The sequence below is a fragment of the Notolepis coatsorum genome (genome assembly GCF_963971535.1).
Source record: "Notolepis coatsorum genome assembly, chromosome: 1".
Classification (NCBI taxonomy): domain Eukaryota; kingdom Metazoa; phylum Chordata; class Actinopteri; order Aulopiformes; family Paralepididae; genus Notolepis; species Notolepis coatsorum.
In genome coordinates, this window is record NC_140165.1 from 190174439 (window position 1) to 190318617 (window position 144179).

At 45.4% G+C, this 144179-nt stretch overlaps 3 protein-coding genes across 3 annotated transcripts in view; 1 reads left to right on the forward strand and 2 right to left on the reverse strand.

Annotated features, from left to right (window-relative positions):
* Window positions 1-4391: 4391 nt before the first annotated feature.
* Window positions 4392-31626, forward strand: LOC311223730 (transmembrane protein 150A; the record flags this gene model as incomplete). The annotated part of the gene is made up of 7 exons (XM_084308502.1): window positions 4392-4426; window positions 14273-14320; window positions 16789-16857; window positions 20799-20866; window positions 23138-23268; window positions 28053-28230; window positions 30522-31626. 7 exons carry the CDS (start codon window positions 4392-4394, stop codon window positions 30710-30712), a joined length of 720 nt encoding a protein of 239 aa, XP_084164628.1. The 3' UTR covers window positions 30713-31626.
* A 17444-nt stretch (window positions 31627-49070) lies between these two features.
* eif4e1c (eukaryotic translation initiation factor 4E family member 1c) lies at window positions 49071-87221 on the reverse strand. The gene is made up of 7 exons (XM_084318082.1): window positions 87173-87221; window positions 85054-85145; window positions 73870-73965; window positions 69959-70022; window positions 65741-65854; window positions 56985-57124; window positions 49071-50207 (listed from the first exon to the last, which is right to left on the reverse strand). The coding sequence occupies exons 1-7, from the start codon at window positions 87206-87208 to the stop codon at window positions 50093-50095; spliced, it is 657 nt and encodes a 218-aa protein (XP_084174208.1). The 5' UTR covers window positions 87209-87221; the 3' UTR covers window positions 49071-50092.
* A 30130-nt stretch (window positions 87222-117351) lies between these two features.
* The window catches only part of tet1 (tet methylcytosine dioxygenase 1), a gene marked incomplete at both ends in the record, with an annotated part of 81344 nt that continues 54516 nt past the window's right edge, over window positions 117352-144179 (reverse strand). The window contains 4 exons of the mRNA XM_084308513.1: window positions 117352-118347; window positions 118834-119162; window positions 140296-140551; window positions 141598-141774. Of these exons, the coding sequence (XP_084164639.1) occupies window positions 117352-118347; window positions 118834-119162; window positions 140296-140551; window positions 141598-141774 (1758 nt within the window). The remainder of the gene's footprint in view (window positions 118348-118833; window positions 119163-140295; window positions 140552-141597; window positions 141775-144179) is intronic.

Consider the following 144179-nt stretch of genomic DNA (forward strand, 5'->3'; position numbering starts at 1 on the left):
TATAGTTACCAGCGCCATCCACGTCTCAAACTGCTCTCATTCCGTGGTTCATGAAAATGGAATAGAAGCTCTATGATTAGATTGTTTAAATATGCTGTAAGTTGTGTTTTTCTGGTTAAAATTTATCAGACCATTTTTGCAGTGAGGAGTTCTCTCTCCTGATTGGATAAAGTGGGAACGGGATACCAGGACATTTATTTTGTGTTTACTGCAGAGTGGAGGGACTGGGAGACCCATGTTACTGACCAGACACTCTATATCAGTGATGACTGTTTACTGCAGAGTGGAGGGACTGAGAGACCCATGTTACTGACCAGACACTCTATATCAGTGATGGTTGTTTACTGCAGAGTGGAGGGACTGAGAGACCCATGTTACTGACCAGACACTCTATATCAGTGATGACTGTTTACTGCAGAGTGGAGGGACTGGGAGACCCATGTTACTGACCAGACACTCTGTATCAGTGATGGCTGTTTACTGCAGAGTGGAGGGACTGGGAGACCCATGTTACTGACCAGACACTCTATATCAGTGATGACTGTTTACTGCAGAGTGGAGGGACTGGGAGACCCATGTTACTGACCAGACACTCTATATCAGTGATGTCTGTTTACTGCAGAGTGGAGGGACTGGGAGACCCATGTTACTGACCAGACACTCTATATCAGTGATGGCTGTTTACTGCAGAGTGGAGGGACTGGGAGACCCATGTTACTGACCAGACACTCTATATCAGTGATGACTGTTTACTACAGAGTGGAGGGACTGAGAGACCCATGTTACTGACCAGACACTCTATATCAGTGATGACTGTTTACTGCAGAGTGGAGGGACTGAGAGACCCATGTTACTGACCAGACACTCTGTATCAGTGATGGCTGTTTACTGCAGAGTGGAGGGACTGGGAGACCCATGTTACTGACCAGACACTCTGTATCAGTGATGACTGTTTACTGCAGAGTGGAGGGACTGGGAGACCCATGTTACTGACCAGACACTCTATATCAGTGATGGCTGTTTACTGCAGAGTGGAGGGACTGGGAGACCCATGTTACTGACCAGACACTCTATATCAGTGATGACTGTTTACTGCAGAGTGGAGGGACTGGGAGACCCATGTTACTGACCAGACACTCTATATCAGTGATGACTGTTTACTGCAGAGTGGAGGGACTGGGAGACCCATGTTACTGACCAGACACTCTGTATCAGTGATGACTGTTTACTGCAGAGTGGAGGGACTGAGAGACCCATGTTACTGACCAGACACTCTATATCAGTGATGGCTGTTTACTGCAGAGTGGAGGGACTGAGAGACCCATGTTACTGACCAGACACTCTATATCAGTGATGGCTGTTTACTGCAGAGTGGAGGGACTGAGAGACCCATGTTACTGACCAGACACTCTGTATCAGTGATGTCTGTTTACTGCAGAGTGGAGGGACTGGGAGACCCATGTTACTGACCAGACACTCTATATCAGTGATGGCTGTTTACTGCAGAGTGGAGGGACTGGGAGACCCATGTTACTGACCAGACACTCTATATCAGTGATGACTGTTTACTGCAGAGTGGAGCGACTGGGAGACCCATGTTACTGACCAGACACTCTATATCAGTGATGACTGTTTACTGCAGAGTGGAGGGACTGAGAGACCCATGTTACTGACCAGACACTCTATATCAGTGATGACTGTTTACTGCAGAGTGGAGGGACTGGGAGACCCATGTTACTGACCAGACACTCTATATCAGTGATGGCTGTTTACTGCAGAGTGGAGGGACTGGGAGACCCATGTTACTGACCAGACACTCTATATCAGTGATGACTGTTTACTGCAGAGTGGAGGGACTGGGAGACCCATGTTACTGACCAGACACACTATATCAGTGATGGCTGTTTACTGCAGAGTGGAGGGACTGGGAGACCCATGTTACTGACCAGACACTATATATCAGTGATGACTGTTTACTGCAGAGTGGAGGGACTGGGAGACCCATGTTACTGACCAGACACTCTGTATCAGTGATGACTGTTTACTGCAGAGTGGAGGGACTGGGAGACCCATGTTACTGACCAGACACTATATATCAGTGATGGCTGTTTACTGCAGAGTGGAGGGACTGGGAGACCCATGTTACTGACCAGACACTCTGTATCAGTGATGGTGTTGTTGGAGGTAGAGCTATTATTTGAATGTGTAGACCACTTATTAACAAGAGAATACCACTTACAGAAGAACCTTTAATGCAGGGTTTTAGGACCCCCCCCCCCCCCCCACACACACACCATTAGGCTGGCAATGGTCCAATTTGAGCCACCGTTTGAGAAGAAAATACTATAAACGTGACATGATGGCGCACAGGGCCGTGCACAGGACTTTAGAGGGGCAGGTGCTCAAAGGCTGAAGAGGGCACTGGGCCTGTGTGTGTTCGAACCGAGCGCGCGAAGCGTGCAAGTCCAATTTTTGGGGGCCCTTTTTATGCTTTTTGGGAGGTTTTGGTGATCAAATATTGAATATTGAACTATAATAATCAGTGCAGGAGCTCACTTATCCTTGAAAGACACTTTTATCACTGACTTAAAAGGCCCAAACATCTCCATAAATGTCCAGGGGGGAGGGAATAAGTGCTTACCCTACAGACCCCAAGAAGTGCTGTATATTCTGTATTGTTTAATATAAATGCATTTTTTATTCCAATCCCGATTTGTATTTGAGATTCCCAAATCCCATCGGACTTGACTTCTTCGTGTCCCTCAGTGAGTGTAATACCAGCATTCAACTGTATGCGCCACAGCGGTTTCTATCATCATCATCATCAACACCCCCAATTTAATAACATCTGGAAATTGCTTGTGGATAATCTAGGCTCCTAATCATAGGAGATTGACCTGTGAGCCATCCACTCCATAACCCACCCTTCTCTCAATCCCCCTCTACTTTACTTACTCCCCTCTCTGCCCCCCCCCCTTTCCCTTGTCATGTGTATTCGTTGTTGTCCTTCATTGTCCTTAGTTGTAATTTGTTTGTCAATATCTAGTCTGAGTTCCCCCTCCGAGAGGGCAATGAAATATATATTTTTTTATATTCTTCTTAGTTTACTACACTTTTTATTAAATTTTTTACTGTAAATAATTAAAACGTATAATAAATAATAAAGTTGTCCCCCGAAGAGGGGGGGGGGGGGTGGATGGAGTGCCCTCAAAAAAGGGCTGGGAAAAAAAGCTAAAAGAAAGAAAAAAAAACACCCTCGCTATGCATAAAATATATAGGTCCGCGGAGAGGCCGTGCAAACTGCAATGGAATATGGGGCATCTCTCTCTCTTTACCTAATATTTAGATTCTATCCTGACATTTTTCAGTTGGAAGGGCAGTCTATATGCGCAACGGTAAAAAAAAAAAAAAAAAAAAGGCACTTTTGCATGAGGCTCAAAAGGGCAGGTGCTCGAGCACCCCTTGGGCTCTATGTGTGCACGTGCCTGGTGGCGCATTGATTGTTCAGAGTGATTACAGTGAAAAAACATCAATAAAACTATCATTCTTATGAGGCACTAAATGATTGTGAAAAGGAAATATTGTTCAATATTATACAAATATTGAAATATTGGAGCACGACTTATACTTGTTGTTATAAGGCAGCAGGCGTGTGCCTAGATAGAGCCCAGAAGGGGGCTTGAGCCCCTGCCAGGCTTGGAGGGGCGACAGTGGCTCAGGAGGTAGAGCGGTTCGCCTGGTAATCGGAAAGGAGTCGCTGACTGCTCCCCCGATGAGCAGGTTGGCACCTTGCGCTGGTCGCTGTCGTTCAGCGTGTGAGTGAACGGGTGAACGTGAGACAGACCCTGATACTACATCACGGACGTCTTCTGCATCACGGACGTCTTCTACATCACGGACGTCTTGTCTTCTGCATCACGGACGTCTTCTGCATCACGGACGTCTTGTCTTCTGCATCACGGACGTCTTGTCTTCTGCATCACGGACGTCTTGTCTTCTGCATCACGGACGCCTTGTCTTCTACATCACGGACGTCTTGTCTTCTGCATCATGGACGTCTTGTCTTCTGCATCACGGACGTCTTGTCTTCTGCATCATGGACGTCTTGTCTTCTGCATCACGGACGTCTTGTCTTCTGCATCACGGACGTCTTGTCTTCTGCATCACGGACGTCTTGTCTTCTGCATCATGAAGGACGTCTTCTCTTCTACATCATGAAGGACGTCTTCTACATCATGAAGGACGTCTTCTCTTCTACATCATGAAGGACGTCTTCTCTTCTACATCATGAAGGACGTCTTCTCTTCTACATCATGAAGGACGTCTTCTCTTCTGCATCATGAAGGACGTCTTCTCTTCTACATCATGAAGGACGTCTTCTCTTCTGCATCATGAAGGACGTCTTCTACATCATGAAGGACGTCTTGTCTTCTGCATCATGAAGGACGTCTTCTCTTCTACATCATGAAGGACGTCTTGTCTTCTACATCATGAAGGACGTCTTCTCTTCTACATCATGAAGGACGTCTTGTCTTCTGCATCATGAAGGACGTCTTCTCTTCTACATCATGAAGGACGTCTTCTCTTCTGCATCATGAAGGACGTCTTCTCTTCTGCATCATGAAGGACGTCTTCTCTTCTACATCATGAAGGACGTCTTCTCTTCTGCATCATGAAGGACGTCTTCTCTTCTGCATCATGAAGGACGTCTTCTCTTCTGCATCATGAAGGACGTCTTCTCTTCTGCATCATGAAGGACGTCTTCTCTTCTGCATCATGAAGGACGTCTTCTCTTCTACATCATGAAGGACGTCTTCTCTTCTACATCATGAAGGACGTCTTCTCTTCTACATCATGAAGGACGTCTTCTCTTCTACATCATGAAGGACGTCTTCTCTTCTGCATCATGAAGGACGTCTTCTCTTCTGCATCATGAAGGACGTCTTCTCTTCTGCATCATGAAGGACGTCTTGTCTTCTACATCATGAAGGACGTCTTCTCTTCTGCATCATGAAGGACGTCTTCTCTTCTGCATCATGAAGGACGTCTTCTCTTCTACATCATGAAGGACGTCTTCTCTTCTACATCATGAAGGACGTCTTCTCTTCTACATCATGAAGGACGTCTTCTCTTCTACATCATGAAGGACGTCTTCTCTTCTACATCATGAAGGACGTCTTCTCTTCTACATCATGAAGGACGTCTTCTCTTCTACATCATGAAGGACGTCTTGTCTTCTACATCATGAAGGACGTCTTCTCTTCTACATCATGAAGGACGTCTTCTCTTCTACATCATGAAGGACGTCTTCTCTTCTACATCATGAAGGACGTCTTCTCTTCTACATCATGAAGGACGTCTTCTCTTCTACATCATGAAGGACGTCTTCTCTTCTGCATCATGAAGGACGTCTTCTCTTCTACATCATGAAGGACGTCTTCTCTTCTACATCATGAAGGACGTCTTCTCTTCTTCATCACGGAACGCTGCGAACCCAGTTTTACACACAAGAGTCCGATATGAATATGAATATCTCTTTCATCCATTAAAAAAGCCAAAGGGTGCGGTTATGACGGCTATAAATGACACGACAAAGCGGTGTGATGGTGAAGCAGAATAGGCGTGTGTTTTCTTTAATGTTTGGGCCACACGCATCATTGTAATGTTGGAACACGCTGTGAAGTATGTGCTTCTTACATAATGAGTGGCGTGTCACGGGGTGTGAGCGCGGACAAACAGGACCATCCAGAAGTGACGTCTCGATGTACAACAGACGCTCGTCCGGCTGAGACGTCTCCTAGAACGGTCTGTAGCGAAGCCCCGTCTCACACCTCAAACTGGATGCTTTGTTTGTCGGAGACATCTGTGTGTGACAAAGATACTGACAGGGGTGCACTTTACTCGAGTATTATTAGGTTTGTATACTTGTACTTTTACTCGATTACATTTCAGAAGAAAAAAAACATACTTTTTACTCCTTACATTTAAAATGCAGACCTACAAAGTACAAAGTACAAACCTCGCAGGTCCAACTATTTTAATTAGTATATTTGTTTCTCTGGCCGAACTAACGTTAACAAGGTTATTAATCCTGCGGCCGCGCTTTATTTAAAAACAGCCAATCAAATCCCCTTCAATGGAAAATGAACCCGCCCCTACCCATTGCTGATTGGTCCTTGTGCAAGACTAGAAAGCGGGGATCTTTGATTAAACACCTGCTATCAGAAGAATAGACAGTCAGAAAAAAAGTTTTTACTTTTACTTTTTAGTACTTACATGTAAGTAAGTACATTTAAAAGTAGAAACCTTATGACTTTTACTCAAGTGTGTTTTTAGCCATACTTTCACTTAAGTATCATTTCTGGGTACTTTTTACACCCCTGTTGATTTGTGTACTTATTTGTGTATTTATTTTTCTATGGTAGCTTATATTAAAGGGGGACATATTATGTATCTTTTCAACCATTTTGTTTGACTTCCTTGAATCTGTGGAATTATGTTTTTAAGTGAAGTCTAAATCTAATTGTAATTATTTGATTCCAGCACCTCTTTATCTCCTGTATTGAATATGCCACACCAACTTTTATATTAATAATTTCCTTCCCTGCCTGGCTCCCCCACACACATGAGGAGAAAACTATTTACAATATAGGCAATAAAATATAAAAATAAACAATGTAAACAACATAAGCAGTGCTGGAGGGTCTAGCCACGTCCAAACAAAGACAAAGAGGCCAAACACAGTTTCCACAACATGTCTCCGCGGAGCTAATGATGCTAATGATGGAGCATCGCCGTCGGTTGTGTGATAGTAAAGGGTTAACCTTCTGTATTGTCACAGTGAAAGGGTTAACCGGCTGTCGTGTGGCAGTGTAAGGGTTAAAGGGAAATAGCTTTTTCTTGTATGTTGGTCAGTGGTGGAAAATAACTAAGTATTTTTACTCAAGTAGTGTTCTTCGAGCTACTTGTACTTGTACTTGTAAATAACTATGTACAGATACCGAGACATTTTTTGTCACTCCATGTTACCTGCTACCTGTTACTGCACAATGTTGTTTCTTCTTTTGATTCTATTATATGTACCACTGTATTGCACATCGTTGCGGGCAAGACCACCCGCATTTCATTGTATACCTGTATGCCGTGACAATTAAAACTCTTGACTTGACTTGACTTGACTTGTACTTTATGTGAGTATTTTCATTTGAGGGAACTTTATACTTTTACTCCACTACATTTCAAAGGAAATATTGTACTTTTTACTCCACTACATTTATCTGAACCCATCAGTTACTAGTTACTTTGAAGAAAATGATTTTGCATAGAAAACATAATATATATACAAAATAAAATAATTTATACTTATTATTTATATTTATATATAAAAAATTTACTCCCAGCCCTTTTTTGAGGGCACTCCATCCACCCCCCCCCCCTCTTCGGGGGACAACTTTATTATTTATTATACATTTTAACTATTTACAGTGCTAAATCAAATAAAAAGGGTAGTAAAATAAGAAAAATAGTGATATTTCAATGACAATGACAAACAAATTACAACTAAGGACAATGAAGGACAACAGCGAATACACATGACAAGGTAGAGGGGGGGGGGGGGGCAGAGAGGGGAGTAAGTAAAGTAGCGGGTGAGGAGGGGGATTGAGAGAAGGGTGGGTTGTGGAGTGGACGGCTCACAGGTCAATCTCGCCTAGATTATCCACAAGCAATTCCCAGATGTTATTAAATTGTGAGACTTCGATGTGATCCACGGTTGAGATTGTTTCCTGTGATATGTAATCTGAGAGAAGGCCCAACCATTGCCCAGTATTCACGTTTTGTCTTGTCTTCCAGTTTAAGGGGATAGTTTTCTCTGCGACAGCTAGAGAAACGAGCAGGGGTTTGGTGTTCTGGACTAATAAATGTTTAGCAGTAGTATCCCCAAGTAGGCAGAGGGAGGGGGAGAGAGGAATGCTGCAGCTCATGACCCGGGATAGTGTATTGATGACGGAATTCCAGAAGTCTTGAACAGGTAGGCAGAGCCAGGTGGCATGGAAACAGTTGTCTGGGGTGTTGAGGGTGCAATGGGAGCATACATCTGTGCTTGCAAATCCCATTTGAAACATCCTGTGCTGTGTGATATGTACTCTGTGTAACACCTCATATTGGATTAATTGAAGGTTAGTATTGTTAGTCATTGTGAATGTGTTGGTGCAAATTAGTTCCCAGGGTACGGCATTGGGAGAGAAAGCCAAGTCAAATCAAATCAAATCAAATCAAATTTATTTATAAGGCCCGACAACACACGTTAATGTCCCCATGGGCCGTACAAGTCTTCTTTAAACAAGTCAAAAAGAAAACATAACAATAAGTCAAGAACAGAACAAGAACACCATAAGGTCCAAAATATTTTAGATTAATGCAAATAAATGAAAGAATGCAAGCACTCCCAGACATACCCCACGCGAAGGTAAGGAAAAACTCACTAAAACCTAACGATAGGGAAAAAAGCTCCACAGGCAGTGTGGAGGAGAGAAACCTTAGAAGGGCCATTCAAGGGGGGATCTCCCTTCTTAGATGTTGGTGATAGTAGTGTTGCAGACGGACAGTTGGTAAGCATGCACTCAAGTGTGTAGTGAAACACAGATGAGTGCATGCAATAGCAACTGAACATTTTGAAAGATTAAAGATAGAGCTGAGGGGTGCTCCAGTAGCACACCATGTTACCGCGCTGCGTCACGGATCTGGTTGACTCCGAGTTCGATTCCCGGACTCGCCGCCATTTGCCGAATGTCTCCCCCTGCTCTCTCTCCCGTTTCACCCTACAACTGTCGGTCATGCTTGACCAGAAAAGCGATAAACGCTAAAAAATAAAGTTTAAAAAAAAAAGATAGAGCTGATAGCGATAGCAACTGAACATTTTGAAAGATTAAAGATGGAGCCAGTCCTGTTCCCATTTAGTGAAGGGGAGATGGAATGTAGTGTCTGCGCTTGCCAGTATTTTGTATATTTTTTAAGAATATTTTCTTCTGTGATGTTATTTTATTCATTGCTAATATAATTGGAGGTGGTTCAAGATCATTCTGTGCAGTGTTCATTTTAGATTTCAAAATGGATTTCAGCTGTAGAAATAGGAAGTGTTGGTCTGTCCCAATGCCGTATCCTTCAGTCAAATCTTGATAAGTGATTAGGCTGTTGTCTGTGAAGATGTGGTGAAGATGAGTAATGCCTTTTTGTTTCCAAGCTGGGAAGTATGTGGGTGATTTGCCGAGTTGAAAGTCAGGGTTGTGCCAGATTGGTGTGTATTTACAGGGGGTTAGTGTTACCAGTCATTTTGTTGGCTTTCCACCAGGCTGTCAGAGTTGTGGAAATGACTGTATTCCTAAAACAACAGTGATGTTTTACGCTTCTGCTAAGGAATGGCAGATCTTGTGGTGAGATTTCCATGCACACGTCCTTCTCAATGTCTTCCCAGGGGTTGTATTGTTGGGTAGGGTGAATCCATTTGTAATTAATATTGTATATTAATTGGTTGGCCAGATAGTAGTTGAGAAAGTTAGGTGCTTCAAGTCCTCCTTGGTTTTTGTTTTTTTGAAGGGTGGTTAAATTAATTCTTGCTTTTTTATTCTTCCAGTAAAAGTTTTTATTATTTATAGTTAATAAAATTATGAAGATTATATACTTTCACATTTGAAGCCTGTCAACTTCAAGAGGACGTAATCAGAGCAGCATAACTGGACCACATACCACTTTAACATAACCTTTAATCAGAGCAGCATAACTGGACCACATACCACTTTAACATCACCTTTAATCAGAGCAGCATAACTGGACCACACACCACTTTAACATCACCTTTAATCAGAGCAGCATAACTGGACCACATACCACTTTAACATAACCTTTAATCAGAGCAGCATAACTGGACCACATACCACTTTAACACAACCTTTAATCAGAGCAGCATAACTGGACCACATACCACTTTAACATAACCTTTAATCAGAGCAGCATAACTGGACCACATACCACTTTAATATAACCTTTAATCAGAGCAGCATAACTGGACCACATACCACTTTAACACAACCTTTAATCAGAGCAGCATAACTGGACCACATACCACTTTAACATCACCTTTAATCAGAGCAGCATAACTGGACCACATACCACTTTAACATAAGCTTTAATCAGAGCAGCATAACTGGACCACATACCACTTTAACACAACCTTTAATCAGAGCAGCATAACTGGACCACATACCACTTTAACATAAGCTTTAATCAGAGCAGCATAACTGGACCACATACCACTTTAACACAACCTTTAATCAGAGCAGCATAACTGGACCACATACCACTTTAACACAACCTTTAATCAGAGCAGCATACCTGGACCACATACCACTTTAACATAACCTTTAATTAGAGCAGCATAACTGGACCACATACCACTTTAACATAACCTTTAATCAGAGCAGTATAACTGGACCACATACCACTTTAACATAAGCTTTAATCAGAGCAGCATAACTGGACCACATACCACTTTAACATAACCTTTAATCAGAGCAGCATAACTGGACCACATACCACTTTAACACAACCTTTAATCAGAGCAGCATAACTGGACCACATACCACTTTAACATCACCTTTAATCAGAGCAGCATAACTGGACCACATACCACTTTAACATCACCTTTAATCAGAGCAGCATAACTGGACCACACACCACTTTAACATAACCTTTAATCAGAGCAGCATAACTGGACCACATACCACTTTAACATAACCTTTAATCAGAGCAGCATAACTGGACCACATACCACTTTAACATCACCTTTAATCAGAGCAGCATAACTGACCCACATACCACTTTAACACAACCTTTAATCAGAGCAGCATAACTGGACCACATACCACTTTAACACAACCTTTAATCAGAGCAGCATAACTGACCCACATACCACTTTAACACAACCTTTAATCAGAGCAGTATAACTGGACCACATACCACTTTAACATCACCTTTAATCAGAGCAGCATAACTGGACCACACACCACTTTAACATCACCTTTAATCAGAGCAGCATAACTGGACCACATACCACTTTAACATAACCTTTAATCAGAGCAGCATAACTGGACCACATACCACTTTAACATCACCTTTAATCAGAGCAGCATAACTGGACCACATACCACTTTAACATCACCTTCAATCAGAGCAGCATCACTGGACCACATACCACTTTAACACAGCCTAGAGGTCAATGGATACACAAACGTCATGTAGAATGTGTACTTTTACTTTAGATACTTAAGTATATGTCACAAATGTATCAGTACTAAATACCTATATGTCCCTATGCCATAAATGTCATGTATGTTGTGTATGTCATAAATGTCTATATGAATTGAAAATGGGGGACCCTGATGGAAACAAGACAAACGTCTTTCTCAGGTCTGCATCCCCTTAACAATTGTGTGTATTGAGCCGTACTGTATTGTACCCATTCTGCAATCTGTTAAATAAAGTTTTCATCAGGGGTGTAAAAAGTACCCAGAAATTATACTTAAGTGAAAGTATGGGTACCATCTCAAAATCTGACTCAAGTAAAAGTCAAAAGTATCTGGCTAAAAACACACTTGAGTAAAAGTCAAAAAGTCCTACTTTTAAATGTACTTAAGGGGAGACACTACAGGTGAATAGGGTAAAAAAATTAACTAATAGATATCACAATGAAACTTCCCCAGTTGATTACTTATATAAAGACAAGACTTTTTTGTATTACAAGTTTTCTGAAATTGTATGTTTAAATATGCAAATGAGGCATTATCTACTTAAATATGCACTAATTTACATATAATTCCAGGACAGAAATCTGAACATTGAATAAAGCCATTTTCAAAATTATAGTTTCATTTTGTTGACATATTAGAGCCAAAGGTTATTACAGAGGGGATTTTGGATATCTCTTTTTATCACTCCATAAATCAGAAAATTCTCCATTCAGTCCATTTTTATGGTAAAATTCCATATTTTGCCATGTTTTTTTGAATAAAATGTGATATAAATCAGGGTATGAATGCGATATCAACAAACCCTTCTGTAAATACCTTCAGAACATAGATATGAATAGAACTGGAAGGTTTGGTGTATGTGAGTGCTACTGAAGTGGAGATTTCTGGCTCAGAGTATGAGGAAAAACTCTTAAAACTAATTTTTGGGAAAACGCCTTCAAAGTTCTGTATTGTAAAATGCCATACTTTTTTTTTTAAACAGATATTTACAAACACAATACCTAATCAAACCATTAGTAATAGACAACCTAAACACATGCCTGATAACTGAATAATAATAATAATGTTATTGAACTGAACAGAACTACACACAGGCTACAAACAGTGTAGTACAGTGTAGTACCCCCTAATAGGCAAAAAATATTTGAATAGATATCACTATGAAACTTTCCCAGTTTGTTATGTACATATAAACTAAGAAAAAATATATTGCAAGTTTTCAGAATTTTATGTTTATATATGCAAATGAGGCACTTCCCCATTAAATATGTGCACATTTATGGATGCAATAAGGCAAACTGAAGTAAAATAAACAACTAAATGTGTGTTATTGATGTTTTATTGTCACTAGTTTCATAGAAGACATGTTTAGGAAGCAAAATATAACAAAATCTCAAAATCAACAAAAAAAGTATATTTGCCTATTCACCTGCAGTGTCTCGCCTTAAGTACTAAAAAGTAAAAGTACATTAAAAAAAAAAAGGGATACACCTGGGGTCTCAAACTCAATCCATCGTGGGCCAAGTTTTCATTTTAACTATACATTGCACCAGGTGAGTTAGTTGAAGAGGTGAGCCAATTAGTGAAATCATCAGCTGGTGTTTAGGCAAGGCTGGAATGAAACCAAGCATACACTCTGCCCACAATGGAATGTGTTCTGCGATAGACAATGCTGAAATGAAAGAACAGAGGACAATTTTTTTGCATAAAATTATTTAATGCACTTCTCCATTGAAGGTAAACTAACATGGACGGCATTCACATCACAGCATGAATATATCACAATATTAACCACAGCATACTGGATTATCCTGAATAATATCACAATATTAAAGGCAGAATACTGGAGTACCCTGAATAATATCACAATATTAAAGACAGAATACTGGAGTACCCTGAATAATATCACAATATTAAAGACAGAATACTGGAGTACCCTGAATAATATCACAATATTAAAGACAGAATACTGGAGTACCCTGAATAATATCACAATATTAACCACAGCATAATGCGGATCTGACTGTCTATTCTTCTGATAGCAGGTGTTTAATCAAAGATCCCCGCTTTCTAGTGTTGCACAAGGACCAATCAGCATGGGGTGTGGGCGGGTTCATTTTCCATTGATGGGGATTTGATTGGCTGTTTACCTGTGGTAGCAGGATTAATAACCTTAATGTTAGTTCGGCCAGATAAACAATTAAAATGGTTGGACCTGCGAGATTTGTACTTTGTACTTTGTAGGTCTGCATTTTAAATGTAAGGAGTAAAAAGTATGTTTTTTCCCCCTGAAATGTAATGGAGTAAAAGTACAAAGTATACAAACCTAATAATACTCGAGTAAAGTACAAATCCCCCAAAACAGTACTTAAGTATTGTAACGAAGTACAATTACTCAAGTACTTTACACCCCTGGTTTTCATTCATTCATTCATTCATTCATTCATTCATTCATTCAAGTACATTCAATAGCAAATACATATCTACTTTTACTTAAGTAGAATTTGAATGGAGGACTTTTACTTTTACCAGAGTACTCGTTTATCTGAGTATTTCTACTTTTACAAACTGAACAGACTGTAAACTGCTTTGGATAAAAGAGAAATATAAATGCAGCCATTGACCTTTGCCAGAGGAGGGTGTCCTCAGAAGTAATGGGACGAGAGAAAGCTCTTCTCAGAACAAAAGGAATCTTGAAATACAAATAAATCTATTTCTAGGAAAACCGAATCAGTGTTTTTAAAATATAAATTCTGCTCAACGCGAACAGTACAGTGTTTTTGGAAATATCAATTCCCGTCAAGGCACGGGTATAAACATCGGTTCCAAAATACCAAACCGATGTTTCAAAATACCTGCGCCTTGACGGGATTTGATAAAAAACACTGTACTGTTTGCTTTGAACAGAAATTAAATGATTCACGCGTCAGAAATGCTGATATACTTGACGTGTTTGTTTTGTTTTGCAGATATGGCCTGGCGTACAACAATGAGCATGTGTGTTCCCTGGGCGTGTGGTGAGTTTCGTTAGAGAGGAGCAGCCGACGCTGACAGCTTGTCATCTCAGTCATAACACTAGCGTTCTGTTTCCAGGGGTGGAAAGTAACTAAGTACTTTTACCCAAATACTGTACTTAAAAGAACACCCCAACATTTTGGGAAATTTGCTTACCGTCTTCTCCAGAGAGAGACATTAGCACAATGAATGGAAGCGGACATGAAGCTAATTTCCCAAAATGTTGCCGTTGGAGCTACTTGTACTTTACGTGAGTATTTTCATTTTAGGGAACTTTATACTTTTACTCCACTACATTTCAAAGGAAATATTGTACTTTTTAATTTATGAAGATTATATTATATACCTTCACATTTGAAGCCTGTCGACTTCAAGAGGACGTGATCACATCTGGACCACACACCACTTTAACACAACCTTTACTCAGAGCAGCATAACTGGACCACATACCACTTTAACATAACCTTTAATCAGAGCAGCATAACTGGACCACATACCACTTTAACATAACCTTTAATCAGAGCAGCATAACTGGACCACGTACCACTTTAACATAACCTTTAATCAGAGCAGCATAACTGGACCACACACCACTTTAACACAACCTTTAATCAGAGCAGCATAACTCGACCACATACCACTTTAACATCACCTTTAATCAGAGCAGCATAACTGGACCACATACCACTTTAACATAACCTTTAATCAGAGCAGCGTAACTGGACCACATACCACTTTAACATAACCTTTAATCAGAGCAGCGTAACTGGACCACATACCACTTTAACATAACCTTTAATCAGAGCAGCATAACTGGACCACATACCACTTTAACATAACCTTTAATCAGAGCAGCATAACTCGACCACATACCACTTTAACATAACCTTTAATCAGAGCAGCATAACTGGACCACATACCACTTTAACATAACCTTTAATCAGAGCAGCATAACTCGACCACATACCACTTTAACATAACCTTTAATCAGAGCAGCATAACTGGACCACATACCACTTTAACATAACCTTTAATCAGAGCAGCATAACTGGACCACATACCACTTTAACATAACCTTTAATCAGAGCAGCATAACTGGACCACATACCACTTTAACATCACCTTTAATCAGAGCAGCGTAACTGGACCACATACCACTTTAACACAACCTTTAATCAGAGCAGCATAACTGGACCACGTACCACTTTAACATAACCTTTAATCAGAGCAGCATAACTGGACCACACACCACTTTAACACAACCTTTAATCAGAGCAGCATAACTGGACCACATACCACTTTAACATCACCTTTAATCAGTGCAGCATAACTGGACTACATACCACTTTAACATCACCTTTAATCAGAGCAGCATAACTGGACCACATACCACTTTAACATAACCTTTAATCAGAGCAGCGTAACTGGACCACATACCACTTTAACATAACCTTTAATCAGAGCAGCGTAACTGGACCACATACCACTTTAACATAACCTTTAATCAGAGCAGCATAACTGGACCACATACCACTTTAACATAACCTTTAATCAGAGCAGCATAACTCGACCACATACCACTTTAACATAACCTTTAATCAGAGCAGCATAACTGGACCACATACCACTTTAACATAACCTTTAATCAGAGCAGCATAACTCGACCACATACCACTTTAACATAACCTTTAATCAGAGCAGCATAACTGGACCACATACCACTTTAACATAACCTTTAATCAGAGCAGCATAACTGGACCACACACCACTTTAACATTACCTTTAATCAGAGCAGCATAACTGGACCACATACCACTTTAACATAACCTTTAATCAGAGCAGCGTAACTGGACCACACACCACTTTAACATAACCTTTAATCAGAGCAGCATAACTGGACCACACACCACTTTAACATAACCTTTAATCAGAGCAGCGTAACTGGACCACATACCACTTTAACACAACCTTTAGAGGTCACTGGATCACGGGTTGAACTCTCCCAAGCACTGGAATACACAAACATAATGTAGAATGTGTACTTTTACTTTAGATACTTAAGTACATTCAATAGCAAATACTTCTCTACTTTTACTTAAGTAGAATTTGAATGGAGGACTTTTACTTTTACCAGAGTACTCAGGGGGCGACAGTGGCTCAGGAGGTAGAGCAGTCGTCTGGTAATCCGGAGGTTCCTGGTTCGATTCCCGCTCCTCCCGGGCAGCGCGTCGAAGTGTCCTTGAGCGAGACACTTAACCCCTAACTGCTCCCGATGAGCAGGTCGGCACCTCGCATGGTCGCCTCCGCCGTCGGTGTGTGAACGTGTGAGTGAACGGGTGAATGTGAGGAACTAATTGTAAAGTGCTTTGGATAAAAGAGATATATATATATAAATGCAGCCATTTACTCACTTATATGGGTATTTCTACTTTTACTTACGTAAAGGAACTGTGTACTTGTGTGTTTCCAGGGGCGGCGGGAACTACTGCAGAGAGAACGACAGCGACACCAGGGATTGTTGCAGACTCCCCACCATCAGGTGACTGGTGCCGTACAGCCCTAACCATAACCCGAACCCGTACGCCTGAATACTTTTACCAACGGATTTCCAGTTCCGCGTTCACGTTCTGCGCTCTGATTGGCCACTGAGGTTTCTGGTCGCGCCAATCGTGTGACGGCTGTTTCTTTCACTGGTTAAGCTTAGGCACTCTTTCGAAGTTGGTTAAGGTTAGAGTTTGTCTTAGAGCATGGCGATAGAACGCCTGCCCTGATTCCAAACTCTAACCTTAACCAACTTCGAAAGAGTCGCCTAAGCTTAACCAGTGATAAACTAGGCGTTAGGTAGTTTGCTGCTGTTAGAGCCGGAAATGGGCACGTCACGCGATTGGGCGCACATGTCACATGACCAGAAACGTCAGTGGCCAATCAGATCGCAGAACGCGGACCTGGAAATCCGTTGGTAAAAGAATAGACGCAACCCGTACACACCTACACCCCTAACCCTAACCCGTACACACCTACTCCTAGTGTTCTCTCCTTTCAATCCGCTTGAGTGGAGAGTTAAAAGGTCAATTGAAACCCCCCCCTAAGCCAGTGGTTCCCAAACCTTTTCAATCAGGCCCCACTTGGGTAGTTGGAAATATTTTCGAGTCCAACCGAAACCGGCCCTCATTTATCAACGTTGCGTACACACAGATATGTGCGTAACCCGTGCGTACGATCATTTCTAAGCAAAGTGTGGGACTTATCAATTTGAACTTGTGCTTGACTTTGTGCGTATATCTACGCACAGCTCGGAGCATGCGTAGCTAGCTGGCGCCCGGTGGCGTGAATACTTTCGACAACAAATGTTTGTTTCCGCGTGCGAGTTTTGCGCTCTGATTGGCCAGGTCATGTGACATGTGCGCCAATCGTGGGACAGCAAGTTCTGCGCCTATTTCCGGCGCCTGCAAACTACCTGGCATTCTATCGCCATGCTCTAAGACAAACTCTAACCTTAATCAACTTCGAAAGAGTGCCTAAGCTTAACCAGTGTAGACACTTGCGGTCCCACGATTGGGCGTACATGTCACATGTCACATGACCAGAAATGACCTGGCCAATCAGAGACGCGGAAACAAACATTTGTCGTCTAAAGTATTCAGGCCGCCCGGTGGTAGAATATGTTTACAACGCGGAAATAAGCACTGACTGCGCTCCACGTAACTCAACTCGTTATTATTTTGCGCATAGATTGCAGAAATACGGGAACGTTTTGATTATATTTAAAAGGCTTTGCCATTGTTAAACATAATAAGTGGAACCCCGAAGCTGTAAGCAGTATACAAGTCATATGAACACCCACGATATAGTGTTCTTCCCCCTTCCTATAAGAAAGAATAAAAAACGCATTGCAACGAGAACAGAGGTTATTTGCAATAAATGTGTCTTAAATTAATGAAAAGGATACATGCTCTGGATACAGAGCATATATCGTGTGGGTGATATGACTTGTATTCTGCTTACAGAATTCCACGTATTTAGTTTTACAATGTCAAAGCCTTTTAATATAAATCAAAACTTTCCCGTATTTCTGCAATCTATGCGCAAAATAATAACGAGTTGAGTTCTAACAAAGAACGTATTACATGCTGGGTAGGCTGATAGAGTAAACTATGATATGAATATGAATATGATATGATATAAAGTAGGGATGTCCGATATTATCGGCCGATATCGGCATTAAAATGTGATATGGGAAAATATCGGTATCGGTTTTCAATTTTCAATTTTTTTATTTATTTTTTTTACATTTCTATAACCTTTATTTATCCAGGCAAGCAAGTAAGAACAAATTCTGATTTTATTTATTGTCAAAAGTATGCATAATGTTGTGTTAATTCCACAACAAGAGATATGTAATGTTAATTACCTGAAATTATTCCGTTTTTTGGGGGGGGGAAACCCTGCATATATCGGTATCGGTTGATATCGGTATTGGAAATTAAGAGTTGGACAATATCGGTATATCGGTATCGGTAAAAAAGCCAATATCGAGCATCCCTAATATAAAGGTATACTGGTCCGTCCGCGAGGATGGTGAGGAGTCGGATAGCCATTAAATGCCATTTGAGAATATAGGCTATTAATGCAAAGCGACGGCATATAGCCTATACATATTATTTAATGTTTTCATAAGCGTAAAGATACAACAGCTAGATTAATGATCAAGTTAGTTTACTGTATGCAGGCTTCGCAGGGCTGTGTGTTATTAAATATGCGCAAGTTACTGTTGCATAATGTAGGCTATGGCTGCTATTATATGTAATTCATATAGGCTACCTAATACCGACAACAAAATAGATTGTATGCCTCTACAAATCATATTATACCCGGTAGCCAATCGAACAGAACGAATAAAGGCATTCATATTCCAGCATGGTTATAATGACACACCAACGCCAAACAGTGTTTCGAACGGTTTTTATTAGTATTTTGAGCTGTCCAAGCAGAATTGCAGCAATGGTCTTAGGGAGTCGTTGATATCTGACATCACTGTGTACAAGTCCGCCAGCCTGTTATTTATCCCATAACACGGTTTGTGTCTTCTTGGTTCCGTGAACAATCTCGCTCGTGGAGTTTCTCATAGTTCGCTCGGGTCAGTCCATTATTTCACATCCCATGGGGGGTGTTTCATAACCATATATGGATAATCATGCACGAGCATTGACGGTAGAACAAAGAGGTATTTATCAACACGGAGGAGCGTAGGACCCGTGTACGCACGGTTGATAAATCCCAATATTTCTGTGCGTACACACATTCTAAATTCTGTGCTTACGTACGAATATAGAACACTTTCTAAGAATTGTTGTGTGAGGGCCCTCCCCGCCTAGATGTAGGCTAGAATACATTTTAGGCTACAAACGTGCCATTTCCTCTACTACTGACAAGACGAGATTAACATAACAAGACACAAAGAACAAAGACACAATTATAGTTTTATTGGAAAATGAACAAAAGCTTTACCAAAATGAACAAGAGCATTACACGTGCAGAGGTTCATGCTATCTCCCTCCCTGAGGCAATGCTGCTGACTGACTGACTGACTGACTGACTGACTGACTGACTGACTGACTGACTGACTGACTGACTGACTGACTGACTGACTGACTGACTGACTGACTGACTGACTGACTGACTGACTGACTGAAGGACTGACTGACTGACTGACTGACTGACTGACTGACTGACTGACTGACTGACTGACACATGACTGACTGACTGACTGACTGACTGACTGACTGACTGACTGACTGACTGACTGGCTGACTGACTGACTGACTGACTGACTGACTGACTGACTGACTGAAGGACTGACTGACTGACTGACTGACTGACTGACTGACTGAAGGACTGACTGACTGACTGACTGACTGACTGACTGACTGACACATGACTGACTGACTGACTGACTGACTGACTGACTGACTGACTGACTGACTGACTGACTGACTGACTGAAGGACTGACTGACTGACTGACTGACTGACTGACTGACTGACTGACTGACTGACTGACTGACTGACTGAAGGACTGACTGACTGACTGACTGACTGACTGACTGACTGACTGACTGACTGACTGACTGACTGACTGACTGACTGACTGACTGACTGACTGACTGACTGAAGGACTGACTGACTGACTGACTGACTGACTGACTGACTGACTGACTGACTGACTGAAGGACTGACTGACTGACTGACTGACTGACTGACTGACTGACTGACTGACTGACTGACTGACTGACTGACTGACTGAAGGACTGACTGAAGGACTGACTGACTGGCTGACTGACTGACTGACTGACTGACTGACTGACTGACTGACTGACTGACTGACTGACTGACTGACTGACTGTCAGTGTGAGTGGCGCGGCGCGGGTCTGGTTTGACGACAGTGTTGTTTTAACACTTCTGTCTAATCTTCTGACGTCTAGCTCCAGTGGAACCAGCGCTCCAGAGAACTCCCTCTTCACCGCCACCATCAGCGCCGGGTCCTTCCTCTGTGAGTCTCCACCTTACTAAACACACACATACATACATACAACACATACAGCAACTTGCAATGGGCCTGGTCTACAAGATACACTACACCACACAGGTACCCATGTTGCCATGTACATGTCAAAATACTTCCCAAAGGTCAGTGAATACCACGATCACAACACCAGAGGGAGCTCCACAAATCATGTTAAACCCAGATTCGGCTCAAACAAGGGACTAAACACGTTTCGCAATTATGCCACAACAATGTGGAACGCCCTGCCCAAAGCTGTAAAGGAATGTGAATCACTACCCACATTCAAAACCACTCTCAAAGAACACCTACGGGAGACTGCAATTTGAAACTGGCCCCTGTAAATGTCCTAACACAACCCCCCCCAATGTACAGTAAATGACCAAGTATGGTCTTGTCAATATTCCAATGTACAGTTTTGCTTGTTCAGTTGTACAGTGTGCCCCCCCCCCCACCCCACCCACCCAAACACCTCCAATGCAATCTGTTAATAAAGTTTTCAATCAATCAATCAATACATCACCAAGTTACTAAACACACACATCACCAAGTTACTAAACACATCACCAAGTTACTAAACACATCACCAAGTTACTAAACACATCACCAAGTTACTAAACACATACATCACCAAGTTACTAAACACATACATCACCAAGTTACTAAACACATCACCAAGTTACTAAACACACCACATCACCAAGTTACTAAACACATCACCAAGTTACTAAACACATCACCAAGCTACTAAACACATCACCAAGTTACTAAACACATCACCAAGCTACTAAACACATCACCAAGTTACTAAACACATCACCAAGTTACTAAACACATCACCAAGTTACTAAACACATCACCAAGCTACTAAACACATCACCAAGTTACTAAACACATCACCAAGTTACTAAACACATCACCAAGTTACTAAACACATCACCAAGCTACTAAACACATCACCAAGTTACTAAACACATCACCAAGCTACTAAACACATCACCAAGTTACTAAACACACACATCACCAAGTTACTAAACACATCACCAAGTTACTAAACACACCACATCACCAAGTTACTAAACACATCACCAAGCTACTAAACACATCACCAAGCTACTAAACACATCACCAAGTTACTAAACACATCACCAAGTTACTAAACACATCACCAAGTTACTAAACACATCACCAAGTTACTAAACACATACATCACCAAGTTACTAAACACATCACCAAGTTACTAAACACATCACCAAGCTACTAAACACATCACCAAGTTACTAAACACATCACCAAGCTACTAAACACATCACCAAGTTACTAAACACACACATCACCAAGTTACTAAACACATCACCAAGTTACTAAACACATCACCAAGTTACTAAACACACCACATCACCAAGTTACTAAACACATCACCAAGCTACTAAACACATCACCAAGCTACTAAACACATCACCAAGCTACTAAACACATCACCAAGTTACTAAACACATCACCAAGTTACTAAACACATACATCACCAAGTTACTAAACACATCACCAAGTTACTAAACACATACATCACCAAGTTACTAAACACATCACCAAGTTACTAAACACATACATCACCAAGTTACTAAACACATTTACTAAACACATCACCAAGTTACTAAACACATCACCAAGTTACTAAACACATCACCAAGTTACTAAACACATCACCAAGCTACTAAACACACACATCACCATAACATAAGATGATCCTTTATTGATCCCCGGGTGTCCTAGCAGGAGGGGGGGGGGGTATGGGCAGGGTAATAGTAGAAAGACATAAATATATAAAGTATTTCTCTCTCTATATAAACATGTATATAAAATCGATGTTCTTTGATGAACACACTGTACCAATGTTACTTACTGACACAATGTCTTCCTAGAGACGTACAGGGTTTAAAATGGAGGTGTGTGTGTGTGTGATGCGTTGTCTCTCTCCTCCTCTAGTCCTGGTGTTCAGTGTCTTCCACCACGCCCACGTCCTGGAGAGACACGCCCCCCACGCCATGCTCACCTTGTCTCTCTTCTCCTCCTCTAGTCCTGGTGTTCAGTGTCTTCCACCACGCCCACGTCCTGGAGAGACACGCCCCCCACGGCATGCTCACCTTGTCTCTCTTCTCCTCCTCTAGTCCTGGTGTTCAGTGTCTTCCACCACGCCCATGTCCTGGAGAGACATGCCCCCCACGCCATGCTCACCTTGTCTCTCTTCTCCTCCTCTAGTCCTGGTGTTCAGTGTCTTCCACCACGCCCATGTCCTGGAGAGACACACGGCCCACGCCATGCTCAGCCGGGTGGCCATGGTGTTCGGGGTCGTCTCCGCCCTGGCGGCCTTCATGGCCGGGAACTGCAACGTGAGTCTGGTCCCGCACTAGGCCCCGCCTCCTTAATCCTTTCACTACCTGGTCCCGCGCTAGGCCCCGCCTCCTTAATCCTTTCACTACCTGGTCCCGCACTAGGCCCCGCCTCCTTAACCCTTTCACTACCTGGTCCTGCGCTAGGCCCCGCCTCCAAGCGGCTTCTTAACCCTTTCACTACCACACTACAGACGGTTAACCCTTTCACTGCCACACTACAGACGGTTAACCCTTTCACTACCACACTACAGAAGGTTAACCCTTTCACTACCACACTACAGGTTAACCTTTCACTACCACACTACAGAAGGTTAACCTTTCACTACCACACTACAGAAGGTTAACCCTTTCACTACCACACTACATAAGGTTAACCCTTTCACTACCACACTACAGAAGGTTAACCTTTCACTGCCACACTACAGGTTAACCTTTCACTACCACACTACAGAAGGTTAACCTTTCACTACCACACTACAGAAGGTTAACCTTTCACTACCACACTACAGAAGGTTAACCTTTCACTACCACACTACAGAAGGTTAACCTTTCACTACCACACTACAGAAGGTTAACCTTTCACTACCACACTACAGGAGGTTAACCTTTCACTACCACACTACAGGTTAACCTTTCACTACCACACTACAGAAGGTTAACCTTTCACTACCACACTACAGAAGGTTAACCTTTCACTACCACACTACAGAAGGTTAACCCTTTCACTACCACACTACAGAAGGTTAACCTTTCACTGCCACACTACAGAAGGTTAACCTTTCACTACCACACTACAGAAGGTTATCCTTTCACTACCACACTACAGACGGTTAACCTTTCACTACCACACTACAGAAGGTTAACCTTTTCAACCGGAAAAAATGTGCCGGAAAGTTTGGTCTCTTACATATCTCGATGTGATATATCAAGAAATATCTACAGCAAGAATTCTGGGTCTCAACGAATCCAAAATGTCAATGTGGGTAGAAGTGGTGGAGAGAATAAAAGCTAGCTTATAATGGTAGTGTCTGGTTAGGAGTGAGGGATAATGGAGGTACTATCCAAGGAGGGGTCCGGGGGGGGGGGGGTTCGAGCTGGAGCATATGTGTGTAGGGTTTTAGAAAATAGGTATTAGGGGTATGTCCTATATAAGCATTTGTATAATTGTTAATTTCGCTGGATATACACTGTATACGGTTAAAATATTATTATAGACTTTTTTTTTGTCTTGTTTCTGTACTTGCATGTAATTTTAACCACCTTGACTGTTAGTTTCATTATGCATTATGTGTTGAGTACTGACTTTTAATAATTTTTGTTTTGCAATAATAAAAAAAAAAAAGAAAAAAAAAGGTTAACCCTTTCACTACCACACTACAGGTTAACCTTTCACTACCACACTACAGAAGGTTAACGCTTTCACTACCACACTACAGAAGGTTAACCTTTCACTACCACACTACAGAAGGTTAACCTTTCACTACCACACTACAGAAGGTTAACCTTTCACTACCACACTACAGAAGGTTAACCCTTTCACTACCACACTACAGAAGGTTAACCTTTCACTACCACACTACAGAAGGTTAACCCTTTCACTACCACACTACAGAAGGTTAACCTTTCACTACCACACTACAGAAGGTTAACCCTTTCACTACCACACTACAGAAGGTTAACCTTTCACTACCACACTACAGACGGTTTACCCTTTCACTACCACACTACAGAAGGTTAACCCTTTCACTACCACACTACAGAAGGTTAACCTTTCACTACCACACTACAGACGGTTAACCCTTTCACTACCACACTACAGACGGTTAACCTTTCACTACCACACTACAGAAGGTTAACCCTTTCACTACCACACTACAGAAGGTTAATCCTTTCACTATCACTACAGAAGGTTAACCTTTCACTACCACACTACAGAAGGTTAACCTTTCACTACCACACTACAGAAGGTTAACCTTTCACTACCACACTACAGAAGGTTAACCTTTCACTACCACACTACAGAAGGTTAACCCTTTCCAGTAGTAGTAACAACAGCAGTGCTGGGTGACCAGTAGTAGTAACAACAGCAGTGCTGGGTGACGCAGTCAAATTAAGAGCCCAATTGAACTCTTCGTTTGATTTTTTATTTGCGGGATGTCTGTCCGATATAGTATTTTTTACACGGGCAGAATAGTAAATATATTATGCGTGTGGAACTACACGTTACTAGCGATCTGGTCTTCGTCTTTGTTCCCGGTGTGGGAGTCGTGGAGTGTGTTTGTTTTGACCATGTGGCTGCATGCTGCTCGACACGGGGAGCCTCCATGAATGAAAGGCTCTGGCCTTGAACACGAGTCCGCTCTGACCAGGCGGTCCTTCAGGCTGGTCCGCTCTGACCAGGCGGTCCTTCAGGCTGGTCCGCTCTGACCAGGCGGTCCTTCAGGCTGGTCCGCTCTGACCAGGCGGTCCTTCAGGCTGGTCCGCTCTGACCAGGCGGTCCTTCAGGCTGGTCCGCTCTGACCAGGCGGTCCTTCAGGTTGGTCAGCTCTGACCAGGCGGTCCTTCAGGCTGGTCCGCTCTGACCAGGCGGTCCTTCAGGTTGGTCAGCTCTGACCAGGCGGTCCTTCAGGTTGGTCCGCTCTGACCAGGCGGTCCTTCAGGCTGGTCCGCTCTGACCAGGCGGTCCTTCAGGCTGGTCCGCTCTGACCAGGCGGTCCTTCAGGCTGGTCCGCTCTGACCAGGCGGTCCTTCAGGCTGGTCCGCTCTGACCAGGCGGTCCTTCAGGTTGGTCAGCTCTGACCAGGCGGTCCTTCAGGCTGGTCCGCTCTGACCAGGCGGTCCTTCAGGTTGGTCAGCTCTGACCAGGCGGTCCTTCAGGTTGGTCCGCTCTGACCAGGCAGTCCTTCAGGCTAGTAGCCCTTTTCTGCGTACAGCGCGGAGGGTGTTGGAAGCGGTCATTTAAGGTTCTATCTGATGATAGAATGTGCCAGTGTTTCCTGACTGTGGACTTGATAACGGAACTAAATGGATCATAAGTAAGGACATAATTAATGGTGCCTGGTGTTCTGTTTCTCTCTTTCTTACGGAACAGTTCTTTTCTTTCAACTTGGTTTACAGTCAGTGGCCATGGCGGAGTTAAGACACTGCTTTTGGGCCCTTTTCACAGAATCTTCCCAACATACTCTCACTTTGGGAGTGGAACTCCTCCTGACTCAGGAGTCCTGAGAGCCACAGATATGTCTGAGTCTGTATAGTTGACTGACAGGCAGGCTTCTCTGTAAAGGCACCGGCTGGTGACTAGAGAACTGTAGGAGATTGTTTTTATCCGTTGGTTTTCTGTAGATGCAATTAGGTTATTAACTTTAGTTAGTTTTACGTCTAGGAAGTGAACGGCTTCTCGGCTCTTTTCCATACTGAAAGTGATGGATTCTACACAAGAGTTCAAATAGGACAAGAACGATGACAGTTCTACCTCGTTCCCCGACCAGACCATGAAAATATCATCGATAAATCGAGCAAAGTACTTGATATGGGGTCTATATACAGTATTGTTGTAAATGAAGTCCTCTTCGAACGTTCCCATAAATAAACACGCATTATGCGCCCGCGGACGGGGATCCCATAGCAGAACCATATTCCTGTTGGTTATAGGTATTTTCAAACATAAACACATTTCTGTCAAGTGTAGATCTCATGCCTGTCTGTCCTCCCAGCTGCTGGTCTCTCATGCTGGTCTCTCATGCTGGTCTCTCCTCTAGAAAAGTCCGTCTGGAGACATTTGAGTGTAGCACCCGGTCTGGAACAGGGTTTACTGCACTCTCGATACTGCCACCTAGCAGGATCTGGCCGGTACTGCACCTTCGGAGTCCCAGTATGCCTTTTAACGGCAACATACAGGTCCCTGACATTGAATAGGATAAAAAAAAGAAAAAAAAAAAAAAAAAAGGGAAAACGATCCAAAAAACATACGTTAACCGTTGACGCCCAATAACGTATATATACGTGAATGGCCCCGAAAGTGTTAAGTGTAAATCTCATGCCTGTCTCTCTCTCCTCCCTCTCTCTCTCCTCCCTGTCTCTCTCTCTCTCCTCCATGTCTCTCCTCCCTGTCTCTCTCTCTCTCCTCCCTCTCTCTCTCCTCCCTCTCTCTCTCTCTCCTCCCTCTCTCTCTCTCCTCCCTGTCTCTCTCTCTCCTCATCCCTCTCTCTCCTCCCCCTCTCTCTCTCTCCTCCCTCTCTCCTCCCTGTCTCTCTCTCTCCTCTCCTCCCTCTCTCTCCTCTCTCTCTCTCCTCTCTCTCCTCCCTCTCTCTCTCTCCTCTCCTCCCTCTCTCTCTGTCTCTCTCTCTCTCCTCCCTGTCTCTCTCTCCTCCCTGTCTCTCTCTCTCCTCCTCCCTCTCTCTCCCCCCTCTCTCTCTCTCTCCTCCCTGTCTCTCTCTCTCCTCCTCCCTCTCTCTCTCCCCCCTCTCTTTCTCTCCTCCCTGTCTCTCTCTCCTCCCTGTCTCTCTCTCTCTCTCCTCCCTCCCTCTCTTCTCCCTCTCTCTCTCCTCATCCCTCTCTCTCTCCCTCTCTCCTCATCCCTCTCTCTCCCCCCTCTCTCTCTCTCTCCTCCCTGTCTCTCTCTCTCCCACCTCTCTCTCTCTCTCCTCCCTGTCTCTCTCTCTCCCCCCTCTCTCTCTCTCTCTCCCTCTCTCTCTCTCTCTCTCCTCTCTCTCTCTCCCCCCTCTCTCTCTCTCTCTCCCTCTCTCTCTCTCTCCTCATCCCTCTCTCTCTCCCTCCCCCAGCCGGCCGCCGTGCAGCTGCTTCACTACCTGGGCGCTGCCGTCAGCTTCCTGTGCATCTGTTTCTACACCACGCTGCTCACCTCCCTGACGGCCAAGTGTGCGTTAACGGGGTACGAGCGCTTCCTGTACCCGGGCCGCGTCGCCTCCACCGTGCTGCAGGTCCTCGTCACCATCAGCTGTATCCTTCCTGCCCCCTTAACCCTTTCACTGCCACACCACAGCCGGTTAACCCTCTCACTGCCACACCACAGCCGGTTAACCCTCTCACTGTGACAATACAGAAGGTTAGCCCTTTACTGTCACACAACCGACGGCGATGCTCCATCATTAGCGCCGCATCCGCACCCTCCCCTTCCTGCCCTGTAACCCTCCCCTTCCTGCCCTGTAACCCTCCCCTTCCTGTAACCCTCCCCTTCCTGTAACCCTCCCCTTCCTGCCCTGTAACCCTCCCCTTCCTGTAACCCTCCCCTTCCTGTAACCCTCCCCTTCCTGTAACCCTCCCCTTCCTGTAACCCTCCCCTTCCTGCCCTGTAACCCTCCCCTTCCTGTAACCCTCCCCTTCCTGTAACCCTCCCCTTCCTGCCCTGTAACCCTCCCCTTCCTGCCCTGTAACCCTCCCCTTCCTGTAACCCTCCCCTTCCTGCCCTGTAACCCTCCCCTTCCTGTAACCCTCTCCTTCCTGCCCTGTAACCCTCCCCTTCCTGTAACCCTCCCCTTCCTGTAACCCTCCCCTTCCTGCCCTGTAACCCTCCCCTTCCTGTAACCCTCCCCTTCCTGTAACCCTCCCCTTCCTGTAACCCTCCCCTTCCTGTAACCCTGCCCTTCCTGCCCTGTAACCCTCCCCTTCCTGTAACCCTCCCCTTCCTGTAACCCTCCCCTTCCTGCCCTGTAACCCTCCCCTTCCTGTAACCCTCCCCTTCCTGTAACCCTCCCCTTCCTGTAACCCTCCCCTTCCTGCTGAATGTGAATGTGAATTTTTCTCTTTTATAATAAGCATGACATCACGGCGGGTTAGACTACTTTCAGCCAATCAGAGTTACATCCAAAACATTGTCTCTACCAATGAGATGTCTTCAAAACAGAACAAGAGTTGTGCTTTTTCTGGGTTTCTTCCTCTCTGCCTCCATGTCTATAAATGGGCGTGTTGTCTGCAGCCCAGGGGGTCTGCTGTCTGTGGCTTCTGCTGGCTTCTCCCCCCATGAGAGGATGATTCCTCAGAATCATTTCTTGTGTAACATTTGAATTATAAAACATTTCTAAGGTGTATATTTAGTGTAATGAATTATATATATCCAGAATTAAAACAATGTATTCGTTACCTATAGTTCAATACCAGACATTCTATATAAGATAACACAAAACTAGGGATGTCCGATATTATCGGCCTACCGATATTATCGGCCAATATCGGCATTAAAATGTGATATCGGAAAATATTGGTATTGGTTTTCATTTTTTTTTTTAAATGTTGATTTTTTATTTATTTTTTTACATTTCTATAACCTTTATTTACCCAGGCAAGCAAGTAAGAACAAATTCTGATTTTATTTATTGTCAAAAGTATGCATAATGTTGTGTTAATTCCACAACAAGAGATATGTAATGTTAATTACCTGAAATTATTAAAAAAATTGGGGGGGGAAACCCTGCATATATCGGTATCGGTTGATATCGGTTGATATCGGAAATTAAAAGTTGGACAATATCGGTATATCGGTATCAGTAAAAAAGACAATATCGAGCATCCCTACACAAAATCTGTATTTACCAGACTGAACCTTATTCATACTGAGATTTCCATACTATATATATAAACATTTTAACAGAGAAGTAGAAGAACATGTTCTATTATCTTCATAGACAGTTGAAATTCTAATGACATTCAAATATCCCTTTTTATCTAATAAGTCAGATTAATGTGATATAGTTGTGAGCCTTTGTCCAATATTCACAGTATGCTTTAAACTCTGTAAAGTACTGAGCTTATAACTAGAGAATACCTGTTTAACACCCTGTTCAATTGTCTACACCAGATATGTAATATATATGGAAGAGAGAATCACCTATGGTGATTCTAATGATATTCTAATGATATTCACCTAATGATATTCAAATGTACCCTTTTTTAAGTTGACAAGGATATTCTTTGTTATAGAGACACACTCAGATGCGACGCTTGCACCCCTGGAATGTGTTACTGTTTACACAAAAGAACAGTTGTCCTGGTGGGGGTTTTACGACGTCCTGTAAAGCGATCTAAAGTCTTATCTGGTTTTCCCATCTATCACTAACTGTCTCCCAAAAGTCCTCATCAGCACCACCTTTTAAACAATAAACAATAAACAGACGGTTAACCCCTTCACGACCACACTACGTGAGGTTAACCCCTTCACGACCACACTACATGAGGTTAACCCCTTCACGACCACACTACATGAGGTTAAGCTCCTTGACCCCTGCCCCCTCCAGACACTGTGCTGTTTCCTCAGAAGGACGACTGGTACAAACACCTGTCCGCCGTGGTGGAGTGGGTCCTCAGCGTCAACCTGGAGCTGTTCGAGCTCAGCTTCGCCGCGGAGTTCTGCTGCTTCTCCTCCTCCATGCTGTCCAACCTGCTGGCCCGGCGCGAGGAGGCGAAGCCCCTGATGATGACCTCCTGACCTCCTGACCTGCTGGCCCGGCGCGAGGAGGCGAAGCCCCTGATGATCAGGCTGTCCTGAGACATGAGGACGACTCGAGCTGTCCTGAGACATGAGGACGACTCGAGCTGTCCTGAGACATGAGGACGACTCGAGCTGTCCTGAGACATGAGGAAGACTCGAGCTGTCCTCCTGAGACATGAGGAGGACTTACCACCGTATCTGGACATGTAATTGGGACCAATGTTGTTTTCAATACCTGCTGCTGCTCGGTTTGGAGTTCCCCCGGGGTGTGGGTCGTTAAAGGTGTGGGTCGTTAAAGGTGTGGGTTCTTCGCGTGGGGATGTGTTTAATTATGTCGTCAACTTGCATTTTGACCCCAAAGAAAACGACCGGAAATCCACTGTATATTGAGAGAGACCATATTATTGTATAGATGTAATTTATTGAACAAAATGTACTTATTTTTGTTGAATTGGGCTGTGTGTTGTTTTGTTATCAACCTCGGGCTTGGATAACAAAAACAGCTTAAAGGGTTATTGCTTCAGAGCACTCGTCTTAAACCCACTCACTGTCTCGGAGACGGAGTCACGGAGCGGCCTGTGAGTCACCGCCACACGGTGATCCTCCAGCAGAACCACCGTTAACGTCTCCACGGCCTTCTATAATGTAGCCCACTTGCAACGTTTCTACTTCTATACAGTTTTGTACTTTTTATATGACTCTCAGGGATTTATGTGCAATAATACCGTAGTATCGACAACGAACGAGCAAAGACATTTATGAAAAGCCAAAGCGACGGTACGGTCCTATTTGTGGGAACAAAAGATCAGGTGACCTGATTGTTGACGAGACGAAGCGTCACTGTGGCTAAATGTGTGATCGGACGATTTCATAATAAAAGGTAAAAGACCGATATGGTCTGTAATAAGCAATCTTGTTCTTTTGTGGCTGCGTTTCTTTTCAACCCCCGTCTCTCGGCAAAGGAACAAAACCCTACGATTGATTGATTGATTGATTTTGATTGTGGATTGGAGACATCATCCAAGGGATAAAAACATGATAAACTGCAAGCACTTATTTCCATCATGGTCCCTGGTATTAAAAAACAGGACATACATCAACATAAAACATTAAGATACAATATGCTATGATACTATGTTTGTGTCTCTACCTCTGGTTTCATGACTATGGTTGTTTTTTATATATTGAAAGTAATCTTGAAGGTAGCTTGGCACCTCCCCTTTTTAAATCCTATAGACGAGGCATATCTTTATCATGGATACTCTCTTGTTTCCACCCTGAGCCCCCCCCCCAGGACCAAGTGGGGCTGGTGTCCACCCTGAGCCCCCCCCCCAGGACCAAGTGGGGCTGGTGTCCACCCTGAGCCCCCCCCCCCAGGACCAAGTGGGGCTGGTCTAGGAGGTGGTGAGTACGAGTGGGGAGCTGCAGGACTATCCTAACTAGCTTGTTCTGGGCCGTTTGAAGTCTAGTTCTCAAGTTGCTGGGGGCACTGTCATGCCAGGACAAGCAAGCATAGTCAAAATGACACTGAACCAGTGCCCCTGCTAGTGCTCTTAAGAGCTTTCCTGTCCAGGTATTTCGACAGGCTTTCATAACGGAAACATGCCTCTAATGTTGTACCTGCTCCCTGCTCAGGTGAAGCCCCGGAGTGTTGGCTAAGATGTGTTCCGTCTCTCTGAAGGGCTCGGGTGAAATCCCTGTTGCGTCAGAAGATTCCAATATGATTAACACTGCAACCGATGTCCATGTAATTATGTCTGGGGGTGGTGGTGGTGGTGGTGACAGGTGTACCGCACCGCAGAGCGTGGATTGTGAAATGTACAGTATGACATGTTTGATTTATGGGTGTTGTCTGAATCCACCCCCATTGTTAGCAGAGGTTACCGGGCGTTGGCTGCTGCTGCTGCGACGTCTATTTGAATTGGCACTTTGTGCAAACAGGTGCGACTGGAACGGCAGACATTGTGTGATGTAGTGATGTAGCCTGTAATGTACATCATGACTCTGGAATGTAGTTGTACTGTACTAATCAGCTGTACTGGAAATTCTGGCTTATAGAGTTTCACTGGAATTCCGTTGCTTGAAATAATCCAGTTTGAGGCGTGTCCTGTGGCAGACTCATTTGATTTATTAGGACAACGATGTCTACTAAATATGGTGATTGATTGAAAATTGTATTAACAGATTGCAGAATGGGTACAATACTGCCCTGTCAAGGCAGACCGCAGTAACTCAAAAAAAGTCAAAATTTAGTTATGAGTGAAATTGAACTTGTCAATAAATGTTTTATCTTGTGACCAAGTTTCAGATGTTAATGTCGCGCAGTTTTGGAGATATGGGGTTTTAAAAACTGCAGTAACTACAAAATCACACTCAAAAACCAGGAAGACCGCAGTAACTTCCAAACAGTGAAAAATGGCTTTAAAGTGTTTTGACTTGCCATCCAAAATGTGTTATAGGTAGATAGATGATAGTACCCAGATTTAACATGTATTAATGAAGTAATCTTTAGGCATACAAAAATATGACATAATTATTTTAATTAACCCCCAAAAAGCAGATACTGCACTCTGCTGCACAGTTCCCTTAAATAATTATACAGGTAATGTACAGGCAAAGTGCAGTAACTTCAAATACAATGTTGTTTGTACTACATGGCACTACAGGGTACTACATGTCTGCTCCTTTGCAGCACCACAAACATGGGAACTCTCTAACTCTTCCCCCCCCCCCTCTCCCCCCCCCCCCCCCCCCCCTCCCTCCCCCTTCTCTCTGAGTACCCGTCTCCTGGCGCTGACCAAGGTGATGGATGCCTCGGGGTCTTGGCCAAGCTTGTAGTGACTGCTCTACATGCACCTCCGAGGCATTGGATCAGTTATTCACCGCCGTCTGTCCGTGGTCCTGTCAACTGATTAACAGACTGTTAACAGATTAACAGTCAACGCGGTTTCATTGCTGGGTTAAGTACTTCTATTCTATTCACATAATACGCTTACTTCATATATCTACTCCATTCACATATATGCCTACCACTTGTATCTATTGCTATGTCCGCCTACTACAATCTCATGAGCTGTCTAACGCCTGTCCCGTCTCCCTGTCTTCCTATGACTTGCTGTCCTGGAGTGTTGACCGGAGTGTTGGACGTCCCGTGACGAAGGCCGGGAGATTGCGACCCCCTCTGCGTGCCCCCCTGTCTTCGGAGGTCTCGTAGTGGTGACCGGAGTGCCGGATGTCCCGCGATGATGTCGGGGAGTTCGCGACCCTCTCTGCGCCACCCCCCTTCCCCCTGTCTCCGGCTGTCCCTGAGCAACGACCGGAGTGTTGAATGTCCCGTGACTAAGACGGGGAGGACGTGACCCTCTTGCGCCGCCCCTGTGCCTCAAATAGATCCGCTATCAACTCTATCTTTAATCTTTCAAAATGTTCAGTTGCTATCGCTATTAGCTCTATCTTTAATTTTTCAAAATGTACAGTTGCTATTGCATGCACTCATCTGTGTCTCACCACACACATGAGTGCATGCTTACCAACTGTCCGTCTGCAACACTACTATCACCGACATCTAAGAAGGGAGATCCCCCCTTGAACGGCCCTTCTAAGGTTTCTCTCCTCCACATTGCCTGTGGAGCTTTTTTCCCCTATTGTTAGGTTTTAGTGAGTTTTTCCTTACCTTCGCGTGGGGTATGTCTGGGAGTGCTTGCATTCTTTCATTTATTTGCATTCATCTAAAAAATGTTTGGACCCTATGGTGTTCTTGTTCTGTTCTTGACTTATTGTTATGTTGTCTTCTTGACTTGTTTAAAGAAGACCTGTACGGCCCATGGGGACATTAACGTGTGTTGTCGGGCCCTATAAATAAATTTGATTTGATTTGATTTGATTTGTTTTCCCTCCAGCTTTCATAACTTAACCTAGCCATTTTGAAAATGAAATTTAACACCTGAATATATTGGAATGATGATGATCCAAATAAAATGGCTAGGTTAAGTTATGAAAGCTGGAGGGAAAACAACATTGTATTTGAAGTTACTGCACTTTGCCTGTACATTACCTGTATAATTATTTAAGGGAACTGTGCAGCAGAGTGCAGTATCTGCTTTTTGGGGGTTAATTAAAATAATTATGTCATATTTTTGTATGCCTAAAGATTACTTCATTAAATTAATACATGTTAAATCTGGGTACTATCATCTATCTACCTATAACACATTTTGGATGGCAAGTCAAAAAACTTTAAAGCCATTTTTCTCAGTTTCACTTTTTTGAAGTTACTGCGGTCTGCCTTGACAGGGCAGAATACAGTACGGCTCAATACATACAATTGTTAAGGGGATGCAGACCAGAGAAAGACTTTCGTCTTGTTTACATCAGGGTCCCCCATTTTCAATTCATCATAACATATATGACATACAGATAGACAGTACTGCTACATCTATTATACATTTATGACATACCAGATTTACAAACACTGTACTGTTTGTGATACAAAAAGAGTAAACAAAAAAAATAAAGAGAGTATATACATTTGACGAAGAAACTGTACATTGGAGGAGGTGGGGTGGGGGGGGATGGGTAGGTGGGGTGGGGGGTAACTGTACATTGGATTATCGACGAAACCTTACAGAGGGTCTCGTGTGTTACTGGGTTAGGAGTCGGACATTTGCAGGGGCCAGTTTCGAATTGCAGTCTCCCGTAGGTGTTCTTTGAGAGTGGTTTTGAAAGTGGGTAGTGATTCACATTCCTTTACAGCTTTGGGTAGGGCGTTCCAGAGGAATTTCTTTAATAATGTGACTAGAATCTTGAATCTTGAATCTAGTAATTGCCGCTACTACTCTGATGACCAGTTCAAGGATAAATTCCAACTAGAACACAACATATCGATCATACATTTCAATAGCAGGAGTTTATATGCTCATTTGAATAAGATTAAAGATTATCTAGAACAGTTCACCAAACCATTCAGCATAATTGCAATATCGGAAACCTGGATCAACCTGGAGAAAGGGGTGGATTTTGAGTTGGAGGGATATCATTTTAACTACATGAATAGAGTAAATAAAAATGGAGGAGTGACTATATGTAGACAGAAGATTAAAGTTCAAGATAGTTGAAAGTATGACGATGGTAAATGACGACTTATGTGAATGTATTGCTATTGAAATTGACTTGGGAAAAAGGAAGAATATCATTGTCAGTTGCATTTACAGAGCTCCCAGCTCTAGCATAGAAAGATTCAGAGAAACGATGGAAGGTATGACTACAAACACCGACCAGAAGGTTACTTTTATTTGTGGTGACTATAATATAGATTTTTTAAAATCCTAACAAACTATCATTGATAGAAGAATTTAAGGATGCAATGTATAGTAGGAGTCTATATCCTATTATTACAAAACCAAGTAGAATCACATGTCACTCAGCAACATTAATAGATAATATACTTACTAATAATTTAATAGATAATATAGAGTGGACTATTAATAAACGACATTAGTGACCATTTACCGGTGTTTGTAGTCTATCATTGTGATGTTAAAGTGGTTGATAGTAAAGTAATTTGCAAAGGAGATTAAGAACGGAGGAGACTTTAAATAGGTTCAGAAAATAACTTATCACAGGATTGGAGAAATGTATATGAATCAATAGATGTGGATTCTGCTTATGATTCTTTTCTCAATATGTTCCTGCTGTTATATAACAGAAGCTGTCCAATGCAGCAAAGTAGAACAAATGCAAAAAAAATCTGACAAACCCTGGATTACAGGAGGTCTGTTGAATACTTGCAAAAAAAGAACACCTTATATAGAGAATTTATAAAACATAGAAATAAAGAGAAAGAAATTAAGTATAAACTATACAAAAATAAACTAACTGATATTGTTAGAAAATGTAAGAAAGAGTACTATAATAATGTAACAGGTCCACTCAGTAAAACATAATCTGTGGTGTGCCGCAAGGGTCAATACTGGGCCCGAAACTATTCATACTGTATATAAATGATATAGGTAATGCGTCTAAAATATTGAAACATTTAATTTTTGCAGACGATACAAATGTCTTCTGTGAGGGAGAGAACCTCCAAAAGCTGTTAACACATTGGGTGCCACGCCTTTTTTGGGCCCCATCTATGCACTGCCACGCTTTAAAAGATAGGAGTCCGTCACCTTGTTTGTAGAGCTATAACTATATTCTATATTATAGCTATGGATACAATACTATGGTCATTTGACAGTGACTTTCTTCCGGTCAAGATGCAAAAAAGATATAATTTTCCCATGCATACATTTGCGCGTTATACCGTGGTGAATATGAGTATGTTTTTAGATCAGTCTGGGGTCATTCCCGAAATGCTGAGGAATAGCCTTATGCGTGTATTATACTATAACCGTTGCCGTTTCTTGCCTGGATCCGCTATTATTCTCAAATCAAATCTATATCATAGGTATTGTAAATGACCACATTGGTCAAGACGATAAACATTTTTTTTACTGTTCTATAATGTTATGTTGAATGAATGAATGAATGAAAACTTTATTAACAGATTGCAGAATGGGTACAGTACAGTACAGCTCAATACATACAATTGTTAAGGGGATGCAGACCAGAGAAAGACTTTCGTCTTGTTTACATCAGGGTCCCCCATTTTCAATTCATCGTAACATATATGACATACATGACATACAGATAGACAGTACTGCTACATCTATACATTTATGACATACCAGATTTGCAATTACAGTACTGTTTGTGATACAAAAAGAGTCCAGAAAGAAAAGAGTATATACATTAGGCGTGGAAACTGTACATTGTTAAGGTTCTATTTTGGAACCGTGCGTTACTACCCCCCGCTGAACCTGGGACACTTGAAATAGGTGGTCTCGGGTGCGGGCCAGTGGGAGCGGGGGGCGTGACACACACAACGTCGTTACTGTAATGCTTTTCATGCTTGCTTGAATTTTGGGCAGATAAAACCACACAGCAACAACTGGACAATACCCACAAAAACGATATTTATGGGCAATTTGAGAGTTCCGACCTCAACCAAAAACAAGCATGTGGAGCCTCACAGCTCAGTGGATGAAAACATGAAGCCACGTTACAAAGCACAGCACTTCCCTGGCTCGCATTAGGCCTGGCAATTTTGTTTGCCATGCTATGTCTATACATTGGTTTCTTGTTCGAATGCATTTATTTCTATTAGACCAGTGGTGCCCAACCAGTCGGCCGTGGTCGACCAGTAGATCAATGACATGCAATATAATTGCCACGAGCAATGGGATAATGTTAGCTGCTGAACAGGCTAAGCTAACTAGCGTTAGCCATTAGCTTAGCGTTTGCCACAATGCTATACTATTATACTGGCATATTCCATTCACGTTAGCATGTAAGCTAACAAAATCAGCGTCCATTTGACTAAACTCCGCTTTTGGTGTTCAATTGTGTTGATGTTAGTTTTGTTTCATCAACAAATGAGAGGCAGAACACACAGTGAATGTATCCGTTTTGTTTATTGCACGTTCTTTGCTGAAAAATAAGTGCTACAGTGGCTATACTAGACTAGTACTAGGCTAAACTAACTAGCGTTAGCCGTTAGCTTAGCGTTAGCCCTGGGCAACGCTCAAAAGCGAACTCTACAACACCATCCATTCGTGAGAAAAGGGGGTGGGTTATATTGACATGGCTTGACAACAGAGGTTCAAATATAACTTCATATTTATTGGTTATTTGTTTATTTTATATCAGCATCCAGTCTCCACCGTGTGTTAAACTCTTCCTGTTTACATTTTCGAGTGTGACATCATCGCCTACGGCAAGCTTACAAGCTCAAAACGCAAACCGTAAACAAAACCCAGAGCGCACCAAGACTGAGTGTGTACACAAACTAGAGGGGGGAGAGAGGGGGGGGAGTTCGCATCAGATCTCGGAACGGACCAGAACGGAACGGTACGGAACCGAATGGGTGAGTGAGAAAGGCCCCTTAATGGTTACTTTATTTTGTGTTTCTGACCGTTGTAGTTTTCACGGTGCAACGAAGATGTACTAAACAAAGTGCTAAAGTGCTGCAATGCTAAATGCAAAGAAAAGAGAAAATTAAATAAAAAGCATCTGTACAAAACATAACCGCATCATTATTTCTACACCATGCCGGGGGGCAGTTACAGGTATTATGTTTCATCATGAATGCATGAAAGGGGGGGGGGGTCGTTTTTTGATGCTTTGATCGTCACCAACGGCATGTGGACTAACGTTACACACATGTTCGGATCGAGGTGAAGACATGCTTGGATCAACGCAAGATTGATATCATATTAGACAGGGTCAATTTTCAGAAAATCATAACCCTGAAGGCATTTCGTGTTTATTTTTGGTACACAACATTTCTAGGGGTATTAAGGGGTGCTGAATCCAAATCTGCTGTATACCAAGCTCAAAAATGTCAAATAAGGCCTCAAAATTGAGAAATCCAACATGGCCGCCAGCGCCAGGCTGAAGTCTATTTAAGTGCATATCTTTTTGACTAAACAAGGTAGAAACATGAATGAAATGTGTTTTTATATGTTTGCATACATGAGGAATTTAAAATCATATCCTGATTTTAGATCAGTTGTGAAAATGTTGCTTGAAACTCATATTTATAGCAGAAACGGTGGTCGTTATTGATGCATAACTCATCAACCAAATAAGAAAGAAAAGCAGGATGATCCCAGGCCATGGATTTATTCATCAAACTCTTTTCTCTTGATTTTTTTTAATCAACATGTCATTTATGCAAATTAGATAGTCCTTAATATGCATACAGTAGCTTAGGTACAGTAATTTATTGTCAGTCATCAATCGTATTCAGGCAGGTGTCGCAGGTGTCTTGCAGTTGCATGATTCATCCAATGCCACTTTTCCCGAATAGAATAGATTATAATATAATAAAATAAAAATATTATTTTACCATATCAATATAAGTGAAGGTTCAAGTTTCTTTATTAGTTATCATACAGAATACAGAATACTTTGCATGAAATGTTTCTTTCTGTGTTGCTCCTGAGAGGGTGCTAGATAATAACAAGATAGTATAAAATAAGTATAATAAGTATAAAATAGAAAGTCAAGAAGTCAAGTACGTAAACAAGTGTAAACAACAAAATTGTTCAGTGTTTCTATATATACAGTATGTACAGCTGGTACAAAAATGGTGAGGTATAGCTTAGCTTGTGGTGCCACCTTGTAGTGGTGAGGTGCAATAAGGAATGAGAATGATGTGCAATTTACTTACCAATAATATAAATATAAAGTGTAAATTGTGTCTAAAGTGGTAAAGTGGGTGATACAGTGTGTTGTTTATTTAAGTGAGTGTATGTGCGCTGTGGGTGTGTTGATGGTTTGCTTATTGTTCATTGTTCATTCATTGAGCATCCTGATGGCCTGGGGATAGAAGCACCTTCTGAGTCTCTCTGTGCTTGCCATGGAGACTCCGGTATCGCTTGCCTGATCGCTAGGGTGACCAGATGCAAAAAGTCCAAAAGTGGGACAACAGTAAGATTTTGGTGGGACAAAGTGGGACAACAGTAAGATTTTGGTGGGACAAAGTGGGACAGATAGATAATGTAAATTTTTTATTAGAATAACTGCCATGGTCTTCACTGAATAGATTTAAATCAAAGGTTAAAGGTTAAATCAAAATAAATACAAATTAAATACCACCTAACATCTGTTTTAAATATTCAAACGTCATCACAGGAATGTCTTGTGTTTGCATCTGGTCACCCTAACTGTGTGATAGACACTTGTTATCTCCGCTGCAGTGACCTTGTCCGTCTGGCTATCATTGTTTGGTTTAAAAAGAAACGTATCCATAGATCTGGATGTTTCTTTTTGGTGAGCCACTTTCATTTGAGACTCACGTCCACTGTGGCGCTTCAAGTCGTATTCTCCTCAACGAACTATGACACAAAACACAGAAAGCCTGCTGCGGATTGCCTGCCATCTGCCTCACCCAGTCATGTGTCGTTTGCCAGTCTTGGTTGTAACTGCAGGTCCGTTTCTTTTTACTGCTTTCCATCTTGAACTAGTTCGCTTGTAATGTTGTTGTGTTTTTTTTTACCAATCAGATTTGCGATATGAGGTAGCGTCACAAGTTCAACTCTCACGAGCAGAGCAGTGCGCTAAATTACTATAACCAATCAGATCTGCGATATGAGGTAGCGTCACGACTCAGTCTCAGTCACGTCACAAACAGGCAAGCAGCGCGCTAAAGTACTATAACAAATCAGAGCAATGTGTGTGGACAAGAGGCGGGTTGCTACGTTTACTGTCTGTAGGGAGGGGCTTTTAGACGCATGTTTTTTTATGGCTTCGAAAAGAGGGACATCCTCTCAATATGAGGGACGCGGGACATTTGGTCAAATGGTGGGACAGTACAACCAAAAGGGGGACACCTGGTCACCCTACTGATCGCAGCAGTTCAAAGAGGCAGTTGTTTGAGTGGCTGGAGTCTTTGATTATTCTCTTAGCCTTGCCCATGCACCGCTTGTTGTAAATGTCTTGGAGAGTGGGAAGCCCACCTTCAATTGTGCGTTCGGCTGAACGGGCCACTCTCTGTAGTCTGCTGCGGTCTTGTGCAGTGCTATTCCCAAACCAGGAGGTGATATTGCCAGTCAGGATGCTCTCTATTGTGCATGAGTAGAAGTTCTTGAGGATCTTCTGACTCACGTTGAACTTCCTTAAGAGCCTAAGGAAGTAGAGGCGTTGTCGTGCCTTCTTGATAACACTGTCAATGTGTGTGGTCCATGTCAAGTCCTCGGATATGTGGACTCCGAGGTACTTAAAACTGTTCACTCTCTCAACCGGTGCCCCGTCGATGCTGAGGGGGCTGTAGTCCCTGACCCCGACCTCCTAAAGTCCACAATCATCTCCTTTGTTTTGCTGATGTTCAGGGAGAGGCTGTTCTCTTGACACCATCCCGCTAGAACCTTAACCTCTTCCAGGTAGGCCCTCTCATCGTTTGCAGAGATCAGGCCCACCACTACTACCACTACAAATTTGATGATTGTGTTGTTGTTCCGCTGTGCCACACAGTCATGTGTGTACAGGGAGTGGAGGAGGGGACTCAGGACACAGCCCTGGGGGGCCCCTATGTTGAGAGTGCTGGATGAGGAGGTGTAGTTGCCTGCTTTCACCACCTGGGGTCTGCCCGTCAGGAAGTCCAAGACCCACTGGCAGAGGTCATAGTTCAAGCCCAGGTCCCTGAGCTTGGCTATGAGTTTGGAGGGGACTATGGTATTGAATGCTGAGCTGTAGTCGATGAATAGCATTCTCACATAGTTCCCCTGCCTCTTGTCCAGGTGTGATGCTGCTGTGTGCAGCACATGGGCTATGGCGTCCTCCGTGGACCTGTTGGGGCGGTATGCAAATTGCAGGGGGTCCAGGTTGATGGGGAGGGAGGAACAGATGTAGCCCTTCACTAGCTTCTCAAAGCACTTCATGGCTATGGAGGTGAGAGCTACAGGGCGGTAGTCGTTGAGGCAAGCTGGCTTGGATTTTTTGGGTACAGGGATAATGGTGGACTTCTTCAGACAGGTGGGGATGACAGCCTGTTCTAAGGATATGTCAGTGAATACCGGGGCCAGTTGGTCGGCACAGACTTTTGCGACGCGGCCGGGGATACCGTCCGGACCTGCTGCCTTCCTGATATTCACTTTCTTAAACGTCCTCCTCACCTCATGTTCTGTTATCCTGAACACTGAGTCTCCATCAGCAGTGCCCCCCCCCCCCTCCTCCATTGCAGTGGTTTGTAGGCTGGTGCTGTTATTCCGAGCCTCAAACCTTGCATAGAAGGTATTGAGATCATTTGCCAGTTGGATGTCACTGTTCAGTTTGAGGGAGGTGCCTTTGTAATCTGTCATTGTTCTGAGGCCCTGCCACATAGCTCTAGAGTCAGCCTGTTCATATTGAAGTTCAATTGAATCCCTGTAGCGCCTTTTTGCTTCTATTACTGTCCTCCTAACATTGTATCTCACCACCTTGTGGTCATTCATGTTGCCTGTCACAAGCCTGGCATTGTATGCTGAGGTGCGCGCCTTCAGAGCTTCACGGACGGATTTGTCTACCCAGGGCTTTTGGTTTGGGTAAACTCTAATTGTGGTAGAGGGGATTGTTTCTTCTACCAAAGTACAAACAAAGTCCAGCACTGTTTCCGTGTAGTCATTAATATTATCTGTGTTATCGCGGAACACCCCCCAGTCTGTACATTCTAGTGCAGCTTGGAGCGTCTCCTCCGACGCCACCGTCCAGCGCTTCACCTCTCGCGATACTACAGGAATGCGCTTGAGACTTTGTTTATACTGCGGTACAAGAAAGATGGCGTCGTGATCTGACTTGCCGAAAGGACTGGCAGCATGTGATTTTTAACCGCTCTTAAATTGCGAGTAGCAATGGTCTAAAATATTCCTGCCTCTGGTAGAAGAAGTCACATGCTGGTAGAATTTTGGCAGCACTTTTCTCAGATTAGCGCTATTGAAATCACCCACAACCACAATAGCAGCGTCAACGTTAGCTGCTTGGAGCTTGTTTACCTCGTTGTGGAGCTTGGAGAGCGCGTCGCCTGTGTTTGCTTGTGGTGGAATATACACTCCGATCAGAATGACCGACGTTAATTCTCTCGGGAGAAAGAATGGCCGGCACTTGATGGATATATACTCCAGGTTTGGGGAGCAGTGGTTTGAAAGCTCCTTCACGTTGCCTGGATCACACCAATTGTTGTTCAACATGAAAGCTATTCCACCTTCCCGCTTTTTACCGGAATCTTCCTCTGTACGTTTGAATACTTGTTACAGTAATCCTTACAGTGACAGCTTATTCACACTCTTCCTCTGTGTTCCGGCAGGTGTTGACTTTCTTACAGTTGCATGCTTCGATACATGCCATGTGACTCTTCCTGAATAGAATAGAGTAGAAGATAATTAAAAGATTATAGCCAGCTCCCGTACAAGTATATTCTAACACATGATACAATTGTCCTTACAGTGATTTATTCTGTTCCTTCATTCCTTTTTTTCTCTCTGTTATAGGCATTATGTTCACAATTCTGTTAACGACAAACAGTCTAGAGTATACAGTCTTGCAGGTGGATGTAGAGATGTAGAGATCCAGCTTTCATGTAGAGATGCGTACATCGGATTCTGTCATAGTGAGCCAAGAGTAGAAGCAGCACATCTGTGTCACGCGCTGACACGACGATTGTTTCCACTGGAGCCTGGATGAGAAAATCAGACGTGTATCAGCTTCCTCGTGGTCAGCACTCAGAGAGGAGACTTCAAGATCTGGATCTGTTGACTTGACAGTTGTCGCTTCAGCAAACCTCTCTGATACTACAACTACAGGTTCATCATCCGGGCTGTGTTCTATCAGGTGGTTTGAGAGTAGTTGAGCGATATCTGATTTGTTGTCTTCAAGGGCCATGAAGCTCGACCAATCGGCAGGAAGTGGAACAGACTTGTTTTTGATTTCACGACATACTGGTCTGTGGCGCTGTTTGCGTTTCACCCTTGTGCCTGTTTTGATGGATTGGTCATGGTATCTGTCAAAGACGACATCTACCCTCTGGTATTTTGCTCCCATCTTCAACACAGTGTCAGTGAACTTGTTGGCATAGTCACCAAATGTTGTAGTGTCAGGTGGCTTTCCGAGTGCCATTACCAGAGCTTGGCCATCAATGACCAGGCAGCTGGGTCCCTGAAGGGTAAGATCTGCAGGGGTTTTAACTTGTTTCGTCAGTATATTTGCTAACACAGACTTGTTGGTGGAATGGACTCCCGTTAGTTGTGGCCAGAGATGGCGTGATGGGCTTGAGCTCATGCTGGAGGATATTGTCATGGTCTACCTTACGACCTGCTCTGTAAGCTGTGATGAGCCTTTGTAGAATCTGCCTGTCCACTTTGATGGTGTTTTGCTTGTTCTTGGAAAGTTGCACAACTTCATACAAAGAGGCAAATGTCTTGGCTTTGTTCTTTCGAATGGGTGATTTCAGGTTCAGGTGCTGGTCACTATCTGGAGGTTCACACAAACGTTTGTCCACAAACATGTTCAGTTGTGCCTGTCCAAGGTGTTCTGCGCCAAGTATGGATTCTTGAATCTCCGGTGTGACTACGTCCTTGTTGATGTATGTAAGAAAACTTACAAAAGCACATTTAATTCAGGTTTGTACCTTGTGTAGTCACACTTAACTCATTAAGCCCCACCATTTATTTTTTGAAAATTCGCCTAAAACAGCATGCTTACATTAAAATGCTTATATATCCAGAGCTATAAGAGCTACTTGCATAAACTTGGTGCCTGAAGAAAGCTAAGACTTGGGGGATTCTAATGTTGGTGTCCTACACTGTACAGTTATTACCAAATTGCTGTCGTATTCCTGCAAACACTGAATAAATGTCATTTTTTTATCCTCACCTATACAAAGATTACAGTTAGACAGTCAAAAACACCCTGTTACTCATGGTTGCACCCCAGCTATATTCCTACTCTCTTCCTCCATAGGTGCAGATGTTCTGTGCAAAGTTTCATGTCAGTAGAATAAAAACTGTGGGTTTAGCACCTGTTTTTGTGGAGAGAGGGCCTGGTGCTGGCGGCCATGTTGGATTTCTCAATTTTGTGGCCTTATTTGACATTTTTGAGCTTGGTATACAGCAAATTTGGATTCAGCACTCCTTAATACCCCTAGAAATGTTGTGTACCAAAAATAAACACGAAATGCCTTCAGCACTTTATACAAGCACATTTTCTGAAATTCTGCCTAGTCTATATAGCCCTTACCTTGACGAGGATGTACTCCAAAAAGAATATTCCAATTATCTGATCGCAATTCCAAGTATTGATGTCCATCATGTCGCCAACATAATCCACCACACATCATGCATCGGCAGCATTTGATTCTTCTCAATCCGACCGTTATAACCACTCCCCTTGCCTGAAAAAAAGAAAAAAACCCGGAGACATTAGATCGACGCACAGGCCAAGATACAAGGTTTCAAAGGGTGCTCAATACCGCCGTCTAGCTGGATGCGGCCGGTATTGCACTTTGGCTATCTCAGACTCATTCCCTATGGTAACACCAGGCTCCCTGGATGGATAATGAATAAAAATATCGAAAAAAAAAGAAGAACGACCCAGAAACGTAATAAGCCGTTTTTGGCACAGAAAGTGTTAAAGAATGTCGCAGCTGAGCTATCCAAGTTGAAAGTGTGGTTTGATGCAAATAAATTATCATTAAATATAAAAACCAAATTCATGATAAACGTGATATACAAGAAAACACACCGGTTGAACTAATGATTGATAGTATTAAACTGGTCTTGAGGGTGTGTAGTTAGAAGATGCAGAGCGGAGGGGTCTTGAGGGTGTGTAGTTAGAAGATACAGAGCGTAGGGGTCTTGAGGGTGTGTAGTTAGAAGATGCAGAGCGGAGGGGTCTTGAGGGTGTGTAGTTAGAAGATACAGAGCGTAGGGGTCTTGAGGGTGTGTAGTTAGAAGATGCAGAGCGTAGGGGTCTTGAGGGTGTGTAGCTAGAAGATGCAGAGCGTAGGGGCCTTGAGGGTGTGTAGTTAGAAGATGTAGAGCGTAGGGGTCTTGAGGGTGTGTAGTTAGAAGATACAGAGCGGAGGGGTCTTGAGGGTGTGTAGTTAGAAGATGCAGAGCGTAGGGGTCTTGAGGGTGTGTAGTTAGAAGATGCAGAGCGTAGGGGTCTTGAGGGTGTGTAGTTAGAAGATGCAGAGCGTAGGGGTCTTGAGGGTGTGTAGTTAGAAGATGCAGAGTGTAGGGGTCTTGAGGGTGTGTAGTTAGAAGATGCAGAGCGTAGGGGTCTTGAGGGTGTGTAGTTAGAAGATGCAGAGCGTAGGGGTCTTGAGGGTGTGTAGTTAGAAGATGCAGAGCCTAGGGGTCTTGAGGGTGTGTAGTTAGAGACCATTGACCGGAGGTAGGCGGGAGCTGTTCCCTTTGCCGCACAGTATGCCAGGTCGAGGGCCTTGAAGCGGATTCGTGTAGCAACTTCTACATACCAGTGAATTTTTACCGTAACGCACTAAGGTCTGTGAGCGTTAGATACCGTCTACCGTAACGCACTAAGGTCTGAGTGTTAGATACCGTCTACCGTAACACACTAAGGTCTCTGACTGACTGTAAAGTTCACACACATGATCACGGCACCTTGTTCACAAAGGCCCTCTTTGTCTAATGTGGAGGCAGCAACACCCACTGGCTCACGTTTATTTATCCAGTCCATTCTTGGTTTGCTCCCCTCCCATCTGTGTACTTTCACATCACGCAACATTAGCGACTATAGTCTACGCTCGTCTGCCCTGTGCTCAGTACCTCAAGGTACACACAGAACTGAACCAGTTAGCTCCCTCTTCCTGGAATACATTATAAGTTAAGAATTTAAAACATCAACATAATAAAAGACCTGAAAGTGTTCGTCAGGAGCCGTCTGTTTCTGAAGACTTTAAGCCTTGAACACTTGACTTTTAATGTATTATATTGTGAACATGCAGTCCTGTCCATTTATTCGTATTCTTTTCCCCCCGGACCGATGTAAAAATTGGCTGGGGAGGGGGGGGGCGCATTATAAATGCAAATATCATATCATATCTATGCATCTCTTCTGCATGTTTTATGTTGTAGTGCCTGTAACTTTAGTGTATGTTTTAAATACTGCCATCTTAACCAAGTCTCTACTACTACTGAAACAACTGGGACGCACAAGACTAGAGATCATCTTAGGTGAAGTCATGGCTTTTTATCCACTAATCAGTAGAGTTCATTTTATCAACTAAAATTCTAAATTGTGTTTCCCCAACGCCAAACTGACCAATCAACTGAGAGGGACCCGCCCTAGTTCACAAGTATTTTACTCGAGTACTGTACTTAAGTACAATTGTGAGCTACTTGTACTTTATGAGTATTTTCATTTTAGGGAACTTTATACTTTTACTCCATTACATTTCAAGGAAAATATTGTACTTTTTACTCTACTACATTTATCAGAACCCATCAGTTACTAGTTACTTTGAAGAAAAGGATTTTGCATAGAAAACACAATAATATACAAAATAAAAAATGTATGAAGATGATTTCACATTTGAAACCTGTCAACTTCAAGAGGACGTAATCAGAGCAGCACAACTGGACCACATACCACTTTAACACAACATATAGAGGTCAATGGATACACAAACATAATGTAGAATGTGTACTTTTACTTTAGATACTGTAGAAGCCAGAACCGACATATTAGAAGTTGTATTATTTGTGGTGTTGTATTTGTGTTTGAACACTAGGGGGCACACCACCTCTACTATAAGAGGCTCTGCTGATCAGTGCAATGTATGCACCTGCCGAGGATTCATGCTTTCAAACCTGCTTTCACTGTTGGAAGAACTGCTTATCTAACAAACAACTGTTCTGTTCACCTTCATCGTCATCCATCTTTCCTTTGGACAATAAAACCCTGCAAACTACATCAGCTGCAGCTTGGACGTTCAACTCATTCAACATCCACAACTTTGTTAGCCGAGTAGGACATATCTAAGTGGGTGCTGCATCGTGATGCTGGTCAATACATTTGGGGAGTGACAAGCGGCCACTAGATACTTAAGTACATTCAATAACAAATAATTCTCTACTTTTACCAGAGTACTCATTTATCTGCGTATTTCTACTTTTACTTAAGTAAAGGAACTGTGTACTTCTTCCACCACCGTCCTCGAGCGAGACACTTAGGATGAGCAGGTTGGCACCTCCGCCGTGTGAACGGGTGAATGTGTGAGTGAACGGGTGAATGTGTGAGTGAACGGGTGAATGTGTGAGTGAACGGGTGAATGTGTCCGTGAACGGGTGAATGTGTCCGTGAACGGGTGAATGTGTCCGTGAACGGGTGAATGTGTGAGTGAACGGGTGAGTGAACGGGTGAATGTGTCAGTGAACGGGTGAATGTGTCAGTGAACGGGTGAATGTGTCAGTGAACGGGTGAATGTGAGTGAACGGGTGAATGCGTCAGTGAACGGGTGAATGTGAGTGAACGGGTGAATGTGAGTGAACGGGTGAGTGGTAAAGCGCTCTGGATAAAAGCTCTATATAAACGTGGTCGATACGAGGTCGGTGCAGAAGGAAAACCAAGCGGCTCTGGTTTTAATGCAAAGCACGTCACCTTTACTTTGAAAGAAGGTCATATACATCCTGGAATTACAGATAATAAAGATACATTATGAGCAAAAATCATTTCACAATGAATATCATCTCCTCCTTTGCGACATATCTACAGGTTTTTCTTTTTTTTCTTAGGAAGAAAACAGTGAAGCACAAGCTAATTCTGGCCAGGCATCTTTACTTGTATGATACACACTGTAAAAAAAAGAAGAAGAAAAGAAAATAAGTTCTATATTAAGCAGTAGTCCACAATGTTAACCTCCTCAGTAACAAAATAATAAAAAAGAATTATAGAAAGAAAAACACAAAAAACAAGGATACACAGGTTCCATGGTTTCCTTCCAACTAAATACTTCAACTGCAATTCATACATTATAAATAAATGTAATGGGGAGAAGAAGAAAAAACTATATATATATAAAAGAAAAAAAGAAAAACAAGAGTTCAAAATAGTACTACAAGCAATATTCCACAATTCCAGCATGGCTGAAACAATTAGTGGCCTTTTATTTATTTCCCCAAATCCCAGACATTGGAGTGTGACCACAGCTATGGGTCAGTGAACCTTTAAGATGCCGAGTCTCACGCAGGTGGTGCGTCTGCAAAGGTGCATCACCTCCGGATGAAGCAAAGTTAAAATTGCCCTTAAAAATCTGCTGTGAATGAAATAAGTCGCCTATTATCTTATAATCCTACGAGGTAAAAAAAAATTATAAAAAAAAAGGTTTTGTGAGGGGAAAAAGAAAAAGAACGTTGGGTGAATTTAAAGTCTCTGGTTTTGTTGTTGTTGTTGTTGTTGTAACTCCAAGCCTTTAAAGTAATGGAAAAAGAAGCTCCCTCAGCTGAGCTAAGGGGCCACTGATACAGAAACTCTTCTAAAAGTAACTCAATTCATGTTCTCAATAATTCAACAGCATCAGCTGAAGCCACACCGAGGCTCCTCCCACCTCCCTGTCTGGACCTATTGAAACACACCGTGGTCAGCTCATTACACAGGTTGGGGGCGGAGCTTCAACTTTATACACTATTAACAATTCTCTTTTTTTCTTTTCATTAAAAAGGAAGGACAGTAGTTGACAACTCAAAGTTAATGTGGTGATGCAGGGGGGGGGGGGGTCTCGCAGGGTGGTGATTAGGGAGGGGGGGGGGTCTCGCAGGGTGGTGATTAGGGAGGGGGGTCTCTTCAAACGGAGTACAAGTTCTTGGTGGTGGAGCCGCTCTTGCTGGAGGTGTCGTCGTGTGACTGGTAGCCAATCAGGCCTTTGCCGGGCAGGTTCAGACGGTCTTTATGACCTTGTCTGAGGAGGGAGAGAGGGAGGGAGAGAGAGAAAGAGAGAGAAAGGGAGGGAGGGAGAGAGAGAGAGGGAGAGAGGGAGGGAGGGAGGGAGAGAAGGAGAGAGAGAGAGAGAGGGAGAGAGGAGGGGAGAGAGGGAGGGAGAGAGAGAGAGGGAGGGAGAGAGGAGGGAGAGAGGGAGGGAGAGAAGGAGGGAGGGAGGGAGGGAGGGAGGGAGAGAGAGAGAGAGAGAGAGAGAGGGAGAGAGGGAGGGAGGGAGAGAAGAGAGAGAGAGAGGGAGGGAGAGAGAGAGAGAGGGAGGGAGAGAGAGAGAGGGAGGGAGAGGAGGGAGAGAGGGAGGGAGAGAAGGAGGGAGGGAGGGAGGGAGGGAGAGAGAGAGAGAGAAGGAGGGAGGGAGAGAGGGAGGGAGAGAGAGAGAGAGAGAAAGGGAGGGAGAGAGAGAGAGAGGGAGAGATGGAGGGAGAGAGGGAGGGAGGGAGGGAGAGAAGGAGGGAGAGAGAGGGAGGGAGAGAGAGAGAGGGAGGGAGAGAGGGAGGGAGAGAGGGAGGGAGAGAGGAGGGAGAGAGGGAGGGAGAGAAGGAGGGAGGGAGGGAGGGAGGGGGAGAGAGAGAGAGAGAGAGAGAGAGAGAGAGAGAGAGAGAGAGAGAGAGAGAGAGAGAGAGAGAGAGAGAGAGAGAGAGAGAGAGAGAGAGAGAGAGAGGGAGAGAGGGAGGCAGGATGTCAGAAATGTCAGAAACATGAATGGGTTGCTTAAGTCTAATGACTTAGTGCCGCCTCCTAGTGGCCAGAGGTGGCAAGACAGCCTGCATATTCACTCATTCGGTATTCTCGTGACACCTGAAAAGGTGATTGTACAGGTAATTAAAAGAAAACCACAGCAAGGCATTGCATAATATTGGTAGGATTCATTCGGATATTTTCAGATTCAAATTCTTTATTGCCTGGCGGCTAAGTGGCGCAGTGGGCAAGGCGCTCGCCACTAACACAGGATATGCTGGGTTCGAGCCCAGCTCTGGGCGTTGCTTCCGGCTTGGCTGGTCGTTCATATTAATACAATTGGCAGTGTTACTCCTCGCCACTGAGAGATCGCGCTGTGCAGGTGAAAAGATGCGACAGGCTGCCTCCTCGAGTACCGGAGGGGACACGTGATGCAAGGCTTGATCCACATTGCAGCCGACCAGTGGGAGGCATGGTCTAGCAACGTTCGAGACAGGGGAGGGGAGAATTGGATAATACGAAATTGGGATGGGAGAAAAATAGAAAATGAGGTGAAAAAGTAGATAAAAAAAATGTCTTTATTGCCTATATTTATTGTAACGTATAATATAACAGACCCTCATCTGCACCTTTATTTACCATTTATTTTTCTCCTATTTTTATATTCAGTTAACTATATTGTTTACACCGTTGACTTTTTCTCATATTTCTATATTCAGATCAAATTTGATTGCCTATATTTACGTCTTTCCACTATTACCCTGCCCACATGTGATGCAATATCAAACTGTAACTATAGGCGTTTTATTTTTTTTAGAAGTTCCTTTTTGTTGCGTTCCCTGCAGGAACCTGGAAGGATCGTAGCTTTAAATTATTTACACTTTAAATAAATAAAAAAAAATCTATTTCTTGATTCAGAACAATTTGATCATGGATGAACAAAACTTTCAATGCGAATGGTTGATTTGAATTTCAAGGACTTTTTAAGCACCTTGTTGGCCGTTAAAGGAATTCCAGGCAGTGACTTTTTTTGGTAAAAGATCAGGCACTTTAAGCACTTCAAGGACCTTGTGAAGATCAAGCACTTTAAGCACTTCAAGGACCTTGTGAAGATCAAGCACTTTAAGAACTTCAAGGACCTTGTGTGAACCCTGAGACAAGTGTGGATCTAGAAAATATAGAATCTAATGAAAGAGCACCTACCCTATCATCATGATGTAATATAGAATCTAATGAAAGAGCACCAACCCTATCATCATGATGTAATATAGAATCTAATGAAAGAGCACCAACCCTATCATCATGATGTAATATAGAATCTAATGAAAGAGCACCTACCCTATCATCATGATGTAATAAATATAGAATCTAATGAAAGAGCACCTACCCTATCATCATGATGTAATAAAGATAGAATCTAATGAAAGAGCACCTACCCGATCATCATGATGTAATAAATATAGAATCTAATGAAAGAGCACCAACCCTATCATCATGATGTAATAAATATAGAATCTAATGAAAGAGCACCAACCCTATCATCATGATGTAATAAATATAGAATCTAATGAAAGAGCACCAACCCTATCATCATGATGTAATAAATATAGAATCTAATGAAAGAGCACCTACCCTATCATCATGATGTAATAAATATAGAATCTAATGAAAGAGCACCTACCCTATCATCATGATGTAATAAATATAGAATCTAATGAAAGAGCACCTACCCTATCATCATGATGTAATAAATATAGAATCTAATGAAAGTGCACCTACCCTATCGCCATGATGTAATAAATATAGAATCTAATGAAAGAGCACCTACCCTATCATCATGATGTAATAAATATAGAATCTAATGAAAGAGCACCCTATCATCATGATGTAATAAATATAGAATCTAATGAAAGAGCACCTACCCTATCATCATGATGTAATAAATATAGAATCTAATGAAAGAGCACCCACCCTATCATCATGATGTAATAAATATAGAATCTAATGAAAGAGCACCAACCCTATCATCATGATGTAATAAATATAGAATCTAATGAAAGAGCACCTACCCTATCATCATGATGTAATAAATATAGAATCTAATGAAAGAGCACCTACCCTATCATCATGATGTAATAAATATAGAATCTAATGAAAGAGCACCTACCCTATCATCATGATGTAATAAATATAGAATCTAATGAAAGAGCACCAACCCTATCATCATGATGTAATAAATATAGAATCTAATGAAAGAGCACCAACCCTATCATCATGATGTAATAAATATAGAATCTAATGAAAGAGCACCCACCCTATCATCATGATGTAATAAATATAGAATCTAATGAAAGAGCACCTACCCTATCATCATGATGTAATAAATATAGAATCTAATGAAAGAGCACCTACCCTATCATCATGATGTAATAAAGATAGAATCTAATGAAAGAGCACCTACCCTATCATCATGATGTAATAAATATAGAATCTAATGAAAGAGCACCTACCCTATCATCATGATGTAATAAATATAGAATCTAATGAAAGAGCACCTACCCTATCATCATGATGTAATAAATATAGAATCTAATGAAAGAGCACCAACCCTATCATCATGATGTAATAAATATAGAATCTAATGAAAGAGCACCTACCCTATCATCATGATGTAATAAATATAGAATCTAATGAAAGAGCACCTACCCTATCATCATGATGTAATAAAGATAGAATCTAATGAAAGAGCACCTACCCTATCATCATGCTGTAATAAATATAGAATCTAATGAAAGAGCACCTACCCTATCATCATGATGTAATAAATATAGAATCTAATGAAAGAGCACCTACCCTATCATCATGATGTAATAAATATAGAATCTAATGAAAGAGCACCTACCCTATCATCATGATGTAATAAATATAGAATCTAATGAAAGAGCACCAACCCTATCATCATGATGTAATAAATATAGAATCTAATGAAAGAGCACCTAGCCTATCATCATGATGTAATAAATATAGAATCTAATGAAAGAGCACCTACCCTATCATCATGATGTAATAAATATAGAATCTAATGAAAGAGCACCAACCCTATCATCATGATGTAATAAATATAGAATCTAATGAAAGAGCACCCACCCTATCATCATGATGTAATAAATATAGAATCTAATGAAAGAGCACCAACCCTATCATCATGATGTAATAAATATAGAATCTAATGAAAGAGCACCAACCCTATCGCCATGATGTAATAAATATAGAATCTAATGAAAGAGCACCAACCCTATCGCCATGATGTAATAAATATAGAATCTAATGAAAGAGCACCAACCCTATCATCATGATGTAATAAATATAGAATCTAATGAAAGAGCACCTACCCTATCATCATGATGTAATAAATATAGAATCTAATGAAAGAGCACCTACCCTATCATCATGATGTAATAAATATAGAATCTAATGAAAGAGCACCTACCCTATCATCATGATGTAATAAATATAGAATCTAATGAAAGAGCACCAACCCTATCATCATGATGTAATAAATATAGAATCTAATGAAAGAGCACCCTATCATCATGATGTAATAAATATAGAATCTAATGAAAGAGCACCAACCCTATCATCATGATGTAATAAATATAGAATCTAATGAAAGAGCACCTACCCTATCATCATGATGTAATAAATATAGAATCTAATGAAAGAGCACCTACCCCATCATCATGATGTAATAAATATAGAATCTAATGAAAGAGCACCTACCCTATCATCATGATGTAATAAATATAGAATCTAATGAAAGAGCACCAACCCTATCATCATGATGTAATAAATATAGAATCTAATGAAAGAGCACCTACCCTATCATCATGATGTAATAAATATAGAATCTAATGAAAGAGCACCTACCCTATCATCATGATGTAATACATATAGAATCTAATGAAAGAGCACCTACCCTATCATCATGATGTAATAAATATAGAATCTAATGAAAGAGCACCAACCCTATCATCATGATGTAATAAATATAGAATCTAATGAAAGAGCACCTACCCTATCATCATGATGTAATAAATATAGAATCTAATGAAAGAGCACCTACCCTATCATCATGATGTAATAAATATAGAATCTAATGAAAGAGCACCTACCCTATCATCATGATGTAATAAATATAGAATCTAATGAAAGAGCACCAACCCTATCATCATGATGTAATAAATATAGAATCTAATGAAAGAGCACCCTATCATCATGATGTAATAAATATAGAATCTAATGAAAGAGCACCTACCCTATCATCATGATGTAATAAATATAGAATCTAATGAAAGAGCACCAACCCTATCATCATGATGTACCGGTAATAAATATAGAATCTAATGAAAGAGCACCCTATCATCATGATGTAATAAATATAGAATCTAATGAAAGAGCACCTACCCTATCATCATGATGTACCGGTAATAAATATAGAATCTAATGAAAGAGCACCAACCCTATCATCATGATGTAATAAATATAGAATCTAATGAAAGAGCACCAACCCTATCATCATGATGTAATAAATATAGAATCTAATGAAAGAGCACCTACCCTATCATCATGATGTAATAAATATAGAATCTAATGAAAGAGCACCTACCCTATCATCATGATGTAATAAATATAGAATCTAATGAAAGAGCACCAACCCTATCATCATGATGTAATAAATATAGAATCTAATGAAAGAGCACCTACCCTATCATCATGATGTAATAAATATAGAATCTAATGAAAGAGCACCTACCCTATCATCATGATGTAATAAATATAGAATCTAATGAGAGCACCAACCCTATCATCATGATGTAATAAATATAGAATCTAATGAAAGAGCACCTACCCTATCATCATGATGTAATAAATATAGAATCTAATGAAAGAGCACCCACCCTATCATCATGATGTAATAAATATAGAATCTAATGAAAGAGCACCCTATCGTCATGATGTAATAAATATAGAATCTAATGAAAGAGCACCTACCCTATCATCATGATGTAATACATATAGAATCTAATGAAAGAGCACCCACCCTATCATCATGATGTAATAAATATAGAATCTAATGAAAGAGCACCCTATCATCATGATGTAATAAATATAGAATCTAATGAAAGAGCACCTACCCTATCATCATGATGTAATAAATATAGAATCTAATGAAAGAGCACCAACCCTATCATCATGATGTACCGGTAATAAATATAGAATCTAATGAAAGAGCACCCTATCATCATGATGTAATAAATATAGAATCTAATGAAAGAGCACCTACCCTATCATCATGATGTACCGGTAATAAATATAGAATCTAATGAAAGAGCACCAACCCTATCATCATGATGTAATAAATATAGAATCTAATGAAAGAGCACCAACCCTATCATCATGATGTAATAAATATAGAATCTAATGAAAGAGCACCTACCCTATCATCATGATGTAATAAATATAGAATCTAATGAAAGAGCACCTACCCTATCATCATGATGTAATAAATATAGAATCTAATGAAAGAGCACCAACCCTATCATCATGATGTAATAAATATAGAATCTAATGAAAGAGCACCTACCCTATCATCATGATGTAATAAATATAGAATCTAATGAAAGAGCACCTACCCTATCATCATGATGTAATAAATATAGAATCTAATGAAAGAGCACCAACCCTATCATCATGATGTAATAAATATAGAATCTAATGAAAGAGCACCTACCCTATCATCATGATGTAATAAATATAGAATCTAATGAAAGAGCACCCACCCTATCATCATGATGTAATAAATATAGAATCTAATGAAAGAGCACCCTATCGTCATGATGTAATAAATATAGAATCTAATGAAAGAGCACCTACCCTATCATCATGATGTAATACATATAGAATCTAATGAAAGAGCACCCACCCTATCATCATGATGTAATAAATATAGAATCTAATGAAAGAGCACCTACCCTATCATCATGATGTAATAAAGAGCACCAACCCTATCGCCATGATGGCGTCTCTGTTTTGACAGTTGCCGGTCCAGATGGCTATTTTGTCTCCCTTCGGCCGGACGTTGACCACGGCTCCACAGACGTCTTCGCTCGCCTCGTCAAACGACTCTCCGATTAAACACAACAGCTGTGAAACACAAACCACCACACGGCCTGTTAGACGACAAACAAGATGTCCAACTCCCCACATTTCATTATCCACCAGCAACACGGTCACATCGGAAAACGATGTAAATAAAGTACTAAGTTCGACCACAGGATGTTATAGCCAGGGCCCGAAATTAATTTTGTGACTCACCGGCCAGTGAGCAAGCATATTTCTTACAGGCAAAAAAATAAACGCATTTTTGTGTCACATATATATAAAATGTAAAGACTAACTCAAAAGATAATGAGACACATGTACTGTACATATAACACATATCTATGTACGTACGTTTAGAAACAGCAGCAGTCTTTCAAGTGTATTTAAGACTCGAGGTTAACACATTCGTGGCCAACCCCGTATATATATATACGTGGCAAGGTTGTTTTGGCTTTTATTCCATTTTAATATCCTACTCAATGTCACCGAGCGGCACTGCAGATTTACCCTACTCTTGGAATTCGGAAAAGTGCATTACCGGCCAGATCCTCGTAGGGGCGCTGTCTCGATAATGCAGTGTTCCCTGTTACAGACCGGTGTTTTTATTTAATTTTTTTAGTAAGTCCACCCTAACCCTGTGCTGCTCCTCTATAGCTGTGTGTTAGTGAGTCCACCCTGTGCTGCTCCTCTATAGCTGTGTGTTAGTGAGTCCACCCTGTGCTGCTCCTCTATAGCTGTGTGTTAGTGAGTCCACCCTGTGCTGCTCCTCTATAGCTGTGTGTTAGTGAGTCCACCCTGTGCTGCTCCTCTATAGCTGTGTGTTAGTGAGTCCACCCTGTGCTGCTCCTCTATAGCTGTGTGTTAGTGAGTCCACCCTAACCCTGTGCTGCTCCTCTATAGCTGTGTGTTAGTGAGTCCACCCTGTGCTGCTCCTCTATAGCTGTGTGTTAGTGAGTCCACCCTGTGCTGCTCCTCTATAGCTGTGTGTTAGTGAGTCCACCCTGTGCTGCTCCTCTATAGCTGTGTGTTAGTGAGTCCACCCTGTGCTGCTCCTCTATAGCTGTGTGTTAGTGAGTCCACCCTGTGCTGCTCCTCTATAGCTGTGTGTTAGTGAGTCCACCCTGTGCTGCTCCTCTATAGCTGTGTGTTAGTGAGTCCACCCTAACCCTGTGCTGCTCCTCTATAGCTGTGTGTTAGTGAGTCCACCCTGTGCTGCTCCTCTATAGCTGTGTGTTAGTGAGTCCACCCTGTGCTGCTCCTCTATTGCTGTGTGTTAGTGAGTCCACCCTGTGCTGCTCCTCTATAGCTGTGTGTTAGTGAGTCCACCCTGTGCTGCTCCTCTATAGCTGTGTGTTAGTGAGTCCACCCTGTGCTGCTCCTCTATAGCTGTGTGTTAGTGAGTCCACCCTGTGCTGCTCCTCTATAGCTGTGTGTTAGTGAGTCCACCCTGTGCTGCTCCTCTATAGCTGTGTGTTAGTGAGTCCACCCTGTGCTGCTCCTCTATAGCTGTGTGTTAGTGAGTCCACCCTAACCCTGTGCTGCTCCTCTATTGCTGTGTGTTAGTGAGTCCACCCTGTGCTGCTCCTCTATAGCTGTGTGTTAGTGAGTCCACCCTGTGCTGCTCCTCTATAGCTGTGTGTTAGTGAGTCCACCCTGTGCTGCTCCTCTATAGCTGTGTGTTAGTGAGTCCACCCTGTGCTGCTCCTCTATAGCTGTGTGTTAGTGAGTCCACCCTAACCCTGTGCTCCTCTATAGCTGTGTGTTAGTGAGTCCACCCTGTGCTGCTCCTCTATAGCTGTGTGTTAGTGAGTCCACCCTGTGCTGCTCCTCTATAGCTGTGTGTTAGTGAGTCCACCCTGTGCTGCTCCTCTATAGCTGTGTGTTAGTGAGTCCACCCTGTGCTGCTCCTCTATAGCTGTGTGTTAGTGAGTCCACCCTGTGCTGCTCCTCTATAGCTGTGTGTTAGTGAGTCCACCCTGTGCTGCTCCTCTATTGCTGTGTGTTAGTGAGTCCACCCTAACCCTGTGCTGCTCCTCTATAGCTGTGTGTTAGTGAGTCCACCCTGTGCTGCTCCTCTATTGCTGTGTGTTAGTGAGTCCACCCTGTGCTGCTCCTCTATTGCTGTGTGTTAGTGAGTCCACCCTGTGCTGCTCCTCTATAGCTGTGTGTTAGTGAGTCCACCCTGTGCTGCTCCTCTATAGCTGTGTGTTAGTGAGTCCACCCTGTGCTGCTCCTCTATAGCTGTGTGTTAGTGAGTCCACCCTGTGCTGCTCCTCTATAGCTGTGTGTTAGTGAGTCCACCCTGTGCTGCTCCTCTATTGCTGTGTGTTAGTGAGTCCACCCTGTGCTGCTCCTCTATAGCTGTGTGTTAGTGAGTCCACCCTGTGCTGCTCCTCTATTGCTGTGTGTTAGTGAGTCCACCCTAACCCTGTGCTGCTCCTCTATAGCTGTGTGTTAGTGAGTCCACCCTGTGCTGCTCCTCTATAGCTGTGTGTTAGTGAGTCCACCCTAACCCTGTGCTGCTCCTCTATAGCTGTGTGTTAGTGAGTCCACCCTGTGCTGCTCCTCTATAGCTGTGTGTTAGTGAGTCCACCCTGTGCTGCTCCTCTATTGCTGTGTGTTAGTGAGTCCACCCTGTGCTGCTCCTCTATAGCTGTGTGTTAGTGAGTCCACCCTGTGCTGCTCCTCTATAGCTGTGTGTTAGTGAGTCCACCCTAACCCTGTGCTGCTCCTCTATTGCTGTGTGTTAGTGAGTCCACCCTGTGCTGCTCCTCTATAGCTGTGTGTTAGTGAGTCCACCCTGTGCTGCTCCTCTATAGCTGTGTGTTAGTGAGTCCACCCTGTGCTGCTCCTCTATAGCTGTGTGTTAGTGAGTCCACCCTGTGCTGCTCCTCTATAGCTGTGTGTTAGTGAGTCCACCCTGTGCTGCTCCTCTATAGCTGTGTGTTAGTGAGTCCACCCTGTGCTGCTCCTCTATAGCTGTGTGTTAGTGAGTCCACCCTGTGCTGCTCCTCTATTGCTGTGTGTTAGTGAGTCCACCCTGTGCTGCTCCTCTATAGCTGTGTGTTAGTGAGTCCACCCTAACCCTGTGCTGCTCCTCTATAGCTGTGTGTTAGTGAGTCCACCCTGTGCTGCTCCTCTATAGCTGTGTGTTAGTGAGTCCACCCTGTGCTGCTCCTCTATAGCTGTGTGTTAGTGAGTCCACCCTGTGCTGCTCTATTACTGTGTGTTAGTGAGTCCACCCTGTGCTGCTCTATAGCTGTGTGTTAGTGAGTCCACCCTGTGCTGCTCCTCTATAGCTGTGTGTTAGTGAGTCCACCCTGTGCTGCTCCTCTATTGCTGTGTGTTAGTGAGTCCACCCTGTGCTGCTCCTCTATAGCTGTGTGTTAGTGAGTCCACCCTAACCCTGTGCTGCTCCTCTATAGCTGTGTGTTAGTGAGTCCACCCTGTGCTGCTCCTCTATAGCTGTGTGTTAGTGAGTCCACCCTGTGCTGCTCCTCTATAGCTGTGTGTTAGTGAGTCCACCCTAACCCTGTGCTGCTCCTCTATAGCTGTGTGTTAGTGAGTCCACCCTGTGCTGCTCCTCTATAGCTGTGTGTTAGTGAGTCCACCCTAACCCTGTGCTGCTCCTCTATAGCTGTGTGTTAGTGAGTCCACCCTGTGCTGCTCCTCTATAGCTGTGTGTTAGTGAGTCCACCCTGTGCTGCTCCTCTATAGCTGTGTGTTAGTGAGTCCACCCTGTGCTGCTCCTCTATAGCTGTGTGTTAGTGAGTCCACCCTGTGCTGCTCCTCTATAGCTGTGTGTTAGTGAGTCCACCCTAACCCTGTGCTGCTCCTCTATAGCTGTGTGTTAGTGAGTCCACCCTGTGCTGCTCCTCTATAGCTGTGTGTTAGTGAGTCCACCCTGTGCTGCTCCTCTATAGCTGTGTGTTAGTGAGTCCACCCTGTGCTGCTCCTCTATTGCTGTGTGTTAGTGAGTCCACCCTAACCCTGTGCTGCTCCTCTATTGCTGTGTGTTAGTGAGTCCACCCTGTGCTGCTCCTCTATAGCTGTGTGTTAGTGAGTCCACCCTGTGCTGCTCCTCTATAGCTGTGTGTTAGTGAGTCCACCCTGTGCTGCTCCTCTATAGCTGTGTGTTAGTGAGTCCACCCTGTGCTGCTCCTCTATAGCTGTGTGTTAGTGAGTCCACCCTGTGCTGCTCCTCTATTGCTGTGTGTTAGTGAGTCCACCCTGTGCTGCTCCTCTATTGCTGTGTGTTAGTGAGTCCACCCTGTGCTGCTCCTCTATTGCTGTGTGTTAGTGAGTCCACCCTGTGCTGCTCCTCTATAGCTGTGTGTTAGTGAGTCCACCCTGTGCTGCTCCTCTATAGCTGTGTGTTAGTGAGTCCACCCTAACCCTGTGCTGCTCCTCTATAGCTGTGTGTTAGTGAGTCCACCCTGTGCTGCTCCTCTATAGCTGTGTGTTAGTGAGTCCACCCTGTGCTGCTCCTCTATAGCTGTGTGTTAGTGAGTCCACCCTGTGCTGCTCCTCTATAGCTGTGTGTTAGTGAGTCCACCCTAACCCTGTGCTGCTCCTCTATAGCTGTGTGTTAGTGAGTCCACCCTGTGCTGCTCCTCTATAGCTGTGTGTTAGTGAGTCCACCCTGTGCTGCTCCTCTATAGCTGTGTGTTAGTGAGTCCACCCTGTGCTGCTCCTCTATAGCTGTGTGTTAGTGAGTCCACCCTGTGCTGCTCCTCTATAGCTGTGTGTTAGTGAGTCCACCCTGTGCTGCTCCTCTATAGCTGTGTGTTAGTGAGTCCACCCTGTGCTGCTCCTCTATAGCTGTGTGTTAGTGAGTCCACCCTGTGCTGCTCCTCTATAGCTGTGTGTTAGTGAGTCCACCCTAACCCTGTGCTGCTCCTCTATAGCTGTGTGTTAGTGAGTCCACCCTGTGCTGCTCCTCTATAGCTGTGTGTTAGTGAGTCCACCCTGTGCTGCTCCTCTATAGCTGTGTGTTAGTGAGTCCACCCTGTGCTGCTCCTCTATAGCTGTGTGTTAGTGAGTCCACCCTAACCCTGTGCTGCTCCTCTATAGCTGTGTGTTAGTGAGTCCACCCTGTGCTGCTCCTCTATTGCTGTGTGTTAGTGAGTCCACCCTGTGCTGCTCCTCTATAGCTGTGTGTTAGTGAGTCCACCCTGTGCTGCTCCTCTATAGCTGTGTGTTAGTGAGTCCACCCTGTGCTGCTCCTCTATTGCTGTGTGTTAGTGAGTCCACCCTGTGCTGCTCCTCTATAGCTGTGTGTTAGTGAGTCCACCCTGTGCTGCTCCTCTATAGCTGTGTGTTAGTGAGTCCACCCTGTGCTGCTCCTCTATAGCTGTGTGTTAGTGAGTCCACCCTGTGCTGCTCCTCTATTGCTGTGTGTTAGTGAGTCCACCCTGTGCTGCTCCTCTATAGCTGTGTGTTAGTGAGTCCACCCTGTGCTGCTCCTCTATAGCTGTGTGTTAGTGAGTCCACCCTGTGCTGCTCCTCTATAGCTGTGTGTTAGTGAGTCCACCCTGTGCTGCTCCTCTATAGCTGTGTGTTAGTGAGTCCACCCTGTGCTGCTCCTCTATTGCTGTGTGTTAGTGAGTCCACCCTGTGCTGCTCCTCTATAGCTGTGTGTTAGTGAGTCCACCCTGTGCTGCTCCTCTATAGCTGTGTGTTAGTGAGTCCACCCTAACCCTGTGCTGCTCCTCTATAGCTGTGTGTTAGTGAGTCCACCCTGTGCTGCTCCTCTATTGCTGTGTGTTAGTGAGTCCACCCTAACCCTGTGCTGCTCCTCTATTGCTGTGTGTTAGTGAGTCCACCCTGTGCTGCTCCTCTATAGCTGTGTGTTAGTGAGTCCACCCTGTGCTGCTCCTCTATTGCTGTGTGTTAGTGAGTCCACCCTGTGCTGCTCCTCTATAGCTGTGTGTTAGTGAGTCCACCCTAACCCTGTGCTGCTCCTCTATTGCTGTGTGTTAGTGAGTCCACCCTGTGCTGCTCCTCTATAGCTGTGTGTTAGTGAGTCCACCCTGTGCTGCTCCTCTATAGCTGTGTGTTAGTGAGTCCACCCTAACCCTGTGCTGCTCCTCTATTGCTGTGTGTTAGTGAGTCCACCCTGTGCTGCTCCTCTATTGCTGTGTGTTAGTGAGTCCACCCTGTGCTGCTCCTCTATAGCTGTGTGTTAGTGAGTCCACCCTGTGCTGCTCCTCTATAGCTGTGTTAGTGAGTCCACCCTGTGCTGCTCCTCTATAGCTGTGTGTTAGTGAGTCCACCCTGTGCTGCTCTATAGCTGTGTGTTAGTGAGTCCACCCTGTGCTGCTCCTCTATAGCTGTGTGTTAGTGAGTCCACCCTGTGCTGCTCCTCTATAGCTGTGTGTTAGTGAGTCCACCCTGTGCTGCTCCTCTATAGCTGTGTGTTAGTGAGTCCACCCTGTGCTGCTCCTCTATAGCTGTGTGTTAGTGAGTCCACCCTGTGCTGCTCCTCTATAGCTGTGTGTTAGTGAGTCCACCCTGTGCTGCTCCTCTATAGCTGTGTGTTAGTGAGTCCACCCTGTGCTGCTCCTCTATAGCTGTGTGTTAGTGAGTCCACCCTAACCCTGTGCTGCTCCTCTATTGCTGTGTGTTAGTGAGTCCACCCTGTGCTGCTCCTCTATTGCTGTGTGTTAGTGAGTCCACCCTGTGCTGCTCCTCTATAGCTGTGTGTTAGTGAGTCCACCCTGTGCTGCTCCTCTATAGCTGTGTTAGTGAGTCCACCCTGTGCTGCTCCTCTATAGCTGTGTGTTAGTGAGTCCACCCTGTGCTGCTCTATAGCTGTGTGTTAGTGAGTCCACCCTGTGCTGCTCCTCTATAGCTGTGTGTTAGTGAGTCCACCCTGTGCTGCTCCTCTATAGCTGTGTGTTAGTGAGTCCACCCTGTGCTGCTCCTCTATAGCTGTGTGTTAGTGAGTCCACCCTGTGCTGCTCCTCTATAGCTCTGTGTTAGTGAGTCCACCCTGTGCTGCTCCTCTATAGCTGTGTGTTAGTGAGTCCACCCTGTGCTGCTCCTCTATAGCTGTGTGTTAGTGAGTCCACCCTGTGCTGCTCCTCTATAGCTGTGTGTTAGTGAGTCCACCCTGTGCTGCTCCTCTATAGCTGTGTGTTAGTGAGTCCACCCTAACCCTGTGCTGCTCCTCTATAGCTGTGTGTTAGTGAGTCCACCCTAACCCTGTGCTGCTCCTCTATTGCTGTGTGTTAGTGAGTCCACCCTGTGCTGCTCCTCTATTGCTGTGTGTTAGTGAGTCCACCCTGTGCTGCTCCTCTATAGCTGTGTGTTAGTGAGTCCACCCTGTGCTGCTCCTCTATAGCTGTGTGTTAGTGAGTCCACCCTGTGCTGCTCCTCTATAGCTGTGTGTTAGTGAGTCCACCCTGTGCTGCTCCTCTATAGCTGTGTGTTAGTGAGTCCACCCTGTGCTGCTCCTCTATTGCTGTGTGTTAGTGAGTCCACCCTGTGCTGCTCCTCTATAGCTGTGTGTTAGTGAGTCCACCCTGTGCTGCTCCTCTATAGCTGTGTGTTAGTGAGTCCACCCTGTGCTGCTCCTCTATAGCTGTGTGTTAGTGAGTCCACCCTAACCCTGTGCTGCTCCTCCTCTCCACTGGGGACAGTCTGGGAGTGTTGTTGTGGATTTTATGGTGTTTTTTTGTTCTGGATCCATTGTGGTGTTTCCTCTCGACTTGTAGGCCGACAGCCCATGGGGGCTATTAGATCTGAACCAGCTGGATGGTCTACATTAGATCTGAACCAGCTGGATGGTCCACATTAGATCTGAACCAGGTGGATGGTCTACAGACATTAGATCTGAACCAGCTGGATGGCTCTACAGACATTAGATCTGAAGCAGCTGGATAGTCTACATTAGATCTGAACCAGCTGGATGGTCCACATTAGATCTGAACCAGGTGGATGGTCTACAGATATTAGATCTGAAGCAGCTGGATGGTCTACATTAGATCTGAACCAGCTGGATGGTCCACATTAGATCTGAACCAGGTGGATGGTCTACAGACATTAGATCTGAAGCAGCTGGATGGTCTACATTAGATCTGAACCAGCTGGATGGTCCACATTAGATCTGAACCAGGTGGATGGTCCACATTAGATCTGAAGCAGCTGGATGGTCTACATTAGATCTGAAGCAGCTGGATGGTCCACATTAGATCTGAACCAGGTGGATGGTCCACATTAGATCTGAACCAGGTGGATGGTCTACATTAGATCTGAACCAGCTGGATGGTCCACATTAGATCTGAACCAGGTGGATGGTCTACAGACATTAGATCTGAAGCAGCTGGATGGTCCACATTAGATCTGAAGCAGGTGGATGGTCTACATTAGATCTGAACCAGCTGGATGGTCCACATTAGATCTGAAGCAGGTGGATGGTCCACATTAGATCTGAACCAGCTGGATGGTCCACATTAGATCTGAACCAGCTGGATGGTCTACATTAGATATGAACCAGCTGGATGGTCTACATTAGATCTGAAGCAGCTGGATGGTCCACATTAGATCTGAACCAGCTGGATGGTCCACATTAGATCTGAAGCAGCTGGATGGTCCACATTAGATCTGAAGCAGCTGGATGGTCCACATTAGATCTGAACCAGGTGGATGGCTCACCGTCTCCATCCAGCAGCGGTCCAGGTCGTTGTGTCTCTGCTGCTTGCTGAGCGTCATCAGCCACCGGCCGCCCAGCTTGTTCCGGTCATCCTCCCACATGGGCTTGATGCCGTCCTGCACACAGCGCGGGGTTAACGGGACAATGCGGGGTTAAGTGTTTTGACAAAAGCTATTCTTCCTGGGGTCCGGCACTCACAACAATATTCAATACATTACATCATCATCATTTATTTATTCGTACATGGAATTACCACAGTCCAACAGTACATATTAATATAATCCACCAAATTCCATGGCCGAATGATGTCGACATCATTATCAACATCAATTACATCATTAACAATCTCATCCTCAGTTAGGATGATATTGTACAAGATACTTAGTAGTATTAAAATAAAATGGAAATTAGGGATGCCCCGATCGATCGGCCAGCGATCGGTATCGGCCGATATTCAGTATAAATATGAGATTGGTGAATTCCGATAATGCTTTATTTTCGCCGATCGTGAAAACCGATCGAAAAACATGATCCAATTCTTTATTATCTTTCTTCCTCCTTTTTTTCCCAATTTCTCCCCCCTCCCACCCTTCCTGGTTGTTGCGTACTTTCCCCTACTGTTGGTCCGGGAGACCGGAGACTGTCACATGCTTTCCTCCGACGCATGTGCAGCCTGGGGCAGGCCAACCTGGCCGTGCAGGTTCTCACCGGGGAGAGTGTAGCGTGTGGGAGGCCACACTATCTCTCCTCAGATCCAACCCTCGCTGAGCAGGCGCCCCGACCGAACTGTAAGGGATCGCTGTACACAACGCCCAGGACCCACCCTTCAGCTTCCCACCCCCTGATACAGCCAATTGTATCAGCGTGAGAGGACAGCCAAGCTGATAGCAACGCCGGGAGCTGGATTCGAACAGGCGAATCCTAGTCCCTCCCGGTGTTGGTGACGAACGTAATCTCCGTGCGCCACCTGCCCCCCCATGATCCAATTCTTAGCGGAGATCTCACTCGCTGACTTCTCAGCGCACGGCCCCTCCTCCTCCTCCGCCTGCCCCTCCCTTACCCGCGTCAACAAGAGGCTCCGGCAGTCTGCTCTAGTGCATGCGACCTCTGTGAGCTAACGTTAGCTACCTAGCTATCGTTACTGTTTAAACAAAACGACCCAGTCAACTATTCACTTTTAGTTTAATACATGATGCATTGTCTAACGTTATCTAGCTGGCTAGCTACTGATGGCTCCTGATATCAACAAATGCTCCAGCAATAGTCGAGTGCATGATACCTCCGTTAGCTCGGTAGCCAACGTTAGCTCACGTTAGCTCTATATGAAATGTCCCAGTAAACTAAATAGTTCACTGAGGCGTTGTCTTAACGTTATCGAGCCGGCTAGCAGTAGCTACAGATAGCTCCTGATATCAATGTCTTATAACATTGATTCGATGCGTATTCGAGCCCCTGGCTTGCATCACATGAGGGCATGCTGAATGTGATTTGACCAAAGCAGAGTATACAAATAGGGTCCAGCTGCAGCGCCGGAGAATCCTCGAGTATACACACATTATAAAACCAAAAACGATCGGTATCGGCCGATATGGCTCATAGACGATCGGTGGCAAAAAACGTGATCGGGGCATCCCTAAATCAAATAAATAGTGCTTCCTGAGCAGCACTCACTGCCATCAACATAAATACAATTAACAGTCAATTGGTTTTCACCGCTATGCGATAAGGGTTCAGTGCATGCTCGTTAGTAGATGGTATTTAACATTTTTCTTGAAAGTGGTTTTGGATTCTATTTCAGCGAAGTAGTGAAGGAATACTTGCATCGATATATAGCGCTTTTCCAGACATTACAAAATAATAAACACTAACTTTTCCTTTTTTTATTATTATGTTTTTGGTAGATTTTTATTGTTTTGTACTACCGGGCAGTCAGAGAGAGAGGGAGAGAGAGAGAAAGAACGGGAGACAGAGCGGGGGGGAGAGAGGGAGGAAGACCGGGAGACAGAGCGGGGGGGAGAGAGGGAGGAAGACCGGGAGACAGAGCGGGGGGAAGACATTCGGCAAAGGACGGGAGTCGAACCCGGGTCGGCCACATGGCGGTACATGGTTCGCCACCTGGGCGCCCAAACACCAACCTTCTACTATTCATTCATTCATCACATTTTCATTACATTCTCCGTCTCTCTATAACGTTACATTATGAAAACGGACAGAATAGTTGATTTAACTCCATTAGCTGAAATATTCTAAAATCATTAAGTCTGATATAAGTGTAAGTGTTAAGTGTGTGCCGGGTCCCTCTCGGCGTTGTGGGTGGGTGGGCCGTGCGATTTATTAATGGATTGGCATTACAGGTAAGTAATAATAATGACATGGATAATATAGCAATTTAGTGATGCACCGTGGTGAAAATTGTGGCCGATACCGATATTAATATTGCTGTTCTGGCCGATATTTACCGATGTCGACATATCTGTATAGAAAACACTTTTTTATGATAATCAAATAAAGAGCTATTTTCCAAAACGCATTTTTTATTTTGTAACTTATTTTCAGAAACGACTGATATATATTTTTTTTATCTGCCCCATCTTGATATCGGACCGATACCGAAACGACCATATCGGCCGATATATCGTGCATCACTGCGTTTGATTAATCTGCTATAAGCGTAAAGGTGTGTGTGTATTATTCGCACACCGCATAACTCCGCGAAGGCATGACGCATTTACTGATATTACGCAATATTCTAAAATCATTAAGTCTGCTATACGCATAAATGTGTGTGTGTCCGTGTGCGCGGGCGAGGGACCATACCGCCGCGTCGGAAGCTCCGATCGATTAATCATTGGTTTTAAATTGTTCAGGAGACTCATTATGATTGTGTCTCTAAAAACGACAGATCTAGTTGTTTGGAATGTGTGCATGCGTGCGTGTGTGTGTGCGTGCGCTGCGTACCTCCACATGTTACGGAATTCCACCCAAAGGAGATTCCACCCGAAGTTGTAATTAAGATTTGTAACAATTTTGTGTTTTATGACTCTAACTTAGCTTGTAGCCTGTTTGACTATCTCATCACTTATTTTGTCTCCAATCAGTGCTATGATTTCATAGATGGTTGATCACAGAAGCGGGGGTCACAAGTCATTAACTAACAAAGGGCTGCTCTCTAAGGCTGCGGTTACACACAGGGGTATTTTCGTTTCGTTTTCAAGGTCAGTTTCGCTTTCCAGAACACAACGTAATGGCAGGCCAGTTAGACATTGGTTTTGCCTCCTGAGCACAGTGGTGTAGTACAATGCCAAAGCAGTAGGTGGCAGACACGTTGTCGGCGAGTTTTGGCCAGTATCCAAAACGGAAACACAATTTCAGCGTTGTCAGTAGGGCAACGCGTTATCCTGCCAAAACGGCATTTCTATTTAACTAGGACAGCAAACGTAATCATTCAGCAACAAAACAAAAAACCCCAGTGTAACCATGGCCTAAAATGTGTCAAGTCAGGGGGAAGAGGTTACATTGCTTTCTGGGTTCATTCCACATGACAAGAGAAATGGTTCAGCTTTCTTTGAACCCCTGTACTCAGAAAAGAGTCGTGTTATAAGCATGATTCATAAGACAGATTGAAAAGTATCTGCCTGATTTGAAGTGATGGCTTATTTTGAAGGTATGAACCTGTACCTGCATGTTATGTAAAAAAAAGTTTCCTATTCTTCTAAAGGGCCCAGAAAGGGGGGGGGGGGTTCCGAATTCCAAAAAAAGCCCAGACCTCAGAGTTTTAAAGACGTTCAGGAAACAGTGGGAACAGCGGCGCAAACAACAACAGTGTGTGCATCACACATTAATAGGGCCGTCCCCGACTAAGGATTTGGATAGTCGACTATGATTGGCCAAAATTTGCCGTTAGTCGAATATTAGTGGACAAAAAAAGCATGCAATTGGTCCACTGATGGATACATCTGGATGTTTATCTAGTCTAGTGTGTTCATTAGATGGTGAAATCCTCTTTCAGTGCCTCTGTGCCTGTTTTCTTAGGCAGTTAGCCTCTGGTGTGCGCGCCATTAGGCCTCTTTTCTTTTGGAAAGAATGATAAAAATATATATTATAATTTTTTTTGTATTCGACTAAGAGGTTGGCAGTTGACTACGGCTCCTTTCGACCGATTAGTCGAGTAATAGGGGTCAGCCCAACAAATGAATACTCAGGTTCGCAAAAGCCCTTACCTTAAATAAGCAATAGTCACAGCCGAAACCCAGCTTGCTAGGCTGCTGTATGTGGTTATATAATCTGTAAAAGAGACAGTGCATGGGTATTAGAAAGACATGGCAAAAACAGCGGATTTCATTTTTTATTTCAATTCATGACACAGAGGAGGAGAGGTTAGAAGGAGAGGAGAGGAGGAGAGGTTAGAAGGAGAGGAGAGGAGGAGAGGATAGAAGGAGAGGAGAAGTTAGAAGGAGAGGAGAGAAGGAGAGGAGAGGTTAGAAGGAGAGGAGAGGAGAGAAGGAGAGGAGAGGAGAGGAGGAGAGGTTAGAAGGAGAGGAGAGGAGGAGAGGATAGAAGGAGAGGAGAGGAGGAGAGGATAGAAGGAGAGGAGAAGTTAGAAGGAGAGGAGAGAAGGAGAGGAGAGGTTAGAAGGAGAGGAGAGGAGAGAAGGAGAGGAGAAGTTAGAAGGAGAGGAGAGGAGGAGAGGATAGAAGGAGAGAAGGAGAGGAGAGGTTAGAAGGAGAGGAGAGGAGGAGAGGATAGAAGGAGAGGAGAGGAGGAGAGGTTAGAAGGAGAGGAGAGAAGGAGAGGAGAAGTTAGAAGGAGAGGAGAGGAGAGAAGGAGAGGAGAAGTTAGAAGGAGAGGAGAGAAGGAGAGGTTAGAAGGAGAGGAGAGAAGGAGAGGAGAGAAGGAGAGGAGAGGAGAGAAGGAGAGGAGAGGAGGTTAGAAGGAGAGGAGAGAAGGAGAGGAGAGGTTAGAAGGAGAGGAGAGGAGAGAAGGAGAGGAGAGAAGGAGAGGAGAGGAGAGAAGGAGAGGATAGAAGGAGAGGAGAGGAGAGAAGGAGAGGAGAGGAGAGAAGGAGAGGTTAGAAGGAGAGGAGAGGAGAGAAGGAGAGGAGAGGATAGAAGGAGAGGAGAGGAGAGGAGGAGAGGAGAGGAGGAGAGGAGAGGAGAGAAGGAGAGGAGAGGATAGAAGGAGAGGAGAGGAGAGAAGGAGAGGAGAGGAGGAGAGGAGAGAAGGAGAGGAGAGGAGGAGAGGTTAGAAGGAGAGGAGAGGATAGAAGGAGAGGAGAGGAGAGAAGGAGAGGAGAAGTTAGAAGGAGAGGAGAGGAGAGAGGAGAGGAGAGAAGGAGAGGAGAGGAGAGAAGGAGAGGAGAGGTTAGAAGGAGAGGAGAGGAGAGAAGGAGAGGAGAGAAGGAGAGGTTAGAAGGAGAGGAGAGAAGGAGAGGAGAGGTTAGAAGGAGAGGAGAGAAGGAGAGGAGAGGTTAGAAGGAGAGGAGAGGAGGAGAGGAGAGAAGGAGAGGAGAAGTTAGAAGGAGAGGAGAGGAGAGAAGGAGAGGAGAAGTTAGAAGGAGAGGAGAAGGAGAGGTTAGAAGGAGAGGAGAGAAGGAGAGGAGAAGTTAGAAGGAGAGGAGAGAAGGAGAGGAGAGGTTAGAAGGAGAGGAGAGAAGGAGAGGAGAGAAGGAGAGGAGAGGAGAGAAGGAGAGGAGAGGTTAGAAGGAGAGGAGAGAAGGAGAGGAGAGGAGAGAAGGAGAGGAGAGAAGGAGAGGAGAGGAGAGAAGGAGAGGAGAGGTTAGAAGGAGAGGAGAGGAGAGAAGGAGAGGAGAGGTTAGAAGGAGAGGAGAGAAGGAGAGGAGAGGTTAGAAGGAGAGGAGAGAGAAGGAGAGGATAGAAGGAGAGGAGAGAAGGAGAGGAGAGGTTAGAAGGAGAGGAGAGGTTAGAAGGAGAGGAGAGAAGGAGAGGAGAGGAGAGGAGAGAAGGAGAGGAGAGGAGAGGAGAGAAGGAGAGGAGAGAAGGAGAGGAGAGAAGGAGAGGAGAGGAGAGAAGGAGAGGTTAGAAGGAGAGGAGAGGAGAGAAGGAGAGGAGAGAAGGAGAGGTTAGAAGGAGAGGAGAGGATAGAAGGAGAGGAGAGGTTAGAAGAGGAGAGGAGAGGAGAGGTGAGAAGGAGAGGAGAGAAGGAGAGGAGAGGAGAGAAGGAGAGGAGAGAAGGAGAGGAGAGGAGAGAAGGAGAGGAGAGGTTAGAAGGAGAGGAGAGGAGAGAAGGAGAGGAGAGAAGGAGAGGAGAGGAGAGAAGGAGAGGAGAGGTTAGAAGGAGAGGAGAGGAGAGAAGGAGAGGAGAGAAGGAGAGGAGAGGAGAGAAGGAGAGGAGAGGATAGAAGGAGAGGAGAGAAGGAGAGGAGAGGAGAGAAGGAGAGGAGAGGAGAGGAGAGAAGGAGAGGAGAGGAGAGGATAGAAGGAGAGGAGAGAAGGAGAGGAGAGAAGGAGAGGAGAGGAGAGAAGGAGAGGAGAGGTTAGAAGGAGAGGAGAGAAGGAGAGGTTAGAAGGAGAGGAGAGAAGGAGAGGAGAGGAGAGAAGGAGAGGAGAGGTTAGAAGGAGAGGAGAGGAGAGAAGAGGAGGAGAGGTTAGAAGGAGAGGAGAGAAGAGAAGGAGAGGTTAGAAGAGGAGAGGAGAGAAGAGGAGGAGAGGTTAGAAGGAGAGGAGAGAAGAGAAGGAGAGGTTAGAAGAGGAGAGGAGAGAAGAGGAGGAGAGGTTAGAAGGAGAGGAGAGAAGAGAAGGAGAGGTTAGAAGGAGAGGAGAGAAGGAGAGGAGAGGTTAGAAGGAGAGGATAGAAGAGAAGGAGAGGAGAGAAGGAGAGGAGAGAAGGAGAGAGGTTAGAAGGAGAGGAGAGGAGAGAAGGAGAGGAGAGAAGGAGAGGTTAGAAGGAGAGGAGAGGAGAGGTGAGAAGGAGAGGAGAGAAGGAGAGGAGAGAAGGAGAGGAGAGGTTAGAAGGAGAGGAGAGGAGAGAAGGAGAGGAGAGAAGGAGAGGAGAGGAGAGAAGGAGAGGAGAGAAGGAGAGGAGAGGTTAGAAGGAGAGGAGAGGAGAGAAGGAGAGGAGGAGAGGAGAGGAGAGAAGGAGAGGAGAGGAGGAGAGGAGAGGAGAGAAGGAGAGGAGAGGTTAGAAGGAGAGGAGAGGAGAGAAGGAGAGGAGAGAAGGAGGAGAGGAGAGAAGGAGAGGAGAGGATAGAAGGAGAGGAGAGAAGGAGAGGAGAGGAGAGAAGGAGAGGAGAGGAGAGAAGGAGAGGAGAGGAGAGGATAGAAGGAGAGGAGAGAAGGAGAGGAGAGGAGAGAAGGAGAGGAGAGGTTAGAAGGAGAGGAGAGAAGGAGAGGAGAGGAGAGAAGGAGAGGAGAGGTTAGAAGGAGAGGAGAGGATAGAAGGAGAGGAGAGAAGGAGAGGAGAGGAGAGAAGGAGAGGAGGAGAGGAGAGAAGAGAAGGAGAGGAGAGGTTAGAAGGAGAGGAGAGGAGAGAAGGAGAGGAGAGGTTAGAAGGAGAGGAGAGAAGAGGAGGAGAGGTTAGAAGGAGAGGAGAGAAGAGGAGGAGAGGTTAGAAGGAGAGGAGAAGTTAGAAGGAGAGGAGAGGTTAGAAGGAGAGGAGAGGATAGAAGGAGAGGAGAGGTTAGAAGAGGAGAGGTTAGAAGAGGAGAGGTTAGAAGAGGAGAGGTTAGAAGAGGAGAGGTTAGAAGAGGAGAGGTTAGAAGGAGAGGAGAGGTTAGAAGAGGAGAGGTTAGAAGAGGAGAGGATAGAAGAGGAGAGGAGAGAAGAGGAGAGGTTAGAAGAGGAGAGGTTAGAAGAGGAGAGGTTAGAAGAGGAGAGGTTAGAAGAGGAGAGAAGAGGAGAGGAGAGGTTAGAAGAGGAGAGGTTAGAAGAGGAGAGGTTAGAAGAGGAGAGGTTAGAAGAGGAGAGAAGAGGAGAGGTTAGAAGAGGAGAGGAGAGAAGAGGTTAGAAGGAGAGGAGGTTAGAAGAGGAGAGAAGAGGAGAGGTTAGAAGGAGAGGAGGTTAGAAGAGGAGAGAAGAGGTTAGAAGGAGAGGAGAGGTTAGAAGAGGAGAGGTTAGAAGAGGAGAGGTTAGAAGAGGAGAGGTTAGAAGAGGAGAGGTTAGAAGAGAGCACTTACGCCCAAAAGTCCTCTACTGTGTCAAACTTGGAAATGAGACGCAGATTCTCTGTCCAGCTTTTGCTCTTGTCGTTTTTGAAATACCACAGGGCCCATCTGAGAACGGGGAGAGAGAGACATTAATATGGTTAATATGCATAAATCCAGTGGAGGGTAGAAGCTTCTCTTGCTGGACGAGCGATGGTTGAAAAGTGACGAGGTGTAGACAGTGTGCTCAGCGAGCCGCTAGTGTTGTGCCTGACCGGGTTCCGCGCGTGTGGCCGGGCACACCGAGTCCGACTTCAGACCGGGTTCCGCGCGTGTGGCCGGGCACACCGAGTCCGACTTCAGACCGGGTTCCGCGCGTGTGGCCGGGCACACCGAGTCCCACTTCAGAGCGTGTGGCCGGGCACACCGAGTCCCACTTCAGAGCGTGTGGCCGGGCACACCGAGTCCCACTTCAGAGCGTGTGGCCGGGCACACCGAGTCCGACTTCAGAGCGGGCGAAAGTGCACGAAGGAGGAAGACACATTTACACTGTAACAGCTGTAAACGCCTAATCTATTGCGAAGTCAGTCCCCGTTTTGAAGATTCTTTAAAGATTTCCAGTTCCAGTGTTCTATTGTCCATTTTGCACGTATAACCAGTTATTATCTCATTAATTAGAATGTTAGAATTCATTTTAGAATGAGTGTACTCCTGAAAAAATATAATAATATGTAGAGCTGCCGTGATTACCGCATTACCGCGGTATCGCTGTTACATCACGCCCACCGCAGAGTTAGGCTGAATACCGCATCACCGCTGTTTTTTATAATAATAATAATAAAGTACCCTGCTCTCGTTGGGCTTGCGGCTCTGCAGATATACCCTACTCCTCTGTCGAGGTTCCAAGCGACCCTATTGGGTACCAGAAAAGTCACGTGAAACACTGCAGACCACTGATTGGTCAGAAGAGAGGTTTTTACTTCCTGAATGTCAGCCATTGATCAGAGCTCACAACAAGGCTAACGTTAGCTCCCGCCGGAGTGGATTACCGTCGCTCCTCAGGAGTACTAAACGAGGCATAATGATTTTACTGCAACGAATGTTATAATAAAAGCCCTTCGTTCTATACACTTGTCTGATTGAAAACTTTATTAACAGACACAACTCGGCACGCTCTGAGCAAAGAAAGGAACTGAGATATGAATTGAGTAATGCTTGCCTTGCTATGGTCCGGTAAATACGCTGATGTTATTGAACGTGTAACTATATAACGTTAATGCCACAAAACGAATGCCTTTGTAATCATTAGTAACGTTATAATAATAATAAGAAGAAGAAAGGGTCGGGGGGGTAACCGCCAGGCGCTACCCGCCTACCACCCCTGCCCGCGACACAGAGTGAACGGTGCACGACCAGAGGGGAGACTTCGAATCCGTGTTTCACTTTCAATAACGAATGCGTGCTTGCCGAATCCCAAACAATATTCATGCTGCAAAGTCATCCTCTAAAGATAGACATTTAGACTAGAGGCAGGCTATATGCTATAAAGAGTAGACTACAAAAAAATAAGTCTGTGTGTGTAATAACCGCAGTGGTAGGAAATATTTCGCAAATTTGTGCGGTAAGGAAAACATCAATACCGCGGCAGCTCTAGTAATATGGTGTATTTGTATTGGGAAAGACACAGACACATTAGCTGGTTGAACAACATCTATATGTGTGGTAATAATGCAGATATTGAGTGTATTTATGTGAAAATGCGCGTGGCGCACGCCTCCGAAAACTGCAACCTGTGTATACGCTTTAATCATAGTATACATCTAGATTTAGATTTAAATTCTTTATTGCCTATATTTATTGTAATATATAATATAACACAATAGACCCTTATCTTCACAAAACCATATAGACCCTGTGTGTCAGTGAACAGACAGAAACTAAAACCATATAGACCCTGTGTGTGTCAGTGAACAGACAGAAACTAAAACCATATAGACCCTGTGTGTGTCAGTGAACAGACAGAAACTAAAACCATATAGACCCTGTGTGTCAGTGAACAGACAGAAACTAAAACCATATAGACCCCCTGTGTGTGTCAGTGAACAGACAGAAACTAAAACCATATAGACCCCCTGTGTGTCAGTGAACAGACAGAAACTAAAACCATATAGACCCTGTGTGTCAGTGAACAGACAGAAACTAAAACCATATAGACCCCCTGTGTGTGTCAGTGAACAGACAGAAACTAAAACCATATAGACCCCCTGTGTGTCAGTGAACAGACAGAAACTAAAACCATATAGACCCTGTGTGTCAGTGAACAGACAGAAACTAAAACCATATAGACCCTGTGTGTCAGTGAACAGACAGAAACTAAAACCATATAGACCCCCTGTGTGTGTCAGTGAACAGACAGAAACTAAAACCATATAGACCCTGTGTGTGTCAGTGAACAGACAGAAACTAAAACCATATAGACCCTGTGTGTCAGTGAACAGACAGAAACTAAAACCATATAGACCCTGTGTGTCAGTGAACAGACAGAAACTAAAACCATATAGACCCTGTGTGTCAGTGAACAGACAGAAACTAAAACCATATAGACCCTGTGTGTCAGTGAACAGACAGAAACTAAAACCATATAGACCCTGTGTGTCAGTGAACAGACAGAAACTAAAACCATATAGACCCTGTGTGTGTCAGTGAACAGACAGAAACTAAAACCATATAGACCCTGTGTGTCAGTGAACAGACAGAAACTAAACCCATATAGACCCTGTGTGTGTCAGTGAACAGACAGAAACTAAACCCATATAGACCCTGTGTGTCAGTGAACAGACAGAAACTAAAACCATATAGAGCCTGTGTGTGTCAGTGAACAGACAGAAACTAAAACCATATAGACCCTGTGTGTCAGTGAACAGACAGAAACTAAAACCATATAGACCCTGTGTGTGTCAGTGAACAGACAGAAACTAAAACCATATAGAGCCTGTGTGTCAGTGAACAGACAGAAACTAAAACCATATAGAGCCTGTGTGTGTCAGTGAACAGACAGAAACTAAAACCATATAGACCCTGTGTGTCAGTGAACAGACAGAAACAAAAACCATATAGACCCTATGTGTCAGTGAACAGACAGAAACTAAAACCATATAGACCCCCTGTGTGCAGGGGGCGAAACTAGAGCCCGCCACCCGCCATTGGCGCTCAGTTTTTACGTTTGGCGCCTCCCACTGAGAGGTCTGCCCGCCGTGTGGCGGGCAATCAAATAGTCATGTGAAAACCGAAAATCATGATCCAATTCTGAGCGGAGTTCTCACTCGCTGTCTCAGCACAGACACAGCGCATTGCTGCTCCTACCCCTCCCGCACCTGTTTCTGTATGCTGCATGTAAACAGAGGACAGTCACCGTGACGTTAGTCTAGTCAGAGGGACCTCCATGAGCTGATGTTAGCTACTGTTACCAAATGACCCAGTCACCTATTCACTTTTAGTTTAATACATGAGGCATTGTGTAACGTTATCCAGCCGGCTAGCTACTGATATCTCCCGACATCAACAACTGCTCCAGCAAGTGTCCAGTGCATAATACCTCCGTTGGCTAGGTAGCTCATGTTAGCCCACGTTAGCTCACTAGTCACTACGAAATGTCCCAGTAAACTAAATAGTTCAGAGGCGTTGTCCCAACGCCATCCAGCAGTAGCTACAGATAGCTCCTGACATCAATACAACATGCGTATTCGAGCCCCTGGCTTACATCGCATGAGGGCTGCTGAATAGGGGCCAGGTGCAGCGCAGGAGAATCCTTTCATGCTGAATGTAAGAGTTTAGGGCCCAGCTGCAGCGCCAGAGAATCCTTGCTGGAGCTGGAGGCCACTCGAGTATACACACAGACAGTGGAGCTGTTTGCAGACAGCGAGGTGGCGATGTCTCGCAGATAATACAACTACAAGTATGATTATATAATATATATATTTTATTAAAAATAAATATATAAAATAATTATAATTTTTTTAATCAAAAAAAAGTTGGCAGGTAAGAAATATGCTTGGCGGGTAGATTCTTCCATCTACCCGCCACTGGCCGGTGAGTCAAAAAGTTAATTTCGCCCCCTGCCTGTGTGTGTCAGTGATCAGACAGCAAACCACCGCCTCGCTCCCGCTGCCTCTATGCTCTGCTTCACAGCGCGGCAGCGGGCGATAAGGGGGGCGTGCTAGCGCGCGGTCACGTGGGCTTAGTGGCCAATCAGAGGAACCCGGAAACCGAACGCCGTTGTATTTGGCATAGACGCGCCCCGTCTGATGAATGCAGAGATCCCAGAGACATCGTCTCGAGGCGTTAAAGCAAACATTCAAAACACTGTAGTTTCGCAACACGGCCGCTCCGTCGCTAATTCTAGTAAGTAAGAGGTATATGATCATAGTTTGTACTCAGTCCTACGGAGGTGAACTGGGCAGAGAGGGCAGCACCAGTCCATTCAATAGTAGAGCTGAGAGGAGGCTTTAGCCTGGTGTCTGACAGTAGATCCACCATGACAGGGTGGCACAGTACTCTGCCATGCCTAGCTAGATTACACCAGGGTGGCACAGTACTCTGCCATGCCCAGCTAGATTACACCAGGGTGACACAGTACTCTGCCATGCCTAGCTAGATTACACCAGGGTGGCACAGTACTGCCATGCCTAGCTAGATTACACCAGGGTGGCACAGTACTCTGCCATGCCTAGCTAGATTACACCAGGGTGGCACAGTACTCTGCCATGCCTAGCTAGATTACACCAGGGTGGCAAGGTCAAGGTCGTGGCGGGATGGTGCCAGGAGAACAGCCTCTCCCTGAACGTCAGCAAAACAAAGGAGATGATTGTGGACTTCAGGAGGTCGGGGGTCAAGGACTACAGCCCCCATAGCATCGACGGGGCACCGGTTGAGAGAGTGAACAGTTTTAAGTACCTCGGGGTCCACATATCCGAGGACTTGACATGGACCACACACATTGACAGTGTTGTGAAGAAGGCACAACAACGCCTCTACTTCCTCAGGCGCCTAAGGAAGTTCCAAGTCAGTCAGAAGATCCTTAAGAACTTCTACTCATGTACAATAGAGAGCATCCTGACCGGCAACATCACCTCCTGGTTTGGGAATAGCACTGCACAAGACCGTAGCAGACTACAAAGAGTGACACGTTCAGCCGAACGCACAATTGGAGGGGGGCTTCCCACCCTCCAGAACATTTACAACAAGCGGTGCAAGGGGAAGGCTAAGAGAATCATCAAGGACTCCAGCCACCCGAACAACTGCCTCTTTGAACTGCTGCGGTCAGGCAAGCGATGCCGGAGTCTCAAGGCGAGCACAGAAAGACTCAGAAGAAGCTTCTATCCCCAGGCCATCAGGCTGCTCAACGAACAATAAACACTATGCAACAACCATCAAATGCACACAGCACACACACCCACACGCACACACTCACTTAAACAAACAACACACTGCAGCACCCACTCTCCACACTTTAGATCACCTAAACACACTTTATATTTATTGGTAAAGGATTTGCACTACAACTCGTACACCTTACTGTAAATTGTACCTAAATTGTACCTCATCCCATTTCTGCTTTGCACTATATAGTATTGTATATTAGTATATTGCATAGTATATTGTATGGTAACTCAGTTACTTCTATTCTGCATCGAACATTGTACATACCGGTATGTCTATACTGAACACTGTGACCTCTATTTTTACATGCTATACTATGTTATTTTATTTCATACTTATCTTGTCTAGCACAGTCTCTGGAGCGTAACAGTAAGAAGCATTTTGTATAAAAGTATTCAACTATTGACAACTATTAAAGAAACTTGAAGAAACTTGAAACTTGGCACAGCACTCTGCCATGCCCAGCTAGATGGGTTCCCTAACAGGTGTGTGTTCATCATCATCAGGGCCAAAAAAGCGAACATGATCCACATCAGAACAATTGACCATACTCACACGTGGCCATTTTGCTCTTATGCCAATGCTCAGGTTGCGATTATATAAGACCATGACTACTACCGATGGAATGTGTAGGTCAAAAGGCACCGGCGTTACGGACAACACCGGCCCTGGCCGGAACACAGCGGTAGAGCCATATGAAATCCGTTTTATTTTTTTCCAAATTCCATTTTATTTTTTTCCAAATTCCGTTTTTTCCGTTTTAATATTTCAGAATTCTGTATTTTGCTTTGTACGCTCATTTTACCATCAGAAATGGTGTCTAATAAGTGGGAATGAATAAATGTCCACAATTTAATAAGATATAACAGTCCATTTAATAGGGCTGTCTTAAATACTTCGAAGCTTCGTTCGATGGGCATGGGATTCGAATATGAAAATAAAATTCGATTAAAAAAAAAAAATTATAATTATATATATTTTTGCAAAATCAACTCTGCCTCTCTTTGTTAACTACAACAAGCAATGCGGTTTGTTATTTAAGATGAGGTCGGACTCGGCACTGACAGATTTGTGTTCATTATGCTGCTTTTATAAAGCCTCAAATGACTGCTTACAATATTTCATGAAAGCAAAGTGTTTTGTTTGTCTAAGATTTAAAAAGGTTTCAACTTTACAGCACTGACCAAGTTGAACAAAGTGCTGTACAAGTCCCACAACAGTAAAAAAAAAAAATATTAATGGATTCCATTTTTATTGCTCAATTCCGCGTTTCCGTGATCGCGGATTCCATATGGCTCTACACAGCGGCAGAGAGAGGGCGACCCGAGAGGCTGCGCTGAACCGGCAGAAAGGCCTGGAAGTGACTCACTGAAGCAGTGGTTGACTCAGCACTTCTCCCCAAAACCCTACAGTGCTGCTGAATAGGTCGTCCCAGAGCACAGAGCCGCAATAACGTTTACAAGTGGACAACGGTCAACGTGTGTCAGAATAGTGGCAGCAGATGGACTTTCTGTCGTCTATTCTCAGAACTGCACTAAATGCATTCTTTTACCGTCTATTCTATTTGACTAACTTGTTTTATTGCACTACACACTATTGCACTATTTTGCTACTCTTATCATTTTAAAATAGTCTATTTTGTGTGACGCTCCAGCCCGTAAACAGGGAGGCCTGGTGGGATGCTGGACCCTGATGTGGGGAGCTGAGGTTTGGTGTTCTATGTCTTACCTTGACTTTTGTCTGTTTCGCTGATTTAATGCTCATTCCTTTCCCCCTGCTCCTGCTTTAAATGTTGAATAAAAAATGTTGGTTGATTGCTATCGTGATATTGTTTTATTGTGCTTGGAATTTTGTATTTTTAACTGAATTTGACTTTTCATTTAAAATATGAGTTGTGTGGTAGTCTACTCTACTGTGTGTATGTTGTGTCTTGTTATGTATGTTTTGTCATCATTTCATGCTCGCCTTCTCGGTCAGATCAAGGTTTGATTGATATTATTATTACACGTGGTGATGGAAAATACCACGAGAAAAGCTGCGGGTCTAAACACAAAAAAACACCTTCAGACTAATTAATTTCATGTTAATAACATTAGCCATGTAAATAATATGCTCTACACTAGATTTCTTAGCATTTGAGCAAATACTAAGGACGTGGATAGAAAACGTTATCCACGAGGCTCAGAAATAGCTTTTTTCATAGGACTGTTAGTGATAAACACTCAAACACCATCACTTTATAATTGTACTTGAATGCACTTACCTAATGCACTGTAATGCCTGTGGCGCCTTTTTTCCTATTGCTAGGTTTTAGTTAGTTTTTCCTTACCTTCGCGTGGGGTATGACTTCATGGTGTTTTTGTTTTGTTCTTGACTTATTGTGATGTTTCTTCTTGACTTGTTTAAAGAAGACGTGTCCGGCCCATGGGGACATTAACGTGTGTTCTTGGACCTTAACACATTGCCCGCCGGGCATTGTGCCCATCATTGTACCCAGTCTGCCAGCGCTATAAGTCTATGGAGTGGCTCACCTTCTTTGCAGGGCTATAACTTTTTAAATTGTATTGCTATATTGACATTACTATGGCCCATTCAACATCGATTATCTATCGTTCAGGATGTGGGAACGTTATAAGTTTTCATTCATACATTCATACGAAAATACCTTCTAGAATATAAGTATGTTTTTATCGTTTTCTGCAGTAATTCCTAGAACGTGAGTTATAGGCCTAAACGCATATATAGATTATCGATTGCCGTTTCTTCCCTATACACGATATATTAAAAAATGTAACTGTATATGATCGGTATACGTTATGCTTCATCATGCGTGGAGGAAAGGGGGGGTCGTTTATAATTCCCTGATCATCAGTAACTGCTTTATGTAGGTTGGGTGATATATTGATCAGATGGTTTGCAGTGAAATGAATAAACAATTGGGTTGAAAATAACGTTAGTCCTCTTACCGTGGGTCAAAGAGACTGGCGGTGAAAGATCCCAAGAATACGACGCCGATCGCCTAGGTCCATTTCCGGTTTGTATGTCGCAATAAACGCCGAAATCATATGGATTATTAAGTTACGAAAGCGATCCATTATGTACATTGTGTCTGTCGGGAGTCATGCAACGATATCTGACGGCCGGATGAGTTTAATCGACGCACAGCAGCCATATCCTGTAGGCAAGTGTAAAAAAATATTTTGCTATTCGCTCTGCCTCGAGCCACCGTCTCCGACTCTCATCTCTCGGCACTACAACTTTGACTTCATATTGCACTGCCCGAGGACACTGCACATTTTGTTGTAGTTGCTCTGCTGTGTATAATGACAATAAACTAACCGAATTGAAAATAAGTGTAATTTATACCTGTGTGTACTAGTAGGCTCTACCTCCAAATCAAAACGCTAAGGGCCTACCTGTGCCTCAAAAAGATGTACCAACTGAGGACCACTAGTTACTAGATAGTACTTAGTACCATCGCTGTAGCGTGGGAATTCTACACGAAAAATTTGGGAAAAAACAAGTTGGCCCTGTGAAAGCAATCCATCTGGTATCGCCAAAGAGAAACAAATCTGCACTGCATACCAAACATGTACTCCTTCCAACACAAACATAATAAGGGGGAAATAAATCACTAGCATTGTGCACCGAGAGTCTATGCGATGTTTGTTGAAAACACACCACAGTGATCCAGGCCTAACAAAATTAATAGTTGGTTTCAGGTTGCCGACCGACCCTGCCGATTTAGGTGCGACCCAATATATTTTATGAGTTTTTAGAAAAAATTATATAAAAAAAAAAAAAAAAAAGTTTCATAGAAATCTTAGTCAAACATTTAGTATTATGGATATTAAACATGCTGGCAGAGTACATGCATCCATGTTGTTGTGAACATTTTAATTAAATAAAGAAATTCCCTATCCATAGTCGCCGTGGGAAAGAATAAAATAAAAAAATAAAATAAATTCCCTACCTACCCATGGCCAAACTGACAACCAACCTGAAACCAACTATTAATTTTGTTAGGCCCCATCTGCTAGTATGGCAAATTTGATAGCGGCCTGTGTGTATGTGTGCAGCCAGAAGAAGTCCCTAAAGGAGCCTCTAGATACACGGGAACCATTCATTACGTCAGTGCTTCTCAAACTTTTTCCGTCAGGCCCCCCTTTGGCGGACCAAAATATTTTGGGCCCCCCCCCCCTCCCTCGCCCCAACAAAATAGTCATGAAATGGGCCATGTTTAAATTTATTGAAATAACACCAATATCGTGACCTTTCAAATTGACAACACCTTCCCTCGCGAGAGCCACCTTGCCTCGCTGTGAAACAGCACTGCAGAATGGTCAGCTCCCATCTCCTCACACAGCGCAGAGAACAGGCGTGCTTTCAGGGGTCGGGTTTTGATGAAATTTACCACGTTTATAACTTCTGTCAAAACCTCATTCAGCTCAGGGCTAAGCTGTCTTGACGCTGGCGCCTCTCTGTGAATTTACAGTGCGTCCATTGCGCGTTTGGCGAGACCCCCTTGATGAGCGCCTGCTGCAGCCCCCTCCTTTTCCCTGCCATGGCCTGCGCACCGTCAGAGCAAAAGCCCACACAGTTCTCCCATTTCAGTCCATGTTCTGTCAGGTAACTTGTCAATAATTTTGAAGAGCTCATCAGGTGTCGCTCTGTTTTTGACATATTTGCAAACAGCAGATCTTCACTCAGTGACTGGGAATTTACAAAGCAAACATAGGAAATAAGCAAACAGTCTTTATTGCTGTCAGTCTTTGACAAGGCAACACGCATGTCATCCTCAAGGCTCAACTTGGCCCTATATTTAGTTTTCAGAGCTGTCATGGATGAAAAGCCAGCTTCACACAGATATGTGGTGCTGAATGGTATCAACACCTTAACTGCTGCATCATGAGATACTTGGTACTCAGCACCACACTCTGAAACTAGCTCTCCAGGTGGATGTATCAGATGAGATTTCAATGAGTTCTTCCAAGAGTTTGGATGGAGATGTGTCAGGAAGCTTTGTCTCAATGTTGTCTGTAAAGGTTTTTTTCTATCCAGAGTAACTTGGTGATCCTTTTCTGTGTTTTATTAAATAATGATTTTCAGATTTTGAGAAATAGTCAAATTTATCCAAATATGGTATTTTCATGGAAAACAGTGCAGCTGCAACAGATGGCACTTTAGTGATAATTTTCTGTAATCCAAAAAAGAATATACATATATATATTTTTTTTTTATATAAATCTCAAGGCCCCCCCTGTCATGCCTCTGCGCCCCCCCTGGGGGGCACGCCCCACACTTTGAGAAACACAGCATTACGTTAACCCTTTCACTGCCACACGACAGCCGGTTAACCCTTTCACTGTGACAATACAGAAGGTTAGCCCTTTACTATCACACATCCGCGGAGCTAATGATGGAGCATCGCCGTCGGTTGTGTGATAGTAAAGGGTTAACCTTCTGTCGTGTGGCAGTGAAAGGGTTAAGTGCCAGGTGGAAATGCTGCCCAATACCCAAGTCTCAAACCCTGCCCCTTTTCTTGATCCTCCAATCACAGCTGTCACTTACCTCTGACTTCCTCGTACAAACTTTGTTTGTACGAGGAAGTCAGAGGTAAGCGACAGCTGTGATTGGAGGATCAAGAAAAGAGGGCAGGGTTTTGAGACAGGTCCATTGAAGGATAGATATCCTAACGTCTAACTCGAACAGTGTGATGTTGGCAATATACATGTTTTTTTTTATTATATCAAACCCTGCACATGTTCCGATGCGTACCTGTTCTGCAGGGGGTGTTTGACGTACTGCTCCGCGCTCGCAGCCACAGGGCTGTCTGCCACCGCTTGAGGTTCTTCAGTGTCGGGTGTTTTCTGTGAGGGGAGACACATTGTGATATTTCTTTTAATTATTATTAAACAGGACATTAGGTAACAATTCATAGCTACAGGTTACTAAAACAGACGCAAATCATTAGTCTATATTTAGCCGTTGGATGGATGGACGACTCACCCGACCATGACCGAATGAACCCTTTCACTGCCAAAACGACAGCAGTCACTGCCACGCGACAGAAGGTTAACCCTTTACTAGTATCCGCGGAGCTAATGATGCTAATGATGGAGCATCGCCGTCGGTTGTGTGATAGTAAAGGGCTAACCTTCTGTATTGTCACAGTGAAAGGGTTAACCGGCTGTCGTGTAACAGTGAAAGGGTTAACGTTGTCATCGTAAAAAAATTATTTAAAAAGGGTGATCAATTAAACTTTAGCAAAGACAACGAGGCAAATGCAGACCGTTAACACTTTTGAGTGCCAACGACGCTGTCGCTAGTTCATGCCGACCGGTGAATGCCAGCGACGACATAGCGTTTGTTTGTCATTTTTTATTATTATTTATTAGCGATTTGAATTCATATTTCATCAATCTAGTCTCACGTTAGTGCTGCAACCGCTCTCTACCGCCCCCTATCGGCTCTCCCTGTTGTACTGCACCCCATTGGATTAGACTGATGGGGGGGGGGGGGGGGGGAATCCAGTTTCCGCGTTTTACTTATCCGGCAAGCCATTCGAAGAGATCCAAGTCTTCGCCGACCCTCAGAACAGCGTGGAATCGGTATTTCCAGTAACCAGCGCTGAATCAATAAACGCGATCGATATTTGGAATGGCGATCAGGAATTGGAATAATCTTTTTGGAGAACATCTGATCTGAGGTAAGGAATCTATTTGACCAGTCTTAGGATAATCGGATCCGTTTTCACAGAGATATCAGCATGTGCCCTATGTGTGTGTGTGCGCTGATCAGGAAATGAGAATAGATTTTTCAGCTCGCTTCTATAGCGTGCATAAGTACACATATACTATCGATAATCTAGCGTTTATTTGAAAACTATCCATAAATAGGCAGACAAATTACAACGTTTTTTGTGTATTCCAGAATATTCCAGTAAATGCCGTTTATCACAGAATCTTTATATTTTCCTGAAACTTTAAAGAAAACGAGGGTTTTTCAAAATGGTATAAAACGGAAATGAACAGATTAAAAAACAATCCGTTTCGACAATGTTGACTGCAAGCAAGTCATTGATACGCGACGGCCAGATTAGACACATAGCCATAATTTAAGACATAGTTTATGCGTTCACAAATATGAGAGCGGTATCATTGAAGTGGGTGGTGGCACGCAACCATGTTTTACCATGTTCACCGGTGGCATGGCATCCAAAGTGTTAACGCCAGGCTAACTAACCCAATCCTTCTGGGAGATCTCCCTCCTGCGTGGAACGAGTAGGTCAATCTAACTAAGGAGCTAACGTCGCTAGGTTGGGGTTAGTTAGGGTTGGGAATAATAAAGAAAGTAGCCCACACTAACCTAACACTAAGCTAACGCTAAGCTAACCATAAGCTAACGCTAAGCTAACCCTAAGCTAACGCTAAGCTAACGCTAAGCAGGCGCCAGGGTGCCCCACGTTAGCTAGCCCCTTCAGTGACTGATGCACCGAGGGCTAACCGTTAGCTTAGCGCGGCTCGGCTAACTAACGTTAGCTGCTAGCAGCGAGTCACACGTGTCCATGTGTATTATAGGATGTATTTCATTATTATGCCGCGATGTAATCCATTCTAAGAACACGTATAATATTACGTGTTTGAAATAAATACCCGGCGACATGTTGTTTATCATCACGGCGGTTGAGTTAAAATGAATCACTGGATGGATGATGGAGTCCAGCCCGGAGCTACAAGCTACAACCCGCACACATATATATATATATATATACATATAGCTCTATTAACGGCACCAACACGTCGACATGTCGCGGAGCCCGGTGCTATTATTACACAGAGATCATAATAACACCACCGTGTCGGTCCGTCAGCAGTAGGTGTTTCTCCCACATTACCTCCGTGATCTCGGGTACCGGCTCCGAGGTCGCCATCTTGACAGTGAAGAGTCTCTGTCCTGCTCAGTGCGGGTGACGTCCCAACCCACGTGACCAGCCAGCCACTCACACACGGTGTCACGGCACAACACACGTGACCAGCAGCCACTCACACCACGGTGGTGTCTACGGGAGCCTATGTAGTCCATCTGTAATGTAGTCCATCTGTGTTTTGGGTTTGGATGGAAACAAGGATCTGATTGATTGATTGATTGATTGAAAAGTTTATTAACAGATTGCAGAATGGGTACAGTACAGTACAGCTCAATACATACAATTGTTAAGGGGATGCAGACCAGAGAAAGACTTTCGTCTTGTTTACATCAGGGTCCCCCATTTTCAATTCATCATAACATATATGACATACATGACATACAGATAGACAGTACTGCTACATCTATACATTTATGACATATCAGATTTGCAAATACAGTACTGTTTGTGATACAAAAGTGTCCAGAAAAAGAGTGTTTGGCGTAGAAACTGTACATTGGAGGAGGTTGGGTGGGTGGGTTGGGTGAGGGCTGTACATTGGAGGTGGGGGGGGGGGGGGGGTTGGGTAGGGGACACACACACATTTTACACTGTACATTGGAATACTGACAAAGCCTTACTTGGTCATTTACTGTACAACTAGGTTAGGACATTTGTAGGGGCCAGTTTCGAATTGCAGTCTCACGTAGGTGTTTTTTGAGAGTGTTTTTGAAAGTGGGTAGTGATTCACATTCCTTTACAGCTTTAGGTAGGGCGTTCCACATTGATGTGGCATAATTGCGAAACGTGTTTAGTCCCTTGTTTGAGCCGAATCTGGGTTTTACATGATTTGTGGAGCTCCCTCTGGTGTTGTGATCGTGGTATTCACTGACCTTTGGGAAGTATTTTGACATGTACATGGGTACCTTGGTCGCGTAGTGTATCTTGTAGACCAGGCCCATTGCAAGTTGCTGTACTCTGTCGTCTACTCTAAGCCATCCTAGGTTGTCAAAGTGGGCAGGGGTGAGGTGGGTTCTAGGAGTCAGGTCAAGCAGTAGTCTGACTAGCTTGTTTTGAGATGTTTGTAATTTGTTTTTTAGTGCCTTTGAGGTGCTTTGGTACCATGAGGTGCAAGCATAGTCGTAGTACCCTTGAATGAGTGCTCCTGCTAGAGTCTTCAGGGTATTCTTGTTTACCAGAGAGGAGATCCGGTACAAGAATCGCGTTCGTTGGTTGACTTTTTTTATTACATTGGATGCCATTTTGTCACAGGAAAGATTAGCCTCTAGGATGGAACCCAGGTAGGTAATTTCATCTTTCCTTGTGATAATATTGTCACCCACTGTAACCGAGAAGCCGTCGGTCTTGCTGAGTTTGTTATTTGAACCGAAGAGAATGGACTCTGTTTTGCCCATGTGTAATGATAGTTTGTTGTCGGCGAGCCATATGCAGATTTTGCCTAGTTCTGAGCTGAGGGCTTTTTCAACCTGTAACTTGTTCTTGTCAGAGACCAGCAGGGCTGAGTCGTCCGCAAACAGGAACAAGTTGCAGTCACAAGCTGACGACATGTCATTTGCATAAATTAGGAATAGTAGCGGTCCTAGTATGCTTCCTTGTGGAACACCACAGCTCACTGTGAGAGGGGGGATAGGGTACCGTTTACCTCCACCATCTGTTCCCTCCCCTCCAGGTAGGATTGTATCCAGCTCACTGATAAACTATCAAAACCAATTGCTTTTAGCTTGTCAATCAGAATGGTGTGATTGACAGTGTCGAAGGCCTTTTGTAGGTCCAGCATGACCATGCCGCAGTATTTGCCCACGTCCACCTCTTGTTTGATGTGGTCGTTCAAGTAGAGAAGGCATGTGTCAGTGGAGTGGGATGTTCTGAAGCCAGATTGGAATTCGTAGATTAGATTTTTTTCCGCGAGGTACTTTTCGATCTGTTCGTATACTATTTTTTCCATGACTTTCGAGATGGATGTAAGGATAGAAACAGGGCGGTAGTTACCCGGGTCTAATTTGCTGCCCTTTTTGTGCAGGGGTGTTACTCTCGCAATTTTGAAGTCCTTGGGGACGTGTCCCTGTTTTATGGAGAGGTTTATTATGTGTGTGATGACTGGGGTGATGGCGGCTGCTGAGTCTCTGAGGAATTTGGAGGGGATGTTGTCATGGCCAGTGGCCTTGTTAGGTTGGAGGGCGCTCAGTTTTTTGAGTACCTCATCTGTTGTTACCATTTCCAGTTTGAAGTCGTCTTTGTGGACGCCTAGGTTCTTGTAGTATGCTACTATGTGTTCTACCCCATACTGACACACTCGTTCTGGATTTTATTTTTATTTTTCATTTATTTATCTTTATTTCGAACATGTAAATGAATACAAACAAAATAAATAACTAAACAAAATCAAACATAACTCAAACAAAATAAATAACTAAACAAAATCAAAACATAACTAAATGTACATAAGCGCAGGGTGCGATCCACGGGGTGAGCTCGGTCCGCTATAGCTCCCCTAGATCAGACATCAGCTCCCTTGGGGGTCTCTAAAGCTCCCCTGGGGGTCTCTAAATTACTGAAAATAAATGCTACTTTTGCCATGCATTTCTCATTTTTCTGTAATTTTCTGTATCATCATCGTGTATAATAATAAACGTATGCTATTTTGGATGTATGATTAATGATTTGCGCACTAATTCACACGTAATATGGCAACATGCATGCTATTCTTGCAATTACCATTCGGAGCGTGGAGGCGCTGCAGCCTACTGCGACTATTATTAGTATTACAACGCCCGGTGACCGTGCCGGCGCTGCGGTCGGACTCGTATCAGAACACAGGATAGGATTAGATACTGTAGACAGTGTTGGATGATGATCTATCATCTAATTAAATGGATACTTTTTTTTTTATCATGGAATGTGCTGTGGAAGCCCAGACCGTCCAGACGGCCGGACCTCAACAAGTGAGTTGTCTAGTATTATGTGTTCTGTAGAACTGAAACTGATTGAATATGTGACAGGATTCAAGAGGTTTATTTGTCACATACATACATACACAAGGTCTACAGGCTACAGGCTACATTAACGTCTGCGATCACAGTATCCTCCAACAGTCTGACTCCTCCCTGAGAGGCGCAATGCGCGCCGCGCACTCCCCCCCCCCCCCCGGCGCAAAAAATATTATTTGGCTCACCCAAAGACCATGCTATGGTTCGCACACTGCATAAGCGACTGGGTGGCGTAGCGGAGATTGCGCTCGTCACCAAAGCAAGAGGCTGCGGTCTCGACTCCCGGAGTCAGCATTGCCTGCGGCTTGGGCCAGTCGTCATACTATCTCAATTGGCAGAGGTAGTGGGTGGAAAGTCGATGGGTGGGGATTGGACGTTGTGGACAGCGACTCCTGCAGGTCGGTTGGGTGACGCCTGCACAGCAGAGTCAGGAAGTATCGGGGGCAGCATGAGCCTCCCACGCGTTACTCCTCGCCACTGAGAGTCCACGCTGTCTGGTGAAAAGATGCGACAGGCTGCCTCCTCGTGTACCGGAGGGGACACGTGATGCAAGGCTTCTATCCTCACTACAGCCGACCAGTGGGAGGCATAGTCTAGCAACGTTCAAGACAGGGGAGGGGAGAATTGAAGGGTAAAAGAATTGGCGATACGAAATTGGGATGGGAGAAAAATAGGAAATAAAGTAGAAAAAGTGGATAAAAAAAATAAAACTCAATTTACATGTTCGAAAAGGAGTAGGAAGAAGTGTAGGAGCCAAAGCTACATATTTAGGTTATTGTATTATATGAATGTTTAATATTGATTGGATTTAGATAAAGTCATTGAACCGTCGTATTTCTCATAATAGAACATTCTAGAGAATCTAGAACATTTGTGATGATGTCATAAGCCGAACATTCTAGAACATTGAACATTCTAGAACATTTGTGGTGATGTCATAGCCGAACATTCTAGAACATGGAACATTCTAGAACATTCGTGATGTCACAGTATGACGTCATGATAGAACGTTCTGGAACATTTGTGATGGCACCGTATGATGTCATAACCGGACATTCTAGAACATTTGTGCCAAGGACTGAACAGGACTGAACGGATGGACTCAACAACCAAGACTGAAGCCTGCATTTCTCAACCAAGGTGTCAAGCCTTCCCGTTTGCTGTGGAAAGAGCCAGCAAGTGGATTTACGGCTTTCCAGTGTGGAGGAATTTTCATGTGTCGAGTCGGCGGTGAATTTGGAGACTGGGAAAATACAGTTTTCTTACCTTGTAGTAGTGACGTGAATATTTAGGAAAATGACTTAGGAGTCCTATTTTTGTAAGTATCTTGTAGACCAGGCCCATTGCAAGTTGCTGTACTCTGTCGTCTACTCTAAGCCATCCTAGGTTGTCAAAGTGGGCAGGGGTGAGCTGGGTTCTAGGAGTAAGGTCAAGCAGTAGTCTGACCAGTTTGTTTTGTGATGTTTGTAATCTTGTTTTTAGCGCCTTTGAGGTGCTTTGGTACCATGAGGTGCAAGCATAGTCGTAGTACCCTTGAATGAGTGCTCCTGCCAGAGTCTTCAGGGTATTCTTGTTTACCAGAGAGGAGATCCGGTACAAGAATCGAGTTCGTTGGTTGACTTTTTTTTATTACATTGGATGCCATTTGCCAGGAAAGATTTGCCTCTAGGATGGAACCCAGGTAGGTAATTTCCTGAGTGTGTGTGGGGCAAAGACTTATAAGCTAATAAGGAATTTAGCCACACCACTGAAACCGGGGGAAATTCCATATGAAGATATTCCACAACCCAAGACCCTCTGTGATAGTGCAACGTTTCAAATTCCACAGTCTGTTCAGGAAGCAAGGTCAGTCTGTAGCCAACTTTGTAGCTGAGCTACGCCAACTGTCGGAACATTGTGAATTCGGGGCAGTGTTGGCCGATATGCTCCGTGACAGATTAGTTTGCGGCATTAATAATGACCCCATACAGCGCCGCCTGCTAGGGGAAGCCCCAACACTGACTTTTATTTCCCAAGGTATGGAGATGGCTGCAAACAATGCTAGGGACATACAGAGGGGGAATGGGTTGTCACAGACAGCGACAGTGCACCAAGTCAGAAAGGATCATGCCTATAAAGAGACTGGTAAAAATGAAGTGTTTAAAAAAGGGGTGGCATGTTTTAGGTGTGGGGGGTCGTCGCATTATGCAAATGACTGCAGATTCAAGGAGGCTGTCTGCCATAATTGTAATAAAAAGGGACACCTAGCAAAGAAGTGCAGGAGTTCAAAAGACAATAAAATGGGCAGGGGCAAGCCTTGGCAGGGAAAGCAGCGACAGGCTCAAGCCTCCACACACCACCTGGAAGAAACAGATGAGGAAGCAGAGTGTGCATACAACATGTTCGGGGTGGGAACAGATGAGGAGCCACCTGAACCCTATTATGCCACTATCACTGTCGGGGGACAGGATGTAAAGTTTGAGATTGACTCAGGGGCTACTGCATCGGTCATCAGTGAGGAGACCTACAGGAAGACATGGGGGTCTAACCTACCACCCATCAGCCCATCAAAGCTCAGGCTCAGGACATACACAGGTCAGCCCATACCTCATATAGGAGTGCTATATGTGGACATTTTAGCAGGGAATCAGAAGGCAAAGGCCAGGCTGGGGGGGGGGGGCAAGTCTTTTGGGCCATGATTGGCTAAGGAAAATTAAGCTAAACTGGCATAATGTTAAATATGTGCACACGACAGACACGACAGAGGACATCCTGCATCGGTACAGTGATGTTTTCAGGGACGAGCTGGGCACACTGAAGGGGGTAACTGTGAAACTCCATGTTGACCCTGAGGCCGCCCCAAGGTTTTTCAAGCCTAGGTCGGTGCCGTATGCCATGAAGGTCAAGGTGGAGGAGGAGCTGGAACGTTTGCAGAAGCAAGGCATCATTGAACCCGTCCAATTCTCAAGGTGGCCGGCTCCCATTGTTCCAATCCTGAAAGAGGATAATACAGCACGCATATGTGGAGACTACAAGGTGACGGTAAATCAGGTCTCTAAGCTGGAGGAGTATCCACTACCAAGAGTTTGCAACCTTGTCAGGGGGCAAGCTTTTCACAAAGTTAGACATGAGCCATGCTTACCAGCAACTGCAACTTGACGAAGAGTCAAAAGAGTGTCACCATCAACACTCACAAGGGCTTATTCAAATACAATCACCTTGTGTTTGGAGTGGCATCCAGCCCCGCCATTTTTCAAAGAACAATGGACACGCTGTTATAGGGTATCCCGCACGTAGCAGTATATCTGGATGATATCCTCATCACGGGGGCCCACGGTGTCGTGGAGGGAGAGGAACTGAGGCCGTATGCTAAACGCAGAAAATAACTGAGCCTGCAGGACGGCTGCATCTTCTGGGGGTCAAGGGTCATCGTACAGCACCCAGGACGGTCACAAGTTGTGGAGGAGATACATGAGACTCATCCAGGAGTCTCCCGGATGAAAAGCCTAGCGAGATCATACGTCTGGTGGCCAAGAATGGACAATGATCTGGAGAGCAAGGTAAAATCATGCACACAGTGTCAGACTAATCAGAACAATCCACCGCCTGCTCCGTTGCACCCATGGGAGTGGCCAGACCGCCCCTGGTCTAGGCTGCATGTAGACTTTGCAGGACCCTTCATGGGACAGATGTTTCTGATCAAAATGGATAGAAGCCCATATCATGAACAATATCACAGCCCCCACTACCATAGACCAACTCAGACAAGTGTTCGCAGTCCATGGGTTGCCAGACACCCTGGTCTCTGATAATGGCCCAACATTCACCAGTGAGCTATTCAGTGAATGTATGCACCAGAATGGCATTAATCACATTATGACGGCGCCGTTCCACCCAGCCACTCATCTGAGCCGGTCTCTCCCTAAATACAGGCAGCAAGTCACTTGCCCAACTCGGGGAGTGAACACTCTGGATCACTGCTACTGTACTATTCGGCAGGCCTACCATTCTGTCCCCCGTGCTGCACTGGGCAACAGTGATCATCATCTCATCCACCTGATCCCTCGCTACAGGCAGAGATTAAAACAATCAAAACCTGTAGTGCGGAGCTTCAGAGTGTGGTCCAGTGAGGCATGCGAATGTCTCCGCGCCTGGCTGGAGAGGGCAGGCTGTGACCAGGACTTTGTTGAGTGGGCGGGGCCTGAGGCTGGTAACAACTTGGATGACTACACTGACACTGTGACATCCTTCATCAGCCTCGGCGAGGAGGTGTGTGTCCCCCTCCGCACTAGGAAGATCTACAACAACAACAAACCCTGGTTTTCAGCCCAACTCAGGCGGCTGAGGTCGGAGAAGGAGGTGGCCAGGCTCAGTGGTGATGCTCATCGGTTCAGGCAGGCCAAGTACAAGTTCGCCAAAGAGGTGAGGGAGGCGAAACTTCGCTTCTCAGAGAAACTGCGGCAGCAGCTCTCTGAGGGGAATTCCTCCTCCGTTTGGAAAGGCCTCAAGACCATTACAAACTACAAACCGAAGTCACCACAGGCGCCTGATAACCTCCCCCTGGCGAACGAGCTAAACACATTTTACTGTAGGTTTGAGAAAGAGGTTCCCCCCCGCCCTCTTCCTTCACCCACTCGGTCACAACCTCCATCCCCCCACCCCAGTGGGCCCCCCCCCCCCCACACATCCCCCCCCCCCCCCTCTCTCTGTCAGTGTGAGAGAGGTGAAACGGCTGTTTTCCAGTCAGAATCCCCGGAAGGCGGCCGGCCCGGACTCTGTCTCCCCCTCTGCCCTGAAGCACTGCGCTGACCAGCTCGCACCGGTGTTTACCACCATTTTTAATGCATCGCTGGAGCTGTGTCACGTCCCAGCATGCTTCAAGGCCTCAACCATCATCCCCGTCCCCAAGAAGGCCAAGGTCACGGGCCTTAATGACTACAGACCTGTCGCCCTGACCTCTGTGGTCATGAAGGTCCTGGAGCGCTTTGTCCTGGCCCACCTGAAGCTCATCACAGATCCTGTGCTGGACCCGCTGCAGTTCGCGTACAGAGCCAACAGATCCACAGAGGATGCTGTGAACATGGCTCTGCACTACACGCTGGAACATCTGGACTACGCGGGCAACTATGTCAGGATCCTGTATGTGGACTTCAGCTCGGCCTTCAACACCATCCTTCCACCCATCCTGGAGCACCAGCTATCCCTGCTGCAGGTGCCGGCCTCCACTCGCAGGTGGATTACCGACTTCCTGTCCAACAGGTCTCAGCGGGTGAGGCTGGGGAAGAGCATTTCCAGCTCTAGGTCCACCAGCACCGGTTCCCCGCAGGGCTGCGTTCTATCCCCACTACTGTTCTCCCTGTACACAAACAGCTGTGCCTCTCTACACCCCTCGGTCAAACTCCTGAAATTCGCTGACGACACCACCCTGGTGGGTCTCATCTCCAGGGGGGATGAGTCGGCCTACAGGAGGGAGATCGAGAGGCTGCAGAGCTGGTGCAGCTGCAACAACCTGGAGCTCAACGCTCAAAAGACAGTGGAGATGGTAGTGGATTTCAGGAAGAAAGCAGCCCTGCCCCCTCCCATCATACTGGGAGGCACTCAGGTGACCTCCGTGGAGTCATGCCGATTCCTCGGCATGACCATCTCCCGGGATTTGAAGTGGGAGCTTAACATCACGGGCCTGCTCAAGAAGGCCCAGGGGAGGATGTTCTTCCTCCGGCAGTTGAAGAAGTATAAACTGCCGAGGACCATGATGGCCCAATTCTACACGGCCATCATTGAGTCCATCCTCACCCACTCCATCATCTCCTGGTTCCCTGCTGCAGCGGCAAAAGATCTTGCCAAGCTGCAGCGGGTGATTCGCTCCGCGGAGAGGGTGATCGGCTGTCCCCTGCCCTCCCTCAGGTCCCTGCACGACTCCAGGGCGCTGAAGAGGGCGAGAAAGATCATGGCCGACCCATCCCACCCCGGTCACAGCCTCTTCACCCTGCTCCCCTCTGGGAGAAGGCTGAGGATCCCAAAGGCTGTGAAAGCTCGACACAGACTGAGCTTCTTCCCCTCAGCCGCCAGGCTGATCAATGCCTCAGGCCCCCCCCCCCCCCCCCCCCCCCCCTCGGTACCCCCCCCCCCCCCCCCCTCTGCCCCCAAGTGACACTGGCTAAATGACATTGACTGCACTGCACTAGTCCGTACTGGATCTCTGCACACTTCACTTTATATATATATATATGTATTTTTATTTATTGATTAATCCCCCACTGCACTGTTTCGTTTCTTGTCTGTGTTGGTGTTTGTTTACTGTGAAAAAAGAAAAATGCATACACTGTACTGCTGCAACAATTACCAATGTGTTTACACAAATGGCTCAATAAAGGAATCTGAATCTGAATCTGAATCTGAATCTGAGCCTCAAATGGTTTGGCTGAGCGGGCTGTTCAGACAGTGAAAGAGGGGTTAAAGAGGATGACAGGAGACTCTAAACACTAGACTTTCACGTTTCCTGTTTACCTATCGCCTCACGCCTCAAACGACAACGGCGCGCACGCCAGCAGAGATGCTGATGGGGCGTAGGCCCAAGGCAAGATTGGACGCGCTGCGTCCAGACATGAAGGCGAAGGTGCAGAGGAAGCAGGAGAAGCAGAAGGAGCATCATGATCAGCACGCAAAAGAGAGACAATTAGAACCTGAGGACAAGATCTATGTGAGGAACTTCAGGACTATCAACAAGCAACAGTGGCTGCCTGGCGTTATTCTGAAACCGAGTGTCCCAGTCTCCTATGTCATTAAAATGACTGATGGATGTGTTTTCCGTAGACACCAGGACCATGTACGCCACGACACAAGTTCAGAGACAGATCGCACCACGGTGGATACCCGGGTGGAACAGACTATGGGAGAATGTTGTTTGCCAGTGACTGTACCAGTGACAGACTCACCAGGAGAGGTGTCTGTGTCCCCAAGAGAAGTTGACACTCAGACCCCTCTCATGCTCTCAACACCAGAGCCACCCAAACCTCAGTCACCTGTGGTGTGTCCGAGGTCACCAGCGGTATTGCGCAGGTCACAGCGTGATCGCAGACCTCCCGACAGACTGAACATTTAACGAGACAGTTATGAGAGTAATGACTGTTGGTAATATGTTTTTCAAGTGCCTTATTTGGTAAGCTGTTGCTAAGTAATTTTTTGGTATATATATATATATTTTTGGAAAGTGTACAAGGGTAAGACACTACTGTTATTTTTGTATTGCATTGATATTTGGTAATGTTGAAATTTAATGTCAGCCTTATATATACCTAGGATTAATATTGAGATGCAATATCTATGTTTTCCCACTAGAGGGAGTTATCGCTTAAGGGATATTATTTTGTGGACTACAGAGTGACTACAGATATAGCCGCAAGGTATTTCCGTATCCGGTACCTGAGTTCTTACCTGAGACTGACGTGCGCTGAGTGTAAGACGCACCTGTTTATTGTACCTTCCATGCTCCCGTTTGCAGTAAACTACCAAACCAAAGGTATCACAAGCGTGTCATGTGGCTTTATTATTAATAGAGGTTACCACAATTTTTATATGGGCAGTCTGACTTGGGGTACTGCCCATATATTAGTGTTGCAATTAGGGATGCTCGATATTGGCTTTTTTACCGATACCGATATTCCGATATTGTCCAACTCTTAATTTCCGATACCGATATCAACCGATATCAACCGATACCGATATATGCAGGGTTTCCCCCCCCAAAAAACTGAATAATTTCAGGTAACTAATAATTTCACTGGATATATATAACAAATATTGTTATTGTTTTTTTCTTTTTTTAAACCGATACCGATATTTTCCGATATCACATTTTACTGCCGATATCGGCCGATAATATTGGTCGGCCGATAATATCGGACATCCCTAGTTGCAATGCATGATAAGTAAACAGTAAAAAAAAAAAAGCTAAGGAATCGGATGGAGCTGGGGCGTTTGGGACGAATAAGAATTTAAGATGAAAAAGTCTCCCCAGTGGGAGGCAGTGGAGGTGTGAAATCTGGCCCGGTCCAGAACAATAGGAGACACAAAATCAGTTTGGCCCGTGGATTGGTGGAGCAGCAGCAGAGGAGCAGCAGAGGTTCCATTTTTCAGTGCTGGATCTGTAGGTACACATTCCACACGCACCACAGTGACAACGAATCAGAGAACACAGACAATTAGTGACAGGGGAGACAAGTGACAGGTGTCAGAATGGTGTATGGTTATCCGGCAGCAGCCAGAGAACCCAGAACGTTACAGTACCTCCCCCCGACGAACGGCACCAGACGTTCACCTAGGGGCCTCGGGATGCAGCCGCCAGAAATCATCGATCAGGCTGGGATCTAAGATATCCCTTTGAGGCATGCAGGAACGCTCTTCTACCCCGTACCCCTCCCAATCCACCAAGAACTGAAGCCTGTAAGCCACAGGATTCACCCGACGAACCACTTTAAAGGGCCCTATGAAGCGAGGAGCCAGCTTCCTGGATTCCACCCGGAGAGGGAGATCATGGGTGGAAAGCCAAACCCGCTGCCCAGGACGGAAAACCGGAGCCGGAAGGCGCTTGCGGTTAGCCTGCCGCTGAGCCTTAACCAAAGCCTTCTGCAGCGCCGCTCGAACCCGGTTCCACGTCCTGTGACAGCGAGCCACATGTGCCTGGGCCGATGGCACCTCAGCCTCCTGCTCCTGTTTGGGAAACAGAGGATGTGTATCCCCCTCCTCTGTCGACCACCAGAACCTCCTACGGATAAACTCCAGAGTTCTGGCGGGGACCATGTTGGAAACAAGTCGACAGACTTCCACATGTTATCCTTGTACAGCTTGTTTTTATACTTTTGTATAAATTGTATGTACTAAATAAAAATAGAATAAAATCTGTCGGCCCCAGGGTGGCTGGTGAGGGATGAGGCATGTGCCCACTGCAGCAGGCGCGAGCGTGCAGCCTTGGTCACATACATCCGCCCCGGAGGACCCCCACCAAGATCGGGCTCCCGTGTCAGAGCCGATCTTACCACCCTATCTATGCCCCATGACACAGGTGCCAAAATCAAGGCCTGTGGAATAATAGGATGGGGCTTCTCCTCCCGACCCGGAAGATCAAACTGGCGTGACAACGCGTCAGGTTTGACGTTCTTGGAACCGGGCCGATAGGAGATGGAAAATCGAAATCGAGTGAAGAATAACGCCCACCTGGCCTGGCGAGCGTTAAGGCATTTAGCCCCTTGGATGTAAGCCAAGTTCTTATGATCAGTCCAAACAATGAAGGGATGTGCCGCACCCTCCAACCAATGTCTCCATTCCTCCAGTGCCAACTTGATTGCCAACAACTCCCAATTACCCACATCGTAGTTACGCTTGGCTGAAGACAGCCGGTGAGAGAAAAAAAGCGCAAGGATGCACTTTACCGTCCTTTAAACATCTCTGAGAGATCACCCCCCCCCCCACCGCGATGTCAGAGGCATCCACCTCCACTATGAACGGAGTCTCGTGGTGGATCAGTACAGGGGCGGAGGTGAATCAACGTTTGAGGTCGCAGAAGGCCGACTGCCCTAGGCGACCATTCAAAGCCAGGGAGAGAGGACTTAGTGAGAGCTGTTAAAGGATTGGCTAAGGCGCTAAAATTGCGGAAAAACATCTGTAAAAATTGGCAAAGCCCAAAAAACGTTGTAACTCCTTGAGCGACGAAGGCCGTGGCCAGTCCAAGACTGCACTCACCTTGGCTGGATCCATGCGAAGATCACCCTTCGTCAACACAAAGCCCAGGAAGGAAACGGTGTCAGTGTGAAACACACTTCTCTGCCTTAACAAATAGCTGATGCTTGAGGAGACATTTTAGCCCCTCACAAACGTGCATCTGGTGTTGCACCATATTGCGAGAAAAAATCAGGATGTCATCTAAGTACACAAAAACCGACACCCCAATTAAATCCTGCAGCACGTCGTTAACAGGGCTTGGAAAACTGCTGGAGCATTAGCTAAACCAAAAGGCATGACTAAATACTCATAATGCCCGTTGGGCGTGTTAAATGCAGTATTCCACTCGTCTCCCTCTCTAATCCTGACCAAGTTGTATGCATTACGTAAGTCAAGTTTAGAGAAGACCTGTGCCCCCTGTAAGCACTCAAAGGCGTGTCCATGAGAGGCAAAGGGTAACGGTTCTTGATGGAAACGTTGTTCAACCCCCTATAATCAATGCACGGTCGCTGGGTACCGTCCTTCTTAGCTACGAAAAAGAACCCAGTGCCGGCAGGAGATGTGGACGGACGAATATGCCCCGCGAGTAATGCCTCCTGAATGTAAGTATTCATAGACACTGTCTCTGGGCGAGAGAGGGAGAACATACGCCCACGGGCGGAGAGGTACCGGGTAGAAGATTAATGGGGCAGTCGTATGATCTATGAGGCGGTAGTGCCTTAGCACGCGTCTTACTAAAAACGTCTGCCAGGTCCAAATAGATCTCAGGCACACCTATTAAATCGGGATTAGTAGGTATGACAGAATCTGCAACGCTCCCCACCATCCTGGAGAGAGAAGAGGGAGACAAAAAAGAAGAGGGGGGAGGGTGGGTAAACTCTCGCCGGAGACCGACTTAACGCCGTTCTCCATTGAAAGTTCACCCGTGGCCCAATTAATGACAGGGTTGTGAGTAGCTAACCAAGGATGAACTAAAATAATGACAGAGTAGGGAGACACAATAACAAAAAAATTTACCCACTCCCACCCACCACCTGAATGTGCAGTAGAGCCGTGCGCTGTGTAACGCTCCCACTACCCAGTGGCTGTCCATCCAGGGCTTGGACGGGGATGGGCACTCCAAAGTCTCGACAGGGATCCCCCACTCCTTAACTAACCCAACGTGTATCAGATTTCCTGCAGCCCCCGAGTCTACTAACGCCCTGGTCCTCTTGACGTCCCTCCCACACCCCACAGAGACATCAAAAAAAGTATGTGTATCGTGTGCCAAAGAGGAATTGATCCCACCTGCCAGCGCCTCCCCAAGACCTAGCGGGCTCCTCCTTTTACCGGCGGCGCCCGACAGTTGCCGAACCGATGGCCGGTGCGTCCACACCGGAAGCAGCGTCGTTCTTCTATGAAGCGCCGCCGCTCATCGTCAGAGAGCGACAGCGCCCCAAGCTGCATGGGTTCGTCACCCAGTGGCTCACTCGTGTAGTGCGGGAAGATATCGGCACCGGAAGAAGAAGGGACCCGTGTTTGAGCAGCTGTACCTCGTTCACGTTCCCTCTCCCGATGCCTATTGTCCATGCGGATGGCTAAGTTAACCCTTTTCTCGCCAATGACGTGTTACGACGTCATTCTCCGCCATGCGTAATCTGCCAATGACGTCGTACAGCGTCTTTGAGATCAATATTTCAAATTTCTGTCATGGCAATCATATTTCACCCACGGAGACTTGACGGGTGCTGTAGAATCTCCTCTCAACTCTCCAACGGTTCAAGACCGCCACCTGGTGGCCGATCGGCGAGTTGCCAAAACCGGAAGTGAGCGGCCGGAAGTGGTGCTCACCCATATTTCGTCCGGCCACTCGCTATCGCTCGCGGGACTCCATCTCGACACACTGGACATGGATCCGTTGCCATAACTCGATAAACAACATGATTGGACGTATATTAGTATTATACAACCTGGAACTGGACCAACAGGATCGACATCCCATAATAACAATCTTTTTGCTCCAGTAGCATCCCCCATCGCTACGAGGAAGCTGCGGTGAGTTTCAGCGTGTTTGATTATTATTATCCATACAAACTGCTCTGATCTATATATCACCCATACTACATAAATGATTTAACGTCGGCCACGGACTTATAAACCCCCCCCCCCCCCCCCCCCCACTCCGGGCACCAGCAGATGATAAGTCATAACGTCTAGGACCACGTACAGTTGAAATTTTTTATCTGGCGTCAATCGGTATCAAACTACATTTGATGATCTAATATATGTATTTATGGCTATAACTCACATTCTATGGAATGCTGCAGAAAACGATAAAAACATATTTATACTTTAGACCGTATTTTAGTATGAATATGTGAATGAAAAAGTAGAACGTTGCTACATCCTAAACGATAGATACTTGACATTGAATGGGCCATAATAATGTCAATTTAGCAATACAATTAAAAAAGTTATAGCCCTGCAAAGAAGGGGAACATCTCCATAGACTTACAGTACTGGCAGAGAAGGGATTAAGATGAGAATAATCTCTGGCAGATAAAGGGTTAATGATGCCATCCAAATGCTCCGGCAACTCGCGTACGGAGAGCTCGTCTCTCCACCGTACGTAGAGCCCCTGGACAAACAACACACAACAGGGGACCTCAGGCCAAGCTGCCTCCCGGGCCACCGTTCTGAAATCAATGGCGTGATCTGCCACAGTGCGGAGACCCTGCTGGCAGGCGAGAAGCCGCACCCCGGCCTCGTAAATCGAGATTACCCCGGGAAGTATCGAAGATTCTTCTCAACTCCCCGGTAAAGGCGTCCACATTGTGGCAGATCACCGACCCACTTTCCCATTCAGCCGTAGCCCAGGAGAGCGCTCGACCGGTGAGGAGGGTAATGATGTAAGCAACCCGGGAAGTAGCGGAGGGGAATGAGCATGGCTGCAGCTGGAACACGAGTGAACACTGGGTGACGTGCTCCCGACACCCCTCCGGTGCTCCCCCGTAGGGATATGGTAGGGTATTTTAACCCTGGTGGTTCTTAGGGGGGCCATGTTGTTTAGTATTGTTGAGAATTTGGTTTTGAATCCATGCCATGTTTCTTCAACCAGTGTACCATTGAGCTCATCTGACCAGTCCAGACCCTCCAGTTCAAGGTTGAAGGCCTCGCTAGAGTAGGTTTTGAGGTCCCTAGATGTGACTGTTTTGTGACAGCCAGCCTTTTGTTTTAGCTTTTTGCGGGTGCAGAATATCATATAATGATCACTTAACCCGCATGCTATAACCCCTTTATTGGAGATTCTGGACTTGTCAGAGGTCAGAATGAGATCAATGGTGGTCTGTGTTGAATCACACACTCTTGTGGGTTGGGTGATTAGCTGGCTGACACTGTGCAGATCACAACACCTACTGAAGGACTTGGAAACGGGTGCTTCTTTTCGTTGCGTTCCAGTCCCCAATACGAATTTCTTTCTACATCTTCAACCACAGCTAAACACCCATCAAACTTTATCATAAAAGCCACTCTGTTCAGTCTTAGCCCTTTCGAACTAAATTTCAACCCATACCGTTTCAATTGTATTATGGTTCAGGTCAGTACGGTTAATGAATTTGGTATCTTTGTGTATGTACATGCAGACATCACCTCCATACTTGTTCCTGTCATTTCCGACGATTGAGTAGTTTTCAATTTCTATCTCGCGGTCTTTTACTGACTCGTCGGGTTTAGTTTCTGGGAAACATAGTATGTTTGCCTTACCGTTAATAAACATCAGTCTGAGTTCAGCCAGTTGGGCTGTTAATGTTCAGATGGAAAATGTGCAGTCCATTTGAATTTATTATTTAGTTGATAAATAATAGTTGAGAGGTATTGCTACATGCTATAATCCTAACCCTAATAACAGTCCCTTGAAGTCCAGATAACACTCGTCTAAGGTTTTCTGGGGACATTTGGACCCCATAACCTATGTACACACAACCTATAGTAAACACACAACCTATGTACACACAACCTATAGTAAACACACAATCTATAGTAAAACACACAACCTATAGTAAAACACACAACCTATAGTAAACACACAATCTATAGTAAACACACAACCTATAGTAAAACACACAACCTACTGTATAGTAAACACACAACCTACTGTATAGTAAACACACAACCTATAGTAAACAAACAACCTATAGTAAACACACAACCTATAGTAAACACACAACCTATAGTAAACACACAACCTATAGTAAACACACAACCTATAGTAAACACACAACCTACTGTATAGTAAACACACAACCTATAGTAAACACACAACCTATAGTAAACACACAACCTATAGTAAACACACAACCTATAGTAAAACACACACAACCTACTGTATAGTAAACACACAACCTATAGTAAACACACAACCTATAGTAAAACACACAATCTATAGTAAACACACAACCTATAGTAAACACACAACCTACTGTATAGTAAACACACAACCTATAGTAAACACACAACCTACTGTATAGTAAACACACAACCTATAGTAAACACACAACCTACTGTATAGTAAACACACAACCTATAGTAAACACACAACCTACTGTATAGTAAACACACAACCTACTGTATAGTAAACACACAACCTATAGTAAACACACAACCTACTGTATAGTAAACACACAACCTATAGTAAACACACAACCTACTGTATAGTAAACACACAACCTACTGTATAGTAAACACACAACCTATAGTAAACACACAACCTATAGTAAACACACACAGGCGGCTAAGTGGCGCAGTGGGCACGGCGCTCACCACTAACACAGGATATGCTGGGTTTGAGCCCAGCTCTCGGCGTTGCTTCCGGCTTGGCTGGTCGTTCATACTAACGCAATTGGCAAGTGTTAGGGGGTGGGAAAGCCGGTGGGTGGGGATCGGACGTTGTGGACAGCGACTCCTACAGGTCGGTTGGTGCGCCTGTACAGCAGAATCAGGAAGTATCGGGGGCAGCGTGTCCCTCCCACGCGTTACTCCTCGCCGCTGAGAGATGGCGCTGTGCAGGTGAAAAGATGCGACAGCTGCCTCCTCGTGTACCGGAGGGGACACGTGATGCAAGGCTTAGTCCACATTGCAGCCGACCGGTGGGAGGCATGGTCTAACAACGTTCGAGACAGGGGAGGGGAGAATTGGATAATACGAAAAATTGGGATGGGAGAAAAATAGAAAATGGGGAGAAAAAGTAGATAAAAAAAAAAAAAGTAAACACACAGATACACACTCTCTCACACACATACACTATCTAGGCGGCACTTAATAATGACCCTAATAATTACCCTTTCCCTCGTAAAGACTAATGGACCTCAAGGGTTTTCTGGAGACATTTGGTCGCCACTCAAACACACTCAAACAACTAAGAAAGTAGAAAATCGTGATAAAGTCCAAAATATAAATATGTCTTTATTTCACAATCCTGAAAGAGATCAGGCATCCATTAAAGGAATGCTAAATGTCGTCTCTTGTCAAGTCTAAAATGGATATACTTTCAGTGATGTACAGTAATTCAGTTTCAAAATAAGCAAGATCATCCATTGTCTACACACCATTAACAGTACAGTAAAAACAATCTGGTTCACATATATATTTACACATTTTCCTACTAATAAAAACCTGTTTTTTTTCAAAATGCTGGTGCTGGTTGTTAGTTCCTCCTTGATTCAAAGACTTTCAATGTAGTTGTGTAACGTGGACTGTGAATTTCCCCCCGATAAAGCAAAAAAATAAAACATTTACAGGCAAATTTTCTTTAGGCTATACGTTTCATGCAATGTCATTTATCTAGAGCAGTGCTTCTCAAACTTTTTCTGTCAGGCCCCCCTTTGGCGGACCAAAATATCTTGCCCCCCCCCCCCCCCCCCCAACAAAATAGTCATGAAATGGGCCATGTTTAAATTTAAATATCGTGACCCATTCAAATTGACAACACCTTCCCTCGCGAGAGCCACCTTGCCTCGCTGTGAAACAGCACTGCAGAATGGTCAGCTCCCATCTCCTCACACAGCGCAGAGAACAGGCGTGCTTTCAGGGGTCGGGTTTTGATGAAATTTACCACGTTTATAACTTCTGTTAAAACCTCATTCAGCTCAGGGCTAAGCTGTCTTGACGCTGGCGCCTCTCTGTGAATTTACAGTGCGTCCATTGCGCGTTTGGCAAGACCCCCTTGATGAGCGCCTGTAGCCCCCTCCTTTTCCCTGCCATGGCCTGCGCACCGTCAGAGCAAAAGCCCACACAGTTCTCCCATTTCAGTCCATGTTCTGTCAGGTAACTGTCAATAATTTTGAAGAGCTCATCAGGTGTCGCTCTGTTTTTGACATTATTTGCAAAACAGCAGATCTTCACTCAGTGACTGGGAATTTACAAAGCGAACATAGGAAATAAGCAAACAGTCTTTATTGCTGTCAGTCTTTGACAAGGCAACACGCATGTCATCCTCAAGGCTCAACTTGGCCCTATATTTTGTTTTCAGAGCTGTCATGGATGAAAAGCCAGCTTCACACAGATATGTGGTGCTGAATGGTATCAACACCTTAACTGCTGCATCATGAGATACTTGGTACTCAGCACCACACTCTGAAACTCGCTCTCCAGGTGGATGTATCAGATGAGATTTCAATGAGTTCTTCCAAGAGTTTGGATGGAGATGTGTCAGGAAGCTTTGTCTCAATGTTGTCTGTAAAGGTTTTTTTTATCGAGAGTAACTTGGTGATCCTTTTCTGTGTTTTATTAAATAAAGATTTTCAGATTTTGAGAAATGGTCAAACTTATCCAAATATGGTATTTTCATGGAGAACAGTGCAGCTGCAACAGATAGCACTTTAGTGATAATTTTCTGTAATCAAAATTTTTTCTTTTTTTTAATGCCTCTGCGCCCCCCCTGGGGGGCGCGCCCCCCACTTTGAGAAACACTGATCTAGAGCAACGTTGACTTGTTGTCGCTGTTTACATCCATTGCAGCGTGTGAGATCGTGTGTCTGAGTGTGAAGCTCTTTTGTAGTAAAAAAAAAAAGAAATAAGAGAAAATATAATTACACCCCCGTGTGAACATGACCAGTTTGACCTTTGAACCTTAGATGGATATGTTTCAGTGTTCAGCTCTGCATCTGTACTTTGCAACAGCTGATGGTTGAGAGGGCCTTTTATATCCATATAGAAAGTATGCCGATAGTTTGAAGGACTACCGTGGCATATTGTATTTAATCCTTATTTACTATGCATTTGTCACATTGTATAAAGAGAAGTTCCCACACGCCAGACTGGCGACACCTCGTCCACGTTGTGATCACCGCCACTCCTCTTTTTGGGGGAAGAACTCCTCGAGGAATAAACAGGGATTAGATGGTGTTTGCTCACGAACTACAGCTTTAGGACAAAAACGCAGGGGATATAAATCACGCTACAGACCACCAAGGACCAGAAATAGTCATTACCTCTCTTAGTTCTAGGTCACTTGGGAGATTCACAGGCGTGATATTAAATGTCCAGGTATAGGGACCACGAGGAGATATCCCGCAGCTGCAGGGGAAATACCTGAGACGGAAGGAGCCTGAAAACAGACGCTTCTCACGACGGTCGCTTGAGTTAACATGACGCACTAACGGAAACAAACGATTCCAACGGCGTAAGCGTTCTGCCGACAGGTGAGATACAACGGAGGTCACCGGTGACGGTGTGCGTTTCACCCCAAAAGTAGGCGTGGCCGGAGAAAAGGCTGAAGTAAGTACCCGGATCTGCCGGTCCGATGTATAATAGTCTTTATAATCTTCCCGCTGCAAACCTTGTTTTTCCCGCTCATTGTTACAAGTGTCTGTTGATGGACGACGACCGGCAGTGATGCATTGTGTATGACTTTTTTAGTTTGATCCACTTTTTCTCCTTCTTTTTCTGTTTTTTCTCCCATCCCAATTTAGTCGTGCCAATTCCCCCCTCCCCTGTCTTGATCGTTGCTCGCATGTGCCCCCCACTGGTCGGTCGTAGGGAGGGTTGAAGAATCCATCGCATGTCCCCTCCGATACATGCGGAGTCAGCCAGCCACATCTTTTCACCTGCCAGCACGGACTCTCATTGGCGAGGAGTAACGTGTGGGAGGCTCACACTGCCCTCGACATCTCCTGTCCTTGCTGTGCAGGCGCCCTGACCGACCTGTAGGAGTCGCTGTTTACAACGACCAGATTACCACCCATCGACTCCCCTCCCGCTGACTCTGCCAATTGAGTCAGTATGACGGCCGGCCCAAGCCGGAGGCAACGCTGACAGCCGGATTCGATACCGGTGTCTCTCGCGTTGGTGACGAGCGCCACCGCACCCCCATTGTGTATGACTTTGAGGGAAGCAACGGTTGTGATTGGAGGATCAAGAAAAGAGACGGGTCAAGGACATTACTTTGAAATAAGCACGTCGTTTTAGTGGTTGAGTCTACACGGTCCTTATTGAAGATTCTTTTTTATTGTCAATGTACACAAGGCAATTGAAATTAGTTTTTTCCCCCCTGCATATCCCTCCTAGTTACACACAGTCCTCATATCTCTCCTAGTTACACACAGTCCTCATATCCCTCCTAGTTACACACAGTCCTCATATCTCTCCTAGTTACACACAGTCCTCATATCTCTCCTAGTGACACACAGTCCTCATATCTCTCCTAGTTACACACAGTCATCATATCCCTCCTAGTTACACACGGTCCTCATATCCCTCCTAGTGACACACAATCCTCATATCCCTCCTAGTTACACACAGTCCTCATATCCCTCCTAGTTACACACAGTCCTCATATCTCTCCTAGTTACACACAGTCCTCATATCTCTCCTAGTTACACACAGTCCTCATATCTCTCCTAGTTACACACAGTCCTCATATCCCTCCTAGTTACACACAGTCCTCATATCCCTCCTAGTTACACACGGTCCTCATATCCCTCCTAGTTACACACAGTCCTCACATCCCTCCTAGTTACACACAGTCCTCATATCTCTCCTAGTTACACACAGTCCTCATATCTCTCCTAGTTACACACAGTCCTCATATCTCTCCTAGTTACACACAGTCCTCATATCTCTCCTAGTTACACACAGTCCTCATATCTCTCCTAGTTACACACAGTCGTCATATCTCTCCTAGTTACACACAGTCCTCATATCCCTCCTAGTTACACACAGTCCTCATATCCCTCCTAGTTACACACAGTCCTCATATCCCTCCTAGTTACACACAGTCCTCATATCTCTCCTAGTTACACACAGTCCTCATATCTCTCCTAGTTACACACAGTCCTCACATCCCTCCTAGTTACACACAGTCCTCATATCCCTCCTAGTTACACACAGTCCTCATATCTCTCCTAGTTACACACAGTCCTCATATCTCTCCTAGTTACACACAGTCCTCATATCCCTCCTAGTTACACACAGTCCTCATATCTCTCCTAGTTACACACAGTCCTCATATCTCTCCTAGTTACACACAGTCCTCATATCCCTCCTAGTTACACACAGTCCTCATATCTCTCCTAGTTACACACAGTCCTCATATCTCTCCTAGTTACACACAGTCCTCATATCTCTCCTAGTTACACACAGTCCTCATATCTCTCCTAGTTACACACAGTCCTCATATCTCTCCTAGTTACACACAGTCCTCACATCCCTCCTAGTTACACACAGTCCTCATATCTCTCCTAGTTACACACAGTCCTCATATCTCTCCTAGTTACACACAGTCCTCATATCTCCTAGTTACACACAGTCCTCATATCTCTCCTAGTTACACACAGTCCTCATATCCCTCCTAGTTACACACAGTCCTCATATCTCTCCTAGTTACACACAGTCCTCATATCCCTCCTAGTTACACACAGTCCTCATATCTCTCCTAGTTACACACAGTCCTAGTTACACACAGTCCTCATATCTCTCCTAGTTACACACAGTCCTCATATCCCTCCTAGTTACACACAGTCCTCATATCTCTCCTAGTTACACACAGTCCTCATATCTCTCCTAGTTACACACAGTCCTCATATCCCTCCTAGTTACACACAGTCCTCATATCTCTCCTAGTTACACACAGTCCTCATATCCCTCCTAGTTACACACAGTCCTCATATCCCTCCTAGTTACACACAGTCCTCATATCTCTCCTAGTTACACACAGTCCTCATATCTCTCCTAGTTACACACAGTCCTCATATCTCTCCTAGTTACACACAGTCCTCATATCTCTCCTAGTTACACACAGTCCTCACATCTCTCCTAGTTACACACAGTCCTCATATCTCTCCTAGTTACACACAGTCCTCATATCTCTCCTAGTTACACACAGTCCTCATATCTCCTAGTTACACACAGTCCTCATATCCCTCCTAGTTACACAGTCCTCATATCCCTCCTAGTTACACACAGTCCTCATATCCCTCCTAGTTACACACAGTCCTCATATCCCTCCTAGTTACACACAGTCCTCATATCCCTCCTAGTTACACACAGTCCTCATATCCCTCCTAGTTACACACAGTCCTCATATCTCTCCTAGTTACACACAGTCCTCATATCCCTCCTAGTTACACACAGTCCTCATATCTCTCCTAGTTACACACAGTCCTCATATCTCTCCTAGTTACACACAGTCCTCATATCTCTCCTAGTTACACACAGTCCTCATATCTCTCCTAGTTACACACAGTCCTCATATCCCTCCTAGTTACACACAGTCCTCATATCTCTCCTAGTTACACAGAGTCTTCATATCCCTCCTAGTTACACACAGTCCTCATATCTCTCCTAGTTACACACAGTCCTCATATCTCTCCTAGTTACACACAGTCCTCATATCCCTCCTAGTTACACACAGTCCTCATATCTCTCCTAGTTACACACAGTCCTCATATCTCTCCTAGTTACACACAGTCCTCATATCCCTCCTAGTTACACACAGTCCTCATATCTCTCCTAGTTACACACAGTCCTCATATCTCTCCTAGTTACACACAGTCCTCATATCCCTCCTAGTTACACAGTCCTCATATCCCTCCTAGTTACACACAGTCCTCATATCCCTCCTAGTTAAACACAGTCATCATATCTCTCCTAGTTACACACAGTCCTCATATCCCTCCTAGTTACACACAGTCCTCATATCCCTCCTAGTTACACACAGTCCTCATATCTCTCCTAGTTACACACAGTCCTCATATCTCTCCTAGTTACACACAGTCCTCATATCCCTCCTAGTTACACACAGTCCTCATATCCCTCCTAGTTACACACAGTCCTCATATCCCTCCTAGTTACACACAGTCCTCATGTCCCTCCTAGTGACACACAGTCCTCCCATAATGCATTTCATCAGAGAGGTCAGAACGCAACGCCTCTGGAGCAGTTTTGGGGTTCAGTGCCTTGCTCAAGGGCACTTAGGCAGAGACGGTGGGCACCGTATATATGTGTGTAACACCAGCCACCCCTCAGTCACCGGCTGGAATACACCCTCCTGTCGTGGGACGGGGATCGAACCGGCGACCTCTCGGTTACCGGCCGGCCTCTTCGCCTCTCTAGGCCATCCTGCCTCCCTATTATATTGCTGGACTGTGTGGATTCAAACGCTACACGGCTCGGTCTACAGCACGCACACGCACGCACGCACGCACACACACACACCACACCACACACAGACACACACACACACACACACACACACACCACACACACACAAAGCACACACACACACACACACACACACACAGACACACACACACACACACAAAGCACCGCGTCATCGTTACCTGTTAGATCATGAACCTCTTCAGTGAATGAAAGCACCTCGACGTGTCGTCAGATGAGCACCGGGAGGAGAGAGAGGATGTAACAGGACGTCGTCCCTCTGTGTTCAGGTGGAGACCGGTTCCCACGTCTCTTTATTCAGCCGCGTCCCAGATTTGAATCACCCCCCCCCTCCCCCCATCGCAATAAATATCCTGATCTACCAAGAGTGGATCCACCGACCCTGCTTGTACACACTTACTACTCAAGACCCTGTAAAAAAAAAAAAAAGCAATAATGTAAACAAAGTCTTCACAAGGATAAAGCACCCGGCGGTTATCTTGTTTTTCTTTTTTACGATAATCGTCAGAGTGACCAGTGGTTTACCGACGTGAGACGATGCGAGGAGACGACCCTACAGGCTGGAGTTGGTATCACTGACATATATATAATATACTGGCGCGACGACACTTTGTTTTCATGTACTACTTAGTGTTGTTGCAGCCGGACTATCGCATATGGCGTCTCAGGCCTTCTGTAGATGACATGTGTCAACAACTGTACATGTCTGTTGAATTTATGCTGTGCCGTTGTTACTGTAAAAATGTAATGATTGTGATGTTGTTATTATTAATGAGACGTTGAGCTGTATGTGTGTGTCGCTGGAATTTCCCCAAGGGGATTAATAAAGGAATATCTTATCTTATCTTATCTTATCACAGGCTGGAGTTGGTATCACTGACACTAGTAATATCACAGTCTGGAGTTGGTATCACTGACACTAGTAATATCATAGTCTGGAGTTGGTATCACTGACACTAGTAATATCACAGTCTGGAGTTGGTATCACTGACACTAGTAATATCACAGGCTGGAGTTGGTATCACTGACACTAGTAATATCACAGTCTGGAGTTGGTATCACTGACACTAGTAATATCATAGTCTGGAGTTGGTATCACTGACACTAGTAATATCACAGTCTGGAGTTGGTATCACTGACACTAGTAATATCACAGTCTGGAGTTGGTATCACTGACACTAGTAATATCATAGTCTGGAGTTGGTATCACTGACACTAGTAATATCACAGTCTGGAGTTGGTATCACTGACACTAGTAATATCACAGTCTGGAGTTGGTATCACTGACACTAGTAATATCACAGTCTGGAGTTGGTATCACTGACACTAGTAATATCACAGTCTGGAGTTGGTATCACTGACACTAGTAATATCACAGTCTGGAGTTGGTATCACTGACACTAGTAATATCACAGTCAGGAGTTGGTATCACTGACACTAGTAATATCACAGTCTGGAGTTGGTATCACTGACACTAGTAATATCACAGTCTGGAGTTGGTATCACTGACACTAGTAATATCACAGTCTGGAGTTGGTATCACTGACACTAGTAATATCACAGTCTGGAGTTGGTATCACTGACACTAGTAATATCACAGTCTGGAGTTGGTATCACTGACACTAGTAATATCACAGTCTGGAGTTGGTATCACTGACACTAGTAATATCACAGTCAGGAGTTGGTATCACTGACACTAGTAATATCAGTCTGGAGTTGGTATCACTGACACTAGTAATATCACAGTCTGGAGTTGGTATCACTGACACTAGTAATATCACAGTCAGGAGTTGGTATCACTGACACTAGTAATATCACAGTCTGGAGTTGGTATCACTGACACTAGTAATATCACAGTCTGGAGTTGGTATCACTGACACTAGTAATATCACAGTCTGGAGTTGGTATCACTGACACTAGTAATATCACAGGCTGGAGTTGGTATCACTGACACTAGTAATATCACAGTCTGGAGTTGGTATCACTGACACTAGTAATATCACAGTCTGGAGTTGGTATCACTGACACAACACGAGTATTCATACTAGGCCTGTCCCCGACAAAGGATTTGTATAGTCGACTTTGATTGGCCGAAATTCGCTGGTAGTCGACTACCCCCCTGAATGCAAAAAGATTATAATAATTTGACCATTTTCTTTTAATATTTTCTGTTTTGGGGGATCATTCCATTTGGGCTGTGTGGGGGGGGGTGCTTAATGGCTGAAGGAGTCGACGGAAGGCTTCTTGTCCTCTGCAAAAGCATGCAATTGGTCCACTGATGGATACATCTTGATATTTGTCTAGCGTGTGAAATCCTCTTTCAGTGCCTCTGTGCCTCGCTGGTAGGCGCGGCCATTAGCGTTAGCCACGCTTCTAGGCCTCTTCGCTTTTGGAAAGAATGATTTATAAAAAAAAAAAAAAAAAAAACAATAATAATAATAAAATAACAATAATAATCTTTTTAATCATTTTTTTGCATTGGACTAAGAGGTTGGCATTTGACTACGGCTCCTTTTCGAGGTCAGCCCTATCCACTGACATGAGTATTCATACCCAGGGTGTGGACAGAAATAATTGGCAATATCCTGTTGACATACAGACACACGCGTTGAATTCTGGAAAGAACAGAAGTCTCAATAGCACCAATATGAAACATACAGTAAGAGTCCATTTCCAAAGTAATAGTCAATTTCCAAAAGACATTCCTCTTTTCTTTTTTTTGCCCTATAATAAAACAGACATTTAAAACACTCTAATCATCCAAAAGGGAGCGGTTAAGTGGCGATAGCGATAATAAGCACTTCATCGTTGCAGAATTTCATCATTTCTCTAAATGCTTTGTTGTTTTGCTGTCCCCCGAAACGAGGCTGGATCTCGTCAGAGAGCCGCGTTTCGCCTTCGAGTGCAGCCGAGTCCAATTACGAAAATAAAAGTCGGATAAATGCAGAGACACAGAGAAAAGACTGAGAAAGGAGGCGAAAGCCGTGATATATTCTCTCTATCGGTACACACCATACAGGCGTAGGTCTACACGTGGGGGACCTTTTTCAAGTTAGGTTTTTGGGAAATGCTTCTCAATATGCCATACATGATCTGTGTACAATGGATAGACAAGTAAACAGTCCAGAAGAAATAACAAAAAGAAATAAAAAAAGTGCAATCCCTTCACCGACCACCGACACCGATGCTAGGCGTGGATCTCGACGGGATTCGTAGTAGATGTAGACATAGATAGATATAAACACTAGATGGCTCAAGGCGGAGTCTCCCGCGTAGTTCACCGGCGGCCATCTTGCTTGAGTGGACTACTGCTCTAAGGTGATGATCTGCACAAACAAAGATACTCTTAACTCGCTGACATCTTGACGGATTTACAAACGGTTTGGTTTATTACAAACGTTATACGTCGTCGGGGCTATGAGTCTCGCTTGGAAGAATATTTTTTATTTAAATTATTTTTTTAATATATGAAAGTGCACATTATATGTACGCAGTATGATAACTACATTCATCTTCAATAGCACATGCACCATAGAAATGTTACAGGCATGTTATGAGTGGCCGTGCTCCACCCACACAAGATGGCCGCCATGTGGCAATGCCGGCCTCCGTTGGCCGGCAGCGCGGGTGAGTCCTCTAGTGATACATATCTATGGATGTCGATCTGTAGTAGAGGATTAGATTATTAGTCTTGATTTCCTGTGTCATGATTGTTTGAATGGAAACCTTGACGTTTTCACCAGGAACGTGGCACAAAGTGAGGACATGTTTTTGTTGTTTGTTTGATATTTTGCAATTATGGCACCTCAGCTAATTAAAGAAAAACCATTTGCTAGTTTACAATTCCTTGTTGAAATCAATGCACATAGCAGCAAAGGTAGGTTCATTAGCATGTGGCTAGTTGTACCCATTGATTTCAGTGAGGAATGGCGATGATGCTAACGAACTGTTTTCAGACTCGCTAGAGGATCTGAAGCTGCAGGTTCTTCCTTCTTTTGCTGCATTTAACCCTTTCACTGCCACACGACAGCCGGTTAACCCTTTCACTGTGACAATACAGAAGGTTATAGCCCTTTACTATCACACAACCATCCGCGGAGCTAATGATGCTAATGATGGAGCATCGCCGTCGGTCGTGTGATAGTAAAGGGCTAACCTTCTGTCGTGTGGCAGTGAAAGGGTTAAAAGCATGATCTCCGACCGCTGTGTGTCGACGTGTAACCGTCCGATTATTTTATCGTGTCTATGTGGATGAAATTGCTGATGAACCATATCTTGTTTTGTGAGCCCGTCGTCTCTGTAAACCTCGGTGTCTCACGGGTTGGAATGAAGGTTTGAAATGAAATTAAGAAACATGTACCTCGTTGTGGCAAGTGCCTGGCGAAGATACACACAGCAGACAAACATTCTAAATGTTGACGTGTGCCTTTAGACACAATACAGTCATAATGGTATGATCCGCCAGAATTCATCTTGTGATAAGAGCACCATTGGCTGAAACAAAGACCATAGTCAACACTGTACAGTATAACATCCGAGCGTCGACACTAAAGGGTTAACAGACTGTGGGGACATGTTGCAGTAAACAGGCTTAACACCAGAAATTAAATAGAAACCGTTATGATCAGAATAAATAATCACATCTTTTTTGTTCTTAATCATGTATATAAAAACCAGTTTTAAAAACGTCTTTAAAAAAGGCTTCAAAGCACCATCTCTTTAACAATAATAAAAACCAACACCAAACAAACTCACAGTTAAAAAGCCCAAAACACTTTGGCCTCTCTCTCTCGTCTCGTCTCGTCTGAACGCCGAGGCGGAGGAAGACAAAGTGGAGGAACAGATATTAGAAAAGCACGAGGGAGAACAACGTTTATAAAAAAGGAGAGTAGAAGTTTGAAGTCGATTGAGGTAAGGCAGAAGCACAGAGTCTGTGTGTGTGTGTGTGTGTGTGTGTGTGTGTCTGTGTGTGTGTGTGTCTGTGTGTGTGTCTGTGTGTCTGTGTGTCTGTGTGTGTGTGTGTGTGTGTGTGTGTCTGTGTGTGTGTGTGTCTGTGTGTGTGTCTGTGTGTGTCTGTGTGTGTGTGTGTGTGTGTGTGTGTGTGTGTGTCTGTGTGTGTGTGTGTGTCTGTGTGTGTGTGTGTGTGTGTGTGTGAGTGAGTGAGTGAGTGAGTGAGTGAGTGAGTGAGTGAGTGAGTGAGTGAGTGTGTGTGTCTCTGTGTGTGTCTTAGTGTGTGTGTGTGTCTGCGAGTCTCTGTGTGTGCATGTGTGTGTGTGTGTGTGTGTGTGTGTGTGTGTGTGTGTGTGTGTGTGTGTATAGGACGCGTCTATGCTTTTACCAACGCGTTCGTGTTTCCGGGTTCCCGTTTTGCGCTCTGATTGGCCACTGACCTACGCTAGTACGCCCCCCTCGCTGTGAGCGTAGCAGGACGCTAGTGGGCTAGTCGCTAAAATATATATCGTTTTATATATAATTGTACCAACACAGATATTAGGCAGTACACACATTGTCCTGCAATACATGTGTAACGGTTGTGACAACGTCACCTCAAACTTCGATGCGGCCGAGTGGGAGTCCAACCCCGGTCTCCAAACACCGCGGGCAGCAACACAGACCGCTATACCAAGACCGGGGTTCGACTCCCACTCGGCCGCATCGAAGTTTGAGGTGACGTTGTCACAACCGTTACACATGTATTGCAGGACAATGTGTGTACTGCCTAGGTCAGTGGCCAATCAGAGCGCAAAGCGGGAACCCGGGAACACGGCCGCGTTGGTAAAAGCACAGACGCGTGTCGGACACACAGACTCAAGTCCAGCGGCTGTAGGGCCCCGTGACCTGGGTCAGGGCGTACGGCGACACCGTGATGACGCCGTCCCGTGAGAACGTCCACGCCTGACGGGTCGGAACCTTCTGGATCTTCCTGGTCTCCCCCCCCCCGCCCCCCTCCCCCTCCTCCTCCTCCGCCCCCGGCCCCGCCGCCGCCTCCTCCTCCTCCCGCGCCCTCCTCTCCTCCTCCCTCTCCCGGTCCCGCTTGGCCGTCTTGGCGTCCCACATGGCCATGCCGTGGCCCGGCTCGTTCAGCGCCTTGTGCTGGTAGAACACCAGGGAGATGCGCGTGGGGTGGCCGCGGTCGGGCCGCAGGATGGGCGTGGTGGCGTGCAGCTCCCGCCGGGCGCACTCGATCAGGACGGAGCCGTGCGACGGGGCCACCGCTACGCCGCCGATGTCGTCATCCAGGAAGTTGTGCTCGCTGTCCGACCAGACCTCCTCCTGCTGCGGCTCCTCCTCCGGGTCGGGCGGGGGGAGGGGCGCGAGGAGGCCGACCTCCCCCCCTCCCCCCCCGTGGAGGCCATTGAGCCTGCCTCGGAGGCCCTCGGAGGAGGAGGGCACGGGGGAGTAAGAGCAGAGGGGAGGAGCGCTCTCGCTGGGGGAGGGTCTGTGCAGGGGGGGGGAACAGTGTATCTCGCCGGACTCAGTCTTGAAGATGTGGGGGTGGCCACCAAGTGCTCTGTTGTGGGGGGGGACCTGGTCCGAGGGGTCCTGGGTGAGGGTTAGGTTCCCGGGGACCCTCCGCTCGCCGGACGTGGGGGAGTAACCGTTCACGGCGTCCGCCATTGTCTTATAACTGAAAGGCGGGCTGTTGTGTCCGTACCGGGGGGTGGCAAGGCCCGGGTGGTGGTGGTGGGGGGAAAGGACCTCCCTCGTGGGGTGGTGGGGGGAAAGGACCTCCCTCGCGGGGTGGTGGTGGTGGGGGGAAAGGACCTCCCTCGCGGGGTGGTGGTGGTGGTGGGGGGAAAGGACCTCCCTCGTGGGGTGGTGGGGGGAAAGGACCTCCCTCGTGGGGTGGTGGTGGTGGGGGGAAAGGGCCTCCCTCGTGGGGTGGTGGTGGGGGGGGGAAAGGACCTCCCTCACGGGGTGGTGGTGGTGGGAAAGGACCTCCCTCGTGGGGTGGTGGTGGTGGGGGGAAAGGGCCTCCCTCGCGGGGTGGTGGTGGGGGGAAAGGACCTCCCTCGTGGGGTGGTGGTGGGGGGAAAGGACCTCCCTCGTGGGGTGATGGTGGTGGGGGGAAAGGGCCTCCCTCACGGGGTGGTGGTGGTGGGAAAGGGCCTCCCTCACGGGGTGGTGGTGGTGGGGGGAAAGGGCCTCCCTCGTGGGGTGGTGGTGGGGGGAAAGGGCCTCCCTCGTGGGGTGATGGTGGTGGGGGGAAAGGGCCTCCCTCACGGGGTGGTGGTGGTGGGAAAGGGCCTCCCTCACGGGGTGGTGGTGGGGGGAAAGGGCCTCCCTCACGGGGTGGTGGTGGTGGGAAAGGGCCTCCCTCACGGGGTGGTGGTGGGGGGAAAGGGCCTCCCTCGTGGGGTGGTGGTGGGGAGAAAGGACCTCCCTCACGGGGTGGTGGTGGGGGGAAAGGGCCTCCCTCACGGGGTGGTGGTGGGGGGAAAGGGCCTCCCTCCCGGGAGTGACCGGGATGGGGTAGCCGCTGGTGCTTGGGTTGTAAGTGCTGGCCGGGTTCTGCTTTGGTAGGTAGTTCCCGGCGCTGGCGGGCCGGGGGGGAGGTGGGTAAGAGCTGTAGTAGGCGGCCTGGGCCGGAGACCGCTGCTCTGAAGTGCTCTTGAAACCTGCGTTCACACGGAAACAAGTAGAGGCCTCAGTGTTCTGTTTCACACCATGCATTTCTGAAACATCTGAAACATCTGGAACAGGGACTAGGGTTAGTTTCTGGAACATCTGAAACATTCGTGGCAGAAAGTGTCCGCGGCGACGGGTAGAACACCATACATTCTAGTTATTGTCACAGTCTATGGCATGTAGATGATCATTATCATTGGGACATTTCAATCGGGCTACCAAATTGACAGTTGGGGCGCGTGGCGGAGTCATAGCTGTCAACATTGGCATTTGAAAATGAGACCACATCAAGCTGGAGGTGAGAGAAGTGTTGCGACTGAGCTCAGGGAATGTGGGGTACAGGGCTGTAAAGTGTCACAAAACAAATGACACATTTTGAAATAGACATCCTGAGTCGTTCCAATACAGCCCTATATACCTATTTTTCACATGTAATCATATGCTTCATTTTTTCAATTATTCAATTGACGATGGACAAAGACCTCACAGGATGGCAGAGTGGGTGTAAAGTGTCACAAAACAAATGACACTTTTGGACAATGACATCCTGAGTCGTTCCTATGTGACCAGTATAATCTTTAAACTGAACTCTGGAGGATAGCTGGCTCTACTTATAAAAAATGGAAATGAGCCTTTAATATCTGCAGACAAGGTCCCGGGTGTCTGTGAGAAGGGAGGAACCCTGGGGAATGTGGGCCTCTGCAGAAGGGAGAGAGAGAGCTGTAAGAGCTTAACCCTTTCAGACGACCAGGGGATTAAGGGTTGAGGGTTGAAAGACAGAGTCCGGGAACTAGTGGGGAGATCTTAAAGAAAAAAAAGAAACTATATAACAATTAAATGTTTAAAATGTGTACAGTAAGAGTTTTCAAAATGGCATGCTTATAATTGACTGTCAGTAAAGAAAAATACTAAAAGAATAATGTGTAAAAAAGGAGGGATTTGTCTGGAGGGATTCTTTAAGAAGATACTATGAAGGGCCCCAGTCACGTGGTTCCCCCAGACAAAGCCGTTGTACGTTTTGAAGGGAAAAGGGACTTTCTGTTACTGTTAGATAACTAACAGTAATACAAAGAAGGAGGAGTTCATAACGAATTATGTACTGTATGTCGGTTTGCTAAACTAAATGACGATCCTGTGACATCAATGTTCTTCGACCAATCAGGAATATGGTATAATGTCAAATAAAAGAGACTGTTGCGGAGGCAAGAGCCAGACTTTTTTGAGAGATTTTGAGGAGAGGACTGAAACCTGATATATAGTAAGCTGAAAAACCTGTGTACTTTTATAAATGAAACTGAACCCTTAAATGTAATTTTCTACTGTTAAAAAATAAAAACAATCCTCTTTTGGAAACCACGTTTTGCTTCTATTTTTCCCAAAAAGACGGGTAAGGATGGAGATGTATTTTTGCATTGTAACTTTACCAGTAATAATAATAATAATAATAATAATAATGATAATGTGCACCAATGTGCCTGTATTGTGCCTAATATATGATATAAAAAAGAACTTTTTCCCCAGACGGAGGAGGAGGAGAAAGGTGGGTTCGGCAAGCCTGGTTTTATCAAGTAATGCCATATAGTGATAAGATGTGTAAGTGGCTTTATCCCTAGCTATAATGGGGATATAACTATAACTATAGGCTTTATCCCTACGGAGTAAAAGGAGACTTATGATTATGCATTAAGGACTAAAGGTGCATTCTGTATAATGGGATTATCAAGTAAAGCCATATAGTGAGAATACGTGTACATAGGATAGGGAAAATGGACCTCATCTAAGTAAAGAGAGTCCTTCCCAGTGCAAATAGAATAAAAAATATACCCCGCAACTCCATTTAATCAACTGTATTACTGGAGGGGACGGGGGGTTCCTGTGTGTGAGCCGAGGTCTGCTGAGTTTAAGCCCTGAACGTTATAGACAAATTGAGTCCTAGAGGTCTCACGCTTCGCGGGACGCTGCTTGAAGCTGGGATTCGGACTAAAGAGTTATGGGATAATCAATCTGACCTCGGTTTACGACCGGTGCTCAACATGGCGTCCCTGGCGATGGGCATTTATACTAACCAAAATAGGTGCTAAAACGGCCGAAGAAGACAGGACTACTGTCAAAATCCTCTGGAGTAAAATTAAATTACAGATTTGGCAAAATCAAAAAAGTAGGAGGTTCTACTTAAAGAAAGGATCACGCTTAAAGTATATTTTTGTGATTGCGGTAAAAAGGTTTACTCATGACTAAAAAGTTACGTAATGTTTTCTTACAGTCAAAAAAAAAAAAAAATAAAAAAGTAGAAAGTTCTACTCGAAGAAAGAGTCGCATTTAGAGTATATATTTGTGATTACGGTAAAAAGGTTTACTCATGACTAAAAAGTTACGCAATGTTTTCTTACAGTCAAAAAAAAGTAGGAGGCTCTACTTAAAGAAAGGATCACGCTTAAAGTATATTTTTGTGATTACGGTAAAAAGGTTTACTCATGACTAAAAAGTTACGTAATGTTTTCTTACAGTCAAAAAAAAAAAGTAGGAGGCTCTACTTAAAGAAAGGATCACGCTTAAAGTATATTTTTGTGATTGCGGTAAAAAGGTTTACTCATGACTAAAAAGTTACGTAATGTTTTCTTACAGTCAAAAAAAAAAAAAAAAAGTAGAAAGTTCTACTCGAAGAAAGAGTCGCATTTAGAGTATATATTTGTGATTACTGTGAAAATTCTGCTGGGTGAAGTTGCAATGCAAAAATCACTTTCATGCTTTGTTCACAGAAAAGCGAGGGCTTCCTAGCCCAGAGACACTTTGTAAGGAGCGGAGTGTGGATGTGAAGCGAGCCAAAACGGCCGTTCACAGAAAGGCGAGGGCTCCCTAGCCCAGAGACACTTTGTAAGGAGCGGAGTGTAGATGTGAAGCGAGCCAAAACGGCCGTTCACAGAAAGGCGAGGGCTCCCTAGCCCAAAGACACTGTTTGTAAGGAGGGGAGACTGGATGTGAAGCGAAGCCAAAACGGCCATTCACAGAAAGGCGAGGGCTCCCTAGCCCAGAGACACTTTGTAAGGAGCGGAGTGTGGATGTGAAGCGAGCCAAAACGGCCGTTCACAGAAAGGCGAGGGCTCCCTAGCCCAAAGACACTGTTTGTAAGGAGGGGAGACTGGATGTGAAGCGAAGCCAAAACGGCCGTTCACAGAAAGGCGAGGGCTCCCTAGCCCAGAGACACTTTGTAAGGAGCGGAGTGTGGATGTGAAGCGAGCCAAAACGGCCGTTCACAGAAAGGCGAGGGCTCCCTAGCCCAGAGACACTTTGTAAGGAGCGGAGTGTGGATGTGAAGCAAGCCAAAACGGCCGTTCACAGAAAGGCGAGGGCTCCCTAGCCCAGAGACACTTTGTAAGGAGCGGAGTGTGGATGTGAAGCGAGCCAAAACGGCCGTTCACAGAAAGGCGAGGGCTCCCTAGCCCAAAGACACTGTTTGTAAGGAGGGGAGACTGGATGTGAAGCGAAGCCAAAACGGCCGTTCACAGAAAGGCGAGGGCTCCCTAGCCCAAAGACACTGTTTGTAAGGGGAGACTGGATGTGAAGCGAAGCCAAAACGGCCGTTCACAGAAAGGCGAGGGCTCCCTAGCCCAAAGACACTGTTTGTAAGGAGGGGAGACTGGATGTGAAGCGAAGTCAAAAAGAATTCACAGAACTGCAAGCTAACTAGCACTACATCGGCTAACAAGCCAGTGCTAACACCCATGAGCTGGCCGTAGCCAGACGGAAGCTAACTAGCTCACCATCGGCTAACAAACCAGTGCTAACACGATGTCTCACAATCATTCCCACACCATAGAGGAGGAATTACCCTCGGAGGAGGGATTGGGAGGGTTTATACCCGACCTGGGTCTGGACTACCCAGGAGAACGGGAGGACCGCCCTGAGTCCCCTGATACGTTTGCGGGAAGTGAGGAATTCACAGAACCAAGCGAACCCCTATATCCAGAGCTGCCAGCTGTACAGCAGGCCGTGATTGGAACACGAACGGTTCCGACGGCTACGGCCCCTGCATACTGGCCCGAAGGCCTGGGACTTCAGGGACAGTGGAGCCCCCTGCCCCAAGTCCCTACAACAAACTATACGCCAGAGGAGCAGACCATGCCCCCTGGCATGCCAAGGTTGAATGAAATCTCATGTACTATCAAACCCAGATCTCAACCAGGAAACCCTAAGCATATACAGCACCTATGGGTCTGCTCCATATGGTTACAAAATTTTGTACCAAAAGTAAACCACACATTTGTGGTTAACCCAGCCAACAGAGGCCTACGTAATGGGGGGGGGATGGCAAAAGCCATACAAGACATGGCAGGACCCGGCTACGCCGACTGGTGTACAAGAGAAGTGGCCAGACAACCTCATAACCTCCTTAAGGATGGCACAGTGTTGGTAGGAGTCCCCTACCTACTTAAAAATAAGGGTTACGAGGGGATATTGACAATTGCCATGCAAGACATACTGCCCGGAACAGACCTTGAAGGCCAAACCCGAGTACTCCTGGCCTATTACAGGAGCATTTTCAGACAAGCCCAGAGAGTAGGCATAACCAGCCTAGTCATGACACTGTTCGGAACAGGGATTTGGCACTATGACGTCAACACGAGCATATGGTGCTTCTTGGAAGCCTACCAAGAAATACCGGCTGCATCCATGGCAGTGGTCTTGCTAGTCCCGGACAAATACCAAGCAAACACAGTGCGCAGAGCTCAAATGGAGGCATGGCCATCACATTACCGAAATGGCTGGGGAAATCTGTTCGAAGAAATTGAGCCCACTATGGTCGGAGACCTCACACAGGTCATGAACGAGGTGGCATACAGAAACCAGACATGGTCTGGTCCTCAGGGAACACCGCGGGAAGCGAGTCACTCAGAACAGAGGGCCCAAATCACGTGGCCCCCGTCTGGACCCGGGAGGATGTATGAGGAAATACCAGACACTCGGCCCCCCAGCACTGAGAGAGAAGGCCCAGGGGGTTTCACTAACCCTGGAAGCCCTGCACTCCAGTTTTCCGGTGCGAGGCACACCCAGGAGGGGGTGACGCAGGAACGTAGTCAGGACTCAGGAGCAGACGCAGACCAAGCACGGCCTGTACCCCCTCACAAGTACATCAGCCAGAGGGAACCCCGCTCCATTAGTGACCCCTCTGGATGTGAAACGAGGGAAGTTACTAGCGGGGGACAACTACAGACGCTGGGGGGATCAGCTACACCGATGGCTACATCAACCCCAGGGCGAGATTACTCCCTGGGGTACTTAAGCCCAGGACCACGTGTTCACGAGGAAGTGAAACAAGCGAGAGCAGCCTACACCTCTCGCCGTGGTGAACACTCCGGGGCGAGAGGAATATTTACAGACTCTCACAAAGAAACACCAGACATAACAGTCACTAACTACCCAGTCTGGACCGACAACTCTGACGCACCATGGTCAATTCTCACCTTCACTGGACCATCTTTGACGAGCTATGGTAGATGGGAAACGAGCATGGTAGCGGCAGGAGGCGCTTATTACCGGAACCTGAGGAAACAGGTGATGGAAATAAGGACCAAAGAACCCCTGAAACCGGGCAAGGCAGTAATCACTGAGTGTGATTATAATGTGTTTCACGCGGAGAAAGTTGTCCATGTGACACTAAGCCAAAACAGGTACAATAAAGTACAGTCCTCACAAAAGAACTGGGACAATCTGGTGTCCCGGATGAAGGATCTACTGCAGAGAAGAGAAATCTATGCTGGCCATGGTACCAAGGACATGCCCTACCGACTAGCTATAAACCTGATGTGGGGCAGGTCTCGAGTATATGGCCAAAGAGGCATATGGTTGGGGGAGGCAGTAGTCCGCGCAATCTCAACCATAAGAAGTGCAAAACACACGGAAATCTGCCTCATGGTAGAACCCAAGGACCATGAGGGAATAACCCAGGCCTTGACTGAAGCAGGAGAGAGTGAGGAGGATGAGGACAGTGAACCGGCATCGGTACCCCTCAATCCCCCTCCAGACTCTAGGGGGTCGGGAATTGGACCCAGGAAGGAAAAGTCCAATTCCCAGAGCTCCTCCCGAACAACAGAAAGAGGGAGATCATCCACTCCCCGGAAACCAACAGTACAGTTTGAACCAGAAAGGGATGGACTTGCCAAATCCCGGGCTAAGAGTATTCTTAGACGACTAGGCTGTCCCCAGGAGTCAGGGGACGACCCGATAGATAGCGGACCGGAGTATACTGATCCAGATCAGGACTCAGAAGAAGAGGGAGACCGGGATCGGTCAAGCTCCAGAGCCTCCTCAATGTCCTCATCTCGGTCAAGATCAAGGGAGAGAGTTCGGTACCCAAGGGGCGAACCTCCTAGGCCTCGGAACAAGAGAGCCAAACCGGTCAAACTGAGACCTATGGGCCCCGGGCCCCCACTGAAGGGCACCGCCTTCCAGTCACCTTCAGGCTTGACCTGGAGCTCAGGATTGGAGGACGTCTCCGACGAAAGTGAAGGAGAATTGGCAGGAGAAGAAACAGGGGATATTATGCCAGCATATCCCGTGACATGGAGGAAGGCTCGGGCCTTAGCACGGTCACCTGAGGCAGAGAAAGTGTTGTCTCACCCGGGAATAACGGAACCATACAAGCATGCATATTTACATGCTGGCTATGACGTACTGCGCGAACAAGTGTACAAACGGGACAGGGCCATGGCCGAAATAGCCAGGAGAGAAAGACACTGGTTGAACAAAGCCCCGTCCATAAGCCCAATCCGAGCCCTGAGACACAGCACAGAGGAACACCGCCCGGAGGTAAGCCCTCACTCCATACTGGCCCAATCTCCCGGAGACATATACCGACCAAGAGGAAAGAGTTTACATACCGACAGGAGTCTGTATGACAGTGCCCAATATGGAGAAAGCAACAAAGCACAAGAATTATTGAGCAAAACCCAAGTGCTCAAGAAACTGGCCCCAGAAATGAATCATGGGGAGACCCAGGCTGCTTATATCCATAGGATTGCTCAGATTTTCCATGGGTCCCCTCTCTACGATGACCCGGATGCCGCTCGCATTTTGCGACACCTCAAAGGACTGGAGATCCCCGAAGGGGCGTCTATGGCCCAAATGATGGAAATAGAAGTGAGAACCCCCGGTCAAGATCCAGGGGAAAATATGGTGGAGAAACTAATCCCACAGGTGAGAGACGGGAGTGTGTCGCTCACTGTTGCAGCGGAATCAGTCATACGTGGAGGACCTGTGCAAGGATCAGGCTTACTACTTGAAAAATTGTTCATAGGAGTACCAGGGGGTAACCGTCTTGCAGCCAAATGCGCAGCATGGTCCCGAGATCAGTTACGGACGGAATGCATGCTGTATGACCAAGTCAAAATGCTTTCTCAAACCAAATACAATAAAAGTGAAAGGAAAGGGGAGAACCCACGAGAGGAGAAGGCTCAAATTCGGCATCCCAGAGCCCAGCAACAGCCAGCGGCTAACGTTAAACCTACCTACTCAAAAAACGACAAAAGGGGGGGCTCCCAGGAGTTCCCCCCGAGGATAACCAAGGACAAGGAAGGGAAGAAGAATTACATGTACCTACCTCCCGACGAGTGGGCCGCATTAACCCCAGAAAAGCAAGCAGAAAGGAGGGCAACAAGGGAGGAATTCAAATCCCGGAAGGAGAGAGAATAGAATCCTGGCCTCCTGGTGATGTGACAGATGACACTCGAACATGGGAAGAAGACAGAGTGACAGAGAGTCTATTAACCCTCAATATAGATCCCCAGGAGAGGCCCCTACTGAATGCTATTGCACTCAAGACACAGGAGACGGATGGGAAGTTAACGTGTCAAGTGGGAAACGACCAATACCTAGTAGACACCGGAGCGGAAATTTCCCTACATGTAAATACACCCATTACCGGATCCATAGAAGTGGAATTAGGTAATGGGACCAGAGCCCTCATGGGAACAGGGGAGAAGCATGGGATATCAGGAGTGGTAGGACCACCTAATTCGGAACCCCTGTTATCCCCAAAAGACTTGATACTACTGTACGAAAAGGAAAAATTCATACCCAAGGGTGACCCGCGAAGGACACAGCACGGAGTCCGTGTCAAATATATGAAGCCAGTGGACATACGGGGCGAAATGGAAAAGGTAGTGGAAGAGTCCGAAAGCCACGAGAAAATCCTCATACGAGAAATACTCAAGAGAGGCTTATATGCTGCCCACAAGAACGACGTGGGAAGGGTGGACCCCAAGTATACACACACTATAAAGGGGACCATACCACCGAGACAAGCACAGCACAGGGTGGACCCGAGGTGCAAAAAGGAGCTGACAGAAACCATCGCGGAATTGGAAGAAATGGGCGTGTTGACTATGTTGGACTCTGCTCTAACAAATACCCCTGTAATGGGAGTCCCCAAACCTGATGGGTCATGGAGATTAGTGCACAACTTAATTGCCCTGAATGCTAGAACATGCTCAGATACCAGGACAATGATAAACATAGCACAGACAACCAGGAATCTGCCCAACAAACGTTGGAAGTCTAGCATTGACCTGGCTAATGGATTCTGGTCAGTACCTATCGACCCCCTATCCACCCAAAAGACGGCGTTCACCTGGAACGGGCTGTCCTATGGATGGACAGTTTTACCACAGGGGTATAAAAACTCCCCGAATGTGTTCCAAGGAGTCATAGAGGACATCCTGAGAGGCCTGGACGTCACCATATACATCGACGATGTGTATTGGACCAATGACTCGGAACAAGAACACTTGGAACTACTGGACCAGGTAGTGACCCGCCTCTCCAGGGCCGGGTTAAAGATAGGCCTCAAGAAGTGCGAGATCGCGAAACATACCCTGAGGTATCTGGGTTTCAACATAACGGACACCGGAAAGTCAGTCAGCAGGGAATACCTGGATCAGGTAGCGGCCATTGAGAAGCCTGTGTCCCTGAGTCAGCTGGACTCTGCCATGGGAAAATGCGGCCACATTATGACCCATGTGCCTGGCTATGCGACAAAAGCATCCCCGCTCCACAAACTGAAAGGCAAAGCTCTCGAGGGAAAAAACCCTAGGAATAGGAACATCCCCATAGAGGAAGTGGAGCCAGGCTGGACGGTGTTCAAAACCCATGTGCTGGAAAACTGCAAAGATCTGGAAAAAAGAGACCCCACCAAACATCTAGAAGTATTCCCACAAGTGGAGGGTACGCAAGGGATAACTCTGAAATGTCAGAATAGAAAGGGGAAGACCCCTTGTCTACTTTTATCCATGCAGTTCACCAATACGGAGGAGCGGTATACAGAAGAAGAACGAATCCTATGTGGAGTATTTAGATTCTGGAATGCCCTGAAGGACTTGGCTCAAGACAAAGATATAATAGTAACCACCGAATTTCCTGCCCTGCAGAGTGCCTCGAAGGGAACTATTACAGGCTCGAGGGCCATGACCTCACGATGGGGACATTGGTCAATGATGTTAACAGATCCTAAAATGAGATTTATCACAACAGGAACCAAGTGTCCCCTAGAAACGAAAACCAAGCTCACCGAGCCTGAGGCCGAACCCAACTGGGTACTCTACACAGACGGAAGTCAGCACAAACAGGACGGAACAAAGGCCAAGTGGGCCTATGTTCTAAAACACAACAATGAGAACATCAAAACAGCGAGTGGCTGGACCGAGGGATCAGCCCAAACGGCAGAGGTAACAGCTATACTGGAGGGCATAATAATGGCCAAAGGGAAGCACATACCGAAACTACTTATTGTAACCGATAGCCAATACTGTTACAACGGAGGAACAGAGAACCTGGAGTACTGGAAAGCGAAAGGATATGAAACCAGCACAGGCAGACCTATGGCCCATGGTGACCTCTGGGCCCTCATAGTGGAACAATTCCGAGGCATGAAAATAGCTTGGAAATGGCTAAAAAGCCATACGGAGGAAACCGGGGTCCACTACCAGGGAAACAAAGAAGTCGACACCCTGGCCCAAAACCGCCCTGAGGTCAGCGGGCTAAAACTCAAAAGACTGGCCTTAGTCACGCCCACTGCCTGGGAAGACAACGGCACGGTGAGAGTACCGGAGGACGAGGCTACTCACATGATCCGACTGGTACATGATAACCTTGGACATGTTGGAAGTAAGAGGATGTTGGTATACCTAAGAACCAACCACATTCACATACCTAAAGCGAAACAAAGAGCGATAACAATCCGGAAGGCCTGTGAACAATGTGCGCTGGTGAGAGGGACGAAACCTGAGCCTGTGCCACTGGGACAAATAGCAGTATCGGAAGCAGGGCTGCATTTTTCCGCCGACGTGTTTGGACCCATGTCGGAGGGGACGAAAAAAAAACACAGGCAGGGACTGGTGATAGTGGACAATGGGCCAGGTAGACTCAGAATGTACCCTATCCCCACTCCGACGGCTGCAGTAATATGCAACTGCATATCACAGTTCCTAAGGGAAGAGCCAAGGGCTACATCGCTCAGGATGGATAATGCTACCTACTTCACTCACGGAACAGTGAAGACACTACTGGAGGAAGCGGGTGTAATGGCCCAATACTCGGTGCCCTACCAGCCCAATACGAACGGAGTGGCCGAGAGGGCTGTGCGCTCTATAAAAGAGCAGATAATCAAGGAGGATATGTTGCGATCCTGGGATGAACCAATCTCTCTCCTTAGGATACACCAAGCTGTGAACTTGGGAAGAGAGGATAAGAGATGTGTTTCAGAAGGTAACACGGCTGTCTCTTCTCCCTTCTCCTTAGGTGAAGCCGTGTGGGTGCTCCGAAAACCCCTGGCAGGAAATCCCAGCAAGAAGTGTGAAAGCAAAGATACCATCGTTGAAATACTTAGTCCCAGGCGATTTAGATTACAGAACCTAGGTATAGTGCACGTAAATCAAATCCGCAAGACCGGGTGAAGAAAGGGAAAGATGGCTGGAATCTCAAGCTCTACGCCACAGAAAACGGGAAGTAAGATGGCCCAAAGGGGTGTACCGGGACTTAGAGAATCCATGCCTTTCGCCTTGGAGTGCGCCAGGCACAAAATATTGATCTGTATGGCGCCAGGATTGTCCCCTTTGAACGGGGACACTGGAAACATACGAGGCGCCAGCGTTTTTATGGGTGTGGCTGATGGAGCAGTTAAGGCGGCGAAAAAGGGGTATCTGTCGGATAACAGATCACTAATACGTCACCCCGACACCCCGGAAGCAGAACCTGTGGAGGGACCAGGAGGAAGTATAATCAGATGGACGAAATGGGGACACAACCTGGATAAATGCACCTTGTGCCTCGTCCAGGTGACTAACCTACTATGGCAAGGACCATCACGGAATCGTCCAGAACAGGTCCCCACGGATCACAAACCTCTATATCGCCCAGGCGATGATACCTACACCTTTGGGCCAAAAGAGGGCCCGAGGGGATGCAGAATAATTGTCTGCCAAGCATGTTATATGGAATATGGACCCCGTATAGTACTGGCAGCGTACCCTCCTATGACCCCACAGTTAGCATCCAAGTGCGGGTGCTCATGGCTGGGTTATGCTCTAGCCAAATGCCAAGACCATACGGAAGTGAAACTAGGGTCAGGAATATACCTGACAAAGGGCAGTGGATACCTGCAAGATGGGGATGCTCCAGTCCGCAAAGGGGCCGCGGGTCGAGGAGGTATAGCCTTCAAGGGCAGCACGGAAAACCTGGCCAGCCTGATGGAAACCTATCTTGAGAAAACCATAAACACCTGTTTCCCCAGGGCAATGCCTTCAAGGGGGGATAAGATGTTCCTGGTGAAAGGACCAGACACATTCTGGGTGAAGGATACGGAGGAGAGGTCAAGACTGTTCACCAAGGGACAGGAGGTCATGACCAATGATAGACTAAAAGGAAATGACCTTCTACTGGATGTAGCCAGCCTGGTGCGCATGATGTTGGCTAAAAGGGCTGTGCTACTAACCTCGGGACTGATCTCCCTGCCCTTCCCCAGCTCTGGACACAGACACGGTGGTGAATTCGATTGGTTGACGACTATAAGTGGAGAGCTCAGAGAAGGGTTCCGTGAAACCCTATCACTAGAACTACTGGTGAGGGACGGGCCTGGAGTAACTAAAACGGGCACGAAAGGGAAGTCTATATCCCCAGGAGATACAGAGAGACCCGTGAATGGAAAAGAATACCAATGGGTGATACTCTCTGTCACGCTGAGTGTGGGGCATATGCCACATCCTATCAGAGGCCTCTCTGTGGAGATTGCCCCGGGGAAAGACACTCCTGTGATCGGAAGCATTAGGAAGGGGTCCATGATCAAACCAAAGAGGGTACACTACCCCGACGGAATGGGACCAGGCTCGAGGGCGCCCAGTATATGGGATCGCATCAGGCGAAGATCAGAAGCCTTGACCAAGTAGTACATGCTCGATGCGCACGGGCGATAACCGTCTCACCTTTTCTTCTCAGGCAGCGAAGGAAAGGCGAGAGGGAGGATTATGGCCTACCTGAAGAACCCCACAAACACCTATAACCTGGTAGCCCCGGAGTACGGGGAACAACCCATACCCATGCGCAGTGGGCCTAGTCCCGAAGACACACTGGGGCCCAGTACCCAGACATCAGAATATTGGGCACCACCCAACCCAAAATACCATGACCTGCCAGTCATAAGCAGACAACCAACGCATATGGGCAGGGACTATATATATGAGCACATGACCTGTCTAAACAAAGGGGCATATGCGGTGCCCAGCCCAAATGATGAATCCGCTCGAAGAGAGATCATGACCTGCTTGACAATGGATATAGATCGGGAATGGGAGCAGTCAGATTCTGACAATGAATCCGAGAACAGGGCCGCTCCCAACATAGAAGAGATATCGCCAAGCCTGGCGACTCAACCCAAGAAATCCGCCAAGGCTGTGGCAAGTAAATGGATAATCAGAGTGACTCTGGTAGTACTTGTCATCACACTAACCCTGGGATTAATAAGGGCAATTGATTATCCCAGGACTCGTACTGAATGGGAGTTTGAAGAACCAACGATTAAGGACCATAGAGGAATACCAGTGACCCACTATAGGATGGTCACTCAGGTCCCGTGTGAACCAAGAAACGCATCAGAGAGATGGGAGGCCTGGTCGGACTATATATCTACCTCTTTTAGTGACACAGGTCAGGCCAAGGAACAATTCCCTGACTGCTCACTGCCTGATCCGGAACCACAATGCTGGTTACTAAACCCAGAGGAGGGATGTAATCCATACATGACATGGAAAGATTTGGCCGCTCAGAGGGACGAGATATGCCTGGGTGCGGCAGGAGCGGAGGTGACAGCAGTATACCCTTCTAGCCCCAGAGGCGAAATCTCAACCAAATTGAAACTAGCCAAGGGAGAGGCACGGATATACCCCTGCATCAGGGTCAGAGCACACTCCAGGTATCAGGGTGACCCGGAGTGGGGGCCTTGGGAGGAATTATCTAACTGTTCTACTACCAGACTGAATGGGACCCGAGCAGTAGAAGTGACCCCGGGCAGGAAACCCAGTGATGACACAGGAGAATCTACCTTGACCAAGGTGACCCTGTATACAAAATGACCCCCGGCATGGGAACGAGAGGTTGAGGCCTTTTTTGGGTTCTTGACCCCCAGACAAGACACTCTGCCGGAGGCTCAGGTCCAGGAACGGCCTGAACAGGATATACCTCTCACAGCTACTGACCAAGCAGGAGGATGTCCTTTTCAGACTACCGCTACATGGTTCAAATGGACTGTGGCGGTAACCAACCCAGGACGGGTAAAAATCAAACCATACCCACCTACACTTCCATGGGTGCGCGGTCTCCCCCTGGCGGGGGGGAGGACCTTATGGTACACAGACGTCCCAACCTTGACCCCGAGCCAGGTGGAGAAACTCGAGGGAAAGTGGGGCACGCAAATACTAGACACTCTCCTCGATTGCCTATCTGATAACCTGGCAAAAACTGACGAGGTATGGAGGGGTCTTACCACCATTGAAGTGGGAAAAAGAATGATGAGAGAAGCGGGTGAATTAGTCCCTATATGCCGAGAAGCACGGAATATGGGGGTCCCACGCCCATACTCGAATGGAACTCTGGGCCAGGAAGCCACCTGTCGTGTGAATTTCAGGAATTATTTGAGGAGGTATAGAGTATACCCAGAACCCTCAAAATTCGACAGATACCACAGCAGGTGGGCAAAACGGCCCCTCAATGAATGGAGGGCCTATGCAGGAATAGGCCTCACGGATGAGGAGGTCAACCTGGTGGCGGCATGCTGGCAGAAGGAGCCAGATACAGAAGAGACCAAGTTGACCCTGTTCATCCACCAACAGTTAGCTGCTCAGGTTTTGGGGTTCCAACTAAATGTGGGTAGGCATATAGACCCAAATTCCAGCACCCCATACCCCGGAGCATTGGTAGTGGCGGTGGGGAGCAATAACAAAGATCCCCCAAAAGAAAGCAAACCTAATCCAAACCTCAATCCCGATGGATCAGAAAAAGAGGATATATTGGAGTGGGTACAGGATTGGAAGGAAAAGGATCCACAGCTACCATTCACTATGGTAAACATTAAAGAGAGACAATTAGGCGAAATCCTACTACCCCCACCTCTTATTCTCACTAGAAAGACCTCTAGTGGCTACATAATGAGGTGGGGTCTGGAACCAAGCTTCAGAGCGACGGGGGCCCAGCTCGGGGCCTACCCCAGAACTACTTATGGTAGATGGGGGAAACAGTATTGTACGCAGAATGATCAGAGTCTGTGTACAGAGAAGGATACTTATCCGCACCTACATGTGGAGGAAGCTACCTCAGCTATGGTGGACCTAGCTTCTACTAGGACCCTGACTAGGGGGAGATCCCGGGATGGGATTAACAGTACGTGGATCCATTGGGGCACTCTCCCTCTGGCTAAGGCTCAGGAGATAGGATGCGACCCTCGAAGAATGGTAGAAAGGTACTACATTGTGCGTAACCCTCCGCCGCAGGAACATGCATGGAGTAATATGCACTGGTTTGACTCTCCAACCTCACGGGACACCAGTGACCTAATGAGATGGAGGGCAGTTTCGGGGGAGGGTGGAACACTGTATTATGACTCAAAATTCCCCCGGCAGGTGAGCATCCCCTTGATAGTGGCTAACTGCTACCGCTCTTCTCCCACTGCGAAATGGGGGGCTAGACAGAATGAAGCCACATGGCAGGCAAAAACTTCAAAATGCGGACCCCTAGCAACGCTGTTTGAACACACCCTGGATAGAGGATTCCCCTACTATTGGCCACCGGAGGCATACCTGTTGAACCGATGGAATTTCATCAATACCCAGTACTGCAATAACAGACGGGGAAACAATCAACATCTGTTTAACACCTGTACGGGATGCAACAAGGCCCTGTTTGACTTTGTATCCCCATGGAAACCCATATCTGATTATTTGGAAACGGGAGGAGGGCTGGGTCCGGGGTTTGGCTGGACAAAAAGAGGATTCTACCTGGATGGTGTTTTTCCCATTTCGCATGCTAACAACATGACAAACGGGTCCTGTTCACAGGATCGGGCACCGCATGTGGACGAATGGAGCAGGAGGAGAGACATAACTCAATTTGCGATAGTACTCGGTACCATTATCGGGCGTGCAGCTGAAGATATAGGGGGGGCCGTGGCAGATGGAGTGGGTGATGTTTGGAATTTTGCCACTTCCATGGTACAGACAGCCAGGGCGGTGATGATGGGGATTGTGAGATGGGCCCTCCCCTGCATTGTGATAATAGGGGTCATTATTACAATAAATCTACTACGTCGTATGGGCCTCCTCTCCCGGTCAGGGAGGGCCGTAAATTATGCAAAAAAGAGAATTTGGCCTTCAACTATGACGGAGCCTCTTCTGAAATGAAGATAAAAAAGGACCAGTGTTGTCTCTCTCACACACTAGTCAGAAACGCTGGAACGAACAGACACCACCGGAGAATGGCGGTTAAGGGATATACCATCTCAGACGAACTTATGTTACATGGTGATAGCGTATTGAGTATTTTGGATCAAGACCCCCTTGATAGATTGAGAGCGGCCCTCGTGTCATCATCACCAAGTCTGGTTTCACCAAAAATGCCTGACCAGGGCCAGACAGCAACTGCGATGACAACACCGGAGGATAAATTGTCTCTGGGCCTAGGAGTAACCTGGATGAAGAAAATAACGCTCCAGAGAGGAAAATGGGACGCTATAGATGACGGCCAACGATCTCAGTTATATACAGGAACTGGCAGAATGATGACAAATGAAGAACTTAAGTCCCCTGCCAGTTGGCCTGACATAGTGGGAATAAAACCCGGGAGAAGACCTTATTCTGACCATTTCACCAGGATGCAGTACGAGGACTTCTTCTACTTGGACGCTGCGTCAGAAGAGAGATCCAGTGTCGCCCATGTTCTGGTGGGAGGTAACTGGGCCGGTATCCTCCCGGCCTGGGTGAAGATCTACATGGTTACCCGAGAGGGTGACACAAATTTCGGCAAGACATGGGCGACCGTCAAGAGCTGGGGAAACAGCTGCGAATATTATAGAATGGATTTGATCTTTTACCCTAAGATGAGCACGTCCAACATCAAAGTTCAATCTGGAATCCGTTATGCGCGGAGGGATCCGAAGATTTATCCTGTCCTGCCCTCCACCGAGCACAGTAGTGTGGTCGGTCAAGAAGTCAGGGGAGGTGAAAAAGGTCAAGGCCTGCCAGACCCAAGATCCCTGGCCTCTCGATCCGGGGGGTCAAGACAAGAAGTCCCCGGTACAAGTACATCGCCACCATCTTCCAGAGGCTGGGCGGACTACGAGAGGCCGAAGAAAGCACGAAAGTCATCAAAATCACCTTACCAATGACATAAAAATGTTGGTAGAAATATAATCAAAAAAGAAGCAAGAGCCCTGTTCTCTGAGAAAGAACAGTGATTACTATTTTTAAAAGCAAAAGCCCTGTTCTCTAAAGAAGAACAGTGATTTCTATTTTGAATTTTTTTTTGTTGTTTATGTAACAATATAGCCCTATTTACCTATTTTTCACATGTAATCATATGCTTCATTTTTTCAATTATTCAATTGACGATGGACAAAGACCTCACAGGATGGCAGAGTGGGTGTAAAGTGTCACAAAACAAATGACACATTTTGAAATAGACATCCTGAGTCGTTCCAATACAGCCCTATATACCTATTTTTCACATGTAATCATATGCTTCATTTTTTCAATTATTCAATTGACGATGGACAAAGACCTCACAGGATGGCAGAGTGGGTGTAAAGTGTCACAAAACAAATGACACTTTTGGACAATGACATCCTGAGTCGTTCCTATGTGACCAGTATAATCTTTAAACTGAACTCTGGAGGATAGCTGGCTCTACTTATAAAAAATGGAAATGAGCCTTTAATATCTGCAGACAAGGTCCCGGGTGTCTGTGAGAAGGGAGGAACCCTGGGGAATGTGGGCCTCTGCAGAAGGGAGAGAGAGAGCTGTAAGAGCTTAACCCTTTCAGACGACCAGGGGATTAAGGGTTGAGGGTTGAAAGACAGAGTCCGGGAACTAGTGGGGAGATCTTAAAGAAAAAAAAGAAACTATATAACAATTAAATGTTTAAAATGTGTACAGTAAGAGTTTTCAAAATGGCATGCTTATAATTGACTGTCAGTAAAGAAAAATACTAAAAGAATAATGTGTAAAAAAGGAGGGATTTGTCTGGAGGGATTCTTTAAGAAGATACTATGAAGGGCCCCAGTCACGTGGTTCCCCCAGACAAAGCCGTTGTACGTTTTGAAGGGAAAAGGGACTTTCTGTTACTGTTAGATAACTAACAGTAATACAAAGAAGGAGGAGTTCATAACGAATTATGTACTGTATGTCGGTTTGCTAAACTAAATGACGATCCTGTGACATCAATGTTCTTCGACCAATCAGGAATATGGTATAATGTCAAATAAAAGAGACTGTTGCGGAGGCAAGAGCCAGACTTTTTTGAGAGATTTTGAGGAGAGGACTGAAACCTGATATATAGTAAGCTGAAAAACCTGTGTACTTTTATAAATGAAACTGAACCCTTAAATGTAATTTTCTACTGTTAAAAAATAAAAACAATCCTCTTTTGGAAACCACGTTTTGCTTCTATTTTTCCCAAAAAGACGGGTAAGGATGGAGATGTATTTTTGCATTGTAACTTTACCAGTAATAATAATAATAATAATAATAATGATAATGTGCACCAATGTGCCTGTATTGTGCCTAATATATGATATAAAAAAGAACTTTTTCCCCAGACGGAGGAGGAGGAGAAAGGTGGGTTCGGCAAGCCTGGTTTTATCAAGTAATGCCATATAGTGATAAGATGTGTAAGTGGCTTTATCCCTAGCTATAATGGGGATATAACTATAACTATAGGCTTTATCCCTACGGAGTAAAAGGAGACTTATGATTATGCATTAAGGACTAAAGGTGCATTCTGTATAATGGGATTATCAAGTAAAGCCATATAGTGAGAATACGTGTACATAGGATAGGGAAAATGGACCTCATCTAAGTAAAGAGAGTCCTTCCCAGTGCAAATAGAATAAAAAATATACCCCGCAACTCCATTTAATCAACTGTATTACTGGAGGGGACGGGGGGTTCCTGTGTGTGAGCCGAGGTCTGCTGAGTTTAAGCCCTGAACGTTATAGACAAATTGAGTCCTAGAGGTCTCACGCTTCGCGGGACGCTGCTTGAAGCTGGGATTCGGACTAAAGAGTTATGGGATAATCAATCTGACCTCGGTTTACGACCGGTGCTCAACAAGGGCCATTTACTTTTTCTAAATGAGACAGGTTTGAGTGGAAGGATATAGAGTAGACAATAGTCATTAGCATCATGTGCATAACTCATCTAGATCCACACTCCATTTCAGAAGGTGGCGGTAATGCACCAAAACGTTAGTGCCAACCGCCAATAAAAATCAGAAGAAGAAGAAGAAGAAGAAGAAGAAGAAGAAGAAGAAGAAGAAGAAGAAGAAGAAGAAGAAGAAGAAGCTTCTCTGCCTTTTGTAGGTAGTTGTAGAATGTAATACATTTCACGCTAAACCACTCCTTTATCCGGTCGCTGTTTTTCTTCTCTTCGGGTCGCAACCGTCTTCCGGTCTGACTTCCTGTGCTAACGTTCTAATCTACACTGCTGCCACCTGTCGGCACGGAGGGGAATTGCAGCCAGTTTGAAAAAAATTAAAGCGGGAAGAATACGGGAACGGGATGACGCCGGGAAGGAAGGTTGAAATACGGGACAATCCCGGGAAAAACTGGATGGTTGACAGCTATGGGCGGAGTTCATGCATATCCCCCCTAGAAATTGAAGACGCGGAAGACATCTGGATTATCGCATTCATGCTACTCGGCTTTGGAGCACTCGTACTGTATGTGGTTGGCTATGCTGTAAGAAGCGTTTGGATGTTTACCGCGCACAGGACCTGCCTCAATGAACTGACTAAGACACTTGCTGCGTTCCACGCAGAGGACCAACGACTGCATTCAGCCATTTTGGACGGAGTTGTTAAAATTCACTCTACTCAAAATTCAAATTTAAACCGACGTGGCATTTTTCCTAGAAGAAATGCCCACTCAGAAGGCATTCTTCTCTTGAATGCCTGCCAGCCTCCCAACCTCACCTCACCTAACAGACCTAACATCAAAGGGACAGCTGGTCCAGTAGCCTCACCTCACCTCACCTCACCTAACAGACCTAACATCAAAGGGACAGCTGGTCCAGTAACCTCGCCTCACCTCACCTAACAGACCTAACATCAAAGGGACAGCTGGTCCAGTAGCCTCACCTCACCTCACCTAACAGACCTAACATCAAAGGGACAGCTGGTCCAGTAGCCTCACCTCACCTCACCCTAACAGACCTAACATCAAAGGGACAGCTGGTCCAGTAGCCTCACCTCACCTAACAGACCTAACATCAAAGGGACAGCTGGTCCAGTAGCCTCGCCTCACCTCACCTAACAGACCTAACATCAAAGGGACAGCTGGTCCAGTAGCCTCACCTCACCTCACCTAACAGACCTAACATCAAAGGGACAGCTGGTCCAGTAGCCTCACCTCACCTCACCTAACAGACCTAACATCAAAGGGACAGCTGGTCCAGTAGCCTCACCTCACCTCACCTAACAGACCTAACATCAAAGGGACAGCTGGTTCAGTAGCCTCACCTCACCTAACAGACCTAACATCAAAGGGACAGCTGGTCCAGTAGCCTCACCTCACCTCACCTAACAGACCTAACATCAAAGGGACAGCTGGTCCAGTAGCCTCACCTCACCTCACCTAACAGACCTAACATCAAAGGGACAGCTGGTCCAGTAGCCTCACCTCACCTCACCCTAACAGACCTAACATCAAAGGGACAGCTGGTCCAGTAGCCTCACCTCACCTCACCTAACAGACCTAACATCAAAGGGACAGCTGGTCCAGTAGCCTCACCTCACCTCACCTAACAGACCTAACATCAAAGGGACAGCTGGTCCAGTAGCCTCACCTCACCTAACAGACCTAACATCAAAGGGACAGCTGGTCCAGTAGCCTCACCTCACCTAACAGACCTAACATCAAAGGGACAGCTGGTCCAGTAGCCTCACCTCACCTCACCTAACAGACCTAACATCAAAGGGACAGCTGGTCCAGTAGCCTCACCTCACCTCACCTAACAGACCTAACATCAAAGGGACAGCTGGTCCAGTAGCCTCACCTCACCTCACCTAACAGACCTAACATCAAAGGGACAGCTGGTCCAGTAGCCTCACCTCACCTCACCTAACAGACCTAACATCAAAGGGACAGCTGGTCCAGTAGCCTCACCTCACCTAACAGACCTAACATCAAAGGGACAGCTGGTCCAGTAGCCTCACCTCACCTCACCCTAACAGACCTAACATCAAAGGGACAGCTGGTCCAGTAGCCTCACCTCACCTAACAGACCTAACATCAAAGGGACAGCTGGTCCAGTAGCCTCACCTCACCTCACCCTAACAGACCTAACATCAAAGGGACAGGTGGTCCAGTAGCCTCACCTTTGCTGGGGGTGGTCTCACTCTTGACCTTCCCGGGGGTCAGGGGGGTGGTCTCACTCTTGACCTTCCCGGGGGTTAGGGGGGTGGTCTCACTCTTGACCTTCCCGGGGGTCAGGGGGGTGGTCTCACTCTTGACCTTCCCGGGGGTCAGGGGGGTGGTCCCCAGCTTCTTCTCGATCCTCTCTGCCTGGGCCTTCACACGGGCCTCTTGTCTCCTCTTGCGGGCCGACTTCACCGGCTCAGCCAGCAGACGCACCTGCGGTCAGAGGTCAGCCAGGTCATCGTGAGAAATACGTGTCGTGCTCATTTGTACAATTTCTTAACTCATTCAGCGCCAATCGCGAATAAAGTCGGGTTATCTCGCCATGCGTTGAGCGCCAAAACCCGAGAAAAGCCGGCTTTTCGATCGTCTGCGTCGTTTTTTTCCTTTTATTCGATTTTAACCCTTTCACTGCCACACGACAGAAGGTTAACCTTCTGTATTGTCACAGTGAAAGGGTTAACCGGCTGTCGTGTGGCAGTGAGAGGGTTAATATTCTATACACGGTCTCACGGACCTCGGTGTATCATTGGGACTCATTTGATTGATTGATTGATTGAATACTTTATTTCGACACAATCGTAGGACAAAACATTTAAAAGACAAAACAATAACAGTGTCAATAACGCAGGTCAAAAATGGATAAAACACAATAAAGCCAAGGCTTGTTTCCATTGTGGTCCATACATGGAACATAAAAAGGCACAAAAACACAAATGGACATGTACACTAGACAGGACACATCCTAAAAATTAGTATAAAAACACCTAACCTGACAACTCATACAGTCAACTAATGTTAAAAGAAAATCGGCAAACCCTTAAAAGCAACTCATGATAAAAGAAATAAAAGCCAAGTTATGATAAAAGAGATAAAAAACATATTAAGACCAATTTGAGTTGCTGCCGAGCCATGTTTTTAGGGCGGATTTAAATCCGAGAGGGGAGTTCAGGAGTTTTATGAATGTTGGCCGGGCATTCCACATTACCGTAGCCGAGTAAAAAAAATTCATCTTTCCCCATGCATGTCCTGACTCTCGGCGGGACCAGGTCCGTGGGGCTCCCTCTGGTGGCGTGTTTGTGGACATCTCCTACTTTATTAAAATAATTTACTAGGTACTTGGGGACCGTTTCTTTCAGTACATTAAAAACCAGTAGCATTTTAAGCATTTTTGGGACTCATTCTGAGACCCCGAGAGTGCAAGACCCCCCTCTCTGAAGACAGAACAACAACAACAACAGTTCTCCCTCCTTCAGACCCACCTCTCTGGGGAAGGCGGACAGAACCTGCAGCGCCCCGGTGTGGATCTTGGCCCACTGGCCCTCGACCCGGCCGAACTCGTCCGCCCCGGCCACCTTGTAGAGCGGCAGGACGTGCAGCTGTTCATCCTCCGGGATGTTCCGTACGGCCCGGTTATCCTCCTTGGTTAAAGTGCAAACCTGCGGTGGAGACACAAGGTCGACCATGACTTAACCAAACAGTATAATACATATAACCATAACAGTAGACCATATCTTAACCTGTTAGCAAGCACTCCCCAAAATAGGCCATTTTAGTTTCCGTTTTTGAGGACCATACTTTTTTTGCAAACCAAAACAACATACTTTAGACTTATAGCACATGCATGAGCCTGGTCTCTTTTGAAAGATGACATTCTGAAGTTTCTGATTCCAAAAAACTATTCACTTTTAGTGCTAACGTAATAGAGTTACATAGGTCTGAACTTGAGTTGTAAAAAAACTTGTTACTCAAGTTTTTCTGTAGTAGTTAGTAGTCCAGAGGTAGTATTTCCCCAGAAGGTGGTAAGGTGGTCGATAATCTAGCGTTTATTTGAAAACGATTCATAAATAGGCAGACAAATGACAACATGTCTAGTGTATTCGAGAATATTCCAATAAATGCCGGTTATGGGGGAATCTTTAAATTTTCCGGAAATTTTTTAGAGAACGATAGCTTTTCGAAATGCTATAAAAAGGATATGAACCGATTAAAAAACAATCCGTTTCGACAATGTTGACTGCAAACAAGTCATTGATAAGCGACGGGCAGATTAGACACATAGCCATAATTTAAAACATAGATTATGCGTTTTTAACGCTAACATTGAAGTGGATGATGGCATTCAAGGGGGTAAAAAGGAAAACAAGGCCGGCACTGATGAATGAATGAATGAATGAATGAATGAATGAATGAATGAATGAATGAATGAATGAATGAATGAAAACTTTATTTAACAGATTGCAGAATGGGTACAATACAGTACGGCTCAATACACACAATTGTTAAGGGGATGCAGACCTGAGAAAGACGTTTGTCTTGTTTCCATCAGGGTCCCCCATTTTCAATTCATATAGTGTTAAGAGGTTGGATGCACTTATTAAGTGTTTGAAGACAGGTTGTTTCATTTTATTTGTTTGTTTAGTTGGGTTGATTGGACGCTTATAGAGACGTTTGCTTTTGGTTCATGTTTGTGTAGGAGGACAATGACTCGTTGGGTTAAACTGGATTTGTTTTTATATTTTTACTGTATCAATAATTGTATGTTATTCTGTTCATTGTATTATTTGTTGTAACGCGGATTGCGTTGGACCCCAGGGCCCTCATTTATCAACGTTGCGTACGCACAGATATGTGCGTAACCCGTGCGTACGATCATTTCTAAGCAAAGTGTGTGACTTATCAATTTGAACGTGTGCTTGACTTTGTGCGTATTTACGCTCAGCTCAGGGCATGCGTACCTGGCGCCAGGCGGTAGAATATGGATACTGCAGACGGACGGCATATGCTTTCATCAGTTTCATGCATTAGTTTCAACGCGGAAATAAGCTTTCGTTCATTAGTTTGACAGACGTGTTCTGTATGACCCCCGTAATTCATTATAGTTAATTGTAAAATAGCAACAGTAGTGTAATTATGGTCAAAACCCTATAAATAGCATTTGGAATAATAGGTCTTTCCTTCTGAATGAATGCAGCATGGTTTATATATAGCGTTATCGGAATACTACAGGGTGTACTGACTGCGCTCCACGTAACTCAACTCGTTATTATTTTGCGCATAGATTGCAGAAATACAGGAACGTTTTGATTATATTTAAAAGGCTTTGCCATTGTTAAACGAAACAAGTGGAATTTCGAAGGTGTAAGCAGAATACAAGTCATATGAACACGCACAATATAGTGTTCTTCCCCTTCCTACTGTATAAGAAAGAATTAAAAACGCATTGCAACGAGAACAGAGGTTATTTGTTGAGTTTATGTGTATTACAAAACCCTTGCAATAAATGTGTCTTAAATGAATGAAAAGCATACATGCTCTGGATATACAGGTAGCATATATCGTGTGGGTGATATGACTTGTATTCTGCTTACATAACTTCGAAATTCCACTTATTTCGTTTTACAATGTCAAAGCCTTTTAAATATAAATCAAAACGTTCCCGTATTTCTGCAATCTATGCGCAAAATAATAACGAGTTGAGTTCTAACAAAGAACGTATTACATGCTGGGTAGGCTGATAGAGTAAACTGTAAATGAAATAGCCTATAACATTATAAAGGATCATATGGGCTATAGCAGGGGTTCCCAACCTTTATTCCCCAGACCCCCACGATTCCTGGGAGACATATAGGAATATGATATGATATATTATATATGCGCAAGTTACTGTTGCATAATGTAGGCTATGGCTGCTATTATATGTAATTCATATAGGCTACCTAATACCGACAACAAAATAGATTGTATGCCTCTACAAATCATATTATACCCGGTAGCCAATCGAACAAAACTAATAAAGGCATTCATATTCCACCCGCATTTCATTGTATACTTGTATGCCATG

Coding starts and splice junctions, on each gene's coding strand:
- eif4e1c (XM_084318082.1), bottom strand. CDS start 87,208: ATGGCGACCTCGGAGCCGGTACCCGAGATCACGGAG. Junction 85,146..87,172: donor CGGTACCCGAGATCACGGAG/GTAATGTGGGAG, acceptor CTCCCCTCACAG/AAAACACCCGACACTGAAGA. Junction 73,966..85,053: donor AAACACCCCCTGCAGAACAG/GTACGCATCGGA, acceptor CCCCGTTCTCAG/ATGGGCCCTGTGGTATTTCA.